At 42.0% G+C, this 144,179-nt stretch overlaps 2 protein-coding genes, 1 long non-coding RNA gene and 6 pseudogenes across 13 annotated transcripts in view; 4 read left to right on the top strand and 5 right to left on the bottom strand.

Moving 5' to 3' along the window:
- Positions 1-1,171: 1,171 nt before the first annotated feature.
- On the bottom strand, positions 1,172-7,981 carry LOC140844916 (UDP-glucuronosyltransferase 1A1 pseudogene; annotated as a pseudogene).
- Positions 7,982-11,315: 3,334 nt separating this feature from the next.
- On the bottom strand, positions 11,316-13,742 carry LOC140844914 (UDP-glucuronosyltransferase 1A3 pseudogene; annotated as a pseudogene).
- A 3,689-nt stretch (positions 13,743-17,431) lies between these two features.
- On the bottom strand, positions 17,432-27,074 carry LOC140844915 (UDP-glucuronosyltransferase 1A1 pseudogene; annotated as a pseudogene).
- A 1,799-nt stretch (positions 27,075-28,873) lies between these two features.
- On the top strand, positions 28,874-52,013 carry LOC140844918 (dnaJ homolog subfamily B member 6-like; annotated as a pseudogene).
- Positions 33,029-33,991, bottom strand: LOC140844856 (UDP-glucuronosyltransferase 1A4 pseudogene; annotated as a pseudogene).
- On the bottom strand, positions 49,611-85,133 carry LOC140843053 (UDP-glucuronosyltransferase 1A1-like). 2 transcript variants are annotated; one of them, XM_073217958.1, is made up of 5 exons: positions 84,159-85,133; positions 53,376-53,507; positions 52,642-52,729; positions 52,137-52,356; positions 49,611-49,937 (listed from the first exon to the last, which is right to left on the bottom strand). In XM_073217958.1, exons 1-5 carry the CDS (start codon positions 85,017-85,019, stop codon positions 49,640-49,642), a joined length of 1,599 nt encoding a protein of 532 aa, XP_073074059.1. In that variant the 5' UTR covers positions 85,020-85,133; the 3' UTR covers positions 49,611-49,639. The 2 variants fall into 2 exon arrangements, with proteins under 2 accessions (XP_073074059.1, XP_073074058.1); XM_073217957.1 differs by lacking the exon at positions 84,159-85,133 and adding an exon at positions 59,153-60,153.
- LOC140844917 (dnaJ homolog subfamily B member 3-like) lies at positions 62,102-68,269 on the top strand (annotated as a pseudogene).
- Positions 85,134-88,789: 3,656 nt separating the features above from the next.
- Positions 88,790-94,867, top strand: LOC118968209 (uncharacterized). Of its 2 annotated transcripts, XR_005055736.2 has the most exons (3): positions 88,790-89,017; positions 89,324-89,518; positions 94,640-94,867. It is a non-coding gene; the product is annotated as an uncharacterized lncRNA (long non-coding RNA). The 2 variants fall into 2 exon arrangements; XR_012123454.1 differs by lacking the exon at positions 94,640-94,867 and having other exon boundaries at positions 89,324-89,867.
- Positions 94,868-98,409: 3,542 nt separating this feature from the next.
- USP40 (ubiquitin specific peptidase 40) overlaps positions 98,410-144,179 on the top strand; it is a 69,120-nt gene continuing 23,350 nt past the window's right edge. For 3 of the 9 annotated variants that reach the window (XR_005055732.2, XM_036997727.2, XM_036997731.2), the window contains exons 1-22: positions 98,410-98,568; positions 99,096-99,297; positions 99,651-99,868; positions 102,471-102,538; positions 103,688-103,801; positions 106,362-106,526; positions 108,674-108,820; positions 110,160-110,303; positions 112,961-113,089; positions 118,861-118,956; positions 120,682-120,789; positions 126,445-126,745; positions 129,245-129,326; positions 130,840-131,011; positions 132,781-132,865; positions 133,718-133,788; positions 134,474-134,796; positions 136,139-136,262; positions 137,497-137,554; positions 140,641-140,694; positions 141,417-141,505; positions 142,844-142,930. Coding sequence is in view for 8 of the 9 variants with exons in the window: in XM_036997727.2 (XP_036853622.2) it covers positions 99,670-99,868; positions 102,471-102,538; positions 103,688-103,801; positions 106,362-106,526; positions 108,674-108,820; positions 110,160-110,303; positions 112,961-113,089; positions 118,861-118,956; positions 120,682-120,789; positions 126,445-126,745; positions 129,245-129,326; positions 130,840-131,011; positions 132,781-132,865; positions 133,718-133,788; positions 134,474-134,796; positions 136,139-136,262; positions 137,497-137,554; positions 140,641-140,694; positions 141,417-141,505; positions 142,844-142,930 (2,616 nt within the window). In the remaining variant the exon portion in view is untranslated. Of the gene's footprint in view, positions 98,569-99,095; positions 99,298-99,650; positions 99,869-102,470; positions 102,539-103,687; positions 103,802-106,361; positions 106,527-108,673; positions 108,821-110,159; positions 110,304-112,960; positions 113,090-118,860; positions 118,957-120,681; positions 120,790-126,444; positions 126,746-129,244; positions 129,327-130,839; positions 131,012-132,780; positions 132,866-133,717; positions 133,789-134,473; positions 134,797-136,138; positions 136,263-137,496; positions 137,555-140,640; positions 140,695-141,416; positions 141,506-142,843; positions 142,931-144,179 lie in introns of those variants that run through there. The other 6 variants (XM_036997730.2, XM_036997732.2, XM_036997728.2 and 3 more) reach the window with 6 other exon arrangements.

Here is a 144,179-nt window from a genome sequence, read left to right on the forward strand (position 1 = left end):
GTGCCTTAATCAGGCAATAAGGCAGAAAACTTTCTTCAGAATCCTGCATAAAGGACTCAGGCTGGAGCTCCTGCTGCTGGGGGATCAAGGCCCTGAGAAGGCAGTCATCACCAGGAGAGCAGACCCATGAAACAGAGATGGAAAATGGATCTTGGTGCCATGGTTTGATCCCTACAGCAAGCCGCACCTAGCCAGATATCCCCTGAGATTTTCCCAATATTTGAGTCAATAAAATTGCAAGCAACAGAAAGTCCTCCAAGAAATTCATTGAGTCCAGAATATCATGGGGGTGCCCAAAGAGCTAATGTGATCATAGGTTGTATCGATCCTATTGAATGAGTGGGGTCAAGTCCAGCTCTCTTATTCACTGGTCAATTTAATAAAAATAAACACACCCATATGAAGATGTTTAAATGACCCATTAACAAGAGAAATGCAAATTCAAATAAATGAGATACTTCTCACCTATTGGACTGACAAGAACCTAAGGTCTGAAAGTAAGTGTGGGCAAGAATATGAAGAAAAGGTGCACATGTACATTGCTGGAGGGAGAATAACTTATTAATATTTATTGACACTTAAAATGTGGTTGACCAAGCAAGTCCATTTCCTGGCATTGACCCTCTGGAAAGCCCCCTAAGGGGCACAATGAAGCATATTCAAAGATGTTTTTTGTACTATGCTCAAACAAAAATAAACAGCACCTCACAGAGCAGGAGAATGTATTTGTAACACCCGATAACCACCAAAGAACTCATATCCAGATTATGTAAGTAACTCTTACAAGCAGACAGACCACCCAGTACAACAATGGGCGAGACTTGAATAAGCAAAAACACATATACCAATAAACATAAGAAGAGATCCTCAACATTGTTAGTTGTATAGTTAAACAATACCTTCAGTGATCAGGTAAATACCGAGCAAAATTATGAGATACCATTGCACACTTACTGAACCAGCAAAAACTTTTAAATCTGACAGTGCTAAGCAAAGGCAAGGATGTCAGCAAACAGGAACTGTCCTACAAGTTGGATGAAGATTTAAACATGTACAACCACTTTGGAAAAGGTTGCTCACTATGATTTTTAATCAAAGATATATATACGCCACAACGCAGTGGCTCTGCCCCTAGCTATATACTCTAACAACACCCATGCAATGTAAACAAATGGCCATTGTACCATTGTCCACTATTGTCAAAAGCTGGATCCAACCCAGTGTCCGTAAACAGTAGAATGTGTGAATGAAATCCCAGTGTATTCATGTGATGGACTGCTATTCAGAACTGAAAACTTATGCACCGTAACTTGCAAGAACACACAACACGCATTTCTCAAACACAGCAAGATAAAGCAAGATAAAAAAATTAATACAACATGATTATATTTACATAAAGTACCCAAACAAGGAAAGTTCATCTGTGTTATTTAGAGATGCCCAGATGGCAAAACCACAGAGAAGTAAGGAAATAATCTTCAGAGAAGCTGGAGTAGGTAGGAAGGGTGTGATAGCGAGCAGGTACCCAGGGCAGATGTCTGCATATTGGCGCTATTTCTTGACTGTTATAAGGCGCAGGATACCCACTTCATATTAGCTTAATAAAATGTGCATATATATTTTTCATACTTTTCTGTGTGTTCTATTTTCTAGTCTCTAAAAATCGAAAAACATGGTATTTCTCACAGACACTTTTGTATTTATTCAACTCCACAAATATGTGACAGGCACCATGCTAGGTACAAAGGATGTACAATTGACCCTTGAACAATGCAGGGATTAGGGACACTGACCCCCCACACAGTAAAAATACTTGTATAAATTTTGACTCCCCAAAAACTCAATTATTAATAGATTACTGTTGACCCAAAGCCTTACTGATAACATATATAGTCTATCAACACACACTTTGTATATGTGTTATACACTGTATTACAATAACATAATCTAGAAAAAAGAACATCTTTTTTTAATTGCTAACAACCTCTAAAAATTATTCCAATATTTTTATTGAAAAAAATCCATGTATAAGGAGACGTGCACAGTTCAAACCAATGCTGTTCAAAAATCAACTGTACAGGAATACAAGATCTATCCCTGCCTTTAGGAGAAATTTAATAAACAAATCACATAAGTGCAACAAGATATGGTCTACTAAAGACATGAATACATCATTAGGGACACATGAATAAAAGAACAACTTGTTTGTAGAAGGACACATTTTAGGCAGAGGAATCAACTTCAGCAAAGAACAGCATACTGGGGGTAGTCGGGGAACAGTATGTAGCCTAGTGTTCAAAACAGCTCAGAGAGAATATACTGACTGCCACCCACAAGCCAGGCACTAGCTAAGTATACAAAGATGCCCAAGACATGGTCACTGTCCTAAAGTAGGTGTGTGCAGACACAATGGGCATGTGATCAGTCCTGGGAGAAGAGGCCTCCTGGCCAAAATAGCTGAGCTGGGCCTTGGTGCAACTTAAACATGTTTGTGGGAGGTAGGAGAGAAAACTAAATATATATATGTCATAGATTATTTGTATATCTTGGCTATCATGAATAATGCTGCAATGAACATGGGAGTGTAGATATCTCTCTGAGGCGTGATTTCATTTCCTGTGGATATATATTCAGAAGTGGGATTGTTGGATCATATGGTAGTTCTACCTTTAACTTTTTGAGGAAACTCCATACTGTTTTCCACAGTAGCTGAACCAATTTACTTTCCCACCAACAGTGCACAAGGGTTCCCTTTTCTCCGCATCTTCTTCAACACTTGTTATCTCTTGTCTCTTGTAACAGCCATCCTAAGAAGTTTGAGGTTATATCTCATTGTGGTTTTGATTTGCATTTCCCTGATGATTAGTGATGTTAAGCATCTTTTCAAGTACCTCCTGGCCATTTTTAATGTCAATAATATTCTGATACCAAGGCCAGACAAGAGCCTCATAAAAACTAAAACTACAGGCCAATCTTTTTTTTACTAGAATTCTGTTTTATTTATTGTAATATTTTTCCTTTTTTGTAATTAAGGTGCCATTGATATAAACCTTTTTTAATTTAATTTTTTTTGTTTTGGTATCATTAATATATCATTACATGAGCAACAATGTGGTTACTAGATTCCCCCCATTATCAAACCCCCACACATACCCCATTACAGTCACTGTCCATCAGTGTCTTAAGATGCTGCAGAGACACTACTTGTCTTGTCTGTGCTATGCTGCCTTCCCCGTGCCCCCTCACCCTCATTATGTGTGCTCATCGTAAGGCCCCTTATTCCCCTTATAAGTCAATATATGTTTTAAAGGCCTTAACAAAATAGTATCAAGCCAAATCCCACAGCAGACAGAGATTATACACTATGATCAAGAGTGATTATCCCAGGAACACAAGGTTGGTTTCAACCTTGAAATAATTCATGTAACATACATATCATTAGATTAAAGGACAAACAACATACATTTATCTATATCAACAGACAAAAAGTATTGGACAAAATCCAGCACCTTGTATGATAAGAACATTCAACAAACTAGAAAGAGATGGGCATTTCCTCAATCAAGTATTCTTGGCATCTATAAAAAAAACCTCCCCAGAATGTTTACTGGGGAGACATTGGAATCCTCTCCCCCTAAGATCAGGGACAAGACAAGGATGTCCTGCCTTCCTACACTTATTCAATGTTGTACTGGAGGTTCTGCACAGGGGATCAGGCAAAAAGAAGAGATAAGCTCATCCAGATGGTAAAGGGGAAATTCAAGTATCTCTATTTGCAGATGACATGGTCCTAAGAAATCCACTGAAAAAAAAAGACTTAGAAGAAATAAACAATTTCAGCAAGGTTACAAGATACAAGATCAATATGCAAAATCAATTGTATTTCTGGAATTGAATGTTCAGAAATAAACCCTCACATTTACAGTCAAATGATTATCCACAAGAGCCCCAAGATAATTCAAAGGGGAAAGAAGAGTCTTTTCAACAAATGGCACTGAAAAAAGTGGCTATCCATGTGCAAAATAATTTTAAAACAACTATATCCTTATCTCATACCATACACAAAAGTTAACCCAAAATTGATGATAGGCCTAAATATAAGAGCCAAAACTACCAAAATATTACAAGGAAACATATGCAAAAGTCTTGACCTATGACAACAAGAGCACAACGATGAAAGAATAGATTGTTGTTGATCAAAATTTAAAATTTTGTGCTTCAAAGATACCATTAAAAAAGTGAAAAGGAAACCCACAAAACAGGAGAAAAATACTTCACATATAATTGGTAAAAAGATTGCACCTAGAATACATAGAGTATACTCTAAAAACTCAGTGTTGGATTATGAATTTGCCCATGCACAGAACCTGGGAGAGACTGAAGAAAGAGACGGGCTTCTCCAGTTTGATAGGTAGCAGCTTTAATAAGCAAGAGAATTGACTTGGCTTGGCTTGGGTGGCCCCAAGACCAGCAGATCCCCGAACTCACCCATCAAATCTTAATCTTATGTAGAGGCCTTAGCTGGGCTCAGTCAGGTATACTACCCAGACATTCCCAGCAACACCTTCTCTCTCAAGGCTAAGTGCTCGGAACAGCTCCCACAGTGGGAACGGCAGGTAAAGCACACATTCCAAGGACAGAGACTCAGGGGGTGGAGAGAGGAGCCTCTGACTGCCCAGGTCCAGCTCATGTATCGGCTGTTGGTCAGCCCCTCTCAGTGACCTCCTCCAACACATGCACACTTACAGACAAGCCCTTCTATGTTGAATAGAATTTCTAGGAGGCACAACCATCTCCAAAGTTTAACATTTCAAAGTGGAAGTGAAACACAATTGTTTTCTTTTGGGTCCTCCATGATGATGCCAGAAATATTTCTCTTTAACACCTCTCCACCTTGGCCATGCTGACTAGCTTTTTCCCTTTGATCTGAGATGTGCCCGTTGGTTGGGTAATCTTTCACCTCTTCCTTTTCCTCTATCTTAACAAGAATCATTAATGGTTTTCTATAGCATTAGGTTTTCTCATTTTGCCTTCAGAAAATCAACACCTCCTTCTTCCTTACGCAGACCACGCCAGCCACACAGTTGTCCAATAGGCCACTGGGGTCAGAATCTTAGTGCCAGGGAATCCGCAGGGGCCACCAGATCTCTATGAAACAGGGGAGGACTCAGAGCACCAAGGACAGGGTCTGGTCATGCAGCGGTCTAGTGGAGGCATCCACCCAGTGCCTGATTTCTCACTTGGTATACTTCCTGTCACCCGAGGTTTCTCCTTGTCATGACATTTTCATGATCACTTAAAACACAAATCACACTGGAGACACCCTGGGAAGAAGATCCAACGTTCTCCCAGGGTGACGGTAGATCCTTATTAGGAGTCAGACTGGCATCTGGAAAGCACCGGGGATGCCAGCAGATCCTTCAGCAATAGTTGAAGAATAAACAAATGAATACCCACTGAAATATCACTTCTACAGAGAACGTTTTGCAACTCCTCATCCGAAGAAGCCGCTTCTGCTATTCTCTGTCACCTGTGTTGAGATTTGGAAGAGGATGTGAATGCTACTTTTTGCGCACTGTAAATTCTGTAGGGAAATAAATTAGCATGTAACTGTTGTATTGAGTGTGACTCATGCCCAGTGTCAGTACTTGACTGTCTGGTTATTTAGTTATTAGAACCCAAGATACTGCAGGATCCAGTTTTCTATCAGAATATCTAAAAACTGGAGCTTAAACCTGGACCATACAGGCAAATTTCCCTGTCAGAATCTATAAATGTACATAAATAAAGAATTATTTCAACAATCTGGGAATCACACGTGCCTGACCTAACCCAGGGCAAGGTGCAAGCAGCACATATTTGTTTTCTGCAAGGTACCCTGGTCCCAACGCTCTGTGCTTATAGCATTTAACCCTTGTGGCATTTAACTGATTACTCTCTCCTGGAGCACACAAAGTAAAATGCCCAAATGATACTGTCTCAATGTGTCCCATACAAAGAAATAACCCAGAAGATGATGCCAAAGACAGATATAAATTACAAATCAGACCCAGGAGACGTGCAAGATAGAAATTAACAAAAGAGAACACTTGAGAGTGTCTCAGCCTGCTCATTCAGCATTTATCTGTGGCAAGTTCGTTTCTCCAAAATACTTGCAAGAATATAAACTTGTAAAGATCCCACTCACATACACACCCGAGAGAGTGGATTATGGCTGTTGCAGTTGATCCCACCAACAAAAATCATATTGGGCATCACGGGCCTGGGGTAATCCTTCACAAAGTCACCTCTGAGAATCCAGATAGATGAAGAGCTCATAAGGTCCTGGACAGTCACATCTCGCTGAAGGACTTGTGAGGCAAGCGGTTCATACGGGGAATAAGCCACATTGCACAGCAAGTTCTCTGAGAAGGCGATGAGCATGTTCTTCACCCTCTGCAGGAAGGTCATGCGATCTGAGTTCAGGGACAGAGCCCTGGGCACATAGGATGGAGGGTTGGGACACTGGGTACCCTGAAAATCCAGGCCGCACGGCAGGGCATTTGAGAAGAACACAGCAGGCAGAGCCAAGTACTGGGCGACAATGGGCCCGCAAGGAAGGAAAGGGTCTGTAAGCACGACATCGAAGCGGCTTTCCACCAGGGAGGCCATCAGCTCCTTGTTGTGCAGTAAATAGGAGCAGGCGGACAGGAGGAGAGCAGAGTCCTTTTTGATTCTCTTGTATGTTTTGACCACACACCACAGGAAATGCTCGTTCTCAAAAATGTTGTGCCCAAGACTGGTAACAGTCTCCTCCAGGTCCTGCCTTTGGTATGGCACAGGGTACGTATTCAAGGTGTAAAACGCTCCTTTTTTAATGTGCATGGAGGCCTCAGGCGCTGTGACGACTATGTCATGTCCCCTCTCCTGCAGCTGCTGGAGGACCCCAAGCAAGCTCAGCCAGTGGCTGCCGTCCATGGGGACCAACAACAGCTTCCCACCCTGGGACACAATGGGGCCAAGCACGCACAGCAGCAGGCCCAGGACCAGCGGCCGTGGACCCTGGGATCCTGCCGCCATGTTGCCCTGTCACCAAGCCTTTCGCCTCCCAGAGGTGTGCCCTGTTCTACTTCCACGGCGCAAGCACTAATCGATGCACCAAGTTACTGTTTGACCGTGTCACGTGGCTGTAGCTGTCAGATGAAGATGACAGGAAGATTTCTTTTAGAGATAAGGAGGGCAGAGCGTCACTGGATATCTTAATAGGCAAAAAGAATAATTCAGATGGAAAAATTTTTCAGATGAAAGAACCTCAGCTCCCATTCATGAATGAACAGAAGGCAAAGCATCTCCAGCATCTTTGAATCCATTAAATTCGTTATTTCCAGGGACCAAGAGAATGTTGCCCAAGCAGAGAAAAGGCTATGTAAGGACAAAGTAGACTTCCTCTCCAGAAACGAAATAGAAATATGAATATGCCTTTTAGAAAGAAAAGAACATGCCATTGGAAGCCCACCTTTGGCCCATGGAAACCTTTACGAACGTCCTTCTCTGCAATGCACTCAGGGCTCTGTACGAACAGAGCAACAATTTTTTTTTATTCATTCAGCCAACAAATATATATTGTGTGCAGCACAGCCCTGGGCCTGGTGGCTCCACCAGAGGCCATCACAGATGAGTCCCTTCCTTCTCAGAACTCATGCTCCATCACAAGAGTCAGATTGACAATTTAAACTAACAAACACATGGGAAGGAAATGAGGGGAGGGGAAGCCCACCTGAGTACGCATGCTCAGAAGGCCTTTCCCAGGACAGAGCTGTGTTCATTCACAGAGGCAGGGAGAGAACACTTGGTAAATAAGAAAGTAAAACAGATGAGCAAGCAAAAGTAAGTTAAACTATACTCGTCACACAGACCCGGGGAAAGAAAACATTTGGGAAATTCTGGGGACTGAATTTCCCAAATGGGCTGAAGCAAAGGGGAAAATGGGCAAAACAAGAGGAAAAGTACTTAGTAAGCATTTACTCTATGCCAAAGACGGTGCTAAGCGGTTCACAACAAATCTTCTGTAATCCCCTAAAACCACCCTGTGAAGGGAAATGCTATTATTCCCATTTTACAAATGAAGACACAGAGAGACAAAGCAATTTGCCAGAGGCCTGCACTTACTAGGTGGTGGAGCTGAGATCCCGCCCCGGGGTTTCAGAGACTAGAGACCCTAGAGACCTGGCCCTTCACTGTAATTGCCCATGGCCTCCAGCAAGGCCCAGACAGTAGCACTGAGGCCAGGGCCAAAATTTACAACCAGCTACAAGTCAAAAGCAAAACTGTGATCCCCACCATCATCACCCAGGTGAAATACATGGAGCATCTCACTTTCCGTTTGGGATTCATTGCCATTCTCTACAAGCCTAGAATGAAAGCACAGATCTAAATATTTTGACCATGGACATCACTGGCCACCCAGTCATTGGGGACCTGTTAGGAGGGTTGTGGAGAAACTGCTAACTTTAAAGCTTTGATGTCCTGGGGGGCACGGTCAGAGGGCCTGTCTCATTCTGGAACATCCTGGGACTTAGTATATGTAGGTGGAGTCCCTTTTCCCTGTGCCACCGTCCTTCCTCCTCAGTCCTCCTGTCTTGCATGTGCTTCCACACACTGCACATACGTGCATATGCCCCCACACCTGCATTCTGAAGCTCCCCACCCCATCCCACAAGCTGGCCATTCTCCAGGACCAACGTGCTGGGTGAGCAGAAGAGAGGAAGCAACGCTGATTCTCACTGGTGTGCTCTTATCTGCAGTCCTGAAATTCACAGTCCAGTTAAACACCAAGGGGGATGACTCTCTGAAGCCTCAGTGTCATGAGAGTTCACCTGCAGATTACACAGAGTAAACGGGCTGTAAACACACAGTCACCACGGTAATGAGTTTATGACCTTCCTGCCTCACGCAGAGTTGTAAAACTTTGTGAGGCCTCTGTGCACCTGGGCACTTTGGGGTCACAGCTCTGCCTTACAAGGAGGGCGCCGAGGTGCTGTCCAAGGATCTGCAGACAGTAAACACCTAGTAACGCTTTTGTGTGCTTTGTGACTTCCCTTCTCCCTTTGCTCTGGGCCCCATGTCCAAGCAAGCAAGTGCTGAATCTGGGTCATTCTACCACTGTCTCTGGCCCAGCTGCCAAGGTCCTGTTTCAAGATCTCAGCCTTTAACACCATCTACCCCTATCCCCCTGATTCCCTGCACCAGCTGACCCTGTGTGGACCCACCCCTCCAGCTCCCCTGAAACCTTGGTCAGCAGCTTCCTAGGGCTCAGAGTGAAATTCAGACTCCTGGACCTGACTCTCCAAACTCCCTGGACGGGACTCCAGCCCTCCTGTCCAAGGCCTTTCCCCTCTCCAGCCCCTCCACTTGCTTGACCCTTGCCTCTGCCCCTTTGCCTCCAGTCCTTTGGGGTCACTTAACCTTCCCCAAGCAGGTTCTGCACTTTCCCACTTGGCTTTGCGCACAGTGGACTCTGCGACCAGTCAGCTCCCTGCTGCTGCTTACCATGTGCTTAGGAAGTGCCCCGTCCAGGGCTGAGGGTCTGTCAGGGTCACAGCAGCAGCTTGTTCTGGGTATTTACAGCACTCTTTTGGGGCCACTTTCCCTTTCTTCCTCTTAGAACTAAGTGACCTTTACTGGTGTTGCCTTACATGTCACCCTATATTCTCTGCTTTGATACATACACAGAATATACTGTCTCTGTCACCATATGTACATGTCAGATATTAGCAAATGCCAAAAAAAAAAACTGATCATGATACAGCGGTTTATTGGAAATAACCAGTGTACCCCATTGACCCATGGCGCTATGAACATGGCCTGCAAATTGGAATTATTTTGATATACGAGACCAGCAGTTCCCAAACATCGATCAGGGCACCGGGGATACCCAAGAATTTTTTCTGGGAATTTTGCAAGGTCAAAACTATTTCAGTAATAGTGATATTTGCCTTTTTCACTCTCATTCTATCCTAGGTGGACAGACAAGTATCCCAGTTTACGACATGAAATGGGATATAGCAACAGATTGAAAGCAGACACAGATATAAGAATCCCGCTCTCTTCTATTAAGCCAGAAATGCAAAATGAAGTCACTCTTGACTAAATTTTTCAGTTCTGAAAAGTATTTTCCCATAAAAAATATATCTGAAGTCAGCGTGTAATGGGTTTATTGTCAGGGAATTGCTTAGTGAATGTTTTTGATTGTTCTAATTTCTAACGGACTAAGTACTGATAGGTACAAGCCACATAAACAAAAGCAAAAGTGTCCCCAGGTCCAAAACGTTGGAAAACTGCCCTTGACAAATGATAGGACCGTCCTTGAACTCTGGATCAGATCGAACTCCCTCCCCTGGCTCTTCCCTGCAGCAGCGCCCAGGGTAAGCCTGACATAAAGCCTCCTTCAAGAGAATCATTTTCTAAGGCAGCCCTCACTCTATTCCCAGTTGGCTTTGGAGATCACGGCCGGCCAGGTGGGAGGAGCCCGCGTGGGCGGGTCTCGGGGTGGGCGGACTTCTGCTCCTGCGTGTAGACGTCACAGAGAGCCGCGCAGGGAGTGGGGCGAATCCCCAGTCGAGGCCTTCCGGGAGGCGGCCTGACCCCAGGGAGGCGGGCGCTGCGCCACAGGGGCGCCCTTCCCCGGCGGCCGGGCCGCGTCGCGCTCACGCCCGCCCGGATGCGGCCCTTGTGGAGCGCGTGGCCGCTGGGCCTCCCCGGCCGCCGACATGCTGGACCACTACCAGGTGCTGGGCGTGCCCCGCCGGGCCTCGCCGGAGGGCATCAGGAAGGCCGACCGCACACTGGCGCCCAAGTGGCTCCCCGACGGAAACCCTGGGAACAAGGAGGCGGCCGAGAGGAGATTCAAGCAAGCGGCGCAGGCCTACAAGGTGCTGTCAGATGCCCAGAAAAGGGACGACATCGACCGCCACAGCAAGACCTAAATATAAGACCGAAAACTAGAAAACTAGAAGAAAAGAGAGGTTGAAGAATCATGACATTAAATTTCCCAAGTGATTTCTTGAATATGACACCAAAAGTACAGATAATAAAGAAAATTAGATAATAAAGAAAATTAGACTTAATGAAATGAAAAAAAATTTTTTTTAATTTGTGTATTTAAAAAATCAACAGAGTAAAAAGCCTCTAACTTTGATCTTTCCTATTTGGAGAGAATTTCTACAAACTAGAGGAGTCACACATAAGAGCACACCAAACCAAAAGATAAGGAATGACGAAATCCCAAAGTGAGAAAGAGTTTAGTGGAAAATGATAACAGTTCACCTATAGTGTATAATACTTGAGAATTTAAGTGTAAATGATGTTCATGTTCCAAAAAAACTGGTATAAGCATATCTAAAGGTCTCCAGATGACATATCTTGTCCTGCTGGGCACCCTTTAAATAATCATAATAGATAATATTCATTGTGTGTTCATATTGACAATATTGAGGCTAAAATGATTAGGTCACTTGCCCATTCTGGTCATTCGGTTAGAAAAATGGGAGTGAGCATTTGAACCAATGCAGTTAACTCTACATAATATATTCACATAGAAAAAGTTAAAAGAGCAAAAATTCCTCTTTAAATGACTTCCTATTCAATTTTTATAAATCTAATAGAACATATATATTTTACAAGTGAATAAATGTATTGCATAAAGGAAAAAGAAAACCAAGTACAATTGATTCCTTGTGGCTTTGGCAAAAAGAAATGTGATGTAGAGTCCTTTGCAGTAATATTCACATTAATAAAAAGAGGTATACAGAAGTAAAACTACAAACACTATGAAAGATCTAGAGTCACAAAAGTTAGTACTAAGTGAACACAGCATAAATAGGCAAAAAAAGACGGCTAACTCAGTGGCTAAAGAAAACAGCTTCCAAAAGGCCTATTTCAATTAAACCCAAATATTCACGGTTAAAAGCTGCCTCTGACGCTATTTCCTCCCATGGAAGTTTACGGTGGGGTTGGGTGGGATTGGTGCTATGATCAGCCCCTTCTAAGGAGCCCGTCACCTTTTAGACTAATTTCATCGCTGTTCCCACCTTGAATGGGTTTACAGGCTCATAGTGTTATCTCTTCCCTAAGCCCTTCCACTCTCCTTCGATGACTTTAGCATCCCAAGGAGAAGAGCCATCTGATACGCAGTCCATCCCTGCGACGTCCCCGTATTACACGCCAGACACCAACTCTTGTCAGAAAACGTCTTGTCAGTGCAGCTCATCTCTGGAAAACTGGACTCAATTATTTCTTTCTCCCATCACAGAGCTCCCATCTTCCCCAGCATGGTCTCCCTTGCATTTAGTTTTTTGATCTCTGAAACTTCCGCTTCCTTTGGGTGTTTGTGTCTCCTGTGGTCATACCTTAGTCCCTTCCGAGATAGGACCGCTAACAACTATCAGGTCAACAAATGCAATGCGCTAGTTCCTCTATCCTCCTAATGAACACCCACAAGCAAAACACCCCGCTCGATCAGTTCCCAGTTCAATTTCCCTGCAGCTGCACAGCTGGAGAAGAGTGCACAGCCACGAAGACAGTGCCTTTACAAAAGGGACGATCTTGGTTGAATGACACCCTTGCTTGTCAGTCCTGCCATTGACCCTCCCTTGTGCCTCTCATTTTGCTTGGTGACCAATGCAGAGCTTTATTCCACCAGTGGAGGCACTTTAACAACTTCTCAAAGACTGTTAGAAGGATAATAAAAAGTAGAAATCTGTACAAAGATTGGTAGATAAGTAAGCACCTGGAAGAAAGGTTTAAAAAAAATGTGTTCCCCCTGGAACACTGATTGGAACTGATACAGACCTGAGATAATGGCTTCCTGTTGGCACAGTTTATGCCCCCAATGAAGGCCATGTTTGGCATGATCGGCCTGGGGTAGTCGAACACAAAGTCTGCTCTGAACAGCCACACCGATGCAGAGCCGAGAACATCCACCAGCGACACCTCTCTTTGAAGAATTTCAGAAGCAAGACTTGAATAAGGACCATAAGAAAATTGGCAAATGTGCATCAGAGCCAGAGGGTAGAGCATGTTCTTTACCCTTTGCAGGAATGTCATGTGGTCTGAATTTTGTGTTAAAAATCTAGGAATATATGAATAAGGGTTTGGGCACTGTGTGCCCTCAAAATCTAATTCACATGGAATGACACGCAAAAAATACACAGCAGGAATCGATAGGTACTCAGCCAGCAATGCCCCACATGGGAACACAGGATCGGTTAAAACCACATCAAAGGAGGTGTCGTTTAGGTGCCTGATCAAGTCCTTGTTATACAGCAGATCCTTACAAGATTTGTAAATAAGTTCACTAAAACTTTTCATTATTGTTGTAGATTTCCAAAATGTCTTCAGAAAATGTTGTCTTTCGAAAACCATTTGACGCTGGCTTAAGAAGAGGTCATCAAATTCATCCTGGGTGTATGGGACAGCATAGGTCTTCAGGGTGAAAAAGTCCTCTCCCTTGATATGCATATTCACCTCTGGCGCAAGGACCACTATTTGGTGGCCCCTGGCCTGGAGCGCCTGCACGGCCTTCTTCATGCTGAGCCAGTGGCTGCCCTCCGCGGGGAACACCAGCACCTTCCCGCCCTCGGCCCAGGGCCCAGCGCACAGGAAGAGCAACACCCCCGCCAGCACGGGCCCAGGAACCTGGAGTCCCGCGTTCATCTCGGCGGAAGCCGAAAGCAGCTCACTTCCCCGATCAGGCTGCGCCTCCTACATTTACTTTGTTTGTCTTCATTTTATCTTGGAGCCACTTAGCAGAATTGCATGTAATTGGAAGGCAGCGTGCCCTCCTTACATTAATCATTACAGAATAAATCTATTCCAGCCTTTCCCCTCTGGCCCTGCCCTTCTGCTTCCACCCAGAGAGAGATCAATCTGCCTTATCTTGGAAAACTCATTTGACTTTGCTGCTCTCTCGGGGAACATTCTAGTTCACTCTCTTGTTTTTCATCCAATTCCCAGAACAAGGCTGTGGACACCTGTCTCGTTTGATCACCTCCCACTTCTCTCTTAACCATGTTCTAAAGGGACTGAAAAATAGGATTTGGCCTGTGAGTAGGACAGAAACTGAGCCTTGGGAAAAACATACAGCTCCGTGGCTGGGACAGAAAGAGCATCCAGAGCAAGAGAGTGGACAACTTGGTGTTGGAAAGCAGCTAAGGAAACCAGGATCTGGCCTCCCAGCCTACCGAGAATGGTCACACCGAATGCTCCCTGCACAGTGGCAGCTAGGGTCACGTGGGAGGTGCCCTGGCATGCACATATTTGCCCGGGTGGGTTGGGGAGGGGCATCTGTTCTCAATGTGGATCCCTGATGGAGGTAACCTCCTCTCAAAGGGAAGCCTCAGCGTCTCCTGTCACGGGGGCCTGGGCAGGAGCTCTGAGGGGACACCAAGGCCCTCCTCCCAGCCATAACCTCTCTGCTCTGTGTGACTTAATTATAACTCCAGAACTCTTTACCCCCTTTCATGGGTAAGTAACACGGAGCCCATCCAGAAAATACATATAACTTTGCTAAGACAGCTTCCTTCAAATAGGGAGGGGGATGCTGGCTCCCTGGTTTTGTTCCTTTCCCATACAAGGACATCTCTTGTGATGTTCAGGGAAGAATCTGCCTCATTGGAGGCAGCTCTCCAGTATGGAAATATGTGGAGGAATCCTGAACTAGAGGCTTGATGAGGACCACACAAAGGTTTGCTGAAAACTCCATGTTGACCTCATAGAACAAAGTGCTGTTATCTAAAGCAAGAACTAGGCCAGGCAACCCTTAGCAATAATGCAGTAAGGCCAGAAAGCCCCTCCCCACAGGCCCTGCTCAGCGGGGACAGGAGGCAGACGTCCTCAGGCCTCAGATTGGGCCTTGTCTGAATTTCTTTTCTCCTGGATGCTAATGGTTCCAGTCTGCTACTGTTTAGGGATTGGGGTACCCAGGCCTTTATTACATCGTGCAGTTTATGCTCAGGCTTTCCTCCAAGGTCATTTACAGTCCTAACTCCTGATAAGGACGGGCTCCTCCAGAACAAGGAGAGCTATAAAATTTGTGGGTTCCTTTGGAGGGTGGGGCCCTGTGCAGTGGCATGGGTGGTGTGCCTATGAGGCTGGCCCTGCTCCAGAAAGCAACTCCACATGTGCTCAGCAAGAAGCTGACATCACCTTTTCCGGGGCACCTAGGGACGGTATGGGTGGGCTCCTCGGGCTGTCTTTCTCACCAAGTGTGCTGTTCTGTATCCACAGCATCTGCCATAGCTACGTCCTGGCCCAGGCCCCAGTGACAGGAGACGCTGAGGCTTCCCTTTGAGAGGAGGTTACCTCCATCAGGGATCCACATTGAGAACAGATGCCCCTCCCCAACCCACCCCGGGCAAATATGTGCATGCCAGGGCACCTCGCACGTGACCCTAGCTGCCACTGTGCAGGGAGCATTCGGTGTGACCATTCTCGGTAGGCTGGGAGGCCAGATCCTGGTTTCCTTAGCTGCTTTCCAACACCAAGTTGTCCACTCTCTTGCTCTGGATGCTCTTTCTGTCCCAGCCACGTAGCTGTATGTTTTTTCCAAGGCTCAGTTTCTGTCCTACTCACAGGCCAAATCCCATTTTTTTCAGTCCCAAATTCACTCAGACACACAGCCATGCAAAGCGGCTTCAATGTATAGGAGGGAAGCTGCTCGCGTGACGGTGAGTGGGAGGTGACGTTCGTTGCTGCGGAAGATGCTTTTCTTATCGTTAGCAAGGGAAGCGCCCCCGTTTCCAGACACCACCATACCTAGAGGCAGAAGCACCCAGCTCCTGGCTTTTTTTCCTTTGGTTTGGTGAAGAACTCGGAAGTCTCTGTCGTACAACGGCAACTGCAGTGGGCGCCTGTCAGACGGTGTCCCAGGGCACCATCTACAGCGTCCCTCACTGTGAATGTTTGCTGCGTGTTTACAACCCAACCCGACAGAAATACTACAAGCCAGCAGGAAGATGCGGCGTAGCTACCAGGGTGGTCATGGTGGCGGTGCCTTCTCTGCTCTGATTAAAGATACAAATCTAAATGGAATAAATGAAGAGGACGGAAAGATTTAACATTGTAACGCCCTTGATTTTTGTCTTAAATTGAACTACAAGATTCATGCAAACCCAAACAAAATCTCACTGGGATTTTTAACAAGACCAAAAAATATTTTCAAATTCACAAGGAAGCATTTCTGGCTTCTGGTAATAAAGGAATAGCTCCCATCAAAGCAATGCTCCCACAAATACGATTATAAATTCTTGCAAAAGGTTTTTTTAACATGCTGTCAAAAGGCACTACAGAACAATCAAAAGCAGGCAGAAATGGAAGGGGGGAAAGGAACAGTGGATGAAATGGGAGTGTGAGGGTAGCGGAGATCCAGAGAAGAATTTCCCTGCCCTTCTTAGCACCCTGTCTCAGGCTGCTGCCCTCACCTCTGCACAGGTCCTTCCCATTCACAGGGACACTGACCACATCCGATTTGTCCCCATGTAGGCAAAAAGTGGCCAGCCCCTCAGTCACCCCTAAATATAGTGAGGTCACACCACCCTGGGACAACAGGGCTGACAAGCCCCTGTGTTTCCACCCTGCCATTATGAGTGCCCTTGGCAACTGCGCTCTCTATACCGTACAATTGAGCCTAGTACCAGGCACTGGTTACCAAGGTAGGGCAGCAACTGCACATAGAAGTGCAAAGAACATCACTATGCCGGCCACTGGGAATAGAGGTCAAACACCTCTGCCCACTGCATCTTGTTCTCAGAGTCCCCAAGGACACAACCGAGCCCGGCCGAGCACCGGATGGAAGCGTGCCTTAGCCACGGAAGAGACACCGGAAGGTCCGCTCCGATGGAGGGCACTGGACCCCGCCGGCCAGCAGGTCTCTCCTGATCGCTGATGCAGAGCCATTTGCCTCCGTGCATCCCTCCTGCACCACAGTAGAAAGACCCCAGCCCGTTCCTCCAGAGGACATTTATAACAGCTGAGTGGGGAACCGCATGAGGGAGACTACCTTTACCGACAACCATTTTTTATGGCTTTTTCACCTATTATATCACCCCGCTAAAATTTGTTCCCAAGCGCTTTGCTGTCCCCTGCCAACCCCTGCATAGAGGCATGGAGATGGCAGGAAGCATTCATAATGGTAAGAGAAAAATATGACCTGGGAGACTTGTACAGTGTGCAAGGGCAGGAAGCAGGAGACTGAAAGGATAGAGGGGTTGTTCCCTTCCTCTAGGGTGGCTGTAACTGTGTCCAGAACTGGGGGACTTAGAACAACAGAAATGTATACATCTCACATTCTGAAGAGCAGAGTCCAAGTCAGGGGTCAGGCGGGCCACACTCCCACTGAACCCCTGAGGGGAGAGTCTTTTTATGCCTTTCCCAGCCCCTGGTGTTGGCTGTCGGTCCCCGGTGCTCCTTCAGTCACGTGGCTGTCTTCTCCCTGTGTGACTTCACATTATCTTCCTTCCATGCACAGCTGTCAACGTATCCAAGTTTCCCCTTTTTATAAGGACACAAGTCATATTGGATTAGGGCCCAACCTAATGACCTCATTTTAATGTGGTTTTTCTTCTGTAAAGACCTGCTTTGAAATACATCACATCCTGAAGTACTGGGAGTTAAGACTTCAATGCATCTTTTTTGTTAGAGCTAACAATTCAACCCATAACTAGGGAACAGTCAACACGGAGCTTGTATGCCAAACCAGACGCCTGGTGTTCATGCTGAAGGCTGGGGCAGTCACTGAAGAGGTGTTGCATAGCAGCCAGGTTTGTGTTTCTGAAGTACATCACTTGCAGAGAAGTAGGGAATGATTTAAGGGGTCCACCTGGACCCAGGGAGTCCTGTTCAGATGTCATTTATACAAGGTGAGAGCTTGAATCAAAAATGCAGCTGTATTGAGGCAGGGCAAATGTAAACGGCAGTTCACGGAAATGTCCACTAGGGGGTGCTCGCAGCAGACAGCCCAAAGGAGGGCCAGAGAACGCAGGGGCGGATCCACACACATTTACTGAAACTCTGAATAGGACACAGAGAACTATGTATGATACCGGATTTATAAGATAAACGATTAATGAAAAATCTGACATCTAAATACAAAACATCGTAAATTGTGTGCAGTGTGGAAAACCATTAGGAAATGATTCATCCCAGTAACCCCTCCTGGACTCTCACAGGCTCTTGGGGTGAGGCCCCACTCCCAGCTTTGGTATAGAGCATGTGACCTAGGCCTCAGCCCTTTGGCACTTCTCAAGCCTTTGGCCGGTGATTACTGCAGACGTGGACATGTGCCTTAATCAGGCAATAAGGCAGAAAACTTTCTTCAGAATCCTGCATAAAGGACTCAGGCTGGAGCTCCTGCTGCTGGGGGATCAAGGCCCTGAGAAGGCAGTCATCACCAGGAGAGCAGACCCACGAAACAGAGATGGAAAATGGATCTTGGTGCCATGGTTTGATCCCTACAGCAAGCCGCACCTAGCCAGATATCCCCTGAGATTTTCCCAATATTTGAGACAATAAAATTGCAAGCAACAGAAAGTCCTCCAAGAAATTCATTGAGTCCAGAATATCATGGGGGTGCCCAAAGAGCTAATGTGATCATAGGTTGTATCGATCCTATTGAATGAGTGGGGTCAAGTCCAGCTCTCTTATTCACTGGTCAATTTAATAAAAATAAACACACCCATATGAAGATGTTTAAATGACCCATTAACAAGAGAAATGCAAATTCAAATAAATGAGATACTTCTCACCTATTGGACTGACAAGAACCTAAGGTCTGAAAGTAAGTGTGGGCAAGAATATGAAGAAAAGGTGCACATGTACATTGCTGGAGGGAGAATAACTTATTAATATTTATTGACACTTAAAATGTGGTTGACCAAGCAAGTCCATTTCCTGGCATTGACCCTCTGGAAAGCCCCCTAAGGGGCACAATGAAGCATATTCAAAGATGTTTTTTGTACTATGCTCAAACAAAAATAAACAGCACCTCACAGAGCAGGAGAACGTATTTGTAACACCTGATAACCACCAAAGAACTCATATCCAGATTATGTAAGTAACTCTTACAAGCAGACAGACCACCCAGTACAACAATGGGTGAGACTTGAATAAGCAAAAACATATATACCAATAAACATAAGAAGAGATCCTCAACATTGTTAGTTGTATAGTTAAACAATACCTTCAGTGATCAGGTAAATACCGAGTAAAATTATGAGATACCATTGCACACTTACTGAACCAGCAAAAACTTTTAAATCTGACAGTGCTAAGCAAAGGCAAGGATGTCAGCAAACAGGAACTGTCCTACAAGTTGGATGAAGATTTAAACATGTACAACCACTTTGGAAAAGGTTGCTCACTATGATTTTTAATCAAAGATATATATACGCCACAACGCAGTGGCTCTGCCCCTAGCTATATACTCTAACAACACCCATGCAATGTAAACAAATGGCCGTTGTACCATTGTCCACTATTGTCAAAAGCTGGATCCAACCCAGTGTCCGTAAACAGTAGAATGTGTGAATGAAATCCCAGTGTATTCATGTGATGGACTGCTATTCAGAACTGAAAACTTATGCACCGTAACTTGCAAGAACACACAACACGCATTTCTCAAACACAGCAAGATAAAGCAAGATAAAAAAATTAATACAACATGATTATATTTACATAAAGTACCCAAACAAGGAAAGTTCATCTGTGTTATTTAGAGATGCCCAGATGGCAAAACCACAGAGAAGTAAGGAAATAATCTTCAGAGAAGCTGGAGTAGGTAGGAAGGGTGTGATAGCGAGCAGGTACCCAGGGCAGATGTCTGCATATTGGCGCTATTTCTTGACTGTTATAAGGCGCAGGATACCCACTTCATATTAGCTTAATAAAATGTGCATATATATTTTTCATACTTTTCTGTGTGTTCTATTTTCTAGTCTCTAAAAATCGAAAAACATGGTATTTCTCACAGACACTTTTGTATTTATTCAACTCCACAAATATGTGACAGGCACCATGCTAGGTACAAAGGATGTACAATTGACCCTTGAACAATGCAGGGATTAGGGACACTGACCCCCCACACAGTAAAAATACTTGTATAAATTTTGACTCCCCAAAAACTCAATTATTAATAGATTACTGTTGACCCAAAGCCTTACTGATAACATATATAGTCTATCAACACACACTTTGTATATGTGTTATACACTGTATTACAATAACATAATCTAGAAAAAAGAACATCTTTTTTTAATTGCTAACAACCTCTAAAAATTATTCCAATATTTTTATTGAAAAAAATCCATGTATAAGGAGACGTGCACAGTTCAAACCAATGCTGTTCAAAAATCAACTGTACAGGAATACAAGATCTATCCCTGCCTTTAGGAGAAATTTAATAAACAAATCACATAAGTGCAACAAGATATGGTCTACTAAAGACATGAATACATCATTAGGGACACATGAATAAAAGAACAACTTGTTTGTAGAAGGACACATTTTAGGCAGAGGAATCAACTTCAGCAAAGAACAGCATACTGGGGGTAGTCGGGGAACAGTATGTAGCCTAGTGTTCAAAACAGCTCAGAGAGAATATACTGACTGCCACCCACAAGCCAGGCACTAGCTAAGTATACAAAGATGCCCAAGACATGGTCACTGTCCTAAAGTAGGTGTGTGCAGACACAATGGGCATGTGATCAGTCCTGGGAGAAGAGGCCTCCTGGCCAAAATAGCTGAGCTGGGCCTTGGTGCAACTTAAACATGTTTGTGGGAGGTAGGAGAGAAAACTAAATATATATATGTCATAGATTATTTGTATATCTTGGCTATCATGAATAATGCTGCAATGAACATGGGAGTGTAGATATCTCTCTGAGGCGTGATTTCATTTCCTGTGGATATATATTCAGAAGTGGGATTGTTGGATCATATGGTAGTTCTACCTTTAACTTTTTGAGGAAACTCCATACTGTTTTCCACAGTAGCTGAACCAATTTACTTTCCCACCAACAGTGCACAAGGGTTCCCTTTTCTCCGCATCTTCTTCAACACTTGTTATCTCTTGTCTCTTGTAACAGCCATCCTAAGAAGTTTGAGGTTATATCTCATTGTGGTTTTGATTTGCATTTCCCTGATGATTAGTGATGTTAAGCATCTTTTCAAGTACCTCCTGGCCATTTTTAATGTCAATAATATTCTGATACCAAGGCCAGACAAGAGCCTCATAAAAACTAAAACTACAGGCCAATCTTTTTTTTACTAGAATTCTGTTTTATTTATTGTAATATTTTTCCTTTTTTGTAATTAAGGTGCCATTGATATAAACCTTTTTTAATTTAATTTTTTTTGTTTTGGTATCATTAATATATCATTACATGAGCAACAATGTGGTTACTAGATTCCCCCCATTATCAAACCCCCACACATACCCCATTACAGTCACTGTCCATCAGTGTATTAAGATGCTGCAGAGACACTACTTGTCTTGTCTGTGCTATGCTGCCTTCCCCGTGCCCCCTCACCCTCATTATGTGTGCTCATCGTAAGGCCCTTTATTCCCCTTATAAGTCAATATATGTTTTAAAGGCCTTAACAAAATAGTATCAAGCCAAATCCCACAGCAGACAGAGATTATACACTATGATCAAGAGTGATTATCCCAGGAACACAAGGTTGGTTTCAACCTTGAAATAATTCATGTAACATACATATCATTAGATTAAAGGACAAACAACATACATTTATCTATATCAACAGACAAAAAGTATTGGACAAAATCCAGCACCTTGTATGATAAGAACATTCAACAAACTAGAAAGAGATGGGCATTTCCTCAATCAAGTATTCTTGGCATCTATAAAAAAAACCTCCCCAGAATGTTTACTGGGGAGACATTGGAATCCTCTACCCCTAAGATCAGGGACAAGACAAGGATGTCCTGCCTTCCTACACTTATTCAATGTTGTACTGGAGGTTCTGCACAGGGGATCAGGCAAAAAGAAGAGATAAGCTCATCCAGATGGTAAAGGGGAAATTCAAGTATCTCTATTTGCAGATGACATGGTCCTAAGAAATCCACTGAAAAAAAAAGACTTAGAAGAAATAAACAATTTCAGCAAGGTTACAAGATACAAGATCAATATGCAAAATCAATTGTATTTCTGGAATTGAATGTTCAGAAATAAACCCTCACATTTACAGTCAAATGATTATCCACAAGAGCCCCAAGATAATTCAAAGGGGAAAGAAGAGTCTTTTCAACAAATGGCACTGAAAAAAGTGGCTATCCATGTGCAAAATAATTTTAAAACAACTATATCCTTATCTCATACCATACACAAAAGTTAACCCAAAATTGATGATAGGCCTAAATATAAGAGCCAAAAGTACCAAAATATTACAAGGAAACATATGCAAAAGTCTTGACCTATGACAACAAGAGCACAACGATGAAAGAATAGATTGTTGTTGATCAAAATTTAAAATTTTGTGCTTCAAAGATACCATTAAAAAAGTGAAAAGGAAACCCACAAAACAGGAGAAAAATACTTCACATATAATTGGTAAAAAGATTGCACCTAGAATACATAGAGTATACTCTAAAAACTCAGTGTTGGATTATGAATTTGCCCATGCACAGAACCTGGGAGAGACTGAAGAAAGAGACGGGCTTCTCCAGTTTGATAGGTAGCAGCTTTAATAAGCAAGAGAATTGACTTGGCTTGGCTTGGGTGGCCCCAAGACCAGCAGATCCCCGAACTCACCCATCAAATCTTAATCTTATGTAGAGGCCTTAGCTGGGCTCAGTCAGGTATACTACCCAGACATTCCCAGCAACACCTTCTCTCTCAAGGCTAAGTGCTCGGAACAGCTCCCACAGTGGGAACGGCAGGTAAAGCACACATTCCAAGGACAGAGACTCAGGGGGTGGAGAGAGGAGCCTCTGACTGCCCAGGTCCAGCTCATGTATCGGCTGTTGGTCAGCCCCTCTCAGTGACCTCCTCCAACACATGCACACTTACAGACAAGCCCTTCTATGTTGAATAGAATTTCTAGGAGGCACAACCATCTCCAAAGTTTAACATTTCAAAGTGGAAGTGAAACACAATTGTTTTCTTTTGGGTCCTCCATGATGATGCCAGAAATATTTCTCTTTAACACCTCTCCACCTTGGCCATGCTGACTAGCTTTTTCCCTTTGATCTGAGATGTGCCCGTTGGTTGGGTAATCTTTCACCTCTTCCTTTTCCTCTATCTTAACAAGAATCATTAATGGTTTTCTATAGCATTAGGTTTTCTCATTTTGCCTTCAGAAAATCAACACCTCCTTCTTCCTTACGCAGACCACGCCAGCCACACAGTTGTCCAATAGGCCACTGGGGTCAGAATCTTAGTGCCAGGGAATCCGCAGGGGCCACCAGATCTCTATGAAACAGGGGAGGACTCAGAGCACCAAGGACAGGGTCTGGTCATGCAGCAGTCTAGTGGAGGCATCCACCCAGTGCCTGATTTCTCACTTGGTATACTTCCTGTCACCCGAGGTTTCTCCTTGTCATGACATTTTCATGATCACTTAAAACACAAATCACACTGGAGACACCCTGGGAAGAAGATCCAACGTTCTCCCAGGGTGACGGTAGATCCTTATTAGGAGTCAGACTGGCATCTGGAAAGCACCGGGGATGCCAGCAGATCCTTCAGCAATAGTTGAAGAATAAACAAATGAATACCCACTGAAATATCACTTCTACAGAGAACGTTTTGCAACTCCTCATCCGAAGAAGCCGCTTCTGCTATTCTCTGTCACCTGTGTTGAGATTTGGAAGAGGATGTGAATGCTACTTTTTGCGCACTGTAAATTCTGTAGGGAAATAAATTAGCATGTAACTGTTGTATTGAGTGTGACTCATGCCCAGTGTCAGTACTTGACTGTCTGGTTATTTAGTTATTAGAACCCAAGATACTGCAGGATCCAGTTTTCTATCAGAATATCTAAAAACTGGAGCTTAAACCTGGACCATACAGGCAAATTTCCCTGTCAGAATCTATAAATGTACATAAATAAAGAATTATTTCAACAATCTGGGAATCACACGTGCCTGACCTAACCCAGGGCAAGGTGCAAGCAGCACATATTTGTTTTCTGCAAGGTACCCTGGTCCCAACGCTCTGTGCTTATAGCATTTAACCCTTGTGGCATTTAACTGATTACTCTCTCCTGGAGCACACAAAGTAAAATGCCCAAATGATACTGTCTCAATGTGTCCCATACAAAGAAATAACCCAGAAGATGATGCCAAAGACAGATATAAATTACAAATCAGACCCAGGAGACGTGCAAGATAGAAATTAACAAAAGAGAACACTTGAGAGTGTCTCAGCCTGCTCATTCAGCATTTATCTGTGGCAAGTTCGTTTCTCCAAAATACTTGCAAGAATATAAACTTGTAAAGATCCCACTCACATACACACCCGAGAGAGTGGATTATGGCTGTTGCAGTTGATCCCACCAACAAAAATCATATTGGGCATCACGGGCCTGGGGTAATCCTTCACAAAGTCACCTCTGAGAATCCAGATAGATGAAGAGCTCATAAGGTCCTGGACAGTCACATCTCGCTGAAGGACTTGTGAGGCAAGCGGTTCATACGGGGAATAAGCCACATTGCACAGCAAGTTCTCTGAGAAGGCGATGAGCATGTACTTCACCATCTGCAGGAAGGTCATGCGATCTGAGTTCAGGGACAGAGCCCTGGGCACATAGGATGGAGGGTTGGGACACTGGGTACCCTGAAAATCCAGGCCGCACGGCAGGGCATTTGAGAAGAACACAGCAGGCAGAGCCAAGTACTGGGCGACAATGGGCCCGCAAGGAAGGAAAGGGTCTGTAACCACGACATCGAAGCGGCTTTCCACCAGGGAGGCCATCAGCTCCTTGTTGTGCAGTAAATAGGAGCAGGCGGACAGGAGGAGAGCAGAGTCCTTTTTGATTCTCTTGTATGTTTTGACCACACGCCACAGGAAATGCTCGTTCTCAAAAATGTTGTGCCCAAGACTGGTAACAGTCTCCTCCAGGTCCTGCCTTTGGTATGGCACAGGGTACGTATTCAAGGTGTAAAACGCTCCTTCTTTAATGTGCATGGAGGCCTCAGGCGCTGTGACGACTATGTCATGTCCCCTCTCCTGCAGCTGCTGGAGGACCCCAAGCAAGCTCAGCCAGTGGCTGCTGTCCATGGGGACCAACAACAGCTTCCCACCCTGGGACACAATGGGGCCAAGCACGCACAGCAGCAGGCCCAGGACCAGCGGCCGTGGACCCTGGGATCCTGCCGCCATGTTGCCCTGTCACCAAGCCTTTCGCCTCCCAGAGGTGTGCCCTGTTCTACTTCCACGGCGCAAGCACTAATCGATGCACCAAGTTACTGTTTGACCGTGTCACGTGGCTGTAGCTGTCAGATGAAGATGACAGGAAGATTTCTTTTAGAGATAAGGAGGGCAGAGCGTCACTGGATATCTTAATAGGCAAAAAGAATAATTCAGATGGAAAAATTTTTCAGATGAAAGAACCTCAGCTCCCATTCATGAATGAACAGAAGGCAAAGCATCTCCAGCATCTTTGAATCCATTAAATTCGTTATTTCCAGGGACCAAGAGAATGTTGCCCAAGCAGAGAAAAGGCTATGTAAGGACAAAGTAGACTTCCTCTCCAGAAACGAAATAGAAATATGAATATGCCTTTTAGAAAGAAAAGAACATGCCATTGGAAGCCCACCTTTGGCCCATGGAAACCTTTACGAACGTCCTTCTCTGCAATGCACTCAGGGCTCTGTACGAACAGAGCAACAATTTTTTTTTATTCATTCAGCCAACAAATATATATTGTGTGCAGCACAGCCCTGGGCCTGGTGGCTCCACCAGAGGCCATCACAGATGAGTCCCTTCCTTCTCAGAACTCATGCTCCATCACAAGAGTCAGATTGACAATTTAAACTAACAAACACATGGGAAGGAAATGAGGGGAGGGGAAGCCCACCTGAGTACGCATGCTCAGAAGGCCTTTCCCAGGACAGAGCTGTGTTCATTCACAGAGGCAGGGAGAGAACACTTGGTAAATAAGAAAGTAAAACAGATGAGCAAGCAAAAGTAAGTTAAACTATACTCGTCACACAGACCCGGGGAAAGAAAACATTTGGGAAATTCTGGGGACTGAATTTCCCAAATGGGCTGAAGCAAAGGGGAAAATGGGCAAAAATGAGAGGAAATGTATTTACTAAGCATTTACTCTATGCCAAAGATGGTGCTAAGCGGTTCACAACAAATCTTCTGTAATCCCCTAAAACCACCCTGTGAAGGGAAATGCTATTATTCCCATTTTACAAATGAAGACACAGAGAGACAAAGCAATTTGCCAGAGGCCTGCACTTACTAGGTGGTGGAGCTGAGATCCCGCCCCGGGGTTTCAGAGACTAGAGACCCTAGAGACCTGGCCCTTCACTGTAACTGCCCATGGCCTCCAGCAAGGCCCAGACAGTAGCACTGAGGCCAGGGCCAAAATTTACAACCAGCTACAAGTCAAAACCAACACTGTGATCCCCACCATCATCACCCAGGTGAAATACATGGAGCATCTCACTTTCCATTTGGGATTCATTGCCATTCTCTACAAGCCTAGAATGAAAGCACAGATCTAAATATTTTGACCATGGACATCACTGACCACCCAGTGATTGGGGACCTGTTAGGAGGGTTGTGGAGAAACTGCTAACTTTAAAGCTTTGATGTCCTGGGGGGCACGGTCAGAGGGCCTGTCTCATTCTGGAACATTCTGGTACTTAGTATATGTAGGTGGAGTCCCTTTTCCCTGTGCCACCATCCTTCCTCCTCAGTCCTCCTGTCTTGCATGTGCTTCCACACACTGCACATACGTGCATATGCCCCCACACCTGCATTCTGAAGCTCCCCACCCCATCCCACAAGCTGGCCATTCTCCAGGACCAACATGCTGGGTGAGCAGAAAAGAGGAAGCAATGCTGATTCTCACTGGTGCGCTCTTATCTGCAGTCCTGAAATTCACAGTCCAGTTAAACACCAAGGGGGATGACTCTCTGAAGCCTCAGTGTCATGAGAGTTCACCTGCAGATTACACAGAGTAAACGGGCTGTAAACACACAGTCACCACGGTAATGAGTTTATGACCTTCCTGCCTCACGCAGAGTTGTAAAACTTTGTGAGGCCTCTGTGCACCTGGGCACTTTGGGGTCACAGCTCTGCCTTACAAGGAGGGCGCCGAGGTGCTGTCCAAGGATCTGCAGACAGTAAACACCTAGTAACGCTTTTGTGTGCTTTGTGACTTCCCTTCTCCCTTTGCTCTGGGCCCCATGTCCAAGCAAGCAAGTGCTGAATCTGGGTCATTCTACCACTGTCTCCAGCCCAGCTGCCATGGTCCTGTTTCAAGACCTCAGCCTTTAAAACCATCAACCCCTATCCCCCTGATTCCCGGCACCAGCTGACCCTGTGTGGACCCACCCGTCCAGCTCCCCTGAAACCTTGGTCAGCAGCTTCCTAGGGCTCAGAGTGAAATTCAGACTCCTGGACCTGACTCTCCAAACTCCCTGGACGGGACTCCAGCCCTCCTGTCCAAGGCCTTTCCCCTCTCCAGCCCCTCCACTTGCTTGACCCTTACCTCTGCCCCTTTGACTCCAGTCTTTTGGGGTCACTTAACCTTCCCCAAGCAGGTTCTGCGCTTTCCCACTTGGCTTTGCGCACAGTGGACTCTGCGACCAGTCAGCTCCCTGCTGCTGCTTACCATGTGCTTAGGAAGTGCCCCGTCCAGGGCTGAGGGTCTCTCAGGGTCACGGCAGCAGCTTGTTCTGGGGATTTACAGCACTCTTTTGGGGCCACTTTCCCTTTCTTCCTCTTAGAACTAAGTGACCTTTACTGGTGTTGCCTTACATGTCACCCTATATTCTCTGCTTTGATACATACACAGAATATACTGTCTCTGTCACCATATGTACATGTCAGATATTAGCAAATGCCAAAAAAAAAAACTGATCATGATACAGCGGTTTATTGGAAATAACCAGTGTACCCCATTGACCCATGGCGCTATGAACATGGCCTGCAAATTGGAATTATTTTGATATACGAGACCAGCAGTTCCCAAACATCGATCAGGGCACCGGGGATACCCAAGAATTTTTTCTGGGAATTTTGCAAGGTCAAAACTATTTCAGTAATAGTGATATTTGCCTTTTTCACTCTCATTCTATCCTAGGTGGACAGACAAGTATCCCAGTTTACGACATGAAATGGGATATAGCAACAGATTGAAAGCAGACACAGATATAAGAATCCAGCTCTCTTCTATTAAGCCAGAAATGCAAAATGAAGTCACTCTTGACTAAATTTTTCAGTTCTGAAAAATATTTTCCCATAAAAAATATATCTGAAGTCAGCGTGTAATGGGTTTATTGTCAGGGAATTGCTTAGTGAATGTTTTTGATTGTTCTAATTTCTAACGGAGTAAGTACTGATAGGTACAAGCCACATAAACAAAAGCAAAAGTGTCCCCAGGTCCAAAACTTTGGAAAACTGCCCTTGACAAATGATAGGACCGTCCTTGAACTCTGGATCAGATCGAACTCCCTCCCCTGGCTCTTCCCTGCAGCAGCGCCCAGGGTAAGCCTGACATAAAGCCTCCTTCAAGAGAATCATTTTCTAAGGCAGCCCTCACTCTATTCCCAGTCGGCTTTGGAGATCACGGCCGGCCAGGTGGGAGGAGCCCGCGTGGGCGGGTCTCGGGGTGGGCGGGACTTCTGCTCCTGCGTGTAGACGTCACAGAGAGCCGCGCAGGGAGTGGGGCGAATCCCCAGTCGAGGCCTTCCGGGAGGCGGCCTGACCCAGGGAGGCGGGCGCTGCGCCACAGGGGCGCCCTTCCCCGGCGGCCGGGCCGCGTCGCGCTCACGCCCGCCCGGATGCGGCCCTTGTGGAGCGCGTGGCCGCTGGGCCTCCCCGGCCGCCGACATGCTGGACCACTACCAGGTGCTGGGCGTGCCCCGCCGGGCCTCGCCGGAGGGCATCAGGAAGGCCGACCGCACACTGGCGCCCAAGTGGCTCCCCGACGGAAACCCTGGGAACAAGGAGGCGGCCTACGAGGTGCTGTCGGATGCCCAGAAAAGGGACGACCCCGACCGCCACGGCGAGGCAGCGGCTGCGGGCGGCGGCGGCGAGGGCCCATCCGTGGACGCCTTCACCCCCCCGCGACCCCACCGACTTCTGCAGGGAGTTCTTTGGGGGCCGAGACCCACTTTCATTTGACCCCTTTGGAGACCCACATGCAGATATTTTGAGGGGTCAAGAAGCTCCCGCAGAAGCAGAAGGAGAAGCAGAAAAAGCTACACGCCTTTTCTCCACCTTCGGTGGCTCCCCGGCGTTTGGCGTTGGTTCTCCCTCTTTTGATACCAGGTTGGTCTCCTGCGGGTCTCTGAGGGACGGGGGCCTGTCATCTGTGTCCACGTCACGTGGCAGTGGGGGGAGGTGCAATTTCAAATCCGTGTCGACTTCCACCAAAATCATTAATGGCAAAAAGATCACCGCCAACAGAACTGTTGAGAATGGCCAAGAGCGGATGAAAGCGGAAGAAGGCGGAGACTTGAAGTCCCTGCCAGTAAATGGCAGAGAGCAGTTGTCGCGCCCTGACACTAATTCCAGGCCACCTGTAACTGAAAGCACACGGAGGCGTAGCAGGGCGTTGTTTTGAAGATCGCAAGTGAGCTCTGCTTTCAGAACAAGTGTACCCAAAGTTCATGAACAGTTCATGCCGCACCTACTACTCCTTCTTGGGACCACACGAATAGGACCTCTGTTTGGCTTTAAACCTGTTGTAAATATGCGCTTTGCTGTTTATTTAATACAATCCAGAGGTAGACAGTGATTATTTTATAATGATAGAACAGAACGTTCGCCACAGCACCTCCAAAGTCGCCACCATAGATTTCAAAAATGTCTTAAGATAATGTCCTCTTTCTATTTCGTCTGAAATGTGAGGCAGGTAGTTTTCTCTGGTTAAAGTTGCCAAAATAATCATTTTCTTCCGTTTATAGCACACAATAATAAAAGATAGGAATATGTTAGTACGGCTGGCTTAACGAATGGTTTTTAGTGCCACGTAAATGCTGGTGACATAGTAGGAAGTGACCGTTTGAATTGACTGTGAAGCCTAGGCTTCTAAAAACGGGTAAACCCGGCAAAGTAGATGTATTAGATTCTTATGGCTGTTGTAGTAAACTACCCACAAACTTGGTGACTTAAAACAGTACTCTTAAAGAGCTGGAAGTCAGAGGTCTGAAATCAGTTTCGTTGGACTAAAGTCAGTGTCACAAAGAACACATTCCCTGCAAAGGTTGGAGAGAAAAAAGTGAATTCATCGTGGTTATAGGGTTGTTTATAGTATCCTTTAGGACCGTTTTCAATCAGGTCACTTGACTTTAGCAATAAAAATGATGACTGAAAATTTTAATACAAATCTGATGGCTACCCTGTACAACCCCAGTGCCATGCTCAGGATGTATCTCATTTCAGATAAAGTTGACAAAAGGCAGGAATACTGGGAAGCTTGGAATACTGCTTGGGGCAACATATGCACATCTGAGAGACTCGCTTCCTCTCAGTCCGGTTTTATTACCCCCGTGAGAACCCTTTTAGGCATGGCATGTGTGCCCTTGGTCGTCTCTAAGGAAAGGTTTGCAACAGAGCCTGGAAAATGAAAAAATCTATAGGTGACGGATGTTCCCAAAGAAGCTAGAACATAAATTTTGTTGATTTCAGAGGAAAACGTCCAAGTGTTCAGTAAGATGTGGTTTGGGGTTTACTTTGTGTGGTAGGCAGAAAAATGTCCCCATCCTAATCCCTGGAACCTGTGACTACGTTATTTGATGTGGCAACAGGGACTCTGCAGATGAGACTGAACAAAGGATCCTGTGATGAAAGGATTCTCTTGGAGTATCTGGGTGGGCTTGATGTAATCACAAGGGTCTTTATATGTGGAAGAACTAGGTAGAGTCAGAGGTGAAGATGCTCTACTGCATTACAGGAAAGCAGAAAATACCAGCGCATTCCCCTCTTGTCAAAGAATGAAACTTGTTTAAAAAAGGGAAAAAGGTAACATGTCAATAGAATGTGCTACACTAAATGTTAGGAATCAAAGTATACATACTGTGTAATGGACAGAGTTCTTACATCAAAAGCCATCAGTAAGGAAACTTTTATATGGTTTTGTTTTTAAGTTAAAAGTAGAGAGAGAGACTTCATCTAAATGGTCAAATGATTTTTGCTCAAAGGAAAAAAGACAGTCTTTTTAATAAATAGTGCTGGGAAAACTGGATAACCACATGCAGAATGAAGTTGGGGTCTTACCTGACACCATCTATAAAAATTAGCTCCAAGTGGATCAAAGATGTAAATATAAAACCTAAAACTATAAAATGAGAAGAAAACAGAGGATGAAGTTTGATGACATTGAATTTGCCAAGTGATTTCTTGAATATGATACCAAATGTACAGCTGATAAAATATACAAATTGGATAATGAAATAAAAAAAATTTTTTTTTAATTTATGTATTTAAAAAATCAACAGAGTAAAAAGCCTCTAACTTTGATCTTTCCTATTTGGAGAGAATTTCCATAAACTAGAGGAGTCACACATAAGAGTACACCAAACGAAAATATAAAGAATGACAAAATCTCAAAGTGAAAAAGAGTTTAGTGGAAAATGATAACAGTTCACCTATAGTGTATAATACTTGAGAATTTAAGTATAAATGATGTTCATGGACCAAAAATACTGGTATAAGCATGTCTAAAGTTCTCCAGATGACATATGTTGTCCTGCTTGGCACCTTTTAAATAATAATAATAGATAATATTCATTGTGTGTTCATATTGACAGTATTGAGGCCAAAATGATTAGGTCACCTGCCCATTCTGGTCATTCGGTTAGAAAAATGGGTGTGAGGATTTGAACCAATGCAGTTAACTCTACATAATATGTTCACATAGAAAAACTTAAAGAGCAAAAATTCCTCTTTAAATGACTTCCTATTCTTCAAGTTTTATAAATCTAATAGAACATATATATTTTAGAAGTGAATAAATGTATTGCATAAAGGAAAAAAGCAAGTAGAATTGATTCCTGTGGCTTTGGCAAAAAGAAATGTGATGTTAGAGTCCTTTGCACTAATATTCACATTAATAAAAAGAGGTATACAGAAGTAAAACTACAAAAACTATAAAAGATCTAGAGTCACAAAAGTTAGTACTAAGTGAAAACAGCATAAATAGGCAAAAAAAGATGGCTAACTCAGTGGCTAAAGAAAACAGTTCCCAAAAGGCCTATTTCAATTAAACCCAAATATTCAGGGTTAAAAGCTGCCTCTGACGCTATTTCCTCCCATGGAATCTTATGGTGGGATTGGGTGGGATTGGTGCTATGATCAGACCCTTCTAAGGAGCCCATCAGCTTTTAGACTAATTTCATCGCTGTTCCCACCTTGACTGGGTTTACAGGCTCATAGTGTTATCTCTTCCCTAAGCCCTTCCACTCTCCTTCGTTGACTTCAGCATCCCAAGGAGAAGAGCCATCTGATACGCAGTCCATCCCTGGGACGTCCCCATATTACACGCCAGACACCAACTCTTGGTCAGGAAACGTCTTGTCAGCGCAGCTCATCTCTGGAAAACTGGACTCAATTATTTCTTTCTCCCATCACAGAGCTCCCATCTTCCCCAGCATGGTCTCCCTTGCAGTTATTTTTTGATTTCTTTTAAACTTCCGCTTCCTTTGGGTGTTTGTGTCTCCTGTGGTCATACCTTAGTCCCTTCCGAGATAGGACCGCTAACAACTATCATGTCAACAAATGCAATGCGCTAGTTCCTCTATCCTCCTAATGAACACCCACAAGCAAAACACCCCGCTGGATCAGTTCCCAGTTCAATTTCCCTGCAGCTGCACAGCTGGAGAAGAGTGCACAGCCACGAAGACAGTGCCTTTACAAAAGGGACGATCTTGGTTGAATGACACCCTTGCTTGTCAGTCCTGCCATTGACCCTCCCTTGTGCCTCTCATTTTGCTTGGTGACCAATGCAGAGCTTTACTCCACCAGTGGAGGCACTTTAACAACTTATCAAAGACTGTTAGAAGGATAATAAAAAGTAGAAATCTATACAAAGATTGGTAGATAATAAGCACCTGGAAGAAAGGTTTAAAGAAAATGTGTTCCCCCTGGAACACTGATTGAAACTGATACAGACCTGAGATAAGGGATTCCTGTTGACACAGTTTATACCCCCAATGCATGGCATGTTTGGCATGATTGGCCTGGGGTAGTTGCACACAAAGTCTGCTCTGAACAACCACAGCGATGCAGAGCCGAGAACATCCACCAGCGACACCTCTCTTTGAAGAATTTCAGAAGCAAGGCTTGAATAAGGACCATAAGAAAATTGGCAAACGTATATCAGGACCAGAGGGTAAAGCATGTTCTTTACCCTTTGCAGGAATGTCATGTGGTCTGAATTTTGTGTTAAAAATCTAGGAACATATGAGTAAGGCTTTGGGCACTATGTGCCCTCAAAATCTAATTCACATGGAATGGCACGCAAAAAATACACAGCAGGAATCGATAGGTACTCAGCCAGCAATGCCCCGCATGGGAACACAGGATCGGTTAAAACCACATCAAAGGAAGTGTCATTCAGGTGCCTGATCAAGTCCTTGTTATACACCAGATCGTTACAAGATTTGTAAATGATAACATTCGGAGGTAAATCCATCTGGCCCTGGGGTTTTGTTCTTGGGTAGCATTTTGATTACTGATTCAATTTCGTTGCTCGTAATTGGTCTGTTTAGATTATCTGTTTCTTTCTGGGTCAGTCTTGGAAGGTTGTATTTTTCTAGGTAGTTGTCCATTTCTCCTAGGTTTTCCAGCTTGTTAGCATATAGGTTTTCATAGTATTCTCTAATAATTCTTTGTATTTCTGTGGGGTCCGTCGTGATTTTCCTTTCTCGTTTCTGATTCTGTTGATGTGTGTTGACTCTCTTTTTCTCTTAAAAAAGTTGGCTAGAGGCTTATCTAGTTTGTTTATTTTCTCGACGAAGCAGCTCTTGGTTTCATTGATTTTTTCCATTGTTTTATTCTTCTCAATTTTATTTATTTCTTCTCTGATCTTTATTATGTCCCTCCGTCTGCTGACGTTAGGCCTCATTTGTTCTTCTTTTTTCAATTTTCAATAATTGTGACATTAGACTCTTCATTTGGGACTGTTCTTCCTTTTTTAAATATGCCTGGATTGCTATATACTTTCCTCTTAAGACTGCTTTTGCTGCATCCCACAGTAGTTGGGGCTTTGTGTTGTTGTTGTCATTTGTTTCCATATATTGCTGGGTCTACATTTTAATTTGGTCGTTGATCCATTGATTATTTAGGAGCATGTTGTTAAACCTCCATGTGTTTTTGAGCCTTTTTGCTTTCTATGTACAATTTATTTCTAGTTTTATGCCTTTGTGGTCTGAAAAGTTGGTTGGTAGGATTTCAATCTTTTGGAATTTACTGAGGCTCTTTTTGTGGCCTAGTATGTGGTCTATTCTGGAGAATGTTCCATGTGCACTTGAGAAGAATGTGTATCCTGTCGCTTTTGGATGTAGAGTTCTATAGATGTCTATTGGGTCCATCTGTTCTAGTGTGTTGTTCAGTGCCTCTGTGTCCTTATTTTCTGTCTGGTGGATCTGTCCTTTGGAGTAAGTGGTGTGTTGAAGTCTCCCCAAATGAATGCATTGCATTCTATTTCCCCCTTTAATTCTGTTAGTATTTGTTTCACATATATTGGTGCTCCTGTATTGGGTGCATATATGTTTATAATGGTTATATCCTCTTGTTGGACTGAGCCCTTTGTCATTATGTAATGTCCTTCTTTATCTCTTGTTAATTTCTTTATTTTGAAGTCTATTTTGTCTAATACTAGTATTGCAACACCTGCTTTTTTCTCTCTGTTGTTTGCATGAAATATCTTTTTCCATCCCTTGACTTTTAATCTGTGCATGTCTTTGGGTTTGAGGTGAGTCTCTTGTAAGCAGCATATAGATGGGTCTTGCTTTTTTATCCATTCTATTACTCTGTGTCTTTTGATTGGTGCATTCATTCCATTTACACTTAGGGTGATTATTGAAAGATATGTACTTATTGCCATTGCAGGCTTTAGATTCGTGGTTACCAAAGGTTCAAGGTTAGCTTCTTTACTACCTTGCTGTCTGACTTAACTCACTTATTGAGCTGTTATAAACACAGTCTGATGATTATTTCTCTCCCTTCTTATTCCTCCTCCTCCATTCTTCATAGGTTGGGTGTTTTGTTCTGTGCTCTTTTTAGGAGTGCTCCCATCTAGAGCAGTCCCTGTAAGATGCCCTGTAGAGGTGGTTTGTGGGAGGCAAATTCCCTCACTTTTGCTTGTCTGGGAATTGTTTAATCCCTCCTTCATATTTAAATGATAATCGTGCTGGATACAGTATCCTTGGTTCAAGCCCCTTCTGTTTCATTGCATTAAATATATCATGCCATTCTCTTCTGGCCTGTAAGGTTTCTGTTGAGAAGTCTGATGATAACCTGATGGGTTTTCCTTTGTAGGTGACCTTTTTTCTCTCTCTGGCTGCCTTTAATACTCTGTCCTTGTCCTTGATCTTTGCCATTTTAATTATTATGTGTCTTGGTGTTGTCCTCTTTGGGTCTCATCTCTTGGTAGTTCTGTGTGACTCCATAGTCTGAGCAACTATTTCCTCCCCCAATTTGGGGAAGTTCTCAGCAATTATTTCTTCAAAGACACTTTCTATCCCTTTTTTGCTCTCTTCTTCTTCTGGTACCTCTATAATGCAGATATTGTTCCTTTTGGATTGGTCACACAGTACTCTTAATATTCTTTCATTCCTGGAGATCCTTTTATCTCTCTCTGCATCAGCTTTTGTGCATTCCTGTTCTCTGGTTTGTATTCCATCAATGGCCTCCTGCATCTTATCCATTCTGCTCATAAATCCTTCCAGAGTTTGTTTCACCTCTGTAATCTCCCTCCAGACTTCATCCCTTAGCTCTTGCATATTTCTCTGCAGCTCTGTCAGCATGTTTATGATTTTTATTTTGAATTCTTTTTCAGGTGGACTGGTTAGGTCTGTCTCTGCAGATTCTCTCTCAGGTGTTGTCTGAAATATCTTGGACTGGACTAAATTTTTTTGCCTTTTCATGGTGATAGTGGTGGCTGTAGGCAGGGTGCAGGTGTGTCAGCTGGGAGAAGAAAGTCCTTTCCTGCTTGCTGGATGCCTTGCCCTTCTCCGCTGCGTGTGGTGGTTACCTGCGCTCCTGGGGCAGCCACTGGGTTAGTCTCCTAAGCTGCTGTGTGTGGTGTCTCCATCAGAGAGGTGTGGAGCCCTGCGGGGAGTGGCAGGCACGCCAGGTGCGCTCCTCCGTGATAGCGGTGCCCCTGCCAGGCAACTGTATGCCAGCAGTGGCCTTTGGGTCTGGCCCAGGCGGCTGTGCATTGGGCTGGGATTCCAGTCAGCTGCTGGAAGCACGCCTGCTCCCTCTGGCTCTGCTGCATGTGCATGCAGGGCTCTCCCGCACGGGCCTCTACTGGGCTCCTCTGGCTTCACTGCCGCCGGTGCCCGTGAGCCGCACCCGGGCTGTTCAGTTGCCACTGCTGCAGGCTTGCACAAGCCTCTCCTGGTCCCCTCTGGCACCGTTGGCACACGCGATCTGCTCCCAGTCCCTTCTGGCGCCGCTGCCCCTGGCACACGCTGCGACTCTCCCGCTACTGGGCCAGTATGTCAGGGTCCACGCCAGTTGGAGGAATGACTGGCAGGCTACTTAGTGCCGTGAGGGGCTTCAGAGCTGTGCTGCCTCCCCAGGGTTTAGGGTGCCTAAGGTTCCCCGGGATTCACAGTTGCTGGCTAACTGTGCTGGGAAGACTTCTTCAAGCTATGGGGTCCCTGTCTCTTTAAGACTTGCAGAAAGCAGTCACTTTTCTTTTGTCTCAGGGGCACTGGTTGTGGGGACCTGCCACAGGTTTTGCTTTTCCGTTTCTCTAATATCCAGCACCCTGTGCACCTTGTGTCTGCACTCCGGGTGTGGGTTTCTAGAGCTGGTTGTTTAGCAGTCCTGGGCTTTCACTCCCTCCCTGTTCTGACACCTTTCTTCCCACCAGGTTCTGGGGTGGGGGAGCATTCAGGTCCTGCCTGGCTGCGGCTTGTATCTTACCCCATTCACGTGATGTTGAGTTCTCACAGATGTAGATGTATCCTGGCTGTTGTACTGCATCCACTGGTGTCTCTTTTAGGAATAGTTGTATTTATTGTATTTTCATAAATATATATGTTTTTGGGGAGGAGATTTCCTCTGAACTTCTCATGCCGCCATCTTCCCGTGATCCCCCATAGGGGTATTCCTTATAACTTTATTTATTAATAGAGGATGAGGATGCAAGCAAATTTGTATTTGTGGTCATAAAAAATGATGGTTCCTATCTGATATTTATTTTCTCCATGAAATTGAAAAAAAGAGGAAGAAGGTCAGACATTTTAGGAAAGCACACGAAGGTTTAAAATAGTCGTTGTAGAGTGTATTGATCAAGAAAGTACAGTAGAGTTGCTAGGAAGTGTAGAGAGGCCAGTCAAGGTTAGCCCTGGGGGATTTATTGTAGAATGTCAAGTATTTCCTGCATACTGGAGTGCTGTGAGAAAAGACTCAGAATGTTGCTTTCATCCAGGATTAACCAGAGGGAGTTTAAGGTATTGGCAAGTGTTGATCATGTACACAAACTGGATAAAAGGAAAATGAAAAGGCCTAACTATTTGCGAGAAGGTGATAGGGGTCAGTGAACTGGTGGTTTCAGTGAAGTGACAGACCGTTGTGGTGGATGAAGTTGAATAAGCAAGTTGATGGAAGTTGTCATCTCATTGTGGAGTATTTGAATTCATGACTTTAGAAATGGAGTCATTATTAGTGATGACAAGGGCTACAGTGTGACCTTGGACTTGTGGGTGGCTGAGATGGAAAAGATTAGGTCATTAGAAAAGAGGAAGAAAGAAGTGAGGATGTAATATCAGATGGGTTATTCAAGTGGACATCCACCTCACCCACAGTGATGGCAAAACGTAGGATGGAGAGAAATTGTAAATTGGTTGCCAATGTCTTCAGTGGATAAGGGATGAATGATACTAATGGGAGGTAAGAGAAGCTGTTAAGGCTAAATCCAAGAGCCTTGAAGAAACAGGATGAGGTTGATAATACTATTTTGGTGAGAGGAATTGGAGGGCTTGTGTGTGCCAGGCTCTCTTGCAAGGCACAGAAAACACTGTATAAATACTGCAAGGCCCTGTCCTCTGAGAGGAGGTCAGACTATAGAAGAAGCGGCCTTACACGTGCAGTTAGTGACAGTCCAGTGAGATCCTACCTTCAAAGTATGGTGGGAACCTCAAGGAAGAACAGGTTATGTTTTAGCTGAAGAAATCATTGAAGGTTTCACAGGAGAGATTATATCTGAACTGAAGTTTATGTAGTTCCTCAAGTGGAGAAGGAGAAGGACATCACAGGAAGAATTATAAGATGTATGGCTCCTAACAATGACAGAGGAACATAAACTCAAAGTGATAGCATCCCTTCTCGTAGTAAGCACTGCCGTAATATGGAGTTCTTTATCATTACGGAGTTCTTTATCATTATAATGTCTCCATCTCTTTGGCAATAGTTCTATTTTTTTGTTCGAGAGTTCAACATTGTTCTCTAATGGGGTGATTGAAAGCATGTATCTGGTGTGTGTGTGTCCTTGTGTTTTTGGTGTTTCTCTTAAAGTTATGCTTGAAATAATATATTACCAAAAATAAATGCGGAGGTGCTCTATAAATAAATACAATGCAATCTTTGACATATTTGCTATTGTTGTTACAAACACTCCTTCAGGAAATTAAATGTCCCCCATTATGGGTGAAGTTCTGTTTTAAAGCACAAGGACACGAAGATGAACATGATGGTCTCTGACCTCAGGGAACTCATCGTTTATGATGATCCGGGAATAGGATGTGCTGGTGATGTCATATACTAACCACAGGGAATGCTATGACCTTTTTAAAAATCACAACTTATTTCTCTTAAATCCTCAGACATGTTTTTAGAATGTTGATTTATTCCTTTGCTGATTATGGAAGAGGTTTGATTTCATCAAACTGAATGTAGTTAAACAAAAATTTGGTTCAATTGGTGATCTATAATTAGACTCAAAACAAAGTATGTTTCTTCTTGAATTAAGAGCCTCCCTAATTTTGGCTTTATTCCTCACAGGTCGTGAAGATGAGAAAAGAAGTGAAGAGAATCCGAGTTTTTATCTGAAAACTTGTCAGGAGTGTGAGCAGACAGGAGTCCAAAAAGTAAGTCACTTAAACTAATGGTCCTGGGACTAATAAAATGTGAAAAGTTGTTTTGATTCAGTATTTACAAAAGTGAAGGGTGGGACCTAGAGGAATAATTAAATATCTTACTCAGGCAGCACTTTGTTTTATGTGTGGAAAGGATGTGAGTGAGATAAAATGTGCTGTGTCAGCATGCCATTCTATGGTTTGGACCTTATTTACTTTAAAATATGTGATGAATTCTTCTGATTTTTTCCCAAACTCTCCTTTCTGCCATTTTGGAATGAAAGCCCTTTGGGGTTGTTTATGTGTTTTATGTTATTGGAAGTTACTTTAAGATGTTGCTATAGTTTAACAAATGTACTAATACTTTGGATCAGTTACAAAGATTTTATATCACTTTATTCCTTGAATTGGTGATTAATTTGAAATTCTCAGTGTCTTGTGGAAGTGCTTATGAAAACATGTTCAACCTAATTTTTTTTAAAATGTACTGTGTAATTTTAGTTTCACTAGTATTAGAGGATAAATATGCTATTTTTAGTTTTTCTGCTTTAAGATGTGTTTTATTCCTGATTAACTTCTTGTTCCTTCTTAATAAATATTTCAGGAGATAGCCTTCCTCTCCAGTATAATCAGATTTTTAACTTAGAAACTCCAGTAATTCCAGAGAACAAGTTTTCATTTAATAAAATTTAATTCCACCTTTAATTATAGCTTATGAAATTTGTATAATGTTAAAACAAAGTGTTATTAATCTGTTAATTAAAAAATGTCATTTGGCCATCCTATTACGGAATAGAAGGCAAACTGTTAATGTTAATAGTCATTAATATAATGCTGGGACAATGCTTCTTTTTGCCAAAAACTTGAGTTTGTTGATGGAATTGAGTTTGTTGAGGACAGTACAGGATGACAGATTTATTGTACCTTTTTCAAAGAAATGAAGAAATTTTTCATTTGATCTGAGTCTAAGAGAAATGCTTTTCTTGGCTACACACTGTATTCTCTGCAGGGGCACCAGAGACGCGCTGTTAAAAAGCCAGAGACGACCTCGACGATTGCTTGAAGAAACCCCTGCCGTGAAGGTAAGGACTTACCACATGGGTGTGTGCGTGTGTGTGTGTCCATGTCTCCCGTCAGCCCGTATGCCATGAAGGTAAGGACTGACCACATGGGTGTGTGCGTGTGTGTGTCCGTGTGTGTGTGCCAACTCAATGAATTTTTGTGTGGTGGTGTCAGCATTTTATTCAGCTCTGTAGGAACTTGTAATAAAATTAGTGTTGGATCAAAATGATCCATATTTTTGTTTCTTTCAGCCAGACTCTTCACTAGCATAATTTTTAGGTCTTCTCACTGCTGTTACTTTGTGGACACTTTCACTTACCAAGTGACATACTATTAAATGTCTGGGAGACTGTTTTATTGCAGAACATAAAAACAACACTTGGTACCAACAATTATCTTAATTGTAGGGTCATTTTGCCTGTATATTTGACTGTTACATTTTGGTATTCTAAGTTTTGAGAAAGATAAGAAAGCAAGATAATTCTCCAATAATATTTTAATTGAGTTAGATTATCAAACTTCTCACTATGTTTTCCTTTTGAAGAGGTGATTGTTTTATAGGACAAAATTACCACAGTTAATCTGAGTGGAAGTTATAGGACATGGTTTTTCTTTGGTGTGAGGTATGATTTTTGTGAGGTGTTTTCATTTGTTTTATTTTCACAATACTGCTCAGTTCATGGGATCCATTTGATGCATCATTCTCAAAGCTCCAATCCCTTTCTTGTCCAGTCATTCAGTAACAATACCCTATATTTGACTTCTGATTATCATTTGTGTCAATTTGGTTACACATTATTTAGGCTTTTTCGTATACTGTCTTTTTCCCTATGAAATTCCTATCGAAATAAAGTCTTCACAGACCTTTGTTGTGAAGACGACACTGAGACGGGAATCACGATTCATCCTTTTCCCTCTTACACTTTCTCTTAGCCGAGGCCTCACTAAATTACATTCTTTTACCTAGATTTTTCCATCTAATTCTTCTGGGTAGTTTATCATCATAGTCCTAAGTTATCCAGAGGCTTTGAACTACTATGCAGTTGCTGATTTTATTTTATCATGGAAGGATGCATTATGTATAATAAGGCTGTGTGCAGTGTGTGAGGAGTTTGGGAGCAGAAGACTGATTAGTCTTCAGAATTCTTTCCTTCTGTGACTCTCAGTAGTTGCTTTAATTTAATTAAAGAAGGAAACCCTATTTGATCTGTGTGTGGAAGTAGTTTTTTCTTTTCCTTGAATGTCATCCGCAGTAAGAAGTCAGGCTCGGCCATAGAGTCCGTAGGGTTCTAAGGCCTTTATGGGGAGGTTTTGTGTTGTTGCCGCATAGAAAGCTGAAATGCATGGCCTGTAGGTTCCTGGAGTTCATGAAACTAGTAGTGTGTATATTCTGTGAATTCGTGGTATACATGCTACAATCTAAAAGATACTAGACTCTCCTCTTACTTGTATACTATCCTAAATTCACTCATATTTGTCTTATTTTATACAGCCTTATTTCTTATATCTAACCAATGTGATGACTAGGAAACTTGTCAAATAAGACATTAACAGCCAAATGAAAACAAACCTATATACATTGAAGCTGACTGAGCTTATTTTATGCTTCCTGCTGTGGGAACTTCCACTTAAAAACATTTGTAATAAGTCATGTGTTCAAATGCACACTCAAATGGGTAGAGAATGTCAGGCAGATGGAATCACATGTGCAAAGGCCCAGTGGCAGGTAGGAGCATGGAAGCAAGTGGGGCTGAAACAAAGCCAGAGCAGCTGGGGCAGAGAGAGCAGGGAGCACAGGGTGGGGAGAGTGGGGCCGGACTCCTTGGAACTCCAGGTAACCCGTTCTTCCCACAGCTACTGTCACAACTTTCATGACTTCAGCGACAGCTGCCCACCCAGTCTGGCCACCCTTCTATGCTGCACTGTGACCCAGACCAACTTTCAAAAATTCAAATCTTGAAAAATCCACTTCTTCCTTAAAATCCCCAAAGGTCTTCAGATGCATGGTGCAAGGACCTGCCAGCCCTGCTGCTCAGCAAGGACAGGCGAGGCAAGATCACTAGGTGACCAACTGCCAGCTTCACCAGCTACGCAGCTGTAATGAAGAGGGTGTAGTTGGGTACAGGAAAGGACAGACAGACAGACTGATGGAGTAGAATGAGGCCCAGAAACAGACCACACGTAGACAGTCATTTGATTTGTGATAAAAGTGACATGGCAAACAAGGAATTGGGAGGTTAATAAACTCTTCAATAAATTTTACTGGATCAATTAGGGGATCATAGGGGAAAATGGATCTCGACTGCTCTCTTGTACCAAAGATGAAAATCACCCTGGATACATTGCGGATCCATCTGTGACACGTAATGTAAACACACTTAGAAGGAAACAGAAGAGGACATCGTCATGACTTTGGAGTAGTCAAAGATTTCTGAGACGGGACAGAAAGGGCATTGACCTTATAGCCAAAAACCTATAAATTGAACTTTATTAAAGTTAAGGACCTCTTTTCTTGAAAAGGCACTCTTAGGAGAGGGAAAAAATGAGATGGACACTGAGAGAAGATACCAGCATTACATATGCCCAGCAAAGGACTTGTGATCAGCAGTAAAGAACAACTACAGGCAGAATAAACGGTTCTCAGGTCCCACCACGGACCTACTGAGCCAGAACCTCTCGGGCTGGAGCCCAGCAGCAGTCCGCATTCTAAGAAGTCCTCTAGGGGGTGCTGATGCTCCTGTCCACACTCGGCCCAGCCACGCAAGGCCCACCCCAGTTCCATTACGCGTCCAGTGCCCCCTTCACCGCCCTCTGGCCCAGCCCCCTACCACAGCTAGGAAGTCTCACTGGCCACGCATCTCTGTGCTCTGGGTCTGGGTGTCTTTGCTGCTCCATGTCCACCTACTTCACTCCTGCTCATTATCCTTGTAACTCAGCTCACATGCCCTGGGAAGATGGCTGCCAAGCCCACTGGATCAGAATATAGAGGAGCTTCGAAATTGAGAAAGCCCCAGGCCCCAGTTGTTCCTCAGAAAGATGGAAACTCCTGGTGTTGCCCATCTCTGTACCCCAGCACCAAGCCTGGTGCCTGTGATAGTCACTCGTGTGCTGACAGGATGGACGCAAGGAGCCCCGTGGCCAGTCTCAGAAGCACAACTGAAGGTGAGGAGGCCCTACCTCGGGCACCTGCAGGCAGCGGATGAGAGCATTCATCACAGAGGGCTTCGTAGTGCCTTCTCCGTGATGATCGCAGAGGCCAGTGCTTTCCGCGTGTCAGAACCAGCCCCAGCTGTGCCTGTCTGTTGACTCGCTGTCCATGATGTCGAGGAGGTTTGTGACTTGTTGGAAACTACGTGAGGGAAAGGTGGCATAGGTGCGGGGCTGAGATGAGCATCACAGGAAGTGCTGCTGTGCCCGGGCCGCCCTGACCCCTGTGCAGCTCTAGCTGTGCCAGAGGTGTGATTGGTCATGGACCTTCCTGTCCACTGTACAGGTGGAGGCACTGAGACCTCAGTTGATGGCTAGGACTTGCCCTCAAGGAGTTGGTGGCCCAGATGGGGCAGGAATGTGGGGAAGGGGTGACTCACCTCTGTCATCGTTCCAGAGGTCCCAGGTCCTCTGCTGCCTCTGCCAGGTCCCCATCTGAGTCTACTGCTGTTTCTTCCATCTCTTCCTCAAGCTCTTTAGAGATAAACAATATTTGTAAAGTAGTTGGTGTGTTGTCACACCCTAAGAGGACCCCAAAGAGTCATGCCCTGTATAATTGCCTCCCCTTGAGGGTGGACAGAGCCTAAGACGTGGTGAGAGCCAATGGACTAGGGCAGAGCTGACGGGGAGCCACCGCCGTGACCTCAGTATGTCAGACAAGACTCCATCTTTGAAGACTGGAGAGAGACATTCTGCTGGTCTTGAAAAGTGATCAGCCATGATGTAAACTACCTATGGAGGGAGCCACGTGACAAGGAATGGAGGATCTCAGTCCTACAACCACAGGGAGAACTGGACCCTGCCAACGACCACAGAAGCTTGGAAGAGAACTGAGCTCCAGAAAGGAGGTGGCCCAGCTGACACCTTGAGTGCAGCCCGTGAGACCCCAGCCTCCTGACTTAGGGAAACTGTAAGATAATGGATGGGTATTGTTGTAAGCCACTATGTACATGGTAATCTGTTGCACAGCAATAGCTAACTGATGCACTTGGTTAAGAAGGACCTCCCCCCTCCTCTTCCAGACACTGGAAACGAATGATTGATGAGAAAGCTACCTTGTCACCTCCCACCTTTCCCCTCGAGGGGCTCTCACAGTGTCAGCAGCTTCTTAAAGGTTGACAAGCAACAACCCAGCTGTCAGGATGGAGGATTAAGAGCCCCCAGATCCTTTCTTCTCCTGTGCCATATTCCTCAATCCTCAAACTCAGTCCTAGGGCCCTTCACCATCCTCCACTTTCCCCTTCTGGAAATCCTTAAAACATCCACTTTGTGACCTAAATACTGACCTTTACTCAGTGTCCTTTCCTGGATGGAACAAAAATACACCATGAGAAAAAGCCCTGTTCTTCACCGAATACACATCAATAGGAATGTGACAGTGGCAGGATGGGTTGTCAGAGTGACAGTGGGCTCCTCACTCGTAACTCAGACAAGGAATGGGTCTCCTGGCAGGTTGGAGGGGTTTCATCAGAATCATCACTGTTGAGTCCCAGGCGCTTGGAACTCTCAGATCCAGCTGCCTCCCTGAGTCTGTGTCAGCTGAGGGCCTTGAATGCACAGGCCCCTGCAGTAAGCACCCCACATTGTTGTCATTAAACATTCTGTTACCACATCTGTGGTGAAGTAGGGTGGCCTGCCTGGAAAGGGAAGTGGTGGGAGTCGGGTGAGTCACATCCAAGCCCCCTGGCGATGTAGTCATAGGAACCCACAGTGGGAGGCGGTGGCAGTGCAGCTGGAGGTGGGGGTGACAGGGTTCCTGGGGACAGGCCTCCTCCGCCCGAAGGACTGTGTGGCTTGCGGAGTGGGGAAGGGGGTTCCCACTGGCAGAGTACTTGGGAGATAAAGAACCTCAAGGACAGACAAGAAGGCAGGACCCTGGTTCCCTGAACCAAGGGTGGGACTCAAAGGACTCCCCCTGTGGCTGAGAGACGGTCCAGATCGGCAGATCCAGCAATGAAGGATTGGCCTTTGGAAACCTTTCCATGCATTTCAAGGCTCAGAGCCACTTGCTCCAAGACGGCTTAAAGTTCCCACTTGAAGTTTGCGTAATCTGCCGGGAGGGAGTTCCACGGCATCTGCTTGCACACCTGTAGCACCAGGGGCTCATTACTCTCGGCGGCCTGTTTCTAACATCCAGGGATCTGGGTGGTTCCCATCTTTGCTCCGCCCCACACGTCATGAATCATTCCTCTCTCTTCCCTTTGGAGACATACTAACCCAGATGGGACGGACACAAGAAGACAGTTATTACACGCCCCTGCTCCCAGGGCCCCTCTGCCCTACCTGCTCCTGTCCCATCTGGGCCTGCTTTTCTCTCTCAAAGATGATTCAAGGGACATATTTGCAATTCCCCAGCCGCTGGCTGTGTGCTTGCTGTGTGCAGCTAGGAATGGCCTATCCATGCTGCGGTGAATATAAGGGTGTGTAGACCCTGGTGTCCCTCTGAACTTCCAAAGACCCAGCACGTGAAATAGTGTGGATTTAGGGCCAGGAGTGAATATAGCAGTTAACCATCGTTGAGTAACAAGCCACCTCAAAGCTTAATGACTCAAACAACCATTAATTACTGTTCATGAACTCTGGCTCACTTAGCTGACACTGTTGATCCGGGCCACGTTCAGCCAAGCACAACTGGGGTCACTCATGCATCTGTAGTCAGCTGGTGGGCTGGGTGAAGGCTGGCTTCCCCCAAGTGTCTGGCACTTGGCAGGCTATTAGCTGGAGTGACGAGGTGACAGGGACGCACGCCTCCTGTGTGCAGCAGGGCTGACCCAGGCTGTTCCTATAGCAGCTGCGCGGGCTTCCAAGAGAGCAAGAGAAACAGCCTAGACATGGAGTAGCACCAGTCCCCTCGGCCACATTTCATCAGCTGAGGTCACAGGCCATCGGGGCCTCAACAGGTGGGGAAATAGATCCTTCCTTTTGATGAGAAGAGCTGCAAGGTCACACTGGGAAGGGATGGCTCTCGGGAGGGGTGGGGAGAGGGGCCACTTACACACAGTGAGCGCACAAGCCGTGGCAAAAGGTGAGGTGCCCCTGAACACCTTATGTGGAGAGGACGCTAAGACGATGAGGTCAAGGAGGAAGAAGTGGGCTCTGCTTCGTTTTCCAAAAGGAAAATACTTTCCTGTGTTTTTGAGATTATGACAATAATATTTGCCTCACATACGATCCATTCATGGAATCAGCCACTTCTATGTGCTGTCACTCTGCAGAGCTCCCCACCTCTGCTTCTATGGGAACTACCTTGAAAATGAGAAAACACTGTGTCTGTAGAAACCTGAGAGCTAAAATGCATGAGTGAGCCAAGGCAGAAAGAGGACAAAATGGAAATAATGTACGTATGTGCAGGACACATTTGGGGGCTTCTCTCGAGTTCTTCCCTGACCCCTGGGGCTACAGTTAAGGGTCCTGGGGTAAATGTGTTCCTGTGTAGTCCCGCCCACAACACTCCTGATTGGACAAGGCGGAGACAGCTGGACCAATCAGCGTTTTCCTCCCAGGAATTCAGAACTCTGGGTAGGCGAGAATCCAGTCTATCTTCCGTGGGTCCTGTGGGACCTTAGTGCCCAGGGCTCAGGGAAGTGAGGAGCAGGGAAGGCCAAGAGAAGAGGGTGGAGGACGCCAGATGCAGGACGTGCAGAGACCGGAAGAGGCCAGAGGCTCCACCCAGCACCACAGAGGCTTGGCCGTGAGCCTCACGTCCTACCTTAGCCTGTCACCTTACAAGAAGACCCTTCTTTGCTTAGTATCCTGAGTTGGTTTTCTTGCTTTTGAACAAGAGGGCGTAGGGGCTAGAAACACAAAGGTGCAGAGGAGCAGGGGCTGGTGGGAGGTCAGAGCAGCCCAGGGCCCTTGAGAGGTAGGGGCGGCAAGGAGCCGCGGGCAGAGAGGCCAGGACACGGTCCCTGGGTGGACAGGGAAGGGCCCTGAAGGAGGCGGACACGGTCCACGAGTCATTGCAGGACTCAGATGGGGAGGGATCTGGGGTGAACAGCTGTGTCCAACGGAAGCCTAGGAAAGGAATGACGGGCTGCGGTCAGGAACCTAGCTATCCACGGGACCCCAGCTCCGGTTTGAAGCCTACACATTTAAAATGTCTGTATGTAACACAAAGCAGCAAACAAGCCAAGGTGTGAACGAAATGAAAGGCAAAGAGCAGGTAGAGAAAGTCCAGGCTGCCGGAAGCACTCCTCATGAATGGAATGAACAGTCTTAACGAGGCCTCGGCGGCTGCCCCTGTAGTAACACAGGCGAAGGGGACTCTCCAAACAGAAAAGACAAGTGGCTCATCAGTTTGAAGGAAAAATACAATCTCCAATAGTAAGAAGAAGAGGAAGAAAATTTACAAGAAGATCCCACTTTTCACCTATCAAACTGATAGTTTTTTCAAGATATTTGTACTGAAGAGGGTGTAGGGACGTGGCTCTCTCACACTGATAGAACCTCTCTGGACGCAGTCTGCGAATATCTCAAACCATTTGCCTAGGGAAGCAGCGCTGTGGTGCCGCACTCAGATCCCCTTCACACCCAAGGGCCCATCTCTGCCACTGCACCTGCATTTCTCTCCTGCGGGCTCTGGCTCTTAGAGCCCCTCCTAGCCTGCCCTTTGTCTACCTGCAAGTTGCAGGGAAATTAATGCCACCTGGGAGCTATTTGATTGTGTTATAAAGCCCTTTCCCATGGATGTCTTTATGAATATGTGCTGAGACCTAGCTAGGCTATTCAGTGAGGCCTTTTATATAAAAGAAAATAAAAGTGAATCCACCCAGAAGTAGCAATTAAATATATCCTAGTGTATCCATGCAGTAGACAGATACTTCTTGGCCACTAAAAACACGTTATACAAAAACCTAGGGAGAACACTCCTGATAAAGTGAAAAAGGAATGTTAGAAGGGAAGAAAAAGGCACTGGATGTGTTTGCTATAGTTGCAATGTTTTATATGTATATGGATTTGCCAAAGTGGTGACTGTTCAGTATTTTGGGGAAATGTGACTACCGGAGAGTTTTATTTTCTGGTGTGTGTATGCATGCACCTCTATATTGTTCAAATTTTCTGTCATAATCATGCACTACCTTTATAATTAGAACACACAATTTAACAACAAATAAATGTAACAACAATGAAGACAAGAACACTTTAGAAATATAATTTTTAAGAATTCATATGTCATTCATTGTGGAAAATATCAGAGAAAATAAACTTGCCAGACACTGCTTCACAAATTTAGATCCATTTGGCACAAGCAATGATTATCCTTTCAAGGATGCCACCCATCAATTTTGTGCACCATTCTTCTCCCCCAAAGTCAGACATAACACACGTTCTTGAAAGACTCTTTCATTTATTTCATTTATTGAAATAAAGGAATTACATCATTGCTTTATTTCAAGCACTATGCCCTACAAGAATAAACATTTCCTTTTTTAAATACACCAAGTGACATCTGTGAAGCATGAGCATAAATTAAGCTGCCATTATCGGTGAAGGAATTGAGCACAACCATCTACAGAAGTCAGATGACAATATTAGAACTGTGGTTTCAGCAGCAGCTGGGGGACCATCTCTGAGACCTGGGCTCCCAAACCAGTCCCCATTTCTGAGAAAGAAAAGTAGTGGAGAGTGAAGGTGGCCTGTCCAACCCTCTCTCTCAGCAAGTCATTTGAAAGATGACAGGTGTAGTCCAGATCAGAGATCCCCAATGGAGCCGAACTCATATTCACATATCTCTACCTTCAGATGTGACTGTCAATTCAATAGTTTTATTTTAAAATACACTCTGGGGTACCTAGTTTATGGCTGAATATTTCTTTCATAATCACATGAATTGAACACTGGCTCTCTTTGCAAGTTTGGGTCACCCCATTTCCCACCCACTTCTCAGTGTGCCTTAGATTTGTGAGGTTTCTTAACCTGCGCTTTCTTCCCAAAGCACTTCCGGCAGCCGAAAGCACAGCATTTGTATGTGATGAAGACAACTGCCAGCACAATGGCCAGAAGGAAGCCCATCACGTCCAAAGAGTGGTACTGGTACCAGGTGAGGTCGTGGGCCGCGGGGCGCAGGTGCGGCGCCCCCTTGTGCCTCATCACGAACTCCACCCAGAACACAGCCAGGTCCAGCGGCTCCATGGGGCGGTCCTTGTGAAGGCTGGAGAGGTTCATGATGCTCTTCTTATAGCTAAACAGCAAGACAGCATGTGAATGTGCGGAACCCCCACGGGAGTGAACCGCCCACCCTATGTGCCTGCTTCCAGTTAAGAACGGAACCAGATTTTAGAAACTTGGTAGAGGAGATGTATTTCTATTAGTCAGGAAAGAACACCCAAGCCCTCAAACACACACACACACACACACACACACACACACACACACACAATATTCCTTATCGCTAAAACAAAACCAAAAGAAAGTAGAAAACTGGAATCCAAAATTAGAATATTAAATTATTTGAAATTTGCTTCCTACTTTCTTTTCTTTTTAGTGATATTTTTGTAGTAAATTAGACTTTGCATTGTTTGTAATAAGATAAATAAATAAAGGAAAAGGTCATGGCACAAATTATGAATGGTTTCCTGCTGCTAGTTGGAAACAGTCTCATTTAGTCAAAGTAAAAGCCATTTTTAAGTGCCATCTCCAAGGTGCTGTACACTTTCCATTCAGTTGTTGAAACACCGAACTATCCAAGTGTGACATGCAGCGTGAAGCTGTGCCTATGCAGTCTGTTACGCAAGATGATTTCTGGGTTGTTGTTGTTTCTGGCCAGTGCTGATGGCTAAATCAGAATCCCCAGATCCCACATGGGTGAGATGCTTCCCCCCGTTAGTGTGGATGCAAGAGAAGAAAGAGGAGAAGGAAAACAAAAAGAGAAAGAGAAAGAAAGAGAAAATAAGACATTTTTATACAGGAATAATTCTGATCATTGCTGTCCTTAAACATGTCCATCATCTTACTTGGACATGTTATTATAATGAAATATTAATACTTGGCCATAAATCCTCTTAAACATCTCCCTTTTATATAAATCTTCTCTTAAACAAGATTTTCTTGGAACTTTCCGTCATTCATTCAATATTTATTGAGCACCTGTTATGGCCTGCTTGCATATCTGATGTTGAAATTTATCCATTATTTCTCTCTATTTTCTGTAGGTATAGTCCCAGCTTAGAGTGTTGGGAACATGGAGATTCACAATTAGATAGGGCTGGCTCACAAACGAATAGGTGAAGTTAGTTATTAGTTGATAACTGATGGATTCATGTCTTTAAAAGATAGTAATGCAGTACAGAACTTCTACCAAGTCATTTTTGGGTTACAAGCAGTTGTCTATACCACCAAGCAAAAGCTCAAAATTATACTACTAACGTAAACCTCAAGAAACCTCAAGTTTCATCAGCACGTGGAGAGAAGACAAGTTTGAATCGTCTTCAATGTGAGCCACGGAGCCTGACGCTTGCAAGCTGTGCCGCCAGAAGAGGCCAGCTGGGCTGAGAGGATAAGAACCTCACACTCAGCGCTGGGCAGATGGTTACCAGGCCTTTACCCAGACTTACGTGGACTTTTCTTTTTTATGCATTGGCACCACACCCACATGAGCACCACCCTTTCTTCCCATCTTCCCTTGTGCAGGCTCAGTGTGTCCCCAACATGTAGTGTCTCCTCACATCTGAACACACTCGTGTCTTCACATCTGTCCTGATGTGTCTTTCAAAATGAAGCAACTACAGGTGAAGGCTGCTGCTGACACCCTCCCCAACACACACACACACATACAAACACATTACTGTTGGATGAAGTCTACCCCAGCCACCACTTCTTTCCATAAGACTTTGATCAGCCTATTACTAGTGACGTTGACAGTAACAACACATTTCATGGAGATCCTTTGATCTGATGGCTTTGCCTTTTGAATCATTTTCAGAGCATCATTTGAACAAACTTGTCTTTGCTTTTATTATAAACCTTTGTAATACCATATAATCCACCCCCTCATTTATAAACCACCATGGACCAAGTTTCTTACAGGTTTCAGTGATGGGAAAAGCCGTACTTCTAAGCACCTGATTTGTGTTTATCTTGTGGACACCGTGCCTCTTGTAATGGGATAGTTTTCTCTTTGCGGGAATTTAATCAGATATCTATTATGGTGACACTGTTTTGTTATAAATAGAACTTTTAAATCCACCAAGGAGATTAATATTTAAAATCATTGCTGTGATACATTCTGCCAGAATTAAAGCATCCTTTTATAAAATGACTCATAACCCCAATCATCTTACTTGTAAATTATATTTTTACATATTTGCTTTTGCAGTTGAATATTTATTGTGAATTGCATGGCCAAAATATAGAGAGTATTCCTCTGAATATTCTCCCTTACCTTTTGTCATTGATGACAGTTTTCAGGGCATTTGTTAAATCTTCAGACGTCATTTCCAGGACATTCAAGGTCACCCCAGCCCCCCGGGTCTCCATGCGCTTTGCGTTGTCCATCTGGTCGCCAAACAAGGGCAGCATCACCATGGGGACGCCGTTACATATCCCTTCATATATGCCATGGGAGCCGGAGTGCGTGATAAAGGCCCGCGTCTTCGGGTGACCTGGGAATCAAACAGGGCAGGGCACCAGTGGTTAAGTCACTGAGCTTCACAACTGAACTCATCTAGGTCCTGAAAGATCTCTAAGGACTCAGTGCTGTCCAAATGTGGCCCTTGCAGAAGTTTGCAGAAGAAAATGTGGGTTGAGTTGCCCACTAGGTAAAAAGCAATGTGGGATACGCTGGCCATAATATCTTCTAGCAAAGCAATCCTTTAGAACAGCCATGCCTATACTGCTTTCTTAATTTAACCTTGCTTTGACGTACACCTCATATCCTCCCCACTTACCAAGTAGATCATTTTGGGGCAGCCACTTGACAAGAATTGTATTATTTGCAAGATTCGATGGCCGAGGTCCAGTATACCGCCACAGGACCTTGCAGAGACAAGAACAGAGCTTAAAGAGCATAGAAAAATCTGCTATAGTATCTAGAAAATGGAGTCCTCTGAATGCATATAACCTTGGAAGGGGTGGGAAGTGTGGTGACTAAGAAGGCTTTGGGGACTGGTAACATTCTGTAAATTTGTGAAAATTCATCAAGCTGTATATTCATGATGTTGTACTTTTCTCCACTTCAAGGGAAAGATTACTTAATAATATGGGTGGGTATAGAACTATAAAAGCAGAACTATAAAAAATGAATTCAGTGTCCTAACACACAGCCCTTTGGAGAAATCCGCCTACGCAATATGAAGAAACACCTTCCAATTCATAGTCTTCTTAAAGTAAGTTCTCCTTGATACACCTGCGTCTCTTAGAGAAAGTGGGGACGCTTGGGGGCGAGGAAAGCTGTCCAGGGAGGATTTCAGAACACGTTCTGTGGGCTCCAAACCTCCTCTGAGTGAAGTGGACCATGGTTTAACAGTGTGTTTGAGAGTGAAATATCAAAAAGAAGAACTTTGGATTAATAACTGGGAATGGCAGGGAAACCAAATCAAAAGTCTAACTAATAGAATTAATTAGAAACTGGGAGTCTGGGCTTAGAAATCTTGTGAGGGTAGATATAAGGGAATCTCCTTACTGTCTGAGGTATTTTGCCCAAACCATCAGCAATTTCCATGGCTTTCTTCTCCGGAATCTGTGAGATCATTGAGCCCAAAGAGAAAACCACAATCCCATGTTCTCCAGAAGCGTTAATATAGGCTTCAAATTCCTAGAGCCAAAAGACAAATTTCCAGTTAATTTTTTCTCGTATTCTTTGGTGACTGCATACACTAAGCTGTCATCCAAGGAAGATTGAGCTATAAGGCTGAGTGCCTATGGGCATTGTATCCTTGGCTACTTAAGGAGGAAGCTCAAGACAAAGCAATGGGACTTGTTTGTAAAGAAACTTCTGGGCCAGATGACCCAGGGAATAAGGAATGAAGAACAGAGACAGGGCTGCATGACAAGCCCACCACGATTACACCAGCTTGTCGCCTTACTGCATTAAAGGCAGCCTCATAGAACACTGGGGCTGGGTTGCTTTCCGAGTCCTTCCCACTGCTGATAAAGCTCATGTTTCTTAACAAGGAGGAATTTTTTTTAATCAAATGAGTTTAGGTGTATTTAAGTATAAACTGTGAGTGATTTTCTAGTTAATAATGAATCATACAGCTACTGGAAAATGAACAATCTGTGGTTCCCTTGGGTGAAGCGAGAGGATGGGATTTTGGATGGCGTCTGTGTCGTGGTGACAAACAGATGGCAGGAATCTCAGCTGGGAAATACAGATTACAGATTACAACCTATCAAGGGCTCATCCCTAAAATAAGAAGGAATCCACTTTAAAGGAAGATGTCAAAAGCTCTGAAAGGATGCAACAAAAAGATAATTCAATCGGAAGGTCAGCAGCATTAGCTACAGCGCTGAAACCGGGGAGCCTGAAGATAAGAGTGCTGTGCGTGTCCCCAGGAAGAGAGCCAAGAAGCACCTTGATTCAACCCTGGGCAATGGACTTAGCTCAGCCTAATCTGCGCCCAACCCTCAAAGACAACTCAGAGTACTTTGGTCTTCAGGAAACACACACCTGCAGGCTCACAGGGGCAATTCCACGTAGAGGAACTAGAGCAAAGTGTAAGTATGGCAATGTTCCCCCAACCGTGGGTTTGTGGCGATCTAATTAACTACCCAGGAGTCTCTCAAATGGTTTTACGTGCTTCCAAAGAATGCCAAGGGCACTAGAGATGACATAAGATGGTAGGCTTTGCCCAGCACTGAGGGATTTCCCGCGATATGGGACTCTTGGGGTTACAACCTGAAGAGTCCTGAGCAAATCAGAACACCTGGAGCCCCGGATGTGAGACGTGGGAGTCTTTCAACAGGGCTCAGCACACACGCTTTTAAGAGATATCTGACAAGCTTGATCCTGGGCATGACCAGTAACGCCCAAATGCTGGGGAGCCCACTGTCTATCCGTCCCCACCAGCACGAGGCTGTCTTTGAGGCCTCTGGCTCCTAGCGGCAGTGTCTTGGCCTTTCCCACTGGGCTCATCTGAAAGGTCAGGGAGGCCAGCATCACCCCCACCCCGACTATGCTGCCTTTCTGGTCTGCAGCAAGAATATCCTGAGGGTGGTTTTCCCAAGGTCTTTCCTAGGATCTGTACCACATCCTTCTTTCTTGCGAGAGACAGCCCCTCTCCAAGCATCCTTTACGCTCTTTCTCCTGAGCTTTCCTAATTTCCCAGGACCTTCTCTCCATGAAACTCACTCCTACTTTAACCTTGTCTCGAAAGGGCCAACTGTTAATTGCCCTCCTTGAACAGCCTCCCCCACACGCACTCAGCCACGGGTGTGGTTAACACAAAACGGGACCCAGAAGCAGCTAAAGCTAAATAGCAAGACTTGGCTAAGTTTAAGTGACATGACAGGGAGTTCACCTACAGATCACCAAGGGGCCAGCTGCAGAGACTGTGTTATCACGGCCGAAGCCTATCCCGCACCAGCTCTTCAGGACTTGGTAATGGCGACGTGCGCCCCGTACTTGGTAAAGCGTCCCCTAAGCCTTGCCCTGACTTCACAGACTCTGGAACAACCAAAGAGTGAAGCAACCTGCTAACTGAAAATAACCCTTGATCTCCACCTCTTATCTCCATCCAGAAAAACAAAGGCCACCTCTGGACGCGAACGCAATCACCCTCTCCAGTGGGGCTTTTCACGTGGGTCCTATCTTTTGCTGAGAGTTTAGTATTTTTAGTTCCAGACTTGCGTTACATTATCCCTTTCTAAAAGTCTTTTGTCTTTCAAGAATCCTTCTTGTAGGCCCTTGGCATGTTGGGAGCATGTTGCGTCATCATATAATGCGGTCAGGGCCCCCTGCAAGATTGCAAGCTTAGTGGTCAGTCTTTCCCCTCGTCATCAAGTCTCTGTTCCCATTGATCTGCTCGACTCTTTTCCTCAGACGCCACATGGGTGCGTGGATGTCATCTCCGAGTCTCTACTTGTTACAGAGACGGTCTCCCCCTGGGCAGGGAATGCCATCTGGGTTTTCCAAATCTTGTTCCTTTCCTCTCAATGCTGTTCTGCCAACTTCTGTCTTTCAGGCATCCAGAAGACATGCCCAGGCTCTGCTCTCACTATGGACTCTCTTTAAAGAGCTTATCAAATAAAGACTTTACCAAGAATGTCAGGAATGGGACAATCTCCCCTAGAGGCACTGAAGTGTAGACTAGCATTCTTTCATTAACAAAAAAGGAAAAAAGAAAATAAATAGCAACTTGGCAAACCAGCAAAAATCAGGAAAACGGAAAATGATAACGCAAAATAAAAATAAACTGAAAGAGTTACAATCAGATAATAAATAAATTAAGTGCAAACAGGAAAAAAATCACCTGTTAAAGGAATCTGCCTGGCCAGGTTAAAAATTTCAGCTTGGTGACGTTTAAAAAGAAGGCAAAAAGCTTGAAGACAGAGGAGGACTGAAGACGTACTAGAGAAAAATGTAAACAAAAAAATGACAGCACAGGAATCATGATGTTATTATGAAAAAGTGGCATTTCACACTAAATATTAAGTAGGACAAAGAGGGCTACTGTCGGGTACAATTTACAAAGACACCCTCACGCCTCAGCTTGCTTGCGCCGCCCAGGGCTTCAGCCAGCACGGGGCCCACACTCTTCACTGCTTAGACAAATACAGGGGGGAAAAATGTATCGATCAATGATACCAAAAAAATGTGATTACCAAGAAAAATAGATGATAGTGCTGCAGCCGCCTCCATTAAACATCCTAAAGTGAAGGAACTAATTTAAGTAAATAGACTATTTGCCAAAAAATCAATGACAACCTAAATGCAGAAGGATAAAATGAAATCTATTTCCATTAAAATTAGGAGCAAGACAGGAATTCTCACGGTTGCCAAGATTATTCAACTGTTTTTTACAGATTCTAGTGGATTCACTAAAACCAATATGTGGTATGACTTCAGAAGTGAAAAAAAACAAGTTTTGGTTATGGACCAAAGATGGCATGCTAGCTTTTTAAAATGATGAAAATCAATAATTTGGACAGATGGCTGGATCATGAGTGGATAGCCTGCTGGAGAGAGAAATGGAAAAAATATCACATTCATAAGAGTGACCCCCAAAAAAACAATAAAACACTTAAGAAAAATTTATGAGAAAGGTATAGAACCTGAAGAAAATTATAGAATATTTTATCTTTGTTAGGGTAATATTTGAAGAAACAACAGAAAACCCTGGGTACAAATTTCACTGTTCCTCCTTGGGAACTAGAGTTGATGGCTAACACAATAAGTTGTGGAACACAAATATCATTAAATAATATGGAGCAGTTAAAAAAGTTAATTTGTAGAATTGGAGCAATATCTATGACATTCTGATACGTGAGCACTGCGGGTACATTATTACTGCTTTTGTAAATCAAGCAGCCAAAATCCTGTGCATATACATATATTTGTCTATAACTGTAGGAGTATAAAGAACTCTTGGGGATTGCTACCTACCCAATGACTACTATTTTCATTTATTCATTTAACAAATATTTGCTGAATTTATGCCTTAGATGCTGGCATTTATGGGACACCAAATATATGAAACCCATAAGGATTCAATGCCCAGCAGAAGCGGTACGTGCCTCTGCCTTTATGCAGGACATGGTCAATAAGCAATTATGACAATGAAATGATGGCAGTACTAGATGTGTTACAAAGGAAATAGCACGGGATGCAGTCTCAGAGACAAGTGCTCCCTGAAGAAGTGACATTACAGCTGACCTGAAAAATAAGAAGACACACCTAACAAATTCAGGCAACAGCATCCCAGAAACAGGGAACAACACGCTCAAGGGTCCTGAGCTGGGAAAGACTCGGGAAAGTCCCGGGAATAGAAAGAAGGCCCGTGTAACTGGAGATGTTCCTGCAGACTTACAGACAAGCCCTTCTATGTTGAATAGAATTTCCAGTAGGCATGCCCATCTCCAAATTTTTGTATTTCCAAGTGGAAGGGAAACACAATTCTTTTCTTTTGGGTCCTGCATAATGATGCCAGAAATACTTCTCTTTAACACCTCTCCACCTTGGCCATGCTGACTAGCTTTTTCCCATTGATCTGAGATGTGCCCGTTGGTTGGGTAATCTTTCACCTCTTCCTTTTTCTCTACCTTACCAAGAATCATTAATGGTTTTCTATAACATTAGGTTTTCTCATTTTGCCTTCAGAAAATCAACACCTCCTTCTTTCTTAACCAGACCACCCCAGCCACACAGTTGTCCAATAGGCCACTGGCGTCAGAATCTTAGTGCCTGGGAATCCGCAGGGGCCACCAGATCTCTATGTAAAAGGGGAGGACTCAGAGCCCCACAGACAGGGTCTGGTCATGCAGCAGTCTGGTGGAGGCATCCACCCAGTGCCTGATTTCTCACTTGGCATACTTCCTGTCACCCGAGGTTTCTCCTTGTTATGACATTTTCATGATCACTTAAAACACGAATCACACTGGAGACACCCTGGGAAGAAGATTCATCGTTCTCCCAGGGTAACGATAGATCCTTATTAGGAGTCAGACTGGCATCTGGAAAGTACAGGGGCTACCAGGAGATTCTCAAGCAATAGTTGAAGAATAAGCAAATGAATGCCCACTGAAACGTCACCTCTACAGAGAATCTTTCCTAACTCCTCATACGAAGGAGGCTCTTCCACTATTCTCTGTCACCTGTGTTGAGATTTGGAAGAGGATGTGAATGCTACTTTTTGCACACTGTAAATTCTGTAGGGAAATAAATTAACATATAAGCATTGTATTGAGTGTGACTCATGCCCAGTGCAAGTACTTGACTGATTATTTAGTTATTAGAACATAAGATACTGCAGGAGCAAGCTTCCTATCAGAATATCTAAAAACTGGTGCTTAACCTGGACCATAAATGCAAATTTCCCTGCCAGAATCTATAAATGTCTATAAATAAAGGACTATTTCAACAATCTGGAAATCTCACGTGCCTGACCCAACCCAGGGCAAGGTGCAAGCAGCACACATTTGTTTTCTTCAAGGAACCCAGGACCCAACGCTCTGTGCTTATAGCATTTAACCCTTGTGGCATTTAACTGATTACTATCTCCTGGAGCACACAAAATAAAATGCCCAAACGATACTGTCTCAATGTGTCCCGTACAAAGAAATAACCCAGAAGATGATGCCAAAGACAGATATAAATTACAAATCAGACCCAGGAGACGTGCAAGATAGAAATTAACGAAAGAATGTCTCAGCCTGCTCATTCAGCATTTATCTGTGGCAAGTTCATCTCTCCAAAATACTTGCACGAATATAAACTTATGAAGATCCCACTGACATACACACCCGAGAGAGTGGATTATGGCTGTTGCAGTTGATCCCACCAACAAAAATCATATTGGGCATCACGGGCCTGGGGTAATCCTTCACAAAGTCACCTCTGAGAATCCAGATAGATGAAGAGCTCATAAGGTCCTGGACAGTCACATCTCGCTGAAGGAATTCTGAGGCAAGCGGTTCATACTGGGAATAAGCCACATTGCACAGCAAGTTCTCTGAGAAGGCGATGAGCATGTTCTTCACCCTCTGCAGGAAGGTCATGCGATCTGAGTTCAGGGACAGAGCCCTGGGCACATAGGATGGAGGGTTGGGACACTGGGTACCCTGAAAATCCAGGCCGCACGGCAGGGCATTTGAGAAGAACACAGCAGGCAGAGCCAAGTACTGGGCGACAATGGGCCCGCAAGGAAGGAAAGGGTCTGTAAGCACGACATCGAAGCGGCTTTCCACCAGGGAGGCCATCAGCTCCTTGTTGTGCAGTAAATAGGAGCAGGCGGACAGGAGGAGAGCAGAGTCCTTTTTGATTCTCTTGTATGTTTTGACCACACGCCACAGGAAAGGCTCGTTCTCAAAAATGTCGTGCCCAAGACTGGTAAAAATCTCCTCCAGGTCCTGCCTTTGGTATGGCACAGGGTACGTCTTCAAGGTGTAAAACGCTCCTTCTTTAATGTGCATGGAGGCCTCAGGCGCTGTGACGACTATGTCATGTCCCCTCTCCTGCAGCTGCTGGAGGACCCCAAGCAAGCTCAGCCAGTGGCTGCCGTCCATGGGGACCAACAACAGCTTCCCACCCTGGGACACAATGGGGCCAAGCGCACACAGCAGCAGGCCCAGGACCAGCGGCCGTGGACCCTGGGATCCTGCCGCCATGGTGCCCTGTCACCAAGCCTTTCGCCTCCCAGAGGTGTGCCCTGTTCTACTTCCACGGCGAAAGCAGTAATCAATGCACTAAGTTACTGTTTGACCATGTCACGTGGCTGTAACTGTCAGCTGAAGATGACAGGGAGTTTTCTTTTAGAGATAAGGAGGGCAGAGCGTCACTGGATATCTTTATAGGCAAAAAGAATAATTCAGATGGAAAAATTTTTCAGATGAAAGAACCTCAGCTCCCATTCTTGAATGAACAGAAGTCAAAGCATCTCCAGCACCTTTGAATCCATTAAATTAATTATTTCCAGGGACCAAGAGAATGTTGCCCAAGCAGAAAAAAAGGCTATGTAGGGACAAAGTAGACTTCCTCTCCAGAAATGAAATAGAAAGCTGAATATGCCTTTTGGAAAGAAAAGAACATGGCATTACAAGCCCACCTTTGGCCCATGGAAACCATTACGAACGTCCTTCTCTGCAATGCACTCAGGGCTCTGCCCGAACAGAGCAACAATTTTTTTTTATTCATTCAGGCAACAAATATTTATTGAGTGCAGCACAGCCCTGGGCCTGGAGGCTCCACCAGAGGCCATCACAGATGAGTCCCTTCCTTCTCAGAACTCACACTCCATCACGAGAGTCAGATTGACAATTTAAACTAATAAACACATTAGAAGCCGTGAGATATCCTAAGAAGGAAATGAATGCTGCTGGGAAGAGAATGAGGGGAGGGGAAGCCCACCTGAGTACGCATTCTAGGGACTGAATTTCCCAAATGGGCCAAACCAAAGGGAAAAATGGGCAAAAATGAGAGGAAATGTATTTACTAAGCATTTACTCTATGCCAAAGATGGTGCTAAGCGCTTCACAACATATCTTCTGTAATCCCCTAAGACCGACCTGTAAAGGCAAATGCTATTATTCCCATTTTACAAATTAAGACATAGAGAGACAAAGCAATTTGCCAGAGGCCTGCACTTACTAGGTGGTGGAGCTGAGATCCCGCCCCGGGGTATCAGAGCCTAGAGACCCTAGAGACCCGGCCCTTCACTGTAACTGCCCATGGCCTCCAGCAAAGCCCAGACAGTAGCACTGAGGCCAGGGCCAAAATTTACAACCAGCTACAAGTCAAAAGCAAAACTGTGATCCCCACCATCATCACCCAGGTGAAATAAATGGAGCATCTCACTTTCCGTTTGGGATTCATTGCCATTCTCTACAAGCCTAGAATGAAAGCACAGATCCAAATATTTTGACCATGGACATCACTGGCCACCCAGTCATTGGGGACCTGTTAGGAGGGTTGTGGAGAAACTGCTAACTTTAAAGCTTTGATGTCCTGGGGGGCACGGTCAGAGGGCCTGTCTCATTCTGGAACATTCTGGTACTTAGTATATGTAGGTGGAGTCCCTTTTCCCTGTGCCACCATCCTTCCTCCTCAGTCCTCCTGTCTTGCATGTGCTTCCACACACTGCACATACGTGCATATGCCCCCACACCTGCATTCTGAAGCTCCCCACCCCATCCCACAAGCTGGCCATTCTCCAGGACCAACATGCTGGGTGAGCAGAAAAGAGGAAGCAATGCTGATTCTCACTGGTGTGCTCTTATCTGCAGTCCTGAAATTCACAGTCCAGTTAAACACCAAGGGTGATAACTCTCTGAAGCCTCAGTGTCATGAGAGTTCACCTGCAGATTACACAGAGTAAACGGGCTGTAAACACACAGTCACCACGGTAATGAGTTTATGACCTTCCTGCCTCACGCAGAGTTGTAAAACTTTGTGAGGCCTCTGTGCACCTGGGCACTTTGGGGTCACAGCTCTGCCTTACAAGGAGGGCGCCGAGGTGCCGTACATGTATTTGCAGACAGTAAGCACTCAGTGAACGTATTTGTGTGCTTTGTGACTTCCCTTCTCCCTTTGCTCTGGGCCCCATGTCCAAGCAAGGAAGTGCTGAATCTGGGTCATTCTACCACTGTCTCCAGCCCAGCTGCCACGGTCCTGTTTCAAGACCTCAGCCTAAGTTAACACCCCCAACCCCTATCCTCCTGATTCCCTGCATCAGCTGACCCTGTGTGGACCCACCCCCCCAGCTCCCCTGCAACCTTGGTCAGCAGCTTCCTAGGGCCCAGAGTGAAATTCAGACTCCTGGACCTGACTCTCCAAACTCCCTGGACGGGACTCCAGCCCTCCTGTCCAAGGCCTTTCCCCTCTCCAGCCCCTCCACTTGCTTGACCCTTGCCTCTGCCCCTTTGCCTCCAGTCCTTTGGGGTCACTTAACCTTCCCCAAGCAGGTTCTGCGCTTTCCCACTTGGCTTTGCGCACAGTGGACTCTGCGACCAGTCAGCTCCCTGCTGCTGCTTACCATGTGCTTAGGAAGTGCCCCGTCCAGGGCTGAGGGTCTGTCAGGGTCACGGCAGCAGCTTGTTCTGGGTATTTACAGCACTCTTTTGGGGCCACTTTCCCTTTCTTCCTCTTAGAACTAAGTGACCTTTACTGGTGTTGCCTTACATATCACACTATATTCTTTGCTTTGATACATACACAGCATATACTGTCTCTGTCACCATATGTACATGTCAGAGATTAGCAAATGCCAAAAAAAACACAATGATCATCATACAGTGGTTTTAGTGGAAATAACCACTGTACCCCATTGACCCATGGCGCTATGAACATGGCCTGCAAATTGCAATCATTTTGACATATGAGACAAGCAGTTCCCAAACTATCAGGCAGGGCACCCGGGAATACCTAAGAATTTTTTGTGGGAATTTTGCAAGGTCAAAACTATTTCAGTAATAGTGATATTTGCCTTTTTCACTCTCATTCTCTCCTAGGTAGACAGACAAATATCCCAGTTTAGGACATGACATGGGATATAGCAACAGATTGAAAGCAGACACAGATATAAGAATCCAGCTCTTTTCTATTAAGCCAGAAAAAAATGCAAAATGAAGTCACTCTTGACTAAATTTTTCAGTTCTGAAAAATGTTTTCCCATAGAAAATATAACTGAAGTCGCTGTGAAATGGGTTTATTGTAAGGGAATTGACTAGAGAATGTTTTTGATCGTTCTAATTTCTAACGGAGTAAGTACTGATAGGTACAACCCACATAAACAAAAGGAAAAGGGTCCACAGGGCCAAAACGTTGGAAAACTGCCCTTGACAAATGATAGGACCGTCCTTGAACTCTGGATCAGATCGAACTCCCTCCCCTGGCTCTTCCCTGCAGCAGCGCCCAGGGTAAGCCTGACATAAAGCCTCCTTCAAGAGAATCATTTTCTAAGGCAGCCCTCACTCTATCTATTTCCAGTCCTGTTTGGAGATCACGGCTGCGCCGGGTGGGAGGAGCCCCGAGTGGGAGGAGCCAGGGTGGGCGGGTCTCGGGTATGCAGAAACTCAGAGCCTTCCTGTAGACGTCACAGGGCGCCCGGCAGGGAGTGGGGTGAATCCGCAGCCATGGCCTTCCGGGAGGCGGCCTGACCCCAGGGAGGCGGGCGCTGCACCACATGGGCGCCCTGCCCCGGCGGCCGGGCCGCGTCGTGCTCACGCCTGCCCAGAAGCGGCCCTTGTGCAGCGCATGGCCGCTGGGCCGTCCTGGCCGGCCGACATGCTGGACCACTACCAGGTGCTACTACCGCCAGGCCTCGCCGGAGAGCATCAGGAAGGCCGACCACCCACTGGCGCCCAAGTGGCTCCCCGACAGAAACCCTGGGAACAAGGAGGCGGCCGAGTGGAGATCCAAGCAAGCGGCGCCGGCCTACGAGGTTCTGTCGGATGCCCAGAAAAGGGACGACCCCGACCGCCACGGCGAGGCGGCGGCTGCGGGCGGCGGCGGCGAGGGCCCATCCGTGGACGCCTTCACCCCCCCGCGACCCTGCCGACGTCTGCAGGGAGTTCTTTGGGGGCCAAGACCCACTTTCATTTGACCCCTTTGGAGACCCACATGCAGATATTTTGAGGGGTCAAGAAGCTCCCGCAGATGCAGAAGGAGAAGCCGGCTACACGCCTTTTCTCCACCTTCGGTGACTCCCCGCTGTTTGGCGTTGGTTCTCCCTCTTTTGATACCAGGTTGGTCTCCTGCGGGTCTCTGAGGGACGGGGGCCTGTCATCTGTGTCCACGTCACGTGGCAGTGGGGGGAGGTGCTATTTTAAATCGGTGTCAACTTCCACCAAAATCGTTGATGGCAAAAAGATCACCGCCAACAGAATTGTTGAGAATGGCCAAGAGCGGATGAAAGCGGAAGAAGGCGGAGACTTGAAGTCCCTGCCAGTAAATGGCAGACAGCAGTTGTCGCGCCCTGACACTAATTCCAGGCCACCTGTAACTGAAAGCACACGGAGGCGTAGCAGGGCGTTGTTTTGAAGATCGCAAGTGAGCTCTGCTTTCAGAACAACTGTACCCAAAGTTCATGAACATTTCATGGCGGCACCTACTACTCCTTCTTGGGACCACACGAATAGGACCTCTGTTTGGCTTTAAACCTGTTGTAAATATGCGCTTTGCTGTTTATTTAATACAATCCAGAGGTAGACAGTGATTATTTTATAATGATAGAACAGAACGTTCGCCACAGCACCTCCAAAATCGCCACCATAGATTTCAAAATTGTCTAAAGAAAATGTCCTCTTTCCATTTCGTCTGAAATGTGAGGCAGGTAGTTTTCTCTCATTAACGTTTCCAAAATAATCATTTTCTTCCATTTATAGCACACAATAGTAAAAGATACAAATATGTTAGTACGGCTGGCTTAACGTTTGTTTTTAGTGCCTCATAAATGCTGGTGACATAGTAGGAACTGACCGTTTCAATTGACTGTGAAGCCTAGGCTTTCAAAAACTGGTAAACCTAGCAAAGTAGATGTATTAGTTTCCTATGGCTGTTCTAATAAATTACCCACAAACTTGGTGACTTAAAACAGTACTCTTAAAAAGCTGGAAGTCAGAGGTCTGAAATCAGTTTCGTTGGACCAAAGTCAGTGTCACAAAGAACACATTCCCTGCAAAGGTTGAAGAGAAGAAAGTGAATCCCTCATGGTTACATGGTTGGTTAATAGGATTCTTTAGGACCGTTTTCAGGTCACTTGACTTTAGTAATAAAAATGATGACTGAAAATTTTAATACAAATCTGATGGCTACCCTGTACAACCCCAGTGCCATGCTCAGGATGTATCTCATTTCAGATAAAGTTGACAAAAGGCAGGAATACTGGGAAGCTTGGAATACTGCTTGGGGCAACATATGCACCTCTGAGAGACTCGCTTCCTCTCAGTCTGGTTTTATTACCCCCGTGAGAACCCTTTTAGGCATGGCATGTGTGCCCTTGGTCGTCTCTAAGGAAAGATTTGCAACAGAGCCTGGAAAATGAAAAAATCTATAGGTGACGGATGTTCCCAAAGAAGCTAGAACATAAATTTTGTTGATTTCAGAGGAAAACGTCCAAGTGTTCAGTAAGATGTGGTTTGGGGTTTACTTTGTGTGGTAGGCAGAAAAATGTCCCCATCCTAATCCCTGGAACCTGTGACTACGTTATTTGATGTGGCAACAGGGACTCTGCAGATGTGACTGAACAAAGGATCCTGTGATGAAAGGATTCTCTTGGAGTATCTGGGTGGGCTTGATGTAATCACAAGGGTCTTTATATGTGGAAGAACTAGGTAGAGTCAGAGGTGAAGATGCTCTACTGCATTACAGGAAAGCAGAAAATACCAGCACATTCCCCTCTCATCAAAGAACAAAACTTGTTTAAAAAAGGGAAAAAGGAAACATGTGAAAAGAATGTGCTACACTAAATGTTAGGAATCAATGTATACATACTGTGTAATGGACAGAGTTCTTACATCAAAAGCCATCAGTAAGGAAACTTTAATATGGTTTTGTTTTTAAGTTAAAAGTAGAGAGAGAGACTTCATCTAAATGGTCAAATGATTTTTGCTCAAAGGAAAAAAGACAGTCTTTTAAACTAATAGTGCTGGGAAAACTAGATATCCACATGCAGAAGAATGAAGTTGGATTCTTACCTGACACCATCTATAAAAATTAACTCCAAGTGGATCAAAGATGTAAATATAAGACCTAAAACTATAAAACGAGAAGAAAACAGAGGATGAATTTTGATGACATTGAATTTGCCAAGTGATTTCTTGAATATGATACCAAACGTACAGCTGATAAATTAGACAAATTGGACAATGAAATTAAAAAATTTTTTTTTTAATTTGTGTATTTAAAAAATCAACAGAGTAAAAAGCCTCTAACTTTGATCTTTCCTATTTGGAGAGGATTTCCACAAACTAGAGGAGTCACACATAAGGGTACACCAAACCGAGGGGCAGAGCCAAGTTGGCGGCATGTGTAGAGCAGCAGAAATCTCCTCCCAAAACCACATTTATCTATGAAAATATAACAAAGACAACTCTTCCTAAAATAGAGACCCGACGACACAGGACAATATCCAAACCGCATCCACACCTGTGAGAACCCCGCACCTCGCAAAGGGGGTAAGATACAAGCCCCGGCCCGGCGGGACCCAAGCACTCCTCCCCCCAGTTCCCGGCGGGTGGAGAAGAGTCAGCAGGGAGGGAGAAGGAGCCCAGGACTGCTGTACACCCAGCCCCAGCCATCCAGACCAGGGCACAGACACAGTGCATCCGTGGGGTCCTGAATACTAGGGAAACAGGGCGGCAGTACCAGTGAGTGGGTGTCTGAGGCCGACACCGGAGAACAAAGAAACGGGAGCAGCCTTTTTTTTTTTTTGCGCGCGTGCTTTTTGGAAGTCTTAAAGGGACAGGGACCCTAATACTAGGGAAACAGGGAAGCAAGACCAGTGAGCGGGTGCCTGAGACCGGCACCTGAGGACAAAGAAAATCGTGCGTTTTTCTTTTCTTTTTTTTTTTAAATTATTTATTTAATTTTATTTTCTTTTGTTGTTGCTGTTGTTGTTTTGGTTTGGAGAGTGCTTTTTGGAAGTCTTAAAGGGGCAGGGCAGGACACTTAGCCCAGAGGCAGGGAATCTGGGGATCTGTGGGCACTCTAACCCCCTGGGCAGCAGGGAGCACAGAAGCCCCTTACGGAGATAAATAGCCTCCCGGCCGCTCCTCCTCCAGTGGGGCTCCACCATTTTGGAGCAGCAGCCCAAGCCAGGCCATGCCCACAACAACAGTGGAGATAAACTCCATAGCAGCCAGACAGGAAGCAAAAGCCCTGTCTGCGCACAGCTGCCCAGCACAAGCCACTAGAGGTCGCTATTCTCCCAGGAGAGGAAGGCCACAAACCAACAAGAAGGATAGCTCTTCCAGCTGTCACTCATACCAGCTCTGCAAACTATATCACCATGAAAAGGCAAAACTACTGGCAGACAAAGATCACAGAGACAACACCTGAGAAGGAGACAGACCTAACCAGTCCTCCTGAAAAAGAATTCAAAATAAAAATCATGAACATGCTGATGGAGATGCAGAGAAAAATGCAAGAGCTAAGGGATGAAGTCCGGAGGGAGATCACAGATGTCAGGAAGGAGATCACAGAAGTGAAACAAACCCTGGAAGGATTTATAAGCAGAATGGATAAGATGCAAGAGGCCATTGAAGGAATAAAAACCAGAGAACAGGAACGTATAGAAGATGACATAGAGAGAGAGATAAAAGGATCTCCAGGAATGAAACAATACTAAGAGAACTATGTGACCAATCCAAAAGGAACAATATCTGTATTACAGGGGTACCAGAAGAAGAAGAGAGAGGAAAAGGGATAGAAAGTCTCTGAAGAAATAATTGCTGAAAACTTCCCCAAACTGGGGGAGGAAATAATCGAACAGACCACAGAAAGACACAGAACCCCCAACAGAAAGGATCCAAGGAGGACAACACCAAGACACATAATAATTAAAATGGCAAGGATCAAGGACAAGGAAAGAGTTTTAAAGGCAGCTAGAGAGAAAAAGGTAACCTATAAAGGAAAACCCATCAGGCTAACATCAGACTTCTTGACAGAAACCCTACAGGCCAGAAGAGAATGGCATGATATACTTAATGCAATGAAACAGAAGGGCCTTGAACCAAGGATACTGTATCCAGCACAACTATCATTTAAATATGACGGCAGGATTAAACAATTCCCAGACAAGCAAAAGCTGAGGGAATTTGCTTCCCACAAACCACCTCTACAGGGCATCTTACAGGGACTGCTCTAGATGGGAGCACTCCTAAAAAGAGCACAGAACAAAACACACAACATATGAAGAATGGAGGAGGAGGAATAAGAAGGGAGAGAAGAAAAGAATCTCCAGACAGTGTATATAACAGCTCAGTAAGTGAGCTAAGTTAGGCAGTAAGATACTAAAGAGGCTAACCTTCAACCTTTGGTAACCACAAATCTAAACCCTGCAATGGCAATAAGTACATATCTCTCAATAGTCACCCTAAATGTAAATGCACTTAATGCACCAATCAAAAGACACATAGTAATAGAATGGATAAAAAAGCAAGACCCAACTATATGCTGCTTACAAGAAACTCACCTCAAACCCAAAGACATGCACAGACTAAAAGTCAAGGGATGGAAAAACATATTTTAGGCAAACAACAGTGAGAAGAAAGCAGGGGTTGCAGTACTAATATCAGACAAAATAGACTTCAAAATAAAGAAAGTAACAGATCAAGAAGGACACTACATAATGATAAAGGGCTCAGTCCAACAAGAGGATATAACCATTCTAAATATATATGCACCCAACACAGGAGCACCAGCTTATGTGAAACAAATACTAACAGAACTAAAGAGGGAAATAGACTGCAATGCATTCATTTTAGGAGACTTCGAAACACCACTCACCCCAAAGGATAGATCCACCAGGCAGAAAATAAATAAGGACACACAGGCACTGAACAACACACTAGAACAGATGGACCTAATAGACATCTATAGAACTCTACATCCAAAAGCAACAGGATATACATTCTTCTCAAGTGCACATGGAACATTCTCCAGAATAGACCACATACTAGCTCACAAAAAGAGCCTCAGTAAATTCCAAAATATTGAAATTCTACCAACCAATTTTTCAGACCACAAAGGTATAAAACTAGATATAAATCCTACAAAGAAAACAAAAAGGCTCACAAACACGTGGAGGCTTAACAACATGCTCCTAAATAATCAATGGATCAATGACCAAATTAAAATGTAGATGCAGCAATATATGGAAACAAACAACAACAACAGCACAAAGCCCCAACTACTGTGGGATGCAGCAAAAGCAGTCTTAAGAGGAAAGTATATAGCAATCCAGGCATATTTAAAAAAAGGACGAACAAGCCCAAATGAATAGTCTAACATCACAATTATCGAAACTGGAAAAAGAACAAATGAGGCCTAAAGTCAGCAGAAGGAGGGACATAATAAAGATCAGAGAAGAAATAAACAAAATTGAGAAGAATAAAACAATAGCAAAAATCAACGAAACCAAGAGCTGGTTCTTTGAGAAAATAAACAAAATAGATAAGCCTCTAGCCAAACTTATTAAGAGAAAAAGAGAATCAACACAAATCAACAGAATCAGAAATGAGAATGGAAAAATCACAACAGACTCCACAGAAATACAAAGAATTATTAAAGACTACTATGAAAACCTATATGCCAACAAGCTGGAAAACCTAGAAGAAATGGACAACTTCCTAGAAAAATACAACCTCCCAAGACTGACCAAGGAAGAAACACAAAAGTTAAACAAACCAATTACAAGCAAAGAAATTGAAACGGTAATCAAAAAATTACCCAAGAACAAAACCCCGGGGCCGGATGGATTTACCTCAGAATTTTATCAGACACACAGAGAAGACATAATACCCATTCTCCTTAAAGTGTTCCAAAAATAGAAGAGGAGGGAATACTCCCAAACTCATTCTATGAAGCCAACATCACCCTAATACCAAAACCAGGCAAAGACCCCACCAAAAAAGAATATTACAGACCAATATCCCTGATGAATGTAGATGCAAAAATACTCAATAAAATTTAGCAAACAGAATTCAACAGAATATCAAAAGGATCATACACCATGACCAAGTGGGGTTCATCCCAGGGATGCAAGGATAGTACAACATTCAAAAATCCATCAACATCATCCACCACATCAACAAAAAGAAAGACAAAAACCACATGATCATCTCCATAGATGCTGAAAATCATTTGACAAAATTCAACATCCATTCATGATAAAAACTCTCAGCAAAATGGGAATAGAGGGCAAGTACCTCAACATAATAAAGGCCATATATGATAAACCCACAGCCAACATTATACTGAACAGCGAGAAGCTGAAATCATTTCCTCTGAGATCGGGATCTAGACAGGGATGCCCACTCTCCCCACTGTTAGTTAACATAGTACTAGAGGTCCTAGCCACAGCAATCAGACAAAACAAGGAAATATAAGGAATCCAGATTGGTAAAGAAGTTAAACTGTCACTATTTGCAGATGATATGATATTGTACATAAAAAACCCTAAAGACTCCACTCCAAAACTACTAGAACTGATATCAGAATACAGCAAAGTTGCAGGATACAAAATTAACACACAGAAATCTGTAGCTTTCCTATACACTAACAATGAACCAATAGAAAGAGAAATCAGGAAAACAATTCCATTCACAACTGCATCAAAAAGAATAAAATACCTTGGAATAAACCTAACCAAAGAAGTGAAAGACCTATACCCTGAAAACTACAAGTCACTCATAAGAGAAATTAAAGGAGATACTAACAAATGGAAACTCATCCCATGCTCATGGCTAGGAAGAATTAATATCGTCAAAATGGCCATCCTGCCCAAAGCAATATACAGATTTGATGCAATCCCTCTCAAATTACCAGCAACATTCTTCAATGAACTGGAGCAAATAATTCACAAATTCATATGGAAACACCAAAGACCCCGAATAGCCAAAGTAATCCTGAGAAAGAAGAATAAAGTAGGGGAGTAGGGGGGATCTCACTCCCAAACTTCAAGCTCTTCTATAAAGCCATAGTAATCAAGACAATTTGGTACTGGCACAAGAACAGAGCTACAGACCAGTGGAACAGATTAGAGACTCCAGAAATTAACCCAAACATATATGGTCAATTAATATTTGATAAAGGACCCATGGACATACAATGGGGAAATGACAGTCTCTTCAACAGATGGTGCTGGCAAAACTGGACAGCTACATGTAGAAGAATGAAACTGGACCATTGTCTAACCCCATACACAAAAGTAAATTCCAAATGGATCAAAGACCTGAATCTAAGTCATGAAACCATAAAACTCTTAGAAAAAAACATAGGTAAAAACCTTTTAGACATAAACAGGAGTGACCTCTTCTTGAACATATCTCCCCGGGCAAGGAAAACAACAGCAAAAATGAACAAGTGGGACTATATTAAGCTGAAAAGCTTCTGTACAGCAAAAGACACCATCAATAGAACAAAAAGGAACCCTACAGTATGGGAGAATATATTTGTAAATGACAGATCCGATAAAGGCCTGACGTCCAAAATATATAAAGAGCTCACACACCTCAACAAACAAAAAACAAATAATCCAATTAAAAAATGGGCAGAGGAACTGAACAGACAGTTCTCCAAAAAAGAAGTACAGATGGCCAACAGACACATGAAAAGATGCTCCACATTGTTAATTATCAGAGAAATGCAAATTAAAACTACAATGAGATATCACCTCACACCAGTAAGGATGGCTGCCATCCAAAAGACAAACAACAACAAATGTTGGCGAGGCTGTGGAGAAAGGGGAACCCTCCTACACTGCTGGTGGGAATGTAAATTAGTTCAGCCATTGTGGAAAGCAATATGGAGGTTCATCAAAATGCTCAAAACAGACCTACCATTTGACCCAGGAATTCCACTCCTAGGAATTTACCCTAAGAATGCAGCAATCAAGTTTGAGAAAGACAGATGCACCCCTATGTTTATCACAGCACTATTTACAATAGTCAAGAATTGGAAGCAACCTAAATGTCCATCGGTAGATGAATGGATAAAGAAGATGTGGTATATATACACAATGGAATACTACTCAGCCATAAGAAGAGGGCAAATCCTACCATTTGCAGCAACATGGATGGAGCTGGAGGGTATTATGTTCAGTGAAATAAGCCAAGTGGAGAAAGAGAAATACCAAATGAATTCACTCATCTGTGGAGTATAAGAACAATGGAAAAACTGAAGGAACAAAACAGCAGCAGAATTACAGAACCTAAGAATGTACTAACAGGTACCAAAGGGAAAGGGACTGGGGAGGATGGGGGGGTAGGGAGGGATAAGGGGAGGGAAGAAGAAAGGGGGTATTAAGATTAGCATGCATGGGGGGAGAAAGGGGAGGGCTGTACAACACAGAGAAGACAAGTAGTTATTCTACAACATTTTGCTATGCTGATGGACAGTGACTGTAAAGGGGTTTATAGGGGGGACCTGGTATAGGGGAGAGCCTAGTAAACATAATATTCTTCATGTAAGTGTAGATTAAAGATTAAAAAACAAAACAAAAAAGAAAGAAAGAAAAGGGGGATTACTCCTTGATAGGATAAAACTAATGGTAAATCAACGATTAATGCATGCTTTAAATATCCTTAATTTTGATCACTTAAAGGGTGTCAGATGATCGGCTATGGAGGTACACTTTTCTGATAATATTCCTTTCTCTTAAAAAAAAAAAAAAGCAGTTCCTGTGTGGTGACCTCCAATGAGTTCTACACAATGGTATAAAGGGCACATCAAAGTGTGGGCAAAGGGTCTGTTTGTGTGGGCAAAGGGTCTGTTTGTGTTTATACAGAAGATCAAAGCCTAATTTGGCTACCCAGAAAATGAACTAAGATACGATATGAAGAAGAACTTCCAACAGCACTCTCTGGAAAACTCATACCAGAAGATGATCATCAAAAAACCTCCACAAAGATCCAGGCGATGCTGCAGTTGTAGCTGCATCCATCCCACCGGTTCCTGGACTTGCCATGGGAATGAAGAAGGAGATATCTAAGCTGGCCTGTGCATACAGTGAAACAAGAAATTTGACTGGATCTATATTGTTGGAACTCAACCAAGAATTAGGAGAAGTGCAAGTTGTAGCGCTCCAAAATCTTACGACTACAGACTATCTACAGTTAAAAGAACATATGGGATGTGAACAGTTCCCAGGAATGGGTTGTTTAAATTTGTCTGATTTCTCTCAGACTGTTTACGTACAGTTGGACAATATCCATTATATCATAGACAAATTTTCACAAATGCCTAGGGTGCCTAACTGGTTTTCTTGGCTTCACTGGAGATGGCTGGTAATTATAGATCTGCTTTGGTTATGTAACTGTATTCCTATTATGTAAATGTGTGTGTGCAATTTAGTTAGTAGTTTAAAACCTATACATGCTTAAGTTACTCTACAAGGAGATATGTCAAAGAAATAATCAATCCTCCCATGTTTTCTCCCATCTGCTACCTCTATGGCTTTTCTTCTTCCTTCCTAATTACAACCCTTAAATAGTATTCATGCCTCATATCAAATTTACCGAGTATCATAATTCCCCCAAGTAGTAAAGAAACCTCAAGACAAATACTGGGCATAGAAGCCACAGGGCATAAATCTGCAAAGAAGTAAAAAGCTAACCTTTTCAAACAATATGGCTTCTCTCTCACTTAACAACTTTACATCTCCCTGTATGGCCCTGGCAGATGACTGGTTAGCCAGAAATGGGTAAGATTCCTCAAGGGAGGAACAACCTAAGACAGGCACAGTCGCAGGGGGGCCATCAGGTGAGAAATTGGGGATCAACAGAGGTGAGGCTAAGAACCTCACCCCCCCTGTTTTGAGAGAAATCTTCTGCATCCGTGGATGTATTATTGCCCATGTCTAGCTTGGATTAACACATAGTCTACAGGCACACACCTGATCAACTACAATTGCTCTCTTGCAACACTAAACTATGTTTTCTACCTTTATCTTGCATCTACCTACCACTTCAGCATTTTATTAAAAATAAAAATAATAATAATAATAAAGGGAGAAATGTGGGATCCACATATAAATCAAGTATAAAAATCAAACAAATATTCATATTTGACCTGATTGTTTATAGTTCATAATGCGTGATCAAAACCAAAAGTTTCTGTGATGACTGCCCTTGTACTGTTCACCATGTAAGAACTTATTCACTATGTAAGAATTTGTTTACCATGTAAGAACTTGTTCGTTATGCTTCCGAAGATTGGAGACTGACGAGAATTAGGCTTGAGATGGATTAATGATTGTGCATTGAGCGTTGACCCCCTCTACAGAATTTTATTGTTGTTAAGAACCATTTGATCAATAAATATGAGAGATGCCCTCTCAAAAAAAAAAGAAAAAAAAAAGAGCACACCAAACCAAGTATAAAGAATGACAAAATCTCAATGTGAAAAAGAGTTTAGTGGAGAATGATAACAGTTCACCTATACTGGATAATACTTGAGAATTTAAGTGTAAATGATGTTCATGTTCTAAAAAAACTGGTATAAGCATATCTAAAGGTCTCCAGATGATATATCTTATCCGGCTCGACACCTTTTAAATAATGATAATAGATAATATTCATTGTGTGTTCATATTGACAATATTGAGGCCAAAGTGATTAGGTTACCTGCCCATTTTGGTCATTTAGTTAGAAAAATGGGAGTGAGGATTTGAACCAATGCAGTTAACTCTACATAATATATTCACATAGAAAAACTTAAAAGAGCAAAAATTCCTCTTTAAATGACTTCCTATTCTTCAATTTTTATAAATCTAATAGAACATATATACTTTACAGGTGAATAAATGTATTGCATAAAGGAAAAAGAAAACTAAGTAGAATTGATTCCTTGTGGCTTTGGCAAAAAGAAATGTGATGTTAGAGTCCTTTGCAGTAATATTCACATTAATAAAAAGAGGTATACAGAAGTAAAACTACAAAAACTATAAAAGATCTAGAGTCACAAAAGTTAGTACTAAGTGAACACAGCATAAATAGGCAAAAAAAGATGGCTAACTCAGTGGATAAAGAAAACAGTTCCCAAAACGCCTATTTCAATTAAACCCAAATATTCAGGGTTAAAAGCTGCCTCTGACGCTATTTCCTCCCATGGAAGTTTACGGTGGGGTTGGGTGGGATTGGTGCTATGATCAGCCCCTTCTAAGGAGCCCGTCACCTTTTAGACTAATTTCATCACTGTTCCACCTTGACTGGGTTTACAGGCTCATAGTGTGATCTCTTCCCTAAGCCCTTCCACTCTCCTTCAATGACTACAGCATCCCAAGGAGAAGAGCCATCTGATACGCAGTCCATCCCTGGGACGTCCCCATATTACACGCCAGACACCAACTCTTGGTCAGGAAACGTCTTGTCAGCGCAGCTCATCTCTGGAAAACTGGACTCAATTATTTCTTTCTCCCATCACAGAGCTCCCATCTTCCCCAGCATGGTCTCCCTTGCAGTTATTTTTTGATTTCTTTTAAACTTCCGCTTCCTTTGGGTGTTTGTGTGTCCGGTGGTCATACCTTAGTCCCTTCCGAGATAGGACCGCTAACTACTATCAGGTCAACAAATGCAATGCGCTAGTTCGTCTATCCTCCTAAACGAACACCCACAAGCAAAACACCCCGCTGGATCAGTTCCCAGTTCAATTTCCCTGCAGCTGCACAGCTGGAGAAGAGTGCACAGCCACGAAAACAGTGCCTTTACAAAAGGGACGATCTTGGTTGAAGAACACCCTTGCTTGTCAGTCCTGCCATTGACCCTCCCTTGTGCCTCTCATTTTGCTTGGTGACCAATGCAGAGCTTTCCTCCACCAGTGGAGGCACTTTAACAACTTCTCAAAGACTGTTAGAAGGATAATAAAAAGTGGCAATCTGTACAAAGATTGGTAGATAAGTAAGCACCTGGAAGAAAGGTTTAAAAAAAATGTGTCCCCCTGGAACACTGATTGGAACTGATACAGACCTGAGATAATGGCTTCCTGTTGGCACAGTTTATGCCCCCAATGAAGGCCATGTTTGGCATGATTGGCCTGGGGTAGTCGAACACAAAGTCTGCTCTGAACAGCCACACCGATGCAGAGCCGAGAACATCCACCAGCGACACCTCTCTTTGAAGAATTTCAGAAGCAAGACTTGAATAAGGACCATAAGAAAATTGGCAAATGTGTATCAGGGCCAGAGGGTAGAGCATGTTCTTTACCCTTTGCAGGAATGTCATGTGGTCTGAATTTTGTGTTAAAAACCTAGGAATATATGAGTAAGGGTTTGGGCACTGTGTACCCTCAAAATCTAATTCACATGGAATGATACGCAAAAAATACACAGCAGGAATTGATAGGTACTCAGCCAGCAATGCCCCACATGGGAACACAGGATCGGTTAAAACCACATCAAAGGAAGTGTCGTTTAGGTGCCTGATCAAGTCCTTGTTATACAGCAGATCCTTACAAGACTTGTAAATAAGTTCACTAAAAGTTTTCATCATTGACATAGATTTCCAAAATGTCTTCAGAAAATGTTGTCTTTCAAAAATCATTTGATGCTGGCTTAAAAAGAGGTCATCAAATTCATCCTGGGTGTATGGGACAGCATAGGTCTTCAGGGTGAAAAAGTCCTCTCCCTTGATATGTACATTCACCTCTGGCGCAAGGACCACTATTTGGTGGCCCCAGGCCTGGAGCGCCTGCACGGCCTTCTTCATGCTGAGCCAGTGGCTGCCCTCCGCGGGGAACACCAGCACCTTCCCGCCCTCGGCCCAGGGCCCAGCGCACAGGAAGAGCAACACCCCCGCCAGCACGGGCCCAGAAACCTGGAGTCCCGCGTTCATCTCGGCGGAAGCCGAAAGCAGCTGACTCTCCCGCTCACGCTGCGCCTCCTACATTTACTTTGTTTGTCTTCATTTTATCTTGGAGCCACTTAGCAGAGTGGCATGTAATTGGAAGGCAGCGTGCCCTCCTTACATTAATCATTACAGAATAAATCTATTGCAGTCTTTCCCCTCTGGCCCTGCCCTTCTGCTTCCACCCAGAGAGAGATCAATCTGCCTTATCTTGGAAAACTCATTTGACTTTGCTGCTCTCTCCGGGAACATTTAGTTCACTCTCTTGTTTTTCATCTAATTCCCAGAACAGTATTGCAGACACCTCTCATTTGATCACCTCCCACTTCTCTCTTAACCATGTTCTAAAAGGGACTGAAAAAATAGGATTTGACCTGTGAGTAGGACAGAAACTGAGCCTTGGGAAAAACATACAGCTACGTGGCTGGGACAGAAAGAGCATCCAGAGCAAGAGAGTGGACAACTTGGTGTTGGAAAGCAGCTAAGGAAACCAGGATCTGGCCTCCCAGCCTACCGAGAATGGTCACACCGAATGCTCCCTGCACAGTGGCAGCTAGGGTCACGTGGGAGGTGCCCTGGCATGTACATATTTGCCCGGGGTGGGTTGGGGAGGGGCATCTGTTCTCAATGTGGATCCCTGATGGAGGTAACCTCCTCTCAAAGGGAAGCCTCAGCATCTCCTGTCACGGGGCCCTGGGCAGGAGTTCTGAGGGGTCACCAAGGCCCTGCTCCCAGCCATAACCTCTCTGCTCTGTGTGACTTAATTATAACTCCAGAACTCTTTACCCCCTTTCATGGGTAAGTAACACGGAGCCCATCCAGAAAATACGTATAACTTTGCTAAGACAGCTTTCTTCAAATAGGGAGGGGGATGCTGGCTCCCTGGTTTTGTTCCTTTCCCATACAAGGACATCTCTTGTGATGTTCAGGGAAGAATCTGCCTCATTGGAGGCAGCTCTCCAGTATGGAAATATGTGGAGGAATCCTGAACTAGAGGCTTGATGAGGACCACACAAAGGTTTGCTGAAAACTCCATGTTGACCTCATAGAACAAAGTGCTGTTATCTAAAGCAAGAACTAGGCCAGACAACCCTTAGCAATAATGCAGTAAGGCCAGAAAGCCCCTCCCCACAGGCCCTGCTCAGCGGGGACAGGAGGCAGACGTCCTCAGGCCTCAGATTGGGCCTTGTCTGAATTTCTTTTCTCCTGTATGCTAATGGTTCCAGTCTGCTGTTGTTTAGGGATTGAGGTACTCATGAACCCAGGCCTTTATTAAATTGGGCAGTTTATGCTCAGGCTTTCCTCCAAGGTCATTTACAGTCCTAACTCCTGATAAGGACGGGCTTCTCCAGAACAAGGAGAGCTATACAATTTATGGGTTCCTTTCAGAGGTTTGGGCCCTGTGCAGTGGCATGGGTGGTGTGCCTATGAGGCTGGCCCTGCTCCAGAAAGCAACTCCACATGTGCTCAGCAAGATGCTGACATCGCCTTGTCCTGGGAACCCCAGGGACGGTGTGGGTGGGCTCCTCGGGCTGTCTTTCTCCCCAAGTGTGCTGTTCTGTATCCACAGCATCCGCCATAGCTACGTCCTGGCCCAGGCCCCCGTGACAGGAGACGCTGAGGCTTCCCTTTGAGAGGAGGTTACCTCCATCAGGGATCCACATTGCGAACAGATGCCCCTCCCAACCCACCCCGGGCAAATATGTGCATGCCAGGGCACCTCGCACGTGACCCTAGCTGCCACTGTGCAGGGAGCATTCGGTGTGACCATTCTCTGTAGGCTGGGAGGCCAGATCCTGGTTTCCTTAGCTGCTTTCCAACACCAAGTTGTCCACTCTCTTGCTCTGGATGCTCTTTCTGTCCCAGCCACGTAGCTGTATGTTTTTCCCAAGGCTCAGTTTCTGTCCTACTCACAGGTCAAATCCTATGTTTTCAGTCCCAAATTCACTCACACAAACAGCCATGCAAAGCGGCTTCAATGTATAGGAGGGAAGCTGCTCGCGTGACGGTGAGTGGGAGGTGACGTTCGTTGCTGCGGAAGATGCTTTTCTTATTGTTAGCAAGGGAAGTGCCCACGTTTCCGGCCACCACCATACCTAGAGGCAGAAGCACCCAGCTCCTGGCTTACTTTCCCTTGGTTTGGTGAAGAACTCGGAAGTCTCTGTCGTACAGCGGCGACTGCAGTGGGCGCCTGTCCGACGGTGTCCCAGGGCACCATCTACAGCGTCCCTCACTGTGAATGTTTGCCGCGTGTTTACAACCCAACCCAACAGAAATACTACAAGCCAGCAGGAAGATGCGGCGTAGCAACGGGGCTGGTCATGGTGGTGGTGCCTTCTCTGCTCTGATTAAAGATACAAATCTAAATGGAATAAATGAAGAGGATGGAAAGATTTAACGTTTCAACGCCCTTGATTTTTGTCCTAAGTTGAACTACAAGTTTAATACAAACCCAAACAAAATCTCACTGGGATTTTTAACAAGACCAAAAAATATTTTCAAATTCACAAGGAAGCATTTCTGGCTTCTGGTAATAAAGGAATAGCTCCCATCAGAGCAATGCTCCCACAACTAAGATTATAAATCCTTGCAAAAGGTTTTTTTAACATGCTGTCCAAAGGCACTACAGAACAATCAAAAGCAGGCAGAAATGGAAGGGGGGAAATGAAAGGTGGATGAAATGGGAGTGCGAGGGTAGCCGAGAGCCAGAGCAGGATTTCCCTTCCCTTCTTAGCACCCTGTCTCAGGCTGCTGCCCTCACCTCTGCACAGGTCCTTCCCATTCACAGGAACACTGTCCACATCCCATTTGTCCCCATTTGCCAGCAAGTGGCCAGCCCCTCAGTCACCCGCAGCCCCAGTGAAGTCACACCACCCTGGGACAACAGGGCTGACAAGCCCCTGTGTTTCCACCCTGCCATTATGAGTGCCCTTGGCAACTGCGCTCTCTATACCGTACAATTGAGCCTAGTACCAGGCACTGGTTACCAAGGTAGGGCAGCAACTGCACATAGAAGTGCAAAGAACATCACTATGCCGGCCACTGGGAATAGAGGTCAAACACCTCTGCCCACTGCATCTTGTTCTCAGAGTCCCCAAGGACACAACCGAGCCCGGCCGAGCACCGGATGGAAGCGTGCCTTAGCCACGGAAGAGACACCGGAAGGTCCGCTCCGATGGAGGGCACTGGACCCCGCCGGCCAGCAGGTCTCTCCTGATCGCTGATGCAGAGCCATTTGCCTCCATGCATCCCTCCTGCACCACAGTAGAAAGACCCCAGCCCGTTCCTCCAGAGGACAGTTATAACAGCCGAGTGGGGAACCGCATGAGGGAGACTACCTTTACCAACAACCATTTTTTATGGCTTTTTCACCTCTTATATCACCCCTCTAAAATTTGTTCCCAAGCGCTTTGTTGTCCCCTGCCAACCCCTGCATAGAGGCATGGAGATGGCAGGAAGCATTCCTAATGGTAAGAGAAAAATATGACTTGGGAGACTTGTACAGTGTGCAAGGGCAGGAAGCAGGAGACTGAAAGGATAGAGGGGTTGTTCCCTTCCTCTAGGGTGGCTGTAACTGTGTCCAGAACTGGGGGACTTAGAACAACAGAAATGTATACATCTCACATTCTGAAGAGCAGAGTCCAAGTCAGGGGTCAGGCGGGCCACACTCCCACTGAACCCCTGAGGGGAGAGTCTTTTTATGCCTTTCCCAGCCCCTGGTGTTGGCTGTTGGTCCCCGGTACTCCTTCAGTCACGTGGCTGTCTTCTCCCTGTGTGACTTCACATTATCTTCCTTCCATGCACAGCTGTCAACGTATCCAAGTTTCCCCTTTTTATAAGGACACAAGTCATATTGGATTGGGCCCAACCTAATGACCTCATTTTAATGTGGTTTTTCTTCTGTAAAGACCTGCTTTGAAATACATCACATCCTGAAGTACTGAGAGTTAAGACTTCAATGCATCTTTTCTGTTAGAGCTCACAATTCAACCCATAACTAGGGAACAGTCAACACGGAGCTTGTATGCCAAACCAGACGCCTGGGGTTCATGCTGAAGGCTGGGGCAGTCACTGAAGAGGTGTTGCATAGCAGCCAGGTTTGTGTTTCTGAAATACATCACTTGCAGAGAAGTAGGGAATGATTTAAGGGGTCCACCTGGACCCAGGGAGTCCTGTTCAGATGCCATTTATACAAGGTGAGAGCTTGAATAAAAAATGCAGCTGTATTGAGGCAGGGCAAACATAAAGGGCAGTTCATCGAAATGTCCACTAGGGGGTGCTCGCAGCAGACAGCCCAAAGGAGGGCCGGAGAACGTAGGGGCGGATCCACACACATTTACTTAAACTCCTGCTTGGCACTGGGCAATCCCTTGCCAGCTCCTAAAGCCAGGGTCAACTGGCATCCAGTGTCCATTTTAATCTGCATGGCATGGGAACTAAGTCCCTACCACCCCAGGATTTGGGGGAACCTCAGAGAATTAGATGGGGTGAGATTATGGTCTAAGAACTTCCCAAAGCAAAGAAAGGAGATTTTCAGGCAGGCTACTAAACAGCACAATTGTTCGGCTACAACCCTATCTGGGTCACCCAGGTGATGGAAACTTGCTAGCCCAGATCAGAGATCTCAGTAGCCCTTCCCTACTTATCTGGAGTAGAGCACAGAGTGTGACACACTCGAAGAAAGGGCAACTTCAAGAAGGAGGCTCACTTAAGGGTTTAGGGTTTGGAGTTTCATAGGGCCTTTTGGATAAGGGTCAGCATAAGGCATGACGTATACAGGTGATTCATAATTCTTTTGAAGTTTTGTCTTAAGAATAGAATTATTCAAGTGACTGTGCTGGTCTGGATCTCATCATTCTTTATCCACGTAAGTTTATTTATACTTTGGTGGTCTATCTGCTGTCTTAGTTATAAAGTTACTTAAGGGGCTGGAAGAACAGCATATAGATTAAATTAAAGAAGAAGCTGGGCCTTTGGCACTAGCTAAGTAGATTTTACAATGGCATGACCCTTGTCCTATTTCCCTGTCCTCCCTCATGGGCTAGGGCCAGGAAGTCCTTGACTGACTTTTATCTGGGGACTATCCTGACATTCCAAGTCACTCCTGGCCTTTGAAACTTAAACTAATTAACCCCTTAACTCTCTGAGTCCTTTTTGGCCCTCTGGTTTTATCTGGTTAACTCTTTAAATCCCTTTTAGTGAGCTCCACTGGCTTTATTCTTCCTCCACCCCACTCATGTCTGCCCTTCTGCCTAACAGGTATCTCTTGGGCTTTGTAGGATTGATCATGGCATCCCTGGCCTCTGTCTTCTCGATGACAATAGTCAGGTGCGTCTACTAGGTGACACAATTAGTCATCCCCTAACTGAGACACCAAAAACATCTCCAGATATTGTCCCCCTGGGGGAAAAATCACCCTGGTTTAAGAACCACCATCTAGATGATTCCAGATCACAAGAGGAGGTAACCTGGAAACAGAAGAGCTAGTTCTGAGGAATGGGGTCTAATTTTCTGAGAAAGCTTTCCCCCAAAGAATGTTTCAACACCACATTGTTTTTATCACCTCCCAAAGAGTTCCAGCCATATTGAGCTGAGGGTCAGAGAAAAGGGGGATAGGAGTCACAGGTTCCCCTGACAGCCCACAAAGCACTTTCATGTGCATTTGATCCTTAAACAACCTTGTGAGGGGGAGGCGGATGTCAGCCCCATCTTCAGATAAGAAGCTGAAGTCAAAGGCTACAAGGCCAGGAGGAGGGTGGTCAGACCAGCCGGCCCATCATCTGGCCTCCTTTCTTCCCTCCCTCAGGCTGTTACTTGTCAGGTCTACATAATTGGAAAAAAGAGTGCCAGACACACCCAGGACCTAGGGTGGGAAAGTGACAGTGGTATGGTTCTTATCCTGCCTCAGCCCCTGGCTACAGCCATTGTCCTAGCTTACTCAGCTTGCCCAGAAACAGCAGCTTGCTTGTTGATGTGAAAGTTGACAACCTCTTGTCCCAGGGCCCTCCATCCTGGTATTGCAGCCTAAACAGCCCTGTCCCATTTGTCTGCCTGTACCGTTTTCAAAGCTCTGTGAACTTGGTCTTATCTGCGTCCTACCACAGCTTCCAGAGTTCCCATTTCACCTGGAGAAACAGCCTGCTTATCTCCGTCACACAGCTGGGTTGGAATCTTAGTCTTGTAACTCTTTCCCTGCTAATGTATGGGGATAAGGGAACAATCCCTGGAGCCAGAGGGAAGGGAAAGCTGGTCCTTCCCCACCCTAGCTCACTCCTCCCAGAGCGGGCTGTGCAGAGAGGATGTGCTGGCCCAGGAGCCTGAGCTCGGGCCAGGACTTGCCTCGAAGGTCTGTGCGTTGCCCACAACAGGGAGAGCAGAACCCGGTCTTCTCAAAGCTGAGCAGGTCTTGGTATTGCAAGTGGAAGAGACTAAGATGTATCACTGAATTCCTTTGTTCTAGGAAAAACACTTCAATAATGGCACTTCTAATAAGGAAATATAAATGTTAAACTCTCTTCTAAAATGGAGATATTTCAAACCTGACTACTCCAGTGGGAAAAAGGTTAAGCCATGGATAGATGGGTCCCAACTAAGAAGCAAAAGGGCAATGCTGAGTGTGTTCCAGCACCCGGCCTGGACTGAAGGCCCCCGGGCAGAGGAAACACAACAAACGGAACTGTTTTGGGGCCAGGTGACCCAGTGCATGGTGGGAGAGGAGGCCCTGTGTGGTTGTTTCTTAGCATCGTTGAAAAATTTGAAAACCACTCTTAGTTCTGGACTATATAAAAGCAGGCCTCTGGATAGATGTGGCCCACCAGCTATCATTTGTTGGCCCCCATTAAGAGCCCAGGAAAAAAGCATGGCACAGAGAGGGGGAAACGGGTTTCAGCCTCAAGTGACCTCTGAGCTCTGTGTTCTCCAGGTCAAGCCTCCACCTGTTTCCTCAACAGGTAAGTGTAGGATTTGAGCCGGGAACGTCTAAGGCTCATTCTGTGATTCTGTGACTGTCCCCAGATACCCTAGCCAAAGATTTATCCTCTTGCTGCTGGGCATGAGCCTGGTGTTCATTCAGAGCCTCAGCCGCAGATTTCTTACCGGCCCCTCTTCTCAGAGCCTGGCCTCCCCTCCTCAGGCAGCCCTCCTAGGCGACAGCCACCTAGAGGGGCCACATGAGGAAGGGGAGGCAAAGCACAGGGGAGCGGTGTCTGCCCGCGAGGAAACGGGTCCATCGGAAAGAAAGAAAACCACCGACCTGAGGCAGGGCTTTCTTGGCCTGGCAGTTGATCCCCCCGATGAAGATCATACCGGGCATGATCGGCCTGGGGTACTCCAGCACGAAGTCATATCTCAACAGCCAGATGGAGCCCTTCCGATACAAGGTGGGCAGGTGCACGTCCCTCTTGAGGACGCCCGATGCAAGGTCCTCATACTTGGAATAGAGGCGGTGAAACAGAGAGGTCTCCAAGTGATTGACGAGGAAGTTGGCCACCCGCTGGGGGAAAGTCATCCGGTCCGAGAACTGAGTGTAGCACCTGGGGATGTAGGACACAGGGTTCGGGCTTCTGCTGATGGCGTGCTCTAGGGAGCACGGGAAGCCCCTGAAGAGGTACACAAGGGGCAGGCCCAGGTACTCGGCCAGAATCACCCCACAGGGTAAGGCGGGGTCTGTGAAAAGGGCGTCAAATTTCCCCTCCCTGAGGAAGGTCAGGGTGTCAGTGTCCTGCAGGAGGCTCTGGCAGTTGACGAAGAGCATGTCAATGACAATCATGTTATTTCTGTACTCCGTCAGGGCGGCATTCAGGAACCACCTCTCAGCAAAGTTCTGATTCCCGAAAGCACGGAAACGGCTCTTCAGCTCTTCCTGGTCGTAGGGCACTGGGTAGATTCTTCTTCTGTAGTGTTTGGATTCTTTCAGAAGCAGATTGACCTCGGGCACCAGCACCAGGATGTCATGTCCCTTCTCACTGAGAGGCTCAATTATGTCCTTCATACTGAGCCAGTGGCTTCCATCCTGTGGCACCACCAGCAGCTTGTCACCCACAATCACCCCCCAAAGCCCTAAAAAGAAAACCACTGCATAAACTCTGCGGAATGCTTGGAGAAGGCAGGCCATTTGGGAGGGAGCCCCGGCAGGAGCGAGATCAAATTGTTCACACTCGCTGGCGTGCAGGCCTCCTGGCTGTTTCTCTGAACTAACAGCGCTCTTCACCGAGCCTGCCTAGCCCTCCTTGCTTTGAATTTTGCCCTTTGATATGAAAAAAACTAAATTAATATTTAACCATTTTTTAAGCACACAGCTAACTGGAACCAACTAGGCCCTCTGTCAGCCTTTGCCTGAGCTTCTGGGTTTATTTCCTCTCCATCCATCTGCCTCTTCTTCTTCAAAAAATTGGTCACAGTTGAGGACAACTCGTACTGGCCCCTGCAGGCACACAGAGCCATCTATCATGGGCTCTTCAGGGCCCACATCAATAGGCAAAGAGCTGTCCGTGCTTCTCCGCTTGTCAACTTTTCTTAGAGCAGAAAGAAGTGTCCACAGATGCCATATTCCTGAATCAGAACCACTCAATGGGACTGCCCATTCCTGGTGACCTGGTTACCGCAAGGCTGGCTGGATTAAAAGGCAGGGCTGCAGGGAGCCAGGGAAGCACAGAGGAGCCTGGCATAGCTCCCCCCATGCCTGCCTCTCAGTGAAACAACTGTTTGGGTGGTGGGGGTTCTGTTACGTTAGAAGACAGAATCTAATCCCTAAGTGAATACGTGCCCTAAGACCACAGTTCCCACTCTGACTGTGGTTAGATTAGAATCACACATTCTAGAGTGAGCCTGCTGCCTTTGAGCTCTGTGACCCCTTTGCCCTGTGCCTGAATTGCCCATCTGTCAGATGGCGGTTGCATCTGAGGAGCCCCCTCGGGCTATGATGAGGCCACCTGGTACTGTGCGGACTGAACCCTGGGGCACGCTGGTGGCCAAACAGTAGCTCTTAAAAAGTCGCAATGAGTAAAAGATCCAGCCCTACACTGGGAATGCGAGAAGTGAAAGAAGAGCAAAAGGGCACAGAAGAGGAAGTGAAACATTTTTTAAAAGAAGAAAATGTAAGCCAGAGACGGGTAAGATTCCTCAAGGGAGGAACAACCTAAGACAGGCACAGTCGCAGGGGGACCATCAGGTGAGAAATTGGGGATCAACAGTGGTGAGGCTTAGAACCTCACCCCTCCTGTTTTGAGAGAAATCTTCTGCATCCGTGGATGTTTTATTGCCCTTGTCTAGCTTGGATTAGCACATAGTCTACAGGCACACACCTGATCATCTACATTTGCCCTCTTACAGCACTAAACTATGTTTTCTACCTTTATCTTGCATCTACCTACCACTTCAGCATTTTATTAAAAATAAAAATAATAATAATAATAAAGGGAGAAATGTGGGGTCCACATATAAATCAAGTATAAAAATCAAACAAATATTCATATTTGACCTGATTGTTTATAGTTCATAATGCGTGATCAAAACCAAAAGTTTCTGTGATGACTGCCCTTGCACTGTTCACCATGTAAGAACTTATTCACTATGTAAGAATTCGTTCACCATGTAAGAACTTGTTCGTTATGCTTCAGAGGATTGGAGACTGACGAGAATTAGGCTGGGGGTGGATTAATGATTGTGCATTGAGCGTTGACTCCCCTATACAGAATTTTATTGTTGTTAACAACCATTTGATCAATAAATATGAGAGATGCCCTCTCAAAAATAAAAAATAAAAAAAAAAGAATGACAACAAGAAAAAACCCAGCTCTTTTAAAATAAGAGAAAAAAAAGAGAAGAAAATGTAGAAATAGAAAATGGTGGGAAGGCATCAGGTGATGGAACATTTGATGGTGGCCACTCGATCTGCCAGCAGTTGAAACGAAAAGATGGTTCTAGCATGGGGGTCCCTGCCACCTGCAGAACACTTTCCGGCTTACAAAACAATTTCCCATTGTCCTAATTTCTGGGGCTGCCATAACAAAGTTCTGTACGCTTGCCGCCTAAGCAACAGAAATGTATTCCTCCAAGTCTGGAGGCTGGAAGTCTGACATCCAGGCATGGGCAATGTCAGTCCCTTCTGCAGGCTCCGAGGAAGAATCTCCTCCAGTGTTAATATTTCTAGTACTTGAGACTTACAGTTACCTATAGAAAGGCAAATAGCCCTGTAAAAAGAATTAAAGAATGTGAATATATAATTCACAAAAAAGGAAATGCAAATGGCCAATATAGCTATGAAAATAGGAAATAAAAATTGAAGCATCTATGTGGAATTTTTCCAAAAAAATGTAAAAGTTTGACATTTGAAGCTGGGAGGATATGGAAAAACTAGAACTCTCATACACTGTTGACCAAAATGTCAGGTTGCTCAACATTTTGAAAGCAACTTACTGATATAATATGTGTGTACCTGTTGATTCAGCTGCCCTCCTCCTGGCAACTCTAGCCTACTGAAGTAAGAGCAAGGATATGGAAATACATGAATGTAAAGAAGTTATTTAAGAATGTTTAGTACATTCTCCCTTATAAAAGGAAAAACTGGAAAAAGTTCAAATATCTATCAATATTGGTTAGCTGAATAAACTACAATGCATCCAAAGTAGAAAGCTTTATACAACTACTAAAAAAAATGTAACGGATTTGTATGTATTCACCATAAAGACGTCCATGAAAAAAGCAAAGGACAGTCCATCCAGTCTGATACAAGATTGTTTTAAATAAAATTATATAAGAATTTACATTAGATCTATGCATACACATAAAATAATTTCAGAAAAACTGGAAAAGATGCATACAATACTGCTAGGAGCATTTTCTCATGGGGATGGTGTTAGATTAACAAAAAAGGAAGTTTCATTTTTCATTTCTTACTGTGCATTTTTTAGTACTTCCAGAAACTGTATTAAGAAAAGGAAATTATATATAATTATGTCAGTTGTATACATATACATATCATATATAAAGGTCAGCTTTATAAAATTTGCTAACTCACAATCAAATGAATTGGCACAAAATAATTCATTCAACAGGGAAGAAATTCCCAATGTGAGGACTGTAAGTGATAATCACAGTTCAAAAAGGAATTTCTTTTTTAAATATCCAAAGCTAGATTATTCTTAATATGCTAAAGGAGACACAACTTACCTTTGACAATGGAGTTCCCTCACGGCAGTTGATGCCACCAATGAAAACCATGTTGGGCATGACAGGTTTTGGGTAGTCCAAGACAAAGTCAGTTCTTAGCAACCAAACTGAGGTATGGCTGAAGAGATCATAGGCTGTGACTGTAGTTTGGAGAATCTCAGAGGCAACTTCCAAAGCACGTTTGAAAAAATAGTTGCAAAACAAATGTTCCTCCAAGTGGAAGACTTGATTTCTCACTCTCTCCCTGAAAGTCATGGCATCTGAGAACTCTGAGAAACCTCTAGGAACATAGGAAAGGGGGCTGGGGCTCTGTGTGCCTTCTTCAAGGTAATGGCAAAATACTCCCCTAGTGAAGACCACGGATGGGAGTGAAAAATATTTGGCAACAATTAAGCCACACAGATCAAAAGGATCTAGAAACACGGCATCAAAAGAACTCTCTTCTAAGTATTTCACTAATTTTTTGTCATTGAACAAGCTCCCACAATGTGAAAAAAAGTATTTATAAAAATCATAGGATGAGTTCCTTAATATAGAAAATAAACTTTGCTCTCGAGTTTCCCATCGAGAGTTGGAGAATTTCAAGAAATGGCTATTCAAATCCTCTAGAGTGTAAGGTGTGGTATAAGTCTTCAGTGTATAATTAAATGACTTTCCCAGTTGCCAACTCACTTCTGGTGTGACTACGACCAACTCATGCCCTCTGTGGATCAGTTTCTCCACAACAGAACTCATGGTAAACCAGTGGCTCCCATCCATAGGTACTACCAGCAGCTTGCCTGCCTCTGCGAAGCCAGATGTCAGCAGGACACACACACAAAGAGGAAGGAAGCCGGTCAAAACTGCAGACGCCATGGGATGACTGTGCCCAGAAAAATCCAGCTGCTTGGATTCTAAGCTCAGATAGTACAGCAGAAAAATAAGCACAAAACCTGTCTCAGGGTGAGCATACTTCCATTTTTTAAAAATTACACCCATTGTCAATGATTTACCCATAGTAATAATAATGATTGCGTAGCATTTACTGAGATACCTACTTGTATGTTTTCCAGATAAGAATAGCATTTGATCTTTGCCTTGGGCAGAGATCATGCACTGCACTGCAGTGCCCCTTTGGAAATAGAATTATTAAGCAATGTTTAATGGATGCTAAGGACTCAGAATGAAAAGACATATTTTTCAAAATGAAAAAAAAAACCAAGAAAGTAAATTTCAATAAAGCTAATATTTTTGCACCTTGTCCCAAAGGAAAATTTAGGTTTTATCCTCAGGCTACCAAAGACTGACCAGAAAGAGATGGGCATCCCAGGTTCCAAGGAAAGACTCAAAACCTGACCTCCTCATGGAACAATGGGCTGTGGTTCACAAGGGTCTCTGAAATGCTTGGCATTGCTGCTTGTCTTGTCTCATTTCCAAACCCTCTGGGGCTTCCAAAATGCTGAGGTAAGATTGACAACCCCATCTACATGGACCATTCTAGGAATGCAATGGATTGTGACTGTCATCTATTGTAAACTGCTTTCTCTAGATATGACACACGCAGTGATGGTCACCTCCCCAGTGTTTGCCAGAAGCATTCTGGCTGGGACTCCTCTCTTTTCTCTCTGCTTCCACACTCCTCTGTTTAGACCTCTGCTGTTGGGTCACCTCCATCAACCAGATGCCCTCCTTCAGGAATTTCTGTATTCCCTCTCCCACACTCTACCAAGTACTCCTTGAGGTCAGGGGATATGTCTTCTTCATGTTTGCACTCCCCTCCCCTAGTACCCGTGCTGTCCCTCACAAAGAGAAAGCACACAAGGAATGGTTGATGCATCAGACTGAATCACACTATGCTGGTTTATTATGCTGAGGAACATCTGGTGAGGGAACTAAAGCCAAGTGGGCGGCATGATCTTTGTTAGGAACCAAGCTTACTTCTTCTGAGACACCCGAACAGTTGCGCGGCATTTGCTTAGTCACCATTTACTTGGTGACTGGGGAACTTTCAGATGAATATCTGAAAAATAAAAATGGTGGTGAGGGATCTACCTTCCTTAGTAGGCTTACTTCAGAGTAGATATCAATAAAATAGAAAACAGAAAAACAATAGAAATAATCAATGAACCTAAAAGTGGCTCTTTGATAAGTTGAATTAATTTGATAAAGCTCTAGCTAAATTACTCAGAAAAAAGGAGAGAAAAAAATTACCAGTATCAGGAATGAAAGAGATGACATCACTATAGATCCCACAGATATTAAAAGAATAATAAGAGAATATCATGAATAAGTCTGGCCAATATATTCTACAACCTGGATGCAATGAACAAATTCCTTAAAATATACCTACTACTAGAGTTTAATCAAGAATAATAAATAAGCTTAATAGAAACAACCTATATATTTTTAATTGAGTTAAATTTGTAATTCAAACTTTCCCACAAATGAAACTTCAAGCCCAGATGGCTTCACTGATAAATGCTACTGAACATTAGAGGAAGAAATAATACCAATTATTAATCTGGAATATATTCTGGAATACAGACACAATATATTCCAGAGAATGGAAGCATAGGGAACTTCCAAATTCATTCTATAAATCCATAGAATTGGTATATGAGACCAGCATTGCCAAATACTAAAACTAGATAAAGGCATTATGAGAGGAAAATTACAGATCAATACCTCTCATGAACATAGATGTAAAAATTCTAAACAAAAGTTTAGCAAATCATATTCAGTAATATAAATTTATATAAAGATATAAAATATGTAGTAATAATAAATAAAAAGATAATACATCATAACCAAATGGGATTTGTCCCAGGGATGCAAGGCTTTTTTTAACACTGGACACTCAAGTTAATTCACCTATATAAATCAAGCTAATTCTCTATATAAATAAGCTAAAAAAAAGCAATACCTTATCTAATAATCCAAATAGGAACAGGAAAATGATCTGAAAAAATCCGTCATTCATTCATATTCTCAGCAAACTAGGAAAAGAGGGAAAATTTCTCTATCTAATAAAGGGCACTTACTGAAAACTCACAGCCAACTATGGCGAATAACTCAATGCTTTATTCCTAACATCAGATACAAGTCGGGGATGATTGTCTTTTCACTTCTATTCCACATTGTCCTGGAGATTCTACCTAGAGCAGAGAAATTCCAGTTGAATCACTAAAATCTCCTAGAACAAATCAGTTTAGCATGGTTGCAGGACACAAGATCAACACTCAAAAATCATATGCATTTCTATATACTAGCAGTGAAAAACTGGAAATTCAAATTTAAAAATACCACTCAAATAGCATCAAAAATATGAACTCCTTAGAGCTAAATCTGACCAAAGATGTTAAAGACTGTACTGAAAACTACAAAACATTGATGAGAGAAACTAAAGAAAATCTAAATAGATAGATACACCATGTTCATGTGTTACGGAAGATACTGGAAAACCTGGACTGGGTCACCGACGGAAGAACAGTGCAACACTCTTGGAGTGCGGAGGTTTTATTTCACACCGGCGGGCTCAGAGGGGAGTGATCTCCCAAGGTCTGAGCCCTGAGCACAAGCAAGGGGAGCAATTTATATTATTTTGCTATGCAGCATTTCGGCATGCGCAGGGTAAAAGAGGAGCCCTCCTTACTTCGGTGACAACTGACCCACGCTGCGTAAAGTTTGCTTAAATGGGTTGTAGAGGGCAGACAAGGTCAATAGGTGGTTGAAGACATTGACTTTCAAACAGTTTGGGTCAGGACCCACAGCAATAATTTACACATAACACCGAAACTCAATACACAAATATGGACCTGCGTATCTGGAACAGAGTTCCACATAACAACCATTATCCTTACAATTTGGAGTAAAAAAAAATTATCAAATCCTATTCTACTTCTTTTCCCTTTGTTTCTCTCTCTTTTTAAAAACTGACTAAAACCTCCTCTGATTAGGTTTCATGACTCATTACTAAGACACAACTTTTAGTTTGAAAGATTCTTGTTTATAGCATTGGGTAGAGATTGTGTAACAAATATATTAAAAGGAAATGAATAACCAATACCAAATAAACTGCAAGTTTTTCAGGTCAGAGTCCTGGTTTTTTACCTCTTGCAAACCATCATGGGGCAAAAATCACAGAATATTTGAGAAAGTACCCATGAGGCTTAAAGAGTTGGTGGCAAATCATTACTGCGTGCAGGAGTGGGATCCAGGGGTGGGATCCACAGACAATGTCTGTGGCATTTCTGGCTGGGATGAGCCTCTGGGAGTGGTGCCGTTCTGCTGCATGCAGGGCACCCTGCGTCAGAGTCCCTGTGCGCAGCACCCAAGAGGAAGGTGGACAGTAAAAGAGGAAAATTCTACCCAGGCCCAGAATCAGGACTTTTGGAGCTGGGCCTTAAGGTCAACTAACTTTGTGTTCCTCAGTCCATAGACTACAATTTTCTCATCTTCTCACATATAGGTTCCTCCCTGTCCCCTCTCTGTCCCCTCCCTACTAGCAGCATTTAAGGCTGTGAGTAAAATTGTAACATTTCCAGATTATCTCGCCTGGCTTTAGTGCATTTGCTTATCTTCAGGGGTGGAGAGAAGTTCATCTCCATGTCGGTGGGTAATTACCTGGGCAACCGAGGGCGTGTCTGAACCTGAGAGGTTAAGGGGAGGGGCTGGCTTCCTTGCTTCCTTCTGGAGCAGATGGCACTGGACTGCAGTTTGTAAGCAATAAACGGGTTTTAAACTTTGTTTCTCCCTTTGATTGATTTCAGTTTTTAGAGGTATTTTGCCCTGGAATTTCCTCTCCCCAGACTTACAAAGGCTTAGACTATTGCCTGATCTGTAGGATCTATAGAAAAGGCCTGGGTACAACCATCTGTCCCAGCATTGTCCCCTAGAAATCTAATGCAAGCCACGTATGTTGTTTTAGATTTTCTAGTAGTCACCTTTTAAAAGCAAAAGAAACAGGTAGAATTAATTTTAATTTCATTAAATTTACTTAATATATGCAATATATTATCATTCCAACATGTAATCAACGTAAGGATGAGACGTTTTCCATTCTTCATACTGTCTTCTAATTCCAGTGTGCATGTTACACTGAATCATATCGCAGTTACGACGAGCCTTATATCTCAGGGCCCAGCGGACCAGCAGTTGCTGCATTGAACAGCACAGGTCCAGCCCCCAGCACCTCAAAGTGGTCCTGAGACCAGCAGCGTTAGTCGGCATCAGCCAGGATCTTTCTAGGAATGCAAAATGTAGGGGCCCATTTCAAACCCCCTGAATCAGAATCCATGCGAATAAACTCCCCCGGTGATGCATGGCTGTATCGGTGCATCGATGTTTGAGAAGTCTGTTTCACTCTTCCCCAGACTGGGCTGAGGGAAGGAAGAGAGGGGCTCATCAGTCCTGAGTCAATCAGTCTCCGTTTCCTAGACTCTCTTTTGCTCTCTCCCAAAGCCCAGTGGCCTGAGAAAGTATCTGAAGCAAAGGGTTCCCTTTCCCAATCCAATAGTCTTTTCTTCGACTTTACAAAAGAAAAGAATCGCTCTCATCCATTTTATTTTAGGGCATGCATCAAGGTATAAAACCCTCTCAACAAAAGGACAGCCCCCTGAATAAAGGTACCCACCATTCACTCATCTCATTAAGAGATGCAGTTCCAATAAAAAATGCATTTTTAGTGTTTAATAACCATTTTTCAAAGTTTGTAATATACTATTCATTTTAAATAAATTGTGTACTAACAATGATTGCAATAACAACTTAATTCAGAGGACATTGATCACTTAGAGCTAATAGTCATTGGAAATTATTTTTAACATTTCATTTTGATGTTTACATATGTATGTATGTATACACATACACATACATTAGGGTGATCAATAAAAGATGTCAGGCATAAAAGCAGGATAAAAATCTGTGGCACTGTGGAAGAGAAATACAAGTTCAAAGAAGAAAATGGGATGATGCCAGATCAAGCAAATTAAAATCCAAGATATCCAGTCAAACTTAAATTTCAGATAAACAACATTTAAAAAATATAAGAATGTACTAAATGTTTCATGGGGTATTCCTTATCTGAAATTCAGATTTTAATGGGCATCTTTTATTGTTATCTGGAATCCTTAAATAATGGGAAACATCTAATTATAAAGAAGGGCTTGTTTATGTATTTTTTTTAATGGCTATCATCCTAATGCAGGTAGGACTTACAGCGGGTCTCATGGGCCGAGAGAGAGCTGTGTAAAGAGAAGAAGCATTGTCCAGACAATACTTTTGAAGTAGGTCAGGAACATGGGACAAGCATATGATTAACTTTTCCTGCCTACAATGGAAAATGCTGGGATATAAATAGCATAGTAAGAATATGAGGGATGCCCTCTTAAGGCTAAGATTCCATTTTAAAAACCAGGGAGTTAGGAGGTAAGATTCCTAGCATATTCTTTGGTCATCAGACAACAATTGACCCTATCTTAAAGCAGGGCAAGCAGCCTAACTGATATGTTCCCCATGCTTGAGGGTAACCACTACCTTGGGGAAGAACTGGATCAATAAATACCTTGTGTTAAATTTATCTTACAGAATTATCTAGAGGACTGACTGTGAATGGTGACATAATGTCTCTCGCTGGACATAAACATAATGAGACCACATGGGAAGCCTACGTCTGCCCCCCACCCCCTGGCCCTTTGACCCATTCCTGAAAGTCTTAAAAGACAGAATCCTAAGCCCTTAAGTACACCTCCTCTCTGAGGTTGCCCACACTTCCCTTTCTTTGAGTGTGTACTTTTTGTCTTAAATAAAGACTTCTCACTGCTCAACTTACTGCATTTTGTCTCTGTGCTCTTCCAGTAGTAAGTGTCTTTGTTACTTTGTCATTTCATTCAATTTTCTACACTTAAGCACAAGTCTTCATTCTCTCTGCCCTACTTCAGACAAGTAGGGAAGGGCTACTGAGATTTCTGATTTGGGCCTGCAAGTACCCATCACCTGGATGACCCGGACAGGACTGCAGCCGTATGATAGTGCTCTTTCGTAGCTTCCCTGAAAATCTCCTTTCTTTGCCTTTAGGAAGTTCTCAGAACATAATCTAGCTCCATCCAGTGCTCAGGAGCTCCCCTAAATCCTGGGGTTGTAGGGACTTAGTTCCCATGCTGTGCAGATTCAAGTGGACACTGGATGCCAGGTGACCCTGGCTTCAGGAGTTGGCAAGGGATTTACTCTATGCCAAGCAGAAGTTCAATGAGCTTCCCTTTCCTCCCTCTGTTCTTTCTTGCTCTCTGCTGCCTGCAGAGCAGCTGCCATCCACTACTATTCTTGCTTCAATGAATTCCTTCCTTAGCTACACTTGGCCAACCTGTTCGAGAATGCTTTCTAGTCCAGAGTCAAGAACCTTCCCCCGTCCATGTTGAAGTTTCACCTAGTGTGCAGGGAGACACCTCCCCAGATGCAGCTGCCGACAACACTTTAAGTTGCAAATGGTTGGATTCCTGAAAATTGGTGTAGGGAAGCCTCTGACACAGACTTGGGAGGCCTGCAGGGGTGGCTCTCACTCCCACCCCTCCTTAATTGCAGACCCCACCAGAAGAAAGTGACAGACACCTTACAGCTCATGTTATTTTGGCTACTTTACCTCCCAGTAGGAAGAAAGAGTTTCTGCCCGCCCTGACAACAGCCCAGCTCATGAGAGGCTGTTGTAACTCAGCCAATAGGTTGCCACAACACATGGGACTCCCAGTTTCCCCCAATGGACTTTTTGCTTAGAACAGTCCCCCACCAACTCTCCTCCCTTTCTCTATAAAAGAGCATTCCTCTCCTTTGTTCTCAGAATTTGTGCATGGTTTTGCCTTGGGGTGTTTGTCTGCAATTGCAATTCTTTGCTAGTCTGAATAAGCCCCTTGGGCTAGTAAAGCAACTGATAACTTTACTTTTAAGGCTAACAGACTCGTGGACAAAAGGTGAAGTTTCAAATATAGCTCCAAGATTGTGAGGCTGGTTAAGAGGGAGGATGTTGACAAGCCATTCATTCATTCAACAAATGTTTATTAAGATGCTGTAAATGAGCCAGGCACTATTGAGGTGGCTGGGACACAGCTGTGCTGAAGGGAGAGCTTGTGTCCTCAAGGAGCCAACCTTCTAGTGCTCAGTCTTGGTCAGAGAATGGAAGTTTGAAAACTATCGAGGCACAGAAAGAACAGGGGGCAGAAAGCAAGGAAGAACAGTTAGAATAAGACAAGGGTCCTGGAGAGGACAAGGGGGATGCTTATTACTAAGGACCTTGAGAATGTGAAAAACAGGAGACTTGCAGCTGAAACAATGCAACAATGTATAAGAAGGTTCTAACTGAACCTCTGGAAAAAGAACCATTTTTACTGACTATAAGTCACACAGCTCAGGCAGCTTGACCAAGGCATACTAGGTAAACATAGAAATGACCTCGCATACTGATGCCGGGGTTCTTGTTCACAAAGCCGAAGAATGAGCTTCACAAACACCCAAGGTAGGAGAGTAAATTACAGGCTTTTATTTAGAGATAAAGTGAAAGAACAGAGCTCCCGGATTACGCCAGGCGGGGACAAGAGAGTACGTGGCCTGCATTGTCTAGGGGATTTATAGGCAGTTGAGAGACTAAGAGCTAGGGACGTGGATCCACCAGATGGTCTCTAAGTGTTTATTTTTAAAGAGACACTAAGTTTCTTATCGGGTTTTCAGACTATTTTGCGGAGTTAACATAAGAAATTTACTGCTTTGATCCTTTCTCAGAATAGCAGTTTCTTGGTTTGGGAGCATATCAGTCAAGGCTGCTTGTTTTGCTTTCAAGGTGAGCTGAGTTACTGACTTGATTAGGGGCTGGAGGAGGAAAAGCAGCATCTGGGTAAAGTTAAAGATAAACTGGGCCTCTTGGGAGGCTAAAGTAAATTTTACAATAGCCTCATTTAATTGACACAAACAAGACATGGGCTATGCTGAGGTATTTTCTTATCTGGGGGATGTTCAAACATTCCAGGCCAGGTTATTCCTGGTTTTTTAGTTTTACCTAATCTTCACTGAAGAATGCTTATATTCCTAGTTTGATATTTTACTTCAGAGAATTAATGTGACTCTTTGTTTAATTGTTTCATATGGAGTTTTGGTAGGGGTCTTTTTCCAGAGGCCCTCACCCTACTCTGCACCCACGGTCCCTGTCTCCATACGAAAGGCTATATAGCTGGCATCCTAACGGGAACCTACAGAAACCAAATAGCTTCTCTCCCTAGTCCATGCAACAGCATAAAACCCCTAGACCTGAGCCCCGAAACGGCAACCTCGTCCCTCCCAGTATATCCCTGGGAGCTCTGCGTTTTTATTTCTATCAATAAAAAGGCTTTCTTGCTTGCCTACCTTGAGGGTTTGTGAAGTTCATTATTCGACTCCATAAACAAGAACCCCAGCATCAATATCTACAATTAGGGGGCGATGGAACGAACAGTGGCGAAGGAGACACCATCTAGGGGCGGGCAGAGAAGCGGCAGGCAGAATGCCGTGGAGCCAGGAAGGCGAGTCGCGAGGAGGCTGCCAAAGGGGCAACACGCCTGCGTGAAGATCATCAAGAACTGAGGACAGGCTATTTCCACTACGGTTTCCTAATCTAGACCTTTAAACTCCTAGCTGGTCCCTGGCTCCAGGTCTTTCTCTGTCAACACCTTCTGAACACTGCAGCTACACGAATCTCCCTCAAATATTCCAAATGCAAATCCCTTAAGCTGGCATTCACTTTGACTCCTGCCTTACAACTTCATCTATCACTATTGCTGTTCTCGATCTCTCATACCTTTAGCTGAAATTAAAATGATTTCCTCCCTGTTTCCCTCATTCATTCCCAGGTGGAAGCTGGATTGGGTGGGGGAGATGCCAGATGTAGAGCCTAAGAGGCTATTGAAATAGTTCAAGGCAGGCGTTCAAGTACGCAAAAGAGGATAATTTTGAGGTATTTTTAGTGTACTCTTGTGTCTGCTACTTAGAGTTGGTGCAGACAAATACTGAAGATGTTATAAAGCTTTTACTGGAGAGGCACGCGGAAAATGTCTACGAAAGTGCATGACAAACTTGAAGTTCTATACACGTTTCCAATGCTTAGGTAACGGGAATTAGCCTTGCCATTGGACAAGTGATCTTTGTATACTCTACTGCAACTCGCACAGATTGAGAACAGCCATGAAGTTAAAAATGGGAATGAACGAGTGCCCACCTGACCCAGCGGACCCCCGAACCCACCAGCGGACAGCGTAGCCAGCGATCCCTACCACCGCGACTCCCGAACTAACCCCCTAAAAGAACTACATTGCCCAGAAAGCCTCGCGCGGAGGGCCGGCGCTCCCGCGGGGCGTCCTGGGAGGCGTAGCCCCCACATTCCATAAATCGCTCACGCGCGGGGCCGGGGGAGACCGGCCCACGCCAAAATGGCGGCGCCCATGTTGGGTGCGTTTCTTCGCTTCCAGTTTGGGCCCGTGTGGGGGTCTGGGCTTTAGTCAGTAAGTGCGGCCGGCGGCTGGGAATCTCCGGAGGGGTGAGGGAGGTGCCGAGTGGGCGGCACGGCCTGGGGAGGACGAGGCGGAGGGCTGCCCGGGACGCGGCGCTGTGGGGTCAGTGGTCCCCGCACCTGCCTCCTCACTCGCCCGTGCTTTCTGGGGCCTGGAGGGCTTGAGGGGCTGGCTCGGGACGTGGCATGGAGGCTAAACTTTCAAGTTCCATTGTGCGTGTGTGTGTGTTCCTGAGGAACGTTGCGTGTGTGTTTTCCTGAGGAACGAGGCAAAAGAAAATCATTGTAGTGTTTGTGTGGAAAGAGTCAAAAGAAAATCATTGCGTTTTACCTCTTTTTGCTTCTTACGAACTGTGCTAGGCTCTTTGCTTTTCTCATCTCTGAGTGACCCTCGTCCGCACTCGGTGTGAGACCTTGGGCGGGTCCGCTAGGGCCCCAGAACTAGTGTTGCCATCACTACGTGTGCGTATTGGAGGGCTTGCAGGCTCGATTATTTTAATTGCAGTCTTTTTTCCCCAGTGAACCTCCTCCAGACTCTCCGGCTTTGGGACCATGTACCGAACTCAATAAAGATTAATCTTTCTCCGCTTAATTCATTTACGGTCATAATCTGGTACAAGGAGCTTGAGAAGTAGAGATTTTAAGGAAGTGCTTGGTGGTCGCCACGCCCTTGTCAACTCTTGGAATCTAGGATCGCTTTGCCGCCCGAGCAGTAAATTAGGTGTGATGATGGGTTTTCTCACTTTTTTCCCTAGTGAGTCAGACAGCTATCATTTATTGTGGGCCTAACCCTGCGCACCCAGTGCCTTCCTTTCGTTGTTATTTGGTTGTTTGAATGACCCTGAATGACAGGTGGTATCCCATTTGACATGTAAGAGCACAGTTTAAGTAACTGGCCCAAGGTCACAGGGTAGTGTGCAAAGCAGGGATGAAAAAATCCCTGTCTTACTGCCTACAAACTACTGTCTGTATTTTCTAAGGAATAATTTCAAAGTAGATCCTTGACGTAGGGCGATGTGGGGAAGTTTTGTTTTAAAAATAAAAGCATTCATATAACATGTCATTTTTTTTAAGGGTAGTATTTAGTTTCACAATGTTTGGGGACCTGTTTGAAGAGGATTATTCCAATGTGTCAGATAATCAGTATGGAAAAGGGAAGAAATTAAAGACTAAACCTCTGGAGCCACCTGCTCCTAGAAAATTCACCAACTTAAGTGGAATCAGAAATCAGGGTGGAACCTGTTACCTCAATTCCCTTCTTCAAACTCTTCATTTTACACCCGAATTCAGAGGTATGCTATTTACGTGTATTCGATTAGAAATATGAGAGTACTGCGTACCCTCCTCTCTACATTTAATTAACTGTGCAAAATCACAAAAGACAATGTATCTCAAAGGTGTATTCTAAAGCATGTGTTTATTGTTGTTAATGTAAGACGTAAATTGATAATTCAGAGAAATATGAAGCTTAAATTACATGAAACACGTTCTGTGTGATCACAATAATGTTTCATAACAAAATAAAAATGAATTTCCTTTCTAATTACTATAATTTAAAATACAACATAAAGACAATTTTGTCATGAGTGCCAGCCTTCATTATCGTTACACTTTTTTTTAACTGTCATACAAAAAAAAAAAATTCGTATTTCTTAGCTTTAAAATTTCTCCAAAGTAATAAACACTAAGCCAGAGTTACCCAAAACAATTATATTCTGCCTTTTAGAGTGGGGAGAGTGTCACATTATTTATACAGTCCACAGTCATTTATCTGCAGTTCTAAAATCCAGAAAGCTGGCCCCCTGATCTGATCCGAACTTGTTTGGCCTCAGAACCCGACCTGATGTGAGGCTGTTTATGGTCTTAGTTACTCTCTTGGGTGAATATTTGTACATTTGTTACAGGAATATTAACTCCTTGTTAATAGCTACTGTTTGCCCCAGGCCTGCTGGGATTTAATGTTAACGTATATAACCCTTTTTTCATACTATCTTTCTTAAATCTGGAAATTCTGAATACCAAAGACCCAACTTAGTAGATAAGGGACTATGTGCAAGGAACAGAAACCCACTCAAAATACCTCAATTAAAAAGGGGTTTTGCTGTAAGAATATAGAATCTTCTTGAAACAACCTACAGGAAGCTGGTCTGGCCTCATTGGGCCCTTGACTTCTTGCCCCTGTTTTTCTCTACGTGTTTGTCCTGTTCTCATCTTTGCAAACTAACTTCCTCCACAAGGGTCTTAGTCTCTGTTCCCTTGATTTCAGCATAAATGTTACGTTACCATCACATGGCGCTGGTTGGCACCCCTTGCCCCACACTGCACGACTATAGCTCAGCTCTCCACCATGTTTTCATATTCTGGGGACTGACAACTTGTTCATCCCATATCCAGTATCTCATCCGCCTTAACTACCACCTCTACCAAATCTAGCAAATTTTGGGACATTTCCTGTTGCTTCTAAGTTTAGAAAGACTTCTTGCCTCCAGAGATTTAGTAAATAACTGCTATCCCTTTCCCAGGGCCATGCTAACGGATTGAACTGCATGTGGGGTTTAAGAGTGGTACCTTGTGTCCTTGACTCCATCCCCTCCATAAAAATATCTCCCTGGTGCATTCAGTAATTCCACCATTAGAAATTGTCAGCCTGAATAAACAGATTCCTAGGGAGGTTAAAACTTTTCCAAGTTGTAATATGGTTGAAGTAAAAGAGCAACCTGAAGCAGAAAAGTAGCCTTAAAAAGAAACCGAGGAAGGCGGTTGGTGGGGGAAGCAGCAGGGTCTGGGAGTACCACTGAGCAAGAACAGGCCTGGGAGCCCCAGGCCATCTTCCTCTCCAGCCAAGGAAATTCCTGGCCAAGCCCATGTGTTGACATCTTCATGCAGATTGTGCACTTGCAAGGCTTAGCAAGAATTCTGATGGCTTACTAAAGGTGAGGCATACTTCGGAAAGGGTAGGGACTGGCAAAGAAGTGATGGGGGAACTTGTTTCTGTAGTTTTGAAGTCGTATTTTAAAGAGGGGCTAGATTGGGTTCCATTGTACTCCCAGTGAGACTTGTGAGAGATGTTTTTATGCCTTGACCTTTACAACCTTTATGTTTGTAGTTCATTTTTTCCCAGTTCCTGCCAGGAACTCAGAGGAAAGTAATAGTAATGGTAGGGCAGCAGTGTTCTTCAGTTGGAGACAGTACTCATCCCATCCCTTATCTCTCTTGAGTGTTTCAAAGTTTTCCAGGAGGAATTTCTGTCTAGTTTGAATACAGATATCCTAGGAGATTCAGACATGCCCCATTGGGTGGCATACCTAGACAGTGGAGTATAAAAATACCTTGGAGACCGACACTAGGTTGCCAACTCACTTTTCCAGGTAAGATCACCACCATCTGTACCACCCTCAATATAGAAAAGATATTTTCATGCCAAAGAAAGGAAGAGCATGACCTTAGAGTTCCAGGTGGTCCTTCTCATGAAAGGGTGGTTGAAGGCCACACATGTGGCTTGTGAGTCAACACATGCAACTCTGTCATGTGTCGCTTATTGTATTTCCTAGTAATCCTCATGTGGCTTTAGGGACCCACTCATAGCAATAGGAAACCACCAAAGATTTGACATTACTGTTTTTAATTTTATGTGCATAATTGTCCTTCTGTAGATATTCCACACTGAAACACTAGTGTGTCCTTCTGTAGATATTCCACACTGAAACACTATTTTTAACAGAGTCACTGGTTAAAAATAACATCCCCAGAAAGTAAAATGTGTAGGATAAGGATATAAATGCTGTAGCAATCACAATTCTGAATCTTTAACCTACTGGTGGCCTTGGCTTTCTAAAGCAATTCTCCAAAATGAAATAATGTCGTTTACAACTCTGATTCTACTTTTTTATTTAGAAGCTTTATTTTCTCTTGGCCCGGAAGAACTTGGTTCATTAGAGGATAAGGATAAACCTGATGCAAAGGTATTAAATCTATGATTTCCAGGGGTTTTTTGGAGTATAGAAGAAAGGGGAAGGAATGAAGTTCCTTATTCATAGAAATCAATAATTTTATTTATTACCAAATATGATCTTTTTTTTCAGAAAGTGACATGGCCTTCTGGTAAGGGAATTTTCTTCCAAAAAGAATTACTTTTCCAAGTGTAATGCTGCTTAGTAGACATGCCTCATTCTCCACTATGCTTGGTCTTTCTTTTAGAGAAGGAGATGGTTGCAAATTGTCCATACTAGCCTACCAAAAAATCTACTTACTGCACTTACTTGTAACAACTAAAAATAGAGACCACTATTCTTTCTATTTGGTATTCTGGAAATAAAGTGAATAAGGAATTAGTTAATTATGAATGTGTATCTAATCATGTTTTTCCTTGCTTAAACATCATTCAGAAGTTTGTTGCTCTCAGGCAAAAATCTGTACTTCTAACAGGAGTCTTCCATGACCTAGCCCAGTGCTTCTGAAATCACCTGTGTTGCAAAGAGCCATTTATTGTGTATTTTTTTATTCCCAGTCTATTGCAGACCATACTTTCGTGAGATAAAATAAAAATGTGACAATGTCAAATTGCCATAAACGTTTCTAAAGGCTTATTCTCACTTCAGATACTTAAGTGCAGTTTGCAGCATTCTTGGGCTGGTCTGCCCAGCCCTCACACCCCCCATAAGGCAGGAATGGTCTGGAGCCGGCAGGAAAAAGCAAGGCCGGGTGCAGCCATCCCTGTGAGGTGCCCCAGCTCCGCAGTGAGATCGTTGTGGCTGGAAATTCCTCATAGCGAGTATCTCTGTGCCTGAGATATTATAGAGAAAAAATAAGTATTAGAGACTTAAATTACGTCAGTCTGAAATCCATTGGGGGGTTTGTTACGGCCTGTTTGGGTTTTAACATTGATCTGTACTATGTTGAAGTAGAAAACCCCAGATAACTAAAACTTTGGATTGATGTAGAATTTTCAAAGAAAAATGAATCATAGCGCACCCTTTATAATATTTATAAATTTTTCCTAAGTGAACTAAATTATCTAGAAGTTAAGAGAGACAATTAGTATGCAGTTTTTTTTAAAGCCCCAACCAACATCTAAAAAACGTCATTTAGAAATATATTTGTTTCTCATTTAGGTTCGAATCATACCTTTACAGTTACAACGGTTGTTTGCCCAGCTTCTGCTCTTAGACCAGGACGCTGCGTCCACCGTAGACCTCACGGACAGCTTCGGGTGGACCGGCCATGAGGTATGAAGGGCGGCTTCTCTGAAGAGTGAAGTTACCAGCAATCAAGAGGAAACGCTGGCTTAATAGTGTCACCTAACTTCCTTTAATTTTGTCTTAGGGTCTCAAGATAGTGTTTACATATTTCCTTCTCATATTAAATAATTATAAGCCAGAAATATATTTTTAGATACTTGCTGTGTGCAGGATTTTGTGAATGATGTGATTTGAGGTTGGGGGGAAGGTTGTGAAGAGCTGCTTTTTACATTTTCTAACCTTTGTATCATCTAGTTGAGATGTGGTACCTATTACATGGAAATTATCATTTATATAGCAAACTGCTAATCACCTTAAAAGGCTGACTGGCAATAATTCTTACCTGCCTGTATGGCATGCTTTTGTGTTTGAATCTGGGTGTTGAGATTTGCACATTTGCTTCAAACAAAACAGTAAATCCATTCTTGGCAGGTCTTTTCATTTTTCCCTGTCCTTCCTTCTTCCCAGCTCTTCATTTTCTTCTGTATCTCGTGTGGTTCTCTAGTTTTTCTGCTTAAGTTCCTAAACGGTATTTCACTACATATAAACTGAACATTAGTCAGCAACAAGTAAAGGTATTGACTTGTAGTCAATACTGGTGAGCTTTTAGCTGTCCAAATCAATCAAAACCAGGCCTGTGATTTTTTTGTGTGTGGGTTAGGTGATTTCTTGCAGAGACAGAGGTATAGGAGACTGTCAGAATTTAAAGAGGCAATAATCAGAGTAATGTTATGTTGCCTTCAGAAATAAACTCTAAACTGCAATCTTCTAACCAGGAAAGCTTCTAAACTAGACGAAGTTGTGTGGGAAAAGAGGTAGGGCTGGACTTTGAAGTAAAATGGGGTACGACACATTCCCTAAACAGTGTATGTTAAATGTCTAGTGTAGGGTAGGTGCTACAGATAATTCCCTTTTCTTTCCTTACTTTAAACATAATCACTTTATTGAGATATAATTCACATGCCATAGATTAACTCTTTTATAGGATACGATTCAGTATTTTTTTTTTTAGCATATTCAGAGTTGTACAACTGTCCCTGTAGTCAATTTTAGAATATTTTCACCACCCCAAAAAGAAACTCCATACCCAGTAGCAGCCGCTCTGCTTCCCATCCCTTCTCTCCCCAGCCCCTGGCGAACCACCCGTCTACTTTCTGTCTGTGGATTTGCCTGTTCTGGGCATACACAGAAATGGAATCATACTATCTTTTGTATCTAGCTTCTTGCACTTGATGTTTTCAAGATTCATTCATGCTGTAGTATGCACCAGCACCTCATTCCTTCTTTCTGCCAAGTAATACTCTGTTAGAAGGCTATGCCACATTGTTTTTCATAATGCAGTCATCAGTTGATAGATTTTTCCTTGACTTTTGGTAAGGAGCTTCCACTGAGTTACTCATTCATCCTTCCTAAAGCTGTGAAAACCATATGTACTTAACTTGTTTCTAAATAAAGTCTTATAGGAAATCCTTTGGGGCTGGATCTGCAGTGATAGAGAGGGTGTCTGAGGCACTTTTATCAGATTTAGGATTGCTCAGAAGCAGAGCTTGGAAACTTAAAGTTTTCTGTCCCATCAGAGCCAGTGATAATAGAGAAATTTACTTCCTGTAGCATCTTGTATGTTAAAAAACCAGAAAAAGATCCTGAGGCCCACATGTTGTTCCAGGTTTCGTCTACTTTATTAGCTTCTCTTTATGTGAAACCTTACAGTTATTTTCCCTCACTACCTGTACTTCTGTGCCTCTCAGTCATTCCTCTACTGCCTTTCTTGTCAGAGTCACTCATGACAACTGTGTGCCAAGTCCAGAAGACACTTCTCTGCTCTCAGCTAAGAGGGCTCAGCGGCAGTCATCACCTGGCCTTACCACCAGCTCTGCTGGTTCCCTCGACCTCACCCTCCTGGTTTTCCCCTCTCACTGCTGTTCCTTGGGTTCCTGTGCTGGGTCTTTATCTGCTTCTGCACTTCTAAGTGTGGTGTACCCCTTGGCTTGACTTATATGTTGTTCTTAAGGAGTAGTTCATTTGTTCACACACAGTTGCATGACTCATAGTGGATTAAAGCAGGTCCCATCAGAATTTTTCTCAGTAGTGTGTGTTAGTCTTGTGTTAGTTGGTCTGCATGTCAAAACAATAAATCCCAGATCTTTTCAGGTGTTGATAAATCAGACTATTTACCGATCCCTCTTAGCAAAAGAGAGCTTGTGGTGCATACCTGGCTTACTGTGTGCATGTGTTCCTTCCTCCCCTGGGACATGGCCATGTGTATCATTTCCCACAGGAATAAATGCACTTTCCTGTTTGCAAGTTGAGATGAGTTATATGTACATGTGAACATCGCCTGTTCATATTTCATTTTGTAGTAAAAATAAGAACGTGGTAATCTCTAAACCTGCTCTCATGTCTGCTCATTTAGCTTAGTCATCCTTTGTTTGAGACTTACCTTTGGATTTCTTGATAAATCTTGTGTTTTTTAACTTATATCACTTTGAAAATCTGTTTTAAAAAATCTAAAGCACAAAATTACATTGAAAAGTTACCTGTTTTGTAGGAAATGAGGCAACATGATGTGCAGGAACTGAATCGAATTCTCTTTAGTGCTTTGGAAACTTCCTTAGTTGGAACCTCCGGCCATGACCTCATCAGTCGTCTCTATCATGGAACCATTGTTAACCAGATTGTTTGTAAAGAATGTAAGAATGTCAGTGAAAAGCAGGTGAATATGCAAGAGAATCTTAGTAATAAGTTATATCGTAAATTATAATTCATGTAATAAAATCTATGATCTGTAATACATATGAGGATTAAAGTATTTATTAGTAGAAATAATTTTATCAGTTTTCTTTTACTCTAGCTACACTTTAGTCATAAGTTTATAATCCAGATTTCTCCATGTAAACTGAAAGAAGTAGGTATCTTAAAATGCAACATTAAAGCTTTTACTCAGTACCTGAATATTTGGAAAATAGATTTGGAGGGTGTTTATAAGTAGAGGTTTGTGGCCTCAGGGGAAAACCACCATCATCATGGTTAGTGGTTGGAATATTACAAAGAAAGTTACTTAGGGAAATAATAAAAATAGAAAATACTAAGGAATGTTTAAATTAACAAACATCTGTAATTAAACATTGGGTTTAGTTTATTAATGCCCTTCAGAAAGTTCATTTGTATGTGTGTGCTTATGTTTAAATATTATATATTATATATTATATATTATATAGCTATTTCTTTTTAAACTAGTGTAACCTTCAGTTCTTTGCTATGACAGGGTGCCCATTCAGTCTAGTTGAGAATTTGCTCATGTAAATATAGTAATCTTTTGTTATGGCAAGATTTAAAGTTTCCGTATTTGACTAAAAAAGTAAAATGCCATTTTCTAAATGTGTTAATTATATATATATATACATATACATATATACACATTTTTTATTTCTCCTCTTGCTATTTTTTATGAAAGAGTTGTTGTGGATGAAAAAAATTCTTTTTGATCCCTATTGCCTGTGCTGATAGAAGGTTTGGTCAACCGAGTTTGGAAATACTAAGATACTGCATGTGTTTGAATTACTGTACCATTGACTTGACTATAATGTAATAAATCACAAAGTTATTTCAAGACATAATGTATATGAAGGCACATTATAAATTAGAGATATTAACTTTTCATATACACATATTGTAAACTACAGTTGAACCTTGAGCAACACAGGTTTGGACTGAGCAGGTCTGCTTGTACACAAATTTTTAAACATAAATTAACTGGAAAATTTTTCAGAAGTTTGTGACAATTTGGAAAAAAAACTTTTCTCTAGTTTATTTTATTGTAAGAATACAGTATATAATACATATAACATACTAAATACATGTTAATCGACTTTATGTTATTGGTAAGGCTTCTGGTTGACAATAGGCTATTAGTAGTTAAGTTCTGGGGGGTTTAGAAGTTGTAAGCAGATTTTTGACTATGCCAGGGGTCAGCACCCCTAATCCCTATGTTGTTCAAGAGTCAACCATATATATAAATGTTGCTTTTACTATCTTAGATTTCCATCATGAATTAATTAGTGCTCTATTATTTTACAAATCCTCATGTTCCCTTAAAGTGATACTATTGAGTATGTACACACAAAACTATAATTATGCTTTAAACTTGTCAAATTTTAAGGGTTTATTACTAGAAATACGTTGTAATTCAAATATAGTTATAGTAGAAGTGATAGACTCCCTCTTTGCAAAATACCCTCCTCTTATTAAGGTAGAAAAAATACCTTTTTATCCTGACTCAATAAGTTTTTTTTAATTATAGTGGACACAATATTTTAGTAGTTTCAGGTATACAGTATAGTGATTTGACACTTACATACATTATAAAATGCTCACCACAGTCAATGTGGTTATCTGTCATCAAACTAAGTTATTACAATATTAAAGTTATTTTTTTCTTATAACTTCCTCAGTATATCTTTAAACCAACCTTAGCAGAAGACGAGGAAGTGGAGGTTAGAGAGCCCAGCCCTGCCCCTGCTATCCTGGTCTAGAGACTAAGCACTAATGAACTTGGCCAGCATATGTGCTTCTCAATCCAGATGTGTGCAGTGGTTTATTTTATTTCCTGATAGAATAGGTTTTATTGTGTCTACAGTCAGCTCAAATCTAGTTCCTGGTATATTTTAAGCTAAGTTATACTTTGATTTGGAAAAGGTAATTTACTGTTGGGAATTTCACAGTATTCGATCAGAGATCTCTACCTTCACGCGCACAGTGCTTTAGGAAAGTATGTCTGGTCATTCCCAGTACACATATGAGTTGGTGATGTGTTTGTGAGCCTCTGTGAGATTTTTTTCAGTATATTTATGTGTATTTCAGGAAGACTTCTTAGATCTAACTGTAGCGGTAAAAAATGTATCAGGTTTGGAAGACGCCCTCTGGAGCATGTATGTAGAAGAGGAAGTCTTTGACTGTGACAACTTATACCGGTGTGGAGCGTGCAGCGGGCTGGTGAGAGCAGCAAAGGTAAAGATGAAGCTCTGCCTCTTCTTAGGGCGCCCACTTAATGCCCAGAGCAGGTCTGTCAGGTGAAGTCAGCCTGCGTGGAAAAATTTGGAAGATATACATGAAGCTGTCAAGTAGTAATAAGGATCGAAAAGACCTTTACCTTATAGCTGTCTGTATTTTAAATTGTTTACAATAAAGAATTTTTTTATGCTTTCACATCAACAATTCTCTCAACTTCTTTCTCTTCCATGGAGAATTTATTTGTGCTTCAGTGTTTCTTAAATATACCTTTTTTGAATAGAGTCCCCCCATCCCTGCTCTTTTGCAAATTACCATTTTGAAGAAGGCAATATGTTTTTGTATGTGCCAGCCAGTTGACCTTTCTTTGTGTACTGCTATGAAATAGCTGGCTACATTTTCTGTATATGCAGTTATTTTACTATATATATATATATATATATGTATGTATGTATGTATGTATATATCTTCCCTGACTTTAGCAAATTTAATATGCCCTTTCCTCCTTCCCCGGTTGGAAACATTCAACTTACTAGTTAAAGGGCTTGAGTGCCTGGATTTCTTTTTGTACAGCAAAGCAAAATACAGGATGAAAGGAGGACTGGCTGTAAGCAACCAATGTCTTCTGCTTGCATGCCATTTATACAAGGAGGTGGGGAAAAAATGATTTCTAAATAAAAAGCAACTTAGTGTAGGGTTTTGTTTTAAAACAAGGAATTAAAACAATAAAAAAATTTTCTTATCTGCTTTTTTAAGAACATAACTGTAAAACCCCAGTTAGTGGATCTTAGCATCTGGGAGTTAGAGCCCTTTTCAAAGTCTGATGAAAACTATGGATTTTCTCCCCAGAAAAATGTATGTACACAGACAATTTTCATATAATTTCAAGGCTTTGGATCCATTGAAACAGCTCCCTAGGTCCCCAGTTAAGAGCTTCAGTTCTTCAGTAAATAGAAGGACTGTGTGGTCTGCCAGATGCAGTGGAGACAGCAGAGACGAAGGCTCATGGCCAGGACTTGGGCAGAAAGAAGCATTGTTAGGGAGGGAGCTTCAGCTGCCATGGGCTCAGCAGATAGCTTTGATTTTATAGCAACACCAGAAACTTAAAAGTGAATTGTAAATTCTTAGTTGTAAGCACAAATAAGTGATGTCACCTTTAGTTCCATAAAATAGATTAGTTTATATGAAGAACTATTGAATCCATGGTGATGAGTCTTTTTGCTTCAAGGACATGTCTCTTAAAACTGGGTCATAGGTTGCTTTTTCATGTGTTAAACATTATGTATTCCTTTATATAACTCTGCTTTTAAAAAAATTAAAAAATTTTTTCTTTTAACAGTCAGCCAAATTGCGAAAGCTGCCGCCCTTTCTTACTGTTTCTTTATTAAGATTTAATTTTGATTTTGTGAAGTGTGAACGATACAAAGAAACTAGCTGTTACACGTTTCCTCTCCGGATCAATCTCAAGCCTTTTTGTGAACAGGTTTGAACTATTTTTATTTTGAAATTCTTTCTCTCCCTCTCTCAAGATTGAATCTTTTATTGGCCTGATTTTCAGCTGGCTTATTGCAGAATCTTTCAACCTCTGCACTGTTAACATCTTGAGTTGGACAGTTCTTTGTTGTGGGGGCTCTCCCAGGCACTGTAGGACATTAAAGGCATCCCTGGCCTCTACCTACTGAATGACAGTGGCATCCCCACCGCACCCAGTAGTGACAAAATTGTCTTCAGACCTTGCCAAATGTGCACATCTCCTGGGAGTGGCGGTGGGGGCGGCATCACTCACAGCTGAGACCCATTGGTGACTGCAGTCCTATTGCATTTCTGGAGTGTGGATTGGTTCTTGGTTCTTTTCATTCAATTCTCCTTGAAAAGCCTTTGAAATGAAAATTTAGGGACAAAATTAACAATAACCCTGCATCAGGAAACATTACCGTTAATCGGTACTTCACTTTTTGGATTAAGTTTCCTTGGATAAGAATCTAGAATTTCACATCTAGATAGTGAACAGGTATTTGGAACATCACTAGTCTAGAATTTGTAATCCTTAAGTCACAGGAAGGAAGTTTTGAAAATTAATTAATTACAAATAAACCTACTTTATAAGGCATCTTAAGACATTTTCTATATAATTACTTATCTGTGCCAAGAGCAGGATGATGAGACTGATGTATTTCTTATTATAAATCATTCTTTATATGTTTATTAAGACAAGACCATTTTAGCTAGCTATTGAATTTCTACATATAAAAATAATCTTTTTAAATATTCTTAAATTCAGATGGACCTTCCTTTACTTCAGGCCTAGTTACTGAGCTTTTTTGGGTTTTTTTTTTAATTATATTAATTCTGCCTATTATTGACACACACAAACAGTTTTGCCAGAGTAAGTTAATATATTCACCCCCACCCTCCACCCCCATTATTTACTGCCTGGGAAAAATAAATTTTTTCAGGATAATTGAATTAATCCTCCCCACACACACTAGTCTTATTGAGAAATAATTGACATATCACTTTATAAGTTTAATAAAGTATACAGCATGATCGTTTGTTACAAATAGTGTGGTATGATTACCGTAACAGGTTTAGTTAACATCCATCATTTAATACAGAAAAAACTTCTGTCCTCTTATAAAAAGTAGTTTGTCATATTATTGTTACTCTGAAATACAAAACTGAAATAAGTAAAACATTAAGCATTTATCTAATAAATTCATGATAACTTTTAATGAAAAAGATTGTCAGTTTGCATCTTTGTTCACATCCCTCTTTTGCGTGAATCAGACATTTAAAAAATGCTGATTATTTAAAAAGTACAATTTTTAAGCAAACAAGTTCCTGAAATAAGTGACACCCCCTCAAGTAGTATTCATAGGGAAACACTGTCTTCACCTAAAATAGATGTTTTTGTTTTAAATGCCAGTGTAAGAATTCATCTGTTGGCACCCCCCCTGCTTTGAGAGAAATATTCTGCATCCATGGATGGTTTATTTTCCTTGTCTAGCTTGGATTAACACATAGTCTACAGGCACACACCTGATCATCTACAATTGCTCTCTTACAACACTAAACTATGTTTTCTACCTTTATTTTGCATCTACCTACCACTTCAGCATTTTATTAAAAATAAAAATAATAATAATAAAGGGAGAAATGTGGGATCAACATATAAATCAAGTATAAAAATCAAACGAATATTCATATTTGACCTGATTGTTTATAGTTCATGATGCGTGATCAAAACCGAAAGTTTCTGTGATGACTGCCCTTGTACTGTTCACCATGTAAGAATTTATTCACTATGTAAGAATTCGTTCACCATGTAAGAACTTGTTCGTTATGCTTCAGAAGATTGGAGACTGACGAGAATTAGGCTTGAGATGGATTAATGATTGTACATTGAGCATTGACCCCCCTATACTGAATTTTATTGTTGTTAAGAACCATTTGATCAATAAATATGAGAGATGCCCTCTCAAAAAAAAAAAAAGAATTCATCTGTTGGGTCAGTCATAATTATAGAGCACATAATTTTAGAAGAGATTGATCATAGACTTAATAAGACAAGAAAGAACCTTTTCATTATACTAAACTGCCTCTAAAAACCAATTGCTAAATTCCTGTTATATGCAGAAGACAATTGACAGGTGGAACTATAGCAAGTAGGTATCTCTCGACTTGTAGGCACATGGCAATCTAGTTGGATTATAAGACAAATTCAGCAGCTAAAGAGCACATTTATAAAACAGCATGACAATATAAAACAAAAGTAGTTTTTCATGCTAAAACTTTATCATAGTCTTACTGGTAAGGTAGTGTGTTTCATTATCACACTTGCTTACATGATCTTAACCAAAGTATACATAAAAATAGCATTTAGTTTAAATATATGTTCTCTTGTTTAGCTCAGGCAGAATTTGGTTAGTGCAGTGTGATTATTAGTAGATCGATGATAGATATCAGCCTAAGAACTAAGAATTTTAAAATTTAAAGCCAATTCAAATTTCTTAGTTTACCCTTAAATAGCAGTAACATTGAAGTTTCTTATTAGTTGCAATATTTGAAATCCCGCTTTCCCTTTGGTAGTACATCTTCCTGTTTAATGTAAAATATATCAAGTTCTTCTTTTTTTTGTAGAGTGAATTGGATGACTTGGAGTATATGTATGATCTCTTCTCAGTTATTATACATAAAGGTGGTTGCTATGGAGGACATTATCATGTGTATATTAAAGATGTCGATCATTTGGGAAATTGGCAGTTTCAAGTAAGTATAGAAAGCAGTTTAGAAGTATCTTTGCAATCTTTTTCCTTTTCTAGTCCTGTGTTATTTTGGTGAGGATCATCCTTTGTCATTTATTCTGTATTCAGTCTATAGCACAAAGTTAATACAGATAGAAGCTTTATGTTTTTATTTCTGAACAATTTTACACTTACAGTATAATAATCAGTATAGTACAAATACCTCCTGTACTCTTCACCTAAATTCTTTAGTTGTTAACATCTTGCCATACCTGTGCAGACACACTGTGTACACACACACACAGTTAACATTATTGTTATAAGTGCTGAACCATTTGAAATTAGGTTGAAGACATCAGATTTCTTTATCCCTAAATACTTCTGTGTCTATTTCCTGAGAGCAATGACATTCTCTTATGTGAGCATAGATCAAAATCAGGAACTTAAACGTTGATATAATACTATTATCTCTTCAGTTTATATTCACATTTCAACAGTTGTTTCATCCAAACCCTTTATGGTATTTTCTTCCCCACTCTAGTATCAAGTCCAGGATCGTGCATATATTTAGTTAGCATATCTCTTAATTCTCCTTTAATCAATTGCTAGTCCTCAGCTTTTCTTTATCTTTCATGGCACCAACCAAAGACAATAAAGATTTTCTTCCTGTGTTGTCTTCTCAGTTTTGTAATTTTGCCTTTTACATTTCAAACTTAAGTCTTCCTGGAAGGATTTGCTGTGAATGGTGTGAGATTTTGTTTTCCATTTGGATACCCAATCTCCCCTAAGCGTTTACTGAGTAATCCATTCTTTCTCTACCAATCTATAGTGCCAGTTGTGTCATATGAATTGTTTATGTGTGAGTCCATTGTGGAGCTCTCTATTCTGTTCCATTGTTATTTTTTCTATTCCTGAGCAAATACCAGACTGTTCATTTCAGTAGCTTTTAAGCCATGATATCTAGTAGGGTAAGTCACCCTACCTGTTATTTTGCAGGAGTGTTGTGCCTGTCTTGGCCTTTTATGCTTCTGTGAACATTTCCAGAATCAATGTATCAGTATTCACACAAATGTAGTGGGGATTTGAATCTACATAGGTAAACAAGATACATCTTTTCAATTTTAGAGTTTCTTTAATGTCTTTTTAAAGAGTTCTATAAGTTTCTCAAGAAAAGGACTTGCAGATGTTCTGAGGGAAAGCACTAAGTAGGTGTCTAGTTCCAATTATTTGCAATGTGAAAAATTATAATGTGTTACATACGAATCTCAAGCTCTCAACCAGTTTTCTAAAATGTAACTAGAACACAGTGAAACATTAATATGTAAGTTACATACCATCATGTTAGGATGTAGAATGCTTAAAACATGTCTTCCTGATTATCAAACAGTTAATGTTGATGCATAGCTGCACCACACATGGTAACATGGTTTCTCTTGGTGCCAACAATGTTCAAGATGCACAGTCCTTTTGCTGACACTCTAGTTTGCTTTTCAGAATGTCAGTCTGTATTTCTGATGCTCTTGTCAGTTCTACTTGGAATGTATTGAGAGAGAAATGTTTTGTAAAGTTTGGATATTAAAGTTGTCAAACCATTTTACCAGGAAAATGTTAACCAGGGAGGTATTCTCTGGACTATGTCTGTGCTTGTATTTTCTGGCCTGCTTGTGACTAGTGTGTTGAAATGCAGTTACCTTGAGTATATTGATTTTATAACCGACCATGCTGCTAAACATTGTTACATTGTAGACATCTTTGGAAAAAGACAGTTTCACCTTCTCCAGTCCTTCACCTTCCATTCCTTGTATTTCCAGAACTGCCGTTCCTAGAAAGAAAGCCACACAAGCATCACCCTCAAATGTCTGTGCCACATTTTCAGAGACACTAGCTGTTGGGCACATTGCCAGTCAGATGAAGTGAATCCCCTCTGGTCCATTCCAGCCCTTGATGTTCTCATGCTTAGTTTGAGCTGATTCTTCCCACGTTACCTTCCTTCACACCGCTTTCTTATTATTTACAGTTCGAGGATCCCATAGGAGAGTCCTTATTCTCCAGAGCAGCCACTCTCCTCCACCCTTTTAAACAATTATATTAGCTTTAGTTCATTCTCTCTAAAAGAGGGAGTTGAAGCCTTTCATCAGATTCTGATAGAGGCTTTTGAACAGATCTGGTAAATATTTATTATGTTGCTGATTTATTTTTTCTCTTTGCCTTGCCCACCGCAGTTCTTGATATTTTTCCTCCAGCTATGCCTTCGTTGTTACAACCCATTTTTTTCAATGTGCCATGTTTCATTTCAGCCTTAAGTGCCCCCACCCTCTGTGCCAGTTGAGCTTCCACCTCAGGGACTGTGTCTACTTTCCTCAATGCCTGGTACAGATTTGCTCAGCCAGTATCAGATTTCAGGCACTTTTCTAGCTGGTGGGATTTATCCTCTCTCTTTTGATATCTAAAATATTTATGTGCAGTTTAGTTTTCAAGTTTATCATTAAGGTCATGCGCAGAGGTAGCTTCACACTGTGTGGTGAGCTAGCGTGTCTCAAGAGTAATGCTTTCTCTTCCGTGTCTGCCTTTGGGTCGTGCTTTGTTGGACATCGGTGCAGTTTTGTGTTCGTTTCTTTGGACGGCAGCGCTCTTCTCCAGCATGTCGGGCTCCTCTCCCCCTTCTGCCTGACTGGCCAGCTGTGTCCTCTGGACTGCTTGCCTGTTCTGCGGCTCTTACTTTAGCAAGGCCGCCTCAGGGCTCAAAGAGCAGTGAGAAGATCACTTTCCACTCCTGCCTAGTAGGCTTCCTTATTCGTGGCTCTCTGAGGCATCTCACTTGTTAATTGTTTTCTTTCTTTTTCTTTTTTTATTGTTAAGCTATCACTGAGATAAAATCTTATAAAGGTTTCATATGAGCAACTTTGTGGTTATTACATTCATCCGTATTATCAAGTCCCCCCCCCACCCCATTGCAGTCACTGTCCATCAGCGCAGTAAGATGCTAGAGTCACTCCCCGTCTTCTCAGTGCTGTGCTGCCTTCCCCGGGCCCCCCATACATAACGTGTGCTGACATGCCCTTTAATCAGTCCCCTTCTACCTCCCTCCCCACCCACCCTCCCCAACCCCTTCCCTTTAGTTACCGCTAGTCCCTTCTATTAATTGATTTCTTATTCTGATGTTTAAGAATCACTAGCTTTTCATCCAGAGCCTTGTGGTGTTCACATAAAGTGCTTTAAGAATTTCAGCTTCAGTAGGCACACTTCCGGGACACTGCTTGTCCTTCTACCACTTCTACTACTGAGAGCTCTCTTGTGCCTAGAAAAAAGGACTCCCAATATTCTACTAATAGCCAGATACTGTTCTTTCTGCTTATATTTTGGTACTTTCTTCTTCCCTGTCAAGGAGTTGATCCCTGAATTCATGGAGTTCATTAATGAGTGCTATCTGCAAGGAATAATTTTCATGGCCAATCTCACATAATTTTCCACGGGTTAAAGCCAACATTCCATTTTCTTTCAGATAGATTTTAGTCTGTCTAGAAGGTGATCCCATTTTTATAGTATGGAGGACATGAGCTATTCAAAATGTGACTCTGGATTGGGCTGTAAAGAGGGTCCTGAGCTATGCCTTCCATTTGCTAGGGAGCCTTTGGCTTCATTCACGGTTGACGTCACTTTGAGCATCATCTGGAGCATTGAGGAAGTGAGACAAAGGAAGTTTTTACAGCAGCTCCCAGTAGGCAGTCTGGGACTGGCATCGACTTGTCCGGCCTGTCCCCACAGGCCAAGGTTGGACATTGGCATAGTGGCAGAGGGCTGAGCCAGCCTGTGTGTCACCTGCACCAGCCTATCAAATACCAGGCATTGCCGGCCTGCCTTCCCACTCCTACCATTCTTAAATCTTTTCTTCCTTAGTCATAAATGTCTTTGAACATATTAAGCATATTCTTGTTACTCTATATTTAATAATTGCAGTATCTGAAGACTTTGTGGGTCTGATTTGTTTAACTACTGATTCTATTTCCTTGTCAGTTTAGACTGTAGGCCTGCTTGGTTGATCGGTTGGTTGGTCTTTTAAGAACATGAGTTACAGGAGTAATTTGAGGCCTGAGTTGAAAGTGCCTTCCTCCAGGAAAGATAAGCATTTATCTCTACCACATGGCTGGGGTCGTTTCCAACCCTTAACAATTTAAAATAAGATATTGTCTTAATGGTTTTAAAGCCATATAGCTAGTGTGAATTTGGGCCATAAATCCACATGAGGATGTACTTCTGATTACAGATTGTTAGAGAAAATGTTGTCCACCTTCTGGTATTAATCTCCAACTAAGCCAGGTCCTCATTCTTTAGTGTGGGGTGGGTTTTTTCTAGGTCATTCTTATTTTGAGAGTGTAGCCCTTTCAGGATTCTAGCTTTTTGCTGGAGTCATAATCATAAAATTTATGGCATAAATTGTTCATAACAAAAAGTTGTGGCATAAAAAATATGTATTTGGTCTTCATCCCAGGTTCTTGGCATAGAGCTCCTTGGAATTTCTTGAATGATAGGCATGTCTTTTGTTGTTCATAATGAACCCCTCTGAACCATACCTGAGTTTATGCTAATAAGGTGACTCTTGGTGGGGGCCTAGCTACTTTTGATATGAGGGCTGGTCACAGGGGAACCATCCGCATGATTAGAGGGTTGGAACTTGCAGCCCCAGCCCCAAACCTGGGGAGTGGAGAGGGGCTGGAGAGCATTCTGTCACCAAGGGCCAATGATTTAATCTGTCACGTCTGCATAATAAAACTTTGATAAAGACGTTGAAACAAGACGACTAGGGGAGCTTCTAGGTTACATCCACATGCAGGGACGGGGCCACCTAGACTCCATGGGGCAGAGGCTCCTACACTCAGGATCCTTCCTGACCTCACCCTGTATAACTCTTCATCTGGCTGTTTGTTTATATCTTTTATAATAAATTATAGTCCTGAGTGTAAGTTCCTGAGTTCTGCAAGCTGTTCCAGAAAATTATCAAACTTGAAGTGGGGGTTGTAGGAACCATAGAATTTGTAGTCAGCCAGGCAGAAGTACAGGTAGCCTGGGCACCCCATTAGTGGCTGGTGTCTGAAGCGGAAGCTCTTGTGGGACTTAGTGAAGTTAGTGTCAGAACTGAAGTGAATCATGGGTCACCCCAATGGTGTCAGAGATTTGGAGAACTGTTGGTTCGAACCAATCATTCAAGTCCCTGTTTTGGGCAGGTCCTTAGGCTTCGTCTCCCAAACCCTGTCCTCTCTGAACGTCAAAGTGGAAGTCCTGTGTCAGCAAGATTGGGCACCTGGAATTTTGACATATTCCCAAATAACTTCATAGCATGGAGTGAAACCTGGGTGATCATGAACTAGAAGGGAGTGTTTAAGCTGACCTTGCATAGATACGTAGGATTTAATTAGGGCAACACGAGTGACTGAGGATAAATTGAATGAAGGCCAAAAAGTATTTTGAACTGAATGATAATGAAAATGCAACATAGCAAAATTTGTAGGATGCAGCCCAAGTGCTTCTGTCGGAACCCTCTGTGCGTACTGTGCCAGAAGCTTTACTTATCTCACTATCCCAGTTTACAGACAATACCAGAAAGATTAAGTAATTTGTTCCAGATTATTCAACTGGAGCTGGAATTCAAAGCCAGGTCTGTCTGATTGCAAAGCATATATAAATTGTTTTTTTAAAATCGTCATTTCTCCATCTTGAAACCTCCACAGCACATTCTTACTTTGTCACTTACCTTTTAAGGGATTAGTGATAGATATTTTGTATTGTTTTCCTTCCTAGCAAGAAGAAATTAAGCCAGATGTGAATTTGAAAGATCTTCAAAAGGAAGAAGAGAGTGATGATCCATTGATGATTGTAAAAGCAATCTTATTACAGGTAGAGAGAGAGGATGTTTGTATTTGTGTGTGTGTATGTATATCACATACACAGTTGACCCTTGAACAGTGGTAACCCCCCTGTCCTTGCACACTCAAAAATCTGTGTATAACTTTTGACTTCCCTAAAACTTAATACAGCCCACTGATGACTGAAAAAGCCTTACTGAAACATAGTCGATTAACGCATACTTTGTATGGCATATATATATTGTATACTATACTCTTAGAATACAATAAGCTAGAGAAAAGAAAATGTTTTTCAAATTGTTGCAAATCTCCAAAATTTTTTTCCATATACTTATGAAAAAATTCATGTGTAAGTGAACCTGTGCAATTCAAACCCATGTTGTTCAAGGACCAACTGTGTATATATTTGTGAGATTTTTTTGGTAGAACTCATGTTACTATTCATGGTGTTTTTCCTTTGGAACATTCTCTACTTTAAAAATTTTTTAATTGGAAACTTTCTGGTTTTAAAAGGAATATGTAGTCATGGTAGGAAATTTGAGAGAAAAAAAACTAAAAAATATATAAGGCAATAAAAAGTATAAATAAACTAAATGTCCAGTCATTGTCAACACTTCGATATATATTCTTTACATTCTGCTTTCTTTGTACTTATATAAATATATATATTTATGTGTATATATATATATATAGGGATTGGATTTGGGTTTTTTTGGCATTATTGTCATTTTAAATAGAATCGGGGTTTCATTTACATACTATTTTGGAATTTATTGTTTTCCCATGTTATCCTTTACATGTCTGTGGGACCTGAAGTTATGTCCCCAATATAATTTTCTTAATATTGGTAATACCTCAAGCCCTTGATTTTCTGTGTTTGCTTAGTACCCTGTTGTGAAGATGGTAGGTTTCCTTTCATACTTATTTTTAATAACTAATTTTTCATAATTCTTTATCAGGGACCTAGGCTGAGTCCTTTAACTATATTATGTGGCTACTGTATTATACTCTTAGGGCCGCCAGAGCCAAGTACCACTGACTGGGGGGCATCCACAGCAGACACATTTTCTCCCAGTTCTGGGGGCCAGAAGTCTGAGATCATGGTGCTGGCAGGAATGGTTCCTCCTGATGCCCCTCGCCTTGGCTTGCAGAGGGCCGCCTTCTCACTGTGTCCTCACGTGGCCTTGCCTCTGTGCATGTGCATCTCTGGTATCTCTGTCCAAATTTCCTCTTTTAAGGACACCAGTCAGATCGGATTAGGCCCGCCCAAGTGACTTCATGTTAACTGTATCACTTCTTCAAAGGCTCTATTCAAATACAGTCACAGCTGAAATTTTGAAGGTTTAGAGATTCAACATACAAATTTTGGCAGGAGGACATATTTCAGCCCGTAACAGTCACATCTTACCCCCTTTCAGAATTTGTTTACTTCAAATTCAAAACATTCAGAAAAGGCATTCGTGACCCTTTTTTGTACATAAGTATTTCTCTTAGAAACTCCACATAATATCAGGAACTTAACAAGACTGAGACTATTCTTTGAATATTGCTCTTGAAGTGTTAAACTTTGACACATGGGAAGTAGCAAAATTCAAGCTTTCTAGTTTTAGAAAACTTTTTATTTTTAAACAAGTATGGTTAATCCACTTACATGTTTACTGTTACAGGTTTATTTAATTACATGGTCACTTTGAACTCATGTGTTTTGGTTATATCTCATCAGATTCTCTGAAATGACTTCTGTTTCTTTACTAAGGAGGAGGGTAATGGAATTCCTGTGGATCAGCTGGGCCAGAGACTCTTGAAAAAGATAGGAATATCTTGGAACAAAAAGTACAGAAAACAGTATGGACCCCTGCGAAAGGTAATACAGGACATCCTTACAGGAAGTCCTATTCCCAGGCCATCTCATTATGATCCTTTTGCAGAGGGAAATTTAAATCTGGTGAAAATAAAATCAGTATTTATGTTTAATGGTTAGAATTCGGCTATGTTACTTACTAAGTATTGAGTTATGATGGGATCAAGAAGCAAGCAAGCAAAAATCTGAAGGGCCTTTAACCGTAACAGCAAAAAATGTCACAAGTTCATACCTTAAAGCTTTCCTTTTACTTAGAGAAATAAGTCAAGTCTGCAGATATTCACCCAGATTCTACTTGATCTTTCTTTTACAAACAATTCTAGTCAACTTGGTAATCTGGTTTCCTAGCCTATAAAATTAGATGCAAAACTGGTAGTGCCAGAAATAAGAGATACAACGACTGGGAAGAAGCAAAGCAACAAAAGACGTAATATTTTGGAGCTATTTCTTGTGGGAGTAAAGAGTTTATACACTGCAGTGTTAACTGTGCCTTTTAATTAGACACAGTTCATAAACCGATGTTAGCTTAACCACCTATTTAAAATGATTGGATCCATGTTTCAGTATTTTACTTTAAAGTATGATAATAGCTGTGCAGGTTTTATAGAAATACAAATACTTTTTATAATGAGGGAAGTACCTTTTATTCATAGACGACTGAGTTTCATCTTGAGTAGAGGTTGAATTTTATCAAATGCTGATTGTTTGATTTTGGGTTTTTTTGTTTGGGGTTTTTTTTTTTTTTTTACATCTATTGAAAGGATCACATTGCTTTTCTCTTATTCTGGTAATGTGATTAATTCTGTTGACTGATCTTTTTAATGTTAAATCTTACATTTCTGAGATAAATCACACTTGGTCATGATATATTTTATATATTGCTGTAGTGCATAATTTGGCACTTTAGGATTTTTGTGTCTGTGATTTTGAGAGATAACAGTCTTTAATTTTCCTTTTTGTAATGTCTTTGTTAAATTTTAGCATCAGGGTTATGTAGGACTCCTAAGAGGTTGGGAAATATTCCCCTGTATTGTTGGAAATAGCCCTATACTGAGTCCTTTAACTGTTTGGTCTGTGGCCACTGATATTAGTAGTTTGTATTTGCTCACTTTTTGCCATCAGTCTTGCTTGGGGCTTATCAAGTTTATTAAACTTATCAAAAGACTCACTTTTGACTTTGTTGATTTTCTCTACTACTCATCTGTTTTCTGTTTCACTGATGTCTGCTCTTGTTTTTAATTATGTCCCTTCCTTTTACCTCTCGGATTTAATTTGATCATCTTTTTCTAGCTTCTTGGGTTTGTATCTCAGTTGTTCTTAAATATTTCTTTTAATACACACCTTTAAAACTATAAATTTCCTTCTGAGCACTAATTTAGCTGCAGCTAAACTAGACACGTTTTCTTTATCATTCAGGTCAAAATATTTCCTAATTTTCCTTGTGATTTTTTTTTGTGAACTTGTTGCTCAATTTCCAAATGCTCAGGGGATTTCTAGTTCTCTTTTTGTTATATCTGTAAATTGATTTCTAATTAATTCTACTGTACTGTGAGAACATGTTCTCTGTATTTTCAGTTCTTTTGAATTTGAGCTGTTCCGTGCTCACAATATAGTCTTGATGACGTATTCACTTGGAAAGTTATTTTCTGCAGTTGTTGGGTATAGTGTCTCATAAATGTCAGCCTGGTCAGATTGATTAATAGTGTTCTTTATTTCTTCTTTGTCCTTACTAATTTTTCTTTTTATTGTTATCAGTTACTCAGAATAATTTTTAAATCTCCTACAATAATAGTGGATTTGTCCCTTCTTTTACTTTTGAGAATTTTGCTTCATGTCTATGGAAGCTCTATTACTAGGTTCATATACCTCCTGACATGAAACACCGTTTATCTCTGCTGATATTCTTTGCCTTGAGATGCACCTTCTCTAGTATTAATGTAACTGTGCAAGCTTTCTTATGAAACGGTGTCTCTTGCAAACTATGAAGTTGATTCTTGCTTGTTTTGGAAAATTGTGATTTTTAAGTAATTAGTTCTTTTACTTACAGTGTCAAATTTTTTATCATAAAGCTCTCTGCAGCACCTGAAGTTAGTTCCCTATTTCATTTCTGATACTGATAATGTATGCTTTTTAGCTCTTTTTTATCAGTCTTGCTAGGGGTTTATCAAGTTTATTAAGCTTTACAAAAGAACAAGTTTGCATCTATTGATTTTCTCTACTGTTCATCTGTTTTCTATCAGGTGATAATTTGATAATCTTTTCATTTTAATTAGAATGTTTATTCAGTCCAGTTGTTTTTAATGTATTGATTGATACCCTTGAGTTTGAATTTACCATCTATTTGTTTTTTATTTCCTTCCTCTATTTTGGTTCTTTTGGATTAATTGAGAAATTTTTAGTGTTTCATTTTTATCTCCTCTGTTGGCTTTTTAGCTATACTTCTTTGTTTAATCCTTTTACTCTGCGAATACACTATATATAAATCAATATTTAAGGTAATATTATACAACTTCCTGTACAGTGTAAGGTGTCTGCTGTAGCATAATTCCATTTCCTCACTTCTATCCTTTTCTGCTATGATTTTCTTATATTTTTACCATTACATGTAAATTCTATACATTACTTATTTTTATTGTTATTTTTTGCTTTAATCACTTAGGCAGCTTTTAAAGAAATTAATAAAATAATAGTGTTTATTTATCCATTCTGGTGTTCATTTTTCCTTCTTGCACATCCAGGTTTACATCTAATAAATCATTTCCTTTCAACCTTGAAAACTTCCCTTAGCACTTCTTGGAGTCTAGAACTGCTGGAAAAACTATTCTCAGCTATTGTTTGCCTGAAATCTTTATTTTGCCCTCATTTAAAAAAATAATTTTGCTGGCTATAGAATTCTAGGTTAATAGTATTTTTTTCTTTCAGCACTTTGAAGATGTCATTCCATTATGTTCTGGCTTCCATTATTTTGGCTGAGAAGTCAGTGTCACTTAAATGCATCATTTTCTCTGTCTGCTTTAAGAATTTCTCTTTATCTTTGCTTTTTAGCAGTATAACAATAACGTGTTTCAGTGTATGACATTCTTTGTGTTTATTTGCTTTGTATTAAGTTTTTTATTTCTGTAATTTGAAGTCTTTCTTCCATTTTGGCCATTAATACTTGATTTTTTTTCTGACCAATTATCTCTTCTCCTTCTAGAATGGTAGCACCATCTATATTAGGCCATTCAATATTTCCAAACAGATCATAGATATTCCAGGGTTTTTTTCTTTTTCTTTTTCTTTTTCCCCTCTCCTTCAATTTGGATAATTTCCATTGATCTGTCTTCAAGTTCATTGGTTCTTTCTTCTGTCAAGCCCAACCAGTGAACTTCTGGTTTCAGATACTGTGTATTTCAACTGTAGAATTTCCACTTAGCTCTTTATTTAGAGTGTCCATTTCACTGTTGAATTTCCCCATCTAACCCACTCTGTCCATCATCCTTTCCTATAAGTTAACCGTATTTTTAATAGCAGTTTGCTATTATATCATCTGGATCACTTCTGGGTCTGTTTCTATTAACTTTTTTTCTCTTGTATGAATTTACTGTATCATCTCTTGGTTATGTTTCACATTGTCCTGCTTATCACATTGTTCTGTTTCTTCACATGTCATATAATCTCATATTGCCTTCTGGACATTATGGTTGATGTGTTGTGACTGTGGGTTTTACATTATGTTCTAACAGGCCGTTAAATTACCTTTGAATCACCTTGATCCTATGGAAGCTGTGTTTTAGGCTTCAGTGGGGTGGGTTGATTGCAGTTTTGCTGTTAGTCCTGGGGAATAGCTCTTAGTTCTGGGGTATGCATGGTCTGTCCTGCCTCTTAAGGCAGAGGTTAGCAAACTATGGCCCATTGGCAAAATATGGCCTGCTGCCTGTTTTTTGTATAGCCCCAAGCTAAGAACTGTTTTTTCATTTTTTAAATAGTTACTTTTTGAAAGTTATATGGATACCTACATAATGTCCTCAAGTTTGTCTCTAGCCCATAAAGCTTTACAGAAAAGCTTGTGAGCACCTGACCCACCGAATGGCCTGTCTGCATTATCAGTAGAAAGCTTGAGGTATTCATCATATACCTCTGATTTGGCAGGACTTCAATTCTACGTTCTTTCTACCTGGCAGCAGGGTGCTAGGATCTGTGTTTAGATCTGGAACCTCCCAGTTTGTTGCTTCCTGTGGGGTTCCTCAGGTCTCAGGCTGTCCATGTACCATTCAGGAGTCACCCAAGGATTTGAAGGGGATTTGACCTAGATTTGGGGCTCCTTTATGGGATTTCCTCTTTCACTTGCTAGCCTTTCTGGCATTCTCAAATTCTGTGTCCTCAGTCCAATAAGATTCCTGCCTTTTGCTTGAATTCTCTTCCACTAAGCACTGCTACAAACTAGGAAGTGGTGGATTAATGTAGAATTCACCTCATTTGCTTCCCTCTTTTGGAGGATTCTGTCCCCTCCACTTTATGCCTGCCTGTGATTATTCTCAAACAGTGGTTTTCGTTATTTGTTGAAAGTTTATCATTTTTATCAGGAGATTTAGCCCAGTAAAAGTTCTCTGCCATTACTGGGATCAGACTGCACTGAAGTTTGAAGTTTAAGAATTAATCCTCAACTGTTAAACAAATAGAAAATTGGCTATACAGAAAGTTCAATACTCAAAGGTTTCAGATTGTTGGTATTTTATTGTACCTAAAACAAATCAGCTACAAAACTATTTTACCATCTGTCGTACACAGTGTTAACAATATTGTCTTTGGGTCATATACTCTATGCCTCTCTGCTTGTGATAAAATAGTACTTTTGATTAGAGAGTTGACATTACCATGTTATTCTCTTTCCAAAAGAAAAGTGAAAAAAATCGCATATCCATTTTGATTGATGACCCAAGCGAATGTTACACATACCTCCCAAGTGATTTTTATATAAAAATAGATTTGTGCTGAGAGCAAAGGGGATGCAAGGCTGCACAGAGATGAGGCAAAGAGAGGAGCAGAGAGTGCAAATGTGGGAAGAGCAATGGGGAGGGGAAGGTTTTTTCCTCCTAAACCTTTAGCTAAAAGAACTGGAGAAGTAGTCTTTAGGATTATGACTTAAGTCTTTCTATGCTTTGATTTCCAGAGCTAACCTGTCAGCTTCTAGAACAGCATTCAGTTTAGTTAATATGAAATGAAAATTTAGATTTGTAATTATTACTTTATCCTAACAAGAGCTTGTCTGAGTTACTAGTTTGAAATTATCTTTTATGGTGCTTCACTGTGTGACTGTCTTTGTTTTGTGCTTTGTTTAGATTGCTTTAAACATCTCAGAAGTGTTCTTATTCCATCTAATCTGTTTCAGTAAAGTACTATTTTTAAACAGCATTATTGAGATATAATTAAAATACATTTTAGATTGTAGCATGACAGCAATTCTCTTGACTATTAGACATTTAACAGAGAGAACACTCTGATGTTTATTGAATGTTTTTTTACAGTCCAAATGGATTTTTTCCTTCCTAGCTGGCCAGGGCAAGAATAAAGGTAAAGTTAAAATATTTAAATCACAGAAAGGAAGATCAAGTTTTTTAAATCATATCTCATTAAAAAACTCTTTATTAATCTAGTATTTTTTGTTTTTCTGTGTAGTTCTTACAGCTTCATTCTCAGATATTTCTACTCAGTTCAGATGAAAGTATGGTTAGTCTATTGAAGAACTGTTCTCTTCAGGCTGAGTCTGATTTCCAAAAAGATGATCAACAAATTTTCAAGATACTTACTCCAGAATCCCCAGGACTTAATAATAGCACCTCCTGTCCCCACTGGTTTGATATAAATGATTCCAAAGTCCAACCAATCAAGGAAAAGGATATTGAGCAGCAATTTCAGGGTAAAGAAAGTGCCTACATGTTGTTTTATCGGAAATCCCAGATGCAGAGACCCCCTGAAGGTATGGAAATAAAAGTGTTCCTATTTATTTAAGTTGATGACTTCAGAAGGTAATTGTTGAATGCTATTTGAATTTTTTCCCTTTTAAAAGAAAGTTTACTCTTGGAACGTTTTAAAATATTTTCAAGCTAACAGTAAGAAATATATTATGCCAAAAGAAATCTGATGTCCTATTATAAAGATTGAACATTTCTATTTAATTTTTTTCTCCTCTAATAATTTGAAGCCATAGTTAGGTTTTCAGAATTGGCTTTTCTTGGCTTATATAATGTTTTCTTGTTTTGTGTGCAACCTTGCATGTGGTTGACCTGTGCTCATGTGTGGTTCTGTCGTCCAGCCATGTGTTGCCGTTGAGTTGTAAGTGGCCTAGGTCTTACTTTTATGTTCCCTTTCATTTTCCTTTCCCTCAAGGTAATCTGTTCTCTCCTAATTGAAATATCTTCGAAGCATTCTTTGTTGAACCTTCTAAGAGAGCTCATCATTGAGACCCACAATGATAACTTTTTACTGAAGTCACTAACATAAATCAGTCTGTAAGACTTTTTGATCACTTCCCAAAGTCTACTCAGAAGTGAAACCTAACTAGGAAAACTCTTTAGATTGAGATAGTTGTGGATTAGAGATGAGGATATCATCCTTAGGGAATAAGAATTGTGTTCTTTTTATAAAGAATAAGAATAAATCAGTTACTAATCTGTATGTGAATCAAAGGAAATTAACTTTCTGGATCTGAAACAGTTCCATTACCTATTCTGTTTACCAGAAGGGGCTCTGCATTTTTCTGAGGGGATAAAGGTATGGTAATGGTTCTGATGATATACTGTGAGCACGATTCACAGTTACAGAACTACTAACAGAAAGAGAATGTCTTCAGGTAATGTCTTTTTTCCCGAATCGAATTTTCGTATGTAATAATTGGAGCATGTACTAAATGACAGTTCTCCAGTTAGCTTAGGAATTGAATAAAGGTCCAGCCAAAATCTTGATGGACATTTTGGAGGATGAAGGCATGGAACTTGGCAAAATGATTCAAAAATTCAGAGATAAATTGGTGCAAATTGAAGAAGGGACTAATGAAGGAAAATTTACGGTATCTGTAAAAAATTTAGTGCTAATGCAAAGAAGTGGACAGGTCATTGACATAGAGCAATAAGCATAGAAATTGATCCAAGTATTTTCAGGATATTAATCCATGGTAAGGTAGCTTTTCATGTAAGGTAGGAAGGAGTTCAAGAAAAGTGAACTACTCAATAAATACAACTGGGAAGTTTATTAGTTGCTAATCAGTTGCATTAACTTATAATTCCTTTAGTGTTTATATAAAAAAGGAACCTTAAAATGTACAAAATATCAATATTTTTCTGATCTTAAGGTTTAGAAGACCTTTCTGAACTTAAAAGCAAAGAAAGAAAAAATCAAGGAAAAGTGATATAAACCTTAAACAGTATTAAAAGGCAAATGATAAGCTAGTGGAAAACAGCAAAGTATATGACAGTTTTATTTCCCCCATCTGGAGAGGGCTCTCACATATATCACAGCATGCTTAGAGTAAATTAGGAAAAGGATGTAAATAAGTGATGCACAAAAGAAGGAACAGGAACAACTGGTGAAGTGCAAAAAAGAAAAAAAGATTCTTTCAACCCAGCCCATAATCAAAAAACACAAACTGAAACAGCAGTGAGATGCCACGTTTTTCCTACAAGTCAAATATTTCTATTAATCTGGTTCTCAAACAGTTGATATTTCCTCTGCCAGCTGGTAGGCATATAAAGTAATACAACCGATTTGGCTATGCATCTAAAAAACCTTAAACCAGTAATTCTCCTACAAATTTGCCTTGAAATAATCAGTTGTGTATAAATATTTATGTTCAAAGATGTCTGTTATCCCCATTGTTTTATAATAAAGACTAACTAGAAATCCCATATCTAATAGAAGATTGTTTAGAAAATGCTATTTATAGAATGGACTACTATGCAATCATTCAAACTTTAGAAAAATGCTCACTATGTGAAATGAAAAAGCATGTTACGAATTTGGAATATGATCCCAATTGCATTAAGTAAGCGTGTGTGTGTGTGTGTGTACACACACTGTGTAGATTAAAAAAAAAAAAAACCACAAGTATTTATACCAAATTTTAGCAGTAATCTATTTATTTTACATTTTAAAAAATAATTTCCAGAATTTTTACAGTGACCAGTTATATTTGTTAACAGGAAGAAAATAGAGGGTGTTCTTTTTAAAAAGTATATTTAAAGACAATTGAAGAAGTGGAATTCTAGCTTGGCTTAAAGAATGTTTATCTTTCATTTATTCTAATGTTTCCATTTCTCAGATGGGAAAGCTGAGAATCAGAGAAAATTAGCATTCACACAGATAGCTAACAGAAGCTGCCCTATGCCCAGCACAATAGGCCTTTTTAGCTTTGCATGATACTCTTCAGCGACCATATTTCATTTTTTAGTCAACACAAGTTAATGAAAAGTTTCGTTCACAGCTCAGGCTAATCCAAGATACAGGGTTCCGTGTCATTTGCTGAATGAAATGGATGCAGCCAACATGGAACTGCAAGCAAAAAGGTAATTTTGACTTACTTAGAATTTCAGTGTTTTTTCTGGAGAATGATGATCTAATTTAGGTCTCTAGTATAATAATGAAAATTAAAAAGGAAAAAAGTCTACTAGTTAATGCGAGTGTCTGTTTAGCTGCTGAATTTTTATAGTGAGAGTATCTTTTACTTCAAAATTAGCCTAACCTGTGAGATTGAAAGATGTACTATGATATAAATGGCCATTGCTAAGTAGGGATTGAAGCTTAAGAAAACTAGACAAATCAGTAAATTCACAGTTGTGCTAAATGAATTGTATCCTGGCTTGTCAGGTGATTCCGTTGGTACAAGGAGAGCCTGCTGTGAGAATCAGCCCTTATGTTTAAGTAGCCCCGGAGAGCAGGCCGGTAGAGACCGAAGAGCAGAGGTGGGCAGCAGACAGGGAATGTGGAGCCTACAAACTACTGGGCTTGATGTCAGTCTTGGGCAGAACCTATAATGGATTATTAAAGGGATGGTTTGTGAGAACTTGATGATCTCAACATTCTTCTCTGAGGTCTAACCTTGGACTCTAAAGAGCTGGTTCTTTATCTGTTCTCTGACAGGGTCGGTGGGATATCAGGTTAGGGAAACGGATGTTCCCACAGTCTCCTGGTAGACCCAACAGGCGGATTACATAGCAACATGTTCAGTATTTCTATCATTGACTTGAAGCTGTGGAGAAAAATAGGTAGATTGAAGGCAAACCACTATCAAAGGGAATCTCAGCAAAAGTCAAGACACTAAAAATAAAATTTAGAGTAAAATATCTTAAGTGCAAAATATAACCTGCATGAGTGGTGTGGATTAGCAGTTGGTATAAAAACAAAACACAGCCTAGGGGGATTCAGTCAGCCAGCACGGAGTTTTTTAATGTGGTTGTCAAAAAGGCTGATGCTCTCTTTGACCACATTAATAGAATTGTATTTGAAGTACCTGAGCAGTGGTGATACCCTCATCCAACCCTTCATCGGTCAGGCTGCCTGGGTCAGAGTATTGGGGTCTGTGCTTCAAGGCAGCTGAGGGGGTTCAGAGAAGAGCAGCCAGCGCCAGGCCGCTGTTGACTGTATTTGATCTGGGGAGAGAGACTCAGACCATGAGACTGACCTCAGTATTGTATGGGAGAGTCACTGGGGTCTGCTGGAAGTTAGAATGAAATAGAAGTTCGTAAAGCTGGCTCTTAACACAATTATAGAAGCAAGTTGCTAGCTGTTCGTAAGTGTAATCCTCAGGATTGAAGCATTCTGAGTGTATGTATTTGTTGAGACTAACATCGCAGAGTGTACATTAAAACTCATTTTCCTTGGAATTCACAGTGGCAGAGCTGAAATTATGCTATTCATTGAGAAAAAGTGAGTCATTTTGGAGCATGGAAGAAAAGGATGTCAATGATAATTACTTAGGTGGAATGGAGAATATTTATATCAAATGTATTTTTGGCTTTTGATGAAACAGTGTCTCTTACAAACACATAGAATTTATGTATTTTTTATGCCTCTTTAAAGGGCAGAATGTGATTCTACAAACAATAATTTTGAATTACATCTCCACCTGGGCCCTCAATATCATTTCTTCAATGGGGCTCTGCACCCAATAGTCTCTCAGACAGAGAGCATGTGGAATTTGACCTTCGATAAAAGAAAAACTTTAGGAGATCTTCGACAATCCATATTTCAGGTAATTTAGCCTTGGTTCCACTTAACTTAGACAGAAGTTCCATCTCAGGCTATATTCTCCTTTTCAAAAATCCTATTTAGAATACAACTATTTATTTTCCAAAGCTGCTTAAGAAAATCCTGCATCTGCTGCTTCTATAGAAAGCTGGCCCAGATGTTCTCCCCTTACTTGGGGTCTGTCAGAGAGGCTCTTCTTCCTGGGAGAGACGCTCTCAGTCCTGCCAGCAGCTTTGCAGGGGTAGACGCAAGCCCGGTATAGCTTATTTTAGGGACAGAAAGAATATAAGGTTGTCCCTTTTCTGAAAAATAAATGAATGAAAATTGTTTTTTAAAAGGAGTGAAAAAACAAGCATGTTGCCTAAAACCAAGAACTACTCAACAAGTTAAAGTAACTTTCAGTATAGAATAGCATTTTAGTAAGATTTTTAAGTGAAGGAAAATATCTACTGGTCTACAGTAAAAATGTTGTTAGCATTGCCTCCAAATAATTTATCCAGTTGTGTTTTAATAATGATAACGGTGCCCTTTGTAATGCTTTCTTACGTCACTTGGTTCTTTAACCTCATGAGGGCAAGCTGACCCACTTTTAAAGCTGAAGGAATGGGGATCTGAAGAGATCTAATATCTACCCATAGTCAGACATCTAATTACTGGTAAAACTAGGACTCCTGCCCTGGTCTCTCTACTCTTTCTTTCCTCTTAATCACACTTCTTCCCCCCACAGTACTTCCTGATCAAGGAAACGTGAAATAGAAAATGTAAGCTTTTTTTCCCTCCCAGAAATAAATGAAGTTTCTGGAAGACCATATGAGTTACCAAAATTAGCTTTCTTTTTATTTTCCTCATGTACAGAGAAAAGCAGGCCAGTTTCTTTTTTACCTTTAGTTCATTCAAATGATATTTAAATTTTGGATCATATCAGGATTTCTAAAATTGTCTATTTCTGAACTTTTCCATTAAAAGCAAAACCAGTCCTGACAGTGTTGATACAGGTGGACTTAGGGAATCTAACACTATCTAAGGTGACATTTCATGGTGGAAAAGACCTTATTCACCTTCATAAGTTTCAGATTTGTTCTAGTCTGCTTTTTGGTCTTTAATACATATCTCTGTTGTTTTAGAAGTAAGCAACAGGCAATAGGTTGTGAGAGTGACACAATTAACTAATCATTTGTCAGTATGAAATTTCTTTTTAAGAGAACTATCTTGTGGTATTTTGGAGAGAGGCAAAATAGGACTGACGTTTTAGGTAATGTTATTTTGGCAGAGTTACCACAGTCCCCAGAATCTTGGATCTAGAAACTCAAAAAAAAAAAAAATGCCTGGTAATCTATTACATACACTTTTTGGATTTGCAGTCGGAGACGTGCCTTTCAAGAAAGGAGACAGTGTGCGCTGAAGTTCGCACCGCTTTTCCCTGAACAGGGCTAATTCAACAAATAAGTTTTGCTCTTGTGGACAAAGATTCTTGGCTTGGCACGCTTATCAGCCTGCCTTCTGATAAGAAGTCTCCCCATAAATTTGTTTAGATGTTCTTTGTGCTCTTTGTGTAAGCCAAGTCACTAATGAATGAGATTAAACTCGACTAACTCAGCATTGAGTGATGTCTTCTCACCACGTTTGTGGCATTGGGCAGGGACGGGCAAATTCGTTGGCTTTCTCCCCGTATCCCCTGTATGTGTGCATCTGCACAGCGCTCTTCTTTACCTGGAAATGTGATATATATGCTACTTTTCATTGTTCTCTTTTCTTTTGTTAATATTTGTATAGCTGTTAGAATTTTGGGAAGGAGATATGGTTCTTAGTGTGGCAAAGTTTGTACCAGCGGGACTTCACATTTACCAGACACTTGATGGTAAGATAAATATTAAACCATAGTGACTTATTTTATATTTTTATATCCTTGTGGGCTCATCTGTAATGTTCTTTCAGTCTTTCCCCCTACCGACTTCTTTTGTAATGATGTAGATTATCATCACACTGTAGATGTTTAAACAATGTATCCAATTTATAGTATATCCAATTTATGATAATGTATAAATTTTTGCTAATGTGAAAATGTTTATATTTTTTAAAATTTCGGCTACCTCACTGCCAAAACAATTTTTAAACACTTTGGAATTTTTTATAACCGCAACTTTTTGAGCACAATGGTTTGAAACCATTAGAATCTTGTTTATATGGTTGACTTTTTACCCATCTCTCAGCTTCATATTTTGTAGCAAAAGTACTTTAAGAGTTTAAAAGTATTTACTTCTGTTAAATAACAACAAAACAGCAATAGCAGTAGCGGCAGGAATGTTTGCTTTGGACTCCATTGTGCCAGGTACGGAGGTAATGAGAGAGCTGAGGTGAGAGGCTTGAAGTGCGCAGGACGTGCAGCTCATTAATGGTGGGGCGAGGATAATTCGATGCCTAAGCCCAACTCCTGTTTACAATCCGCCTTTTATTAACTCTTTTTCTCTGCAGTCATGCTCACAAAACTTATGTAACATGGGGAAAAGCTTACATACAATGAAAGAATAAAGATGAGTATGGTGGAAGGAACAAAGATAAAAGATTAATATAATAAGCATAACATAATACTGCCTTTTTCTTAATTTTCCTTAATGAAAATACCTTTTCAAACAAGTGTCACAGCTCTGTTTGGTTAAATTGTTTTTGATAATCGTGATGGATGGTCTCACTGATAATCTCATCTTCCTAGGAGATGACCTGGCATTGTGTGAAATTGAAATTACTGATGGTGAAGACATCTTTGTATGGAATGGGATGGAGGTAAAAAAGTGTTAAAGAAATATTCATGATAGTTTTGGATTTTTTAAAAGTCACTGAAATAAAATTTTATTCATTATGTATGAAGGCAATTAGATATTAGAAAGCTGCTGAAAGAGCCAGTAAATTTGAGGTACCATCAGTGTTACTTAAAGAGATATTCATGGAGCCCCTCCATTGTGCCAGGCTGTATGTCAGATGCAAGATACAAAGGTAAATAGCCTGTTCTCAGGCGCTCACAGTGTAAGTAGTTTCGCTAATCCAAGTGCTAGAGTAGGGGCCTGTGTGTGTTTCCTGTGAGAATTCAGAAGGGGGCAAGTAGCTGCACCAAGTTAGAGAATGGAGGTGACTTTTCTAGGTCAAGAAAAGGATAAGGAGCATCTCACCCACTCAGTGGACTGTCCCTTGGAGGGCCATCTCATGTATTTCAAGGCTTCAGCCACCACTGAGGTCTTGGACATCTGTCTGCAATCTAGATTTCTCTTAAAAAATAAAAGATGGTTAAGAGAAAATTTCAAAAGAAAAATCTAAAGTTTTTCTGATACTTAAAAGATATTTGTGAAAATTAATTTTGCTTGAAAACAAAAAAAGTGAGAATTGTTATATAAGAATAGTCTTTTACTATGTTATGTTGACTTCATTTTGGCAAGTATAAGCTATACTGATGGTTGTCTTGCTAATATTGTAGGTTGGAGGAATCCAGATTCCAACTGGTAGTGACTGTGAACCTCTGCTTCTGAATGTTCTTCACATGGCAACAGGCAGTGAAGGAGACAAGTGTCAGCACTTGGTAGAATCCCCACATGTCTTCCCGTCTAATGCGCAAGTGAGCACGGTGTTCACAGCCTTAGCTCTCCCAGGAGGTGTCATCTTGATCAGCAGTGCTGAGTCTGCAGGTGAGGACAGCTGGACTGCCATTCCCAGGGGAGACTTGAAGAAGACATTCAGAGAGCAAGGTCTCAGAAACGGAAGCTCACTTTTAATCCAGGATCCTAGAAATGGGGATAACAGGTAACTCTTTACAAAGAGAGAGAATTGTTTTAAGTAATTTCAGTTTACTGCTCTCTTAAAACTTAAAAGCTTTATTTTAATGATAAGAATTAAATGTTACTTTTTATTTCTAGACATTGTGTCCTACAGATTGTAAATAGGAAGGTTCTAGGTTAGGCAACTTGGAGAAAAAAATGATACTGAAATGCGATTTTTTTTTGGTAAATGTGGTGACTAAATACAGGTACAGACAAGATATAATCTAGATTAACTGACTATAAAGCAGAATCCTATCAAATGAATTCTGATTGGTATACTTATTATAAAACTGAAGGCACATTTTCACAAAGAAAGTTCCTGAAATTTTTTACAAGGAGGATATTAAGGTCATAGCCAATTTTGTCACAAGAATTCCATAAGGCAATTCAGTTTTTTGTAGTAGTCCTTTTAATGACTATACTCTCAGTTCCCATAGGTCACAGTGGAGCTTAGGTGCTGCCTCTCTCCATTTTTGTTATCAATGTCTGTTACAGTACATTTGTGGGTGCAAGGTTTGATATACTGTAATCCCACAAATTCCCATATAGTCAAGGCTTAAGGTTGCAAACAATAAATCAGTTCTGTGAATATATTAGATTATAGAGCCTCTGCATTATTGTTAATGGTGACTGTGATGCAGAATACTTGTGAGCTATGTTTATCTTGTGTTATATTTACTACTAGGACAGGTGGTAAATTTATTTCCTCACTTTATCTACTTAATTTTAAAGTTTATTATATATTCCTTTATAAAAAGTAATACCTACTTAACAGATTTGAGAAATACAGAAGCTAAGACAAGAGACCCAGAACAGGACCACCCACTCAGTGGCAGTCACTGTCAGCTTTCCTGACTTCCTGAGTTCAAACAAGTCTTTTTGTTTTGAAATTTTTTTCTTTTTAAACATAAAAATCATTATAGATAAATATTTATATTCTCTTTCCCCCGCCCTGTTGGTAGATTCATAAACCTCATTTTGTGGTTTACGGATTTCGTGATTCCGGTGTGCAGGCAGAGGTCAACAACTGATTTCCATTTACAACAGTTATCTTTGAAAAGTGTGGCAACAAATTATTTGTATAAGTTAAAGATTTGGAATCCTTAATATAGACTCTGTAGAATACTGCCTAACACCACCCTAAAAAAATGGTCAGCCTTCATAAAGCCATCTCATTAGAACTTGGTCACCTTTAATTAGCCACATTAAGGAAAACATGCACCATTTTGGAAGTGGTGCCTAAGAAAAAGTATTAATTTTGTGATCCTTTCTGATTCATAAAAGTGCTGTGTAAAGACTTTTTTAAAATGTCTTTTAACCTACAGTTTATTGACCAGACAAGGGAAGTGGATCACTAGTATGAATGAGATTGACTGGCTCCAAGTTAAAAATTTGTGTGAATTAGAATCTGAAGAGAAGCAAGTTAAAATATCGGCAACTCTTAACACAGTGAGTAGAGTAGATTATAATTAAAGTTTGGTTGATAGTGTCTTAGTTAACAATGTTATTTAGAAAGCAGTACTTTATTCTTTAAGAACAGTTGTCTCAGTAGACTTCTAAATCAAGAAGTCAACTTTTTAACATTTGATTATTGCTTGTTTACCCATATTAGCCCTTGGCCTGTTTCAAGAAAATATACAACCTTATTTTTCCTCCAAAGCCTAGAATTAGAATGTAGGAGTTACCTATTTAATTAATTCATGGAATCCTCTGGCTTTGATAAGTAGAAAATGTTTACAAGAGTGTTTTTTTATTTTTTTTAAACAGGTATAAATGTTGTTTTTGTGTTATGTTTTGGGTTTTTTCTTAGTTTATCTTAGACTGCTCTGCATGACACTCTGTGCTCCATATAAAGCCTCAGGTGTCCTTCAGTTTCCCATTTGAACTGTGATACTGGTTTCCCCAAACTTCTTCCAGGAAATCTTTTTATATTTATGAAGTCTGAATTCATTAAGTTTTTTTTTTTACAACATTAAGAGAAACTTATTAGAGTATTTTCTATAAATATTAAATTTCTTAAAGTGCTCCCCTGTTTGTTGGTACAGGAGAGGGGACAGTGTAGACCAGTGCGCTAAAGCTCCGCCTAAGTGGGGGCCTGCTGATGTCCTTGATGAGTTCAGTCCCTGCTCCTTCTGGCGCAGTGTAGGGCGCCGAGGTGGGGTAGAGTCAGTGATATCTGACATCAGTTCTATCCCTAAATACCACGCTCTAATGGCAGTTAGCTTAAACTAAAAAAAAAGACAGAAAACAGTCTGAAAGTATTTTAAACAGTGCCCTTGCATTAGTATTGTACATTTTTATATTATTTATTCTTATTGGTCCTGAATTCATCACGCTGGACACAGAGAAATTTGATTACCTGCAGTTGCATGCTCTCATTAGAAAGGTTCACGGTTTATCAGCCCGTTGCCTTTCTGGCTAGAATTCTTTCTTTAGTTTTCGGTAGCTTTCTGTTCCAATTAACATCAGTTTGGTAAAAACTTAATTGTAAAGATAATCTGAGTTTTTGCCTTTGACTTTGTAGAAGAGAGAAAATTTCAGGGATAGGAAATTTTTTTCAAGAAGGCAAAAAAACTGTCAGGCAGTGAATGGCTCATACAATGTTTGCACTCGCTGATGAGCTTCGCTTTGATGTCATTGTTTCCAACTTATACAGAGTTATTCGTTTATTTCTCTATTTTAGGTGGTCTTTGATATTCGAATTAAAGCCATAAAGGAATTAAAGTTAATGAAGGAACTAGGTAATCATTTACATTTGTTTTTGGGTTTGGGGTTTAATTTTGTTTTGATTTTTAATTGAAAAAAGTATAGGAGCATACAAAAAGTAATTCAAAGAAAACTCATGCACCTACAACCCGAAATGGACAAATTTATATGGAAATGCGAAAAACCCAAAGTACCCTTAACAGTGTGGGGTTGTGGGGAATAAAAGGAGTGAAGCTGGGAGAGTTCCACTGCCTGATTTCAAGACTCATTGTGAAGATGTAAGTAATCAGAACAAGTGTATTGCGCTAGAGACGATCCATTGAACAGGGGTCAGCAGGCTGTGGCCCACAGCCTGTTTCTGTACAGCAAGTGGGCTGAGAATAGTTTTTACATTTTTAAAGGGCTCTTTTGAGAAAAAAAATGTACAACAGAGATTACATGTAATTTTTGAAGCCTAAACCTAAAATATTCATAATGGAACTACATTGAAGGTCCTAAAATAGGTGCAGACTGACATGTATATGTATAGTCAGTTGACTTTCAACAAAAAGGCTAAGGTGTTCCATGGAGGAAGAGAGTGTATTTCAGCATATAGTGCTGGGCCAATTGGATGTCCACTGATACAAAAATGAATCTCTAGCTTTGCTTTAACATCATGTAAAACACTAACTTAAAATTGTATCCTAGACCTACATGTTAAAACCTAAAACTATAATATTTCTGGAAGAAAACATGAGAAAATCTTTGTCACTTTTACCATAAGGAAAAGATTTTTTTTAGATGGGACTCAAAAAGCACAAATCATAAAAGGAAAAATTGGACAACATCAAAATGTAAAACTTCTGATCTTCAAAAGGCATCTGAAAAGGCAAGCCACAAACTGGTGGGAAAAAAATTGTAGAACACATATTTGACAATAGACTTGTATTCAGGATATATAAAAAACATGGGCGACCTACTCAGAAGACACCCAAGCCAAAATGGGATGACAGTTCACAAAAGAAGACGTACCTATGAGTGACCAGTAAGCACAGAGAAAGATGTTCAGCGTCACTAGCTATCAAACTGAAAGCACAGGAAACACTACCATACGCTCAGGGGAATGGTTCAAGTACTGACAAAACCAAGTGGTAGCGAAGATGTGGTGCGACTCTAACTCCCGTGTATTGCTGATGAGAGTGTAAAAACCAGTCACTTTGGAAGGAGTTTGCTTGTTTCTTGTGAATTTGAACATTTACTTACCAGTACCCTAGATATTTACCCAAGAAAAGTCAAAATTTAGTACAGACTTACAAATATTGTACATAAATGTTCACAGTAAAAAGCTGGAAACAATCCAAATGTCCTTTACCAGGTGAAGGGATGCGCAGACTGGTGTATCCACACGGTGGGGTGCTGTTCATTCAGAAAAGCAGTGAACCACCTCCACTTATGAAACATGAGCGAATCTCAAAGACAGTGTGGCAAGAAAAAGAAGTTAGACACAAAAGAGCACTATGAAGTTTTCATAAAAGAAAACAAAACCTAGGTCTTAGTGACAGAAGCAGATCAGGATTAGGGACGGATGACTGACAGCAGAGCAGTTGGAGGGAATTTTGGGGGGTGATGCAAATTATCTACTTGCTGCTGGTTGTTGCATGTTTATATCTAACTCTTTGAACCAAACATAATGTAAACACTAATTAAAAAAATAAGGCCCATGCCGTTCTTGCCCTCTCAGAAGGTCACACCCCTCCTAATAACCTCACTTCACATCTGACTTTGTAAGAAATCTGTTTGGACTAAATACCTGTGTGTTCCTTCCCACAAAGCAGGAATCTTTGCATCCTCAGTCAGGCACACTGGCCCTATCCATTTAATAAGCATAAAAATCACCTGTCTTTATCATTTTTGAAGTACTTTTCCTCTTAAAACATGAAAAATGATATATTGTTTTAATGTGCCTTTTTTGAAGGTTAGTAAATTTGACATTTTTCCAAAAAAAAAAATCACCTGTCATATTTTAAATATAGGCAGTCTCTGCATAGTTCCAGTATGCATGAGTTTCATTTACCACAGTTGATGATGCAAAGTCAGTTACCTAGCAGCATCGTTCAAAATTCAGCTATCAGCAGATATTAACTAAGTAATTGCATCAGTACTAACTCTACTACTAGCTGTTCATTCCACAGATCACTACATGGATAATAGATGTGCATCACGATCAGTGACCAATTACTTCACTCTTTAAATTCTGCCAGTGATTGGTGATGGCACATCTGTTACTAATTTCACCACCGACAGTGGCCTCCTTTTCTCCCAGTGGTAAGTCCATACAACATTTCACAAGAATGGATAATCAAATTGCCCAGCAAAGATGAGAGTGCTGCAAAGAAACCAGAGAATATGGAGTAACAGAAGGAATGGCTGACCATAGGGATGTTGATGCTGCTGTCATTCCAGAGACTCTAGGTTTGCAGCCAGAGAAACGACGTAAACTCAGCCGCAGAAGTGAAGAAAGTGGTTGTAGCAGAAAGGATGAAGGTATCCCCGAGGGAGTGACACTGGCAAAGAAAAATCCACAGTAAAGGAGCTCTTGGAGATGCTTAATGAGACTGAAAGCACAAAATATAAAATATTGGAAGGTGATCCAAATTTTGAGTATTACAATTCGCTAGGGGATACAGAAGACATTCTGCATTGTAAGCTCTACAGTGAGGAAAAAAGCAAGCCCTGTTTGAAATATTCTTGATATTTGTACAAAGAAATATTTCAATTCTCAATGTTTCTAGTATTTTAACTTACAGTGTATTAGTTTTACTATTTTTTTAGGACACTATATATGTATTACGGTTTTAAATGTTTTAGGTTTTTTCATGTCGCCATACATGTATTACTGACAGAGTTTTAAAAGAAATGTTTAAAGGTCATAGAACAGTCATAATGTTCCTCATTGTTTCTAAGCTTTCCATGTCACAGCCCTGGGCTCCTGTGCAAAGTGAAGACCGCCTGTACTCGTTTTCTAGTTGTTGGGGTTTTTGTTTGTTTGTTTTTTTAGCTTGTTGTAGCTCCTGCTAATTAACACATAAGCATCTCTCCTCAGTCTTCTTTGGTGCAATAACCAGCTTCTTTTTATTTCTAGCTGAGAATAGCTGTTTAAGACCTATTGATAGAAATGGGAAGCTTCTTTGTCCAGGTAAATATTTTGGTAGCCCTCAAGAGCTGACACATGCTCATGCCATTTGTCTTTCTTAACACTTTAAATGATGGTTTCTAATACCTAATGTTCTTAAATTATTTTTTAGACGTTAATGGGACATATTGCCATCCAGGTGTCTTCTTCATATGTTGCAGAAAATCTTAAGCAAAACTTTAAACAATGTGTTTCCTAAAGTAAAACACCTATCTTTCCTGATTTGCTGGTCCTCATTTTAGTCATGGTTTTGATCTAGTTATGGCTTTCTATATTTATTGTCCGTTTTTTATTTGTTTTGCTAATTTTATTGTGATACCAGTTAGGAAATCATCTGTCCTCACCTCTGTCATGCACCTTTGTCATTAGACTTAGTTTAGTGTAAGTGTTGGTGGGTAGTCACCATAAGAGTTTTAAACTTGGAAGAAGCTGGACCGTCATTCATGAATTCTTTCAGAATATCTAGCTTTTAGGCCATGTAAACAGTAGTTATTAAGAATCTAGATCATTCCTAACTGCCCCTTATTTCTTAGCATTGTTGTCTAGAGTGTGGAAATTGAAAATCAAATGTAACTATAATATGGGTAATCCTTTTGCATGGAGTACAGCTCATTTTTTTTCTTTCTTGACATTCTTGATTTTCAAAGAAACACTGATTTCAGTGTATTATTTTGCCCAGAAAGGTAGGAATTAATAACTGATCATGTTATCAAAATTCTTTTCAGTGCCAGACAGTTATACTTTGAAGGAAGCAGAGCTGAAAATGGGGAGTTCCTTGGGACTCTGCTTTGGGAAGGCACCAACTTCTTCTCAGGTAACCGGAGGTCACCTGTCAGAACAAAATCAACTTTGCCATGATTAGTTCTTAAGTTTACAATTCATACCTTAACTATTACGGTAATAATGTTTCTTGTAAAAGTTTTATTTTTTCCTGAAATGATAATACCTTTCATAGGAATATATCTGTATAGTGCTCTGTGTTTAAATAGCAGAATATTACATCAAAGCATATTCATAAGGCTCTTTTTCTGTGAAAATTTTGTAATTAAGGGGGGAATCTTTAAAGTTGAGTGGCCACCAGTTTCAACCAGCATATTTCACAAATTCTAAATTGTTCTCTTTTTCCCACATTTTAACACCTATGGATTAGGATGAGCCTTATAATCAGTGGCTTCCTGCACTTGTAGCTGGTATCTTCTCTTTCTTTGTGTCACATAAAGGAACGAGTAACAACCAGCAGCACTTCAGATTTAATGAAACCAGCATATTGATTTTGGACTTAATTGCTCCCTGCAATAATATGATAGTCTCACAGCAGCTTTGTCTTTATCAGTATTCATTTTCTGTGTCAAATGCCATCAGGTTGACCTTTGCCAGAAGCCCTACCTATTTAATAAATATTTATTAGAGTTCAAAAGTCATAATGCTATCCTAAAATACCATCAGGTCAACCTTTGCCAGAAGCTCTATCTATTTAATAAACTTTTATTAGAGTCCAGGAGTCCTAACGCTCTCCTTCCTCTTAGGACTCTGTGTCATGGGGTACTGGACTCCCGTCAGGATCCCGTGTTTCCCGGGTCTACCGCATTAGTCTCCTGGCCACCTCCCCTTGAATTTGTTCTTCCTCTGAGCTCTAGCGAACAGTGGCACACAAGCTGATAGGAGGAAGAACATGGCAAGTGAGGCTGGATTAGAAAGGAAAAGTAGGGCTAGAAGGAACTGCATTGACAGAGATCAGATTCATGTTTTTCCTGTGGGTCCTGGGAGTTACCATATACGGAATATCTGGAAAGAAAATAAAATCACAACCAATGACTCAGAGGAAAACACAGTTAATGCTTTCAATGTAAAAAATTGCACATCCCTTTGAGGAATGACCAAAAAAGAGATGGAGGTCATAGTAGAATAAATAACCATGAGAAAAGATTATTAGAATAACATGGGTGGTGAAGCATATTACATTTCTATGTTGTTGAGATTTTTGTTTAAATTGTAACATTAAATTACCCAATGTTGTCTGGCTTTTACTTAATTTGAGGTTTTTATTAAAATTTCATGGACCATTGGCTTTTCTTTTTTGGAAGCAAATAATACATTTATAGAATCTTCAAATTCAGATTAAATTGCATTCATACTTCTGTCTTGATTTTAGCTGTTCCTGTTTTTTGCTGTGGGAAGTGATGTTCAGCCTGGGACAGAGATGGAGATTATAGTAGAAGAAACAATATCTGTGAAAGAGGTAAGCAGTTTTATTTTTATGGGGGAGGAACGGTCGGTGGGAGGCAGTGGCAAGCTATGTTACAGTTTTGAGGTTCTAAAGGTAGGGTTTACATAATATACCTTAAAGAATTACATACATTCACTGAAACACTAGTTTTAGGAACTTGAAAATTAATGAACCAACTAGAATCTTTAAAATAAGATATTTTTTTTTCTGATTTTCAGTAATACTTGTTGATTGTAGAAATTTGGGATATATATAAATGGAGTTAAAGAGAAAGTTAAACCCCTCACTATCCCTTATACCACTAATATTAACATTTTGGCATATTTCCTTCTGGTATGTCACTTTATATACATACATAATCATATAGACACAGGATGTGTCTGTGTGAGAGAAAGCAAACGAATAATTATGTTGACATAATTGAGAACTGGGACTTGCCATGTTGGAAAAGAGAGACAGGTAAAATTGGGTGGTTAAATAAAACCTGTACTCCTGAATTTGAGTTAAGTGAGTTAGAATGAACTTGATATATTTTGTCTTTAAAAAAATATTTTTCTAGCTGTGTCCCCTGAAAGAGCTTAAAATCAGTGATCAGCCTATCAGGAAGCACCCCAGCACCCAGACTGTTGTTGGTAAATACCATTTTCTACCAGGGCTTCTTGGGGTAAAAACTGGTCCTGGTTCTAGGTCAGGAAAGTGTAAGATAAGCCTGGAACAACCTTGTTGTAACAGAAACAGTGAAGCTAGCAAAGACTGCCAGGTTCAGCAGAGAGTCTCAGGAGCCAACATGAAGAGGCTCTCACTGGTCAGATGAGACAGTTTGAACCTTAGTGGGAATAATAATGAGAACTGATTGGTACACATGCATAAAATCCATGGGTTCATAGTGACCCTAAAAATACCATCTGCATTGGTTACCTATACTGGGTGTTAGGGAACCATAAGGAAAAAATATCAGGGATTTACCCCATTTTTCTTCTGCAGACAATACCACAGAATAACCAAGTAGGCAATGAGAAGGGCTTTTTTAATAGATGTATCACAGCTAATAAATAAAATGAAGACAGAATTTTAGGCTATCAACTTTCTCAAGTGCTTATGAATTCATAGATCTAGGCAATGATTCTGAAAGACTGCTAATAAGCCAAAAAGAGTAACACCTAGTCATTATAGAAATTCAAAACAATATGCATGCTCATCTTGCGAAAAACAAACAAACAAACAAACAAGTGGACCTGAGTCTGACCAAGCCAACAGGTCT

The sequence above is a fragment of the Manis javanica genome, chromosome 12 (genome assembly GCF_040802235.1).
Source record: "Manis javanica isolate MJ-LG chromosome 12, MJ_LKY, whole genome shotgun sequence".
Taxonomy (NCBI): Eukaryota; Metazoa; Chordata; class Mammalia; order Pholidota; family Manidae; genus Manis; species Manis javanica.

Bases quoted from the DNA above. Each gene is read 5' to 3' on its own strand.
- LOC140843053 (XM_073217957.1), bottom strand. From the start codon at position 60,016: ATGGCGGCAGGATCCCAGGGTCCACGGCCGCTGGTCCTGGGCCTGCTG. The intron at 52,357-52,641 runs GTAAGTGGGGAG...TTTGATTCCCAG, and splicing joins GCCCCAAAATGATCTACTTG to GTCACCCGAAGACGCGGGCC. The intron at 49,938-52,136 runs GTAAGGGAGAAT...CTTGCTGTTTAG, and splicing joins ACTGTCATCAATGACAAAAG to CTATAAGAAGAGCATCATGA.